General features: G+C 44.5%; 3 protein-coding genes across 3 annotated transcripts in view; 1 reads left to right on the plus strand and 2 right to left on the minus strand.

Annotated features, from left to right (window-relative positions):
- Positions 1–23,342: 23,342 nt before the first annotated feature.
- On the plus strand, positions 23,343–117,347 carry LOC106594685 (slit homolog 1 protein; the record flags this gene model as incomplete). Its single annotated transcript, XM_045712077.1, has 37 exons — positions 23,343–23,477; positions 29,284–29,355; positions 29,605–29,676; positions 70,777–70,848; positions 71,005–71,076; positions 71,381–71,452; positions 74,489–74,652; positions 75,295–75,442; positions 79,837–79,908; positions 82,008–82,079; positions 83,883–83,954; positions 85,214–85,357; positions 87,006–87,169; positions 87,820–87,843; positions 91,612–91,756; positions 91,836–91,910; positions 92,205–92,348; positions 92,819–92,962; positions 93,920–94,086; positions 94,331–94,469; positions 95,337–95,405; positions 99,857–99,928; positions 100,406–100,477; positions 101,654–101,725; positions 103,970–104,133; positions 105,512–105,636; positions 106,183–106,277; positions 106,754–106,893; positions 107,817–107,910; positions 108,000–108,137; positions 108,614–108,842; positions 109,859–109,989; positions 112,370–112,524; positions 112,814–112,944; positions 113,156–113,355; positions 113,931–114,178; positions 115,785–117,347. Coding segments are annotated over 37 exons (4,564 nt in total), but the record flags the coding sequence as incomplete, so codon positions are not given.
- A 7,081-nt stretch (positions 117,348–124,428) lies between these two features.
- LOC123732801 (periaxin) lies at positions 124,429–127,521 on the minus strand. The gene is made up of 2 exons (XM_045712080.1): positions 126,672–127,521; positions 124,429–126,578 (listed from the first exon to the last, which is right to left on the minus strand). The coding sequence occupies exons 1-2, from the start codon at positions 127,519–127,521 to the stop codon at positions 126,517–126,519; spliced, it is 912 nt and encodes a 303-aa protein (XP_045568036.1). The 3' UTR covers positions 124,429–126,516.
- Positions 124,429–144,179, minus strand: part of lcor (ligand dependent nuclear receptor corepressor) — a 39,682-nt gene continuing 19,931 nt past the window's right edge. The window contains 2 exon segments of the mRNA XM_045712078.1: positions 124,429–141,142; positions 141,145–141,248. Coding sequence (XP_045568034.1) covers positions 140,088–141,142; positions 141,145–141,248 — 1,159 coding nt within the window. The 3' untranslated portion in view covers positions 124,429–140,087.

Below are 144,179 nucleotides of genomic sequence, written 5' to 3' on the forward strand. Positions count from 1 at the left end.
AGGGGTGGACGGGTAGGGTTGGGATGGAGGGGGGACAATATTGTCCATACCAGCCGGCAATATGGTTCCAACTTTGAACAAAGCAGTGCTGACAACAAAAGGCTGGTTTGATTTGAAATGGGAGCTAAATTGAACCTTATTGTTAGGTTCAAGTGGGGTAGATATTATAGAGGGTTGGTATTGTTAGGTTCAAGTGGGGTAGATATTATAGAGGGTTAGTATTGTTAGGTTCAAGTGGTGTAGATATTATAGAGGCTTGGTATTGTTAGGTTCAAGTGGGGTAGGTATTATAGAGGGTTGGTATTGTTAGGTTCAAGTGGGGTAGATATTATAGAGGGTTGGTATTGTTAGGTTCAAGTGGGGTAGATATTATAGAGGGTTGGTATTGTTAGGTTCAAGTGTGGTAGATATTATAGAGGCTTGGTATTGTTAGGTTCAAGTGGGGTAGATACTGTATTATAGAGGGTTGGTATTGTTAGGTTCAAGTGGGGTAGGTATTATAGAGGGTTGGTATTGTTAGGTTCAAGTGGGGTAGATATTATAGAGGGTTGGTTTTGTTAGGTTCAAGTGGGGTAGATATTATAGAGGGTTGGTATTGTTAGGTTCAAGTGGGGTAGATATTATAGAGGCTTGGTATTGTTAGGTTCAAGTGGGGTAGGTATTATAGAGGCTTGGTATTGTAGACAGACATGCACAACAGAATGACACATCTACTGTCATAAAAAATATATCTAACTATTACACACGCATGTATTTGAGAAGAACTTCATTATGTCTGTGTCCTGGTTTTCCCTGACCACTGTGGGGCTTTCCCTGACTACTATAGGACTTTCCCTGACTACTGTAGGGCTTTCCCTGACTACTGTGGGACTATCCCAGTGTGACGACTGGGGGACTATCCCAGTGTGTCTACTGTAGGACTATCCCAGTGTGTCTACTGTAGGACTATACCAGTGTGTCTACTGTGGGACTATCCCAGTGTGTCTACTGTGGGACTATCCCAGTGTGTCTACTGTGGGACTATCCCAGTGTGTCTACTGTGGGACTATCCCAGTGTGTCTACTGTGGGACTATCCCAGTGTGTCTACTGTGGGACTATCCCAGTGTGACTACTGTGGGACTATCCCAGTGTGTCTACTGTGGGACTATCCCAGTGTGACTACTGTAGGACTATCCCTGATGTAGAACTACTGTGGGACTATCCCAGTGTGTCTACTGTGGGACTATCCCAGTGTGTCTACTGTGGGACTATCCCAGTGTGTCTACTGTAGGACTATCCCAGTGTGTCTACTGTAGGACTATCCCAGTGTGTCTACTGTGGGACTATCCCAGTGTGTCTACTGTGGGACTATCCCAGTGTGTCTACTGTGGGACTATCCCAGTGTGACTACTGTAGGACTATCCCAGTGTGTCTACTGTGGGACTATCCCAGTGTGTCTACTGTAGGACTATCCCAGTGTGTCTACTGTGGGACTATCCCAGTGTGTCTACTGTAGGACTATCCCAGTGTGTCTACTGTGGGACTATCCCAGTGTGTCTACTGTGGGACTATCCCAGTGTGTCTACTGTGGGACTATCCCAGTGTGTCTACTGTGGGACTATCCCAGTGTGTCTACTGTGGGACTATCCCAGTGTGTCTACTGTGGGACTATCCCAGTGTGTCTACTGTGGGACTATCCCAGTGTGTCTACTGTGGGACTATCCCAGTGTGTCTACTGTGGGACTATCCCAGTGTGTCTACTGTGGGACTATCCCAGTGTGTCTACTGTGGGACTATCCCAGTGTGACTACTGTGGGACTATCCCAGTTTGACTACTGTGGGACTATCCCAGTGTGACTACTGTGGGACTATCCCAGTGTGTCTACTGTGGGACTATACCAGTGTGACTACTGTAGGACTATCCCTGACTACTGTAGAACTATCCCAGTGGAACTATCCCAGTGTGTCTACTGTAGGACTATCCCAGTGTGTCTACGGTAGAACTATCCCAGTGTGTCTACTGTAGGACTATCCAGGTGTGTCTACTGTGGGACTATTCCAGTGTGTCTACTGTAGGACTATCCCAGTGTGTCTACTGTGGGACTATCCTGGTGTGACTACTGTGGGACTATCCCAGTGTGTCTACTGTAGGACTATCCCAGTGTGTCTACTGTAGGACTATCCCAGTGTGTCTACTGTGGGACTATCCCAGTGTGACTACTGTAGGACTATCCCAGTGTGTCTACTGTAGGACTATCCCAGTGTGTCTACTGTAGGACTATCCCAGTGTGACTACTGTGGGACTATCCCAGTGTGTCTACTGTAGGACTATCCCGGTGTGACTACTGTGGGACTATCCCAGTGTGTCTACCGTAGGACTATCCCAGTGTGTCTACTGTGGGACTATCCCAGTGTGTCTACTGTGGGACTATCCCAGTGTGTCTACTGTGGGACTATCCCAGTGTGTCTACTGTGGGACTATCCCAGTGTGTCTACTGTGGGACTATCCCAGTGTGTCTACTGTGGGACTATCCCAGTGTGTCTACTGTAGGACTATCCCAGTGTGTCTACTGTAGGACTATCCCAGTGTGTCTACTGTAGGACTATCCCAGTGTGTCTACTGTGGGACTATCCCAGTGTGTCTACTGTGGGACTATCCCAGTGTGTCTACTGTGGGACTATCCCAGTGTGACTACTGTAGGACTATCCCAGTGTGTCTACTGTGGGACTATCCCAGTGTGTCTACTGTAGGACTATCCCAGTGTGTCTACTGTGGGACTATCCCAGTGTGTCTACTGTAGGACTATCCCAGTGTGTCTACTGTGGGACTATCCTGGTGTGTCTACTGTGGGACTATCCCAGTGTGTCTACGGTGGGACTATCCCAGTGTGTCTACTGTGGGACTATCCCAGTGTGACTACTGTAGGACTATCCCAGTGTGTCTACTGTGGGACTATCCCAGTGTGTCTACTGTAGGACTATCCCAGTGTGTCTACTGTGGGACTATCCCAGTGTGTCTACTGTAGGACTATCCCAGTGTGTCTACTGTGGGACTATCCTGGTGTGACTACTGTGGGACTATCCCGGTGTGTCTACTGTAGGACTATCCCAGTGTGTCTACTGTAGGACTATCCCAGTGTGTCTACTGTAGGACTATCCCAGTGTGTCTATTGTGGGACTATCCCAGTGTGACTATTGTAGAACTATCCCAGTGTGTCTACTGTAGGACTATCCCAGTGTGTCTACTGTAGGACTATCCCAGTGTGTCTACTGTGGGACTATCCCAGTGTGTCTACTGTGGGACTGTCCCAGTTTGACTACTGTGGGACTATCCCAGTTTGACTACTGTGGGACTATCCCAGTGTGACAACTGTGGGACTATCCCAGTGTGTCTACTGTGGGACTATCCCAGTGTGTCTACTGTGGGACTATCCCAGTGTGTCTACTGTGGGACTATCCCAGTGTGACTACTGTGGGACTATCCCAGTGTGTCTACTGTGGGACTATCCCAGTGTGTCTACTGTGGGACTATACCAGTGTGACTACTGTAGGACTATCCCTGACTACTGTAGAACTATCCCAGTGGAACTATCCCAGTGTGTCTACTGTGGGACTATCCCAGTGTGACTACTGTAGGACTATCCCTGACTACTGTAGGACTATCCCAGTGGGACTATCCCAGTGTGACTACTGTGGGACTATCCCAGTGTGTCTACTGTGGGACTATACCAGTGTGACTACTGTAGGACTATCCCTGACTACTGTAGAACTATCCCAGTGGAACTATCCCAGTGTGTCTACTGTAGGACTATCCCAGTGTGTCTACGGTAGAACTATCCCAGTGTGTCTACTGTAGGACTATCCAGGTGTGTCTACTGTGGGACTATTCCAGTGTGTCTACTGTAGGACTATCCCAGTGTGTCTACTGTGGGACTATCCTGGTGTGACTACTGTGGGACTATCCCAGTGTGTCTACTGTAGGACTATCCCAGTGTGTCTACTGTAGGACTATTCCAGTGTGTCTACTGTGGGACTATCCCAGTGTGTCTACTGTGGGACTATCCCAGTGTGTCTACTGTGGGACTATCCCAGTGTGTCTACTGTAGGACTATCCCAGTGTGTCGACTGTGGGACTATCCCAGTGTGTCTACTGTGGGACTATCCCAGTGTGTCTACTGTAGGACTATCCCAGTGTGTCTACTGTGGGACTATCCCAGTGTGTCTACTGTGGGACTATCCCAGTGTGACTACTGTGGGACTATCCCAGTGTGTCTACTGTGGGACTATCCCAGTGTGTCTACTGTGGGACTATCCCAGTGTGTCTACTGTGGGACTATCCCAGTGTGTCTACTGTGGGACTATCCCGGTGTGTCTACTGTGGGACTATCCTGGTGTGACTACTGTAGGACTATCCCAGTGTGTCTACTGTAGGACTATCCCAGTGTGTCTACTGTGGGACTATCCCAGTGTGTCTACTGTGGGACTATCCCAGTGTGTCTACTGTGGGACTATCCCAGTGTGACTACTGTGGGACTATCCCAGTGTGTCTACTGTGGGACTATCCCAGTGTGTCTACTGTGGGACTATACCAGTGTGACTACTGTAGGACTATCCCTGACTACTGTAGAACTATCCCAGTGGAACTATCCCAGTGTGTCTACTGTGGGACTATCCCAGTGTGACTACTGTAGGACTATCCCTGACTACTGTAGGACTATCCCAGTGGGACTATCCCAGTGTGACTACTGTGGGACTATCCCAGTGTGTCTACTGTGGGACTATACCAGTGTGACTACTGTAGGACTATCCCTGACTACTGTAGAACTATCCCAGTGGAACTATCCCAGTGTGTCTACTGTAGGACTATCCCAGTGTGTCTACGGTAGAACTATCCCAGTGTGTCTACTGTAGGACTATCCAGGTGTGTCTACTGTGGGACTATTCCAGTGTGTCTACTGTAGGACTATCCCAGTGTGTCTACTGTGGGACTATCCTGGTGTGACTACTGTGGGACTATCCCAGTGTGTCTACTGTAGGACTATCCCAGTGTGTCTACTGTAGGACTATTCCAGTGTGTCTACTGTGGGACTATCCCAGTGTGTCTACTGTGGGACTATCCCAGTGTGTCTACTGTGGGACTATCCCAGTGTGTCTACTGTAGGACTATCCCAGTGTGTCGACTGTGGGACTATCCCAGTGTGTCTACTGTGGGACTATCCCAGTGTGTCTACTGTAGGACTATCCCAGTGTGTCTACTGTAGGACTATCCCAGTGTGTCTACTGTGGGACTATCCCAGTGTGACTACTGTAGGACTATCCCAGTGTGACTACTGTAGGACTATCCCAGTGTGTCTACTGTAGGACTATCCCAGTGTGTCTACTGTAGGACTATCCCAGTGTGTCTACTGTAGGACTATCCCAGTGTGACTACTGTGGGAATATCCCGGTGTGTCTACTGTAGGACTATCCCGGTGTGACTACTGTGGGACTATCCCAGTGTGTCTACCGTAGGACTATCCCAGTGTGTCTACTGTGGGACTATCCCAGTGTGTCTACTGTGGGACTATCTCAGTGTGTCTACTGTGGGACTATCCCAGTGTGTCTACTGTGGGACTATCCCAGTGTGTCTACTGTGGGACTATCCCAGTGTGTCTACTGTGGGACTATCCCAGTGTGTCTACTGTAGGACTATCCCAGTGTGTCTACTGTAGGACTATCCCAGTGTGTCTACTGTAGGACTATCCCAGTGTGTCTACTGTGGGACTATCCCAGTGTGTCTACGGTGGGACTATCCCAGTGTGTCTACTGTGGGACTATCCCAGTGTGACTACTGTAGGACTATCCCAGTGTGTCTACTGTGGGACTATCCCAGTGTGTCTACTGTGGGACTATCCCAGTGTGTCTACTGTGGGACTATCCCAGTGTGTCTACTGTAGGACTATCCCGGTGTGTCTACTGTGGGACTATCCCGGTGTGACTACTGTGGGACTATCCCGGTGTGTCTACTGTAGGACTATCCCAGTGTGTCTACTGTAGGACTATCCCAGTGTGTCTACTGTAGGACTATCCCAGTGTGTCTACTGTGGGACTATCCCAGTGTGTCTACTGTGGGACTATCCCAGTGTGTCTACTGTGGGACTGTCCCAGTTTGACTATGGTGGGACTATCCCAGTTTGACTACTGTGGGACTATCCCAGTGTGACTACTGTGGGACTATCCCAGTGTGTATACTGTGGGACTATCCCAGTGTGACTACTGTGGGACTATCCCAGTGTGTCTACTGTGGGACTATCCCAGTGTGTCTACTGTGGGACTATCCCAGTGTGTCTACTGTGGGACTATCCCAGTGTGTCTACTGTGGGACTATCCCAGTGTGTCTACTGTGGGACTATCCCAGTGTGTCTACTGTGGGACTATCCCAGTGTGTCTACTGTGGGACTATCCCAGTGTGTCTACTGTAGGACTATCCCAGTGTGTCTACTGTAGGACTATCCCAGTGTGTCTACTGTAGGACTATCCCAGTGTGTCTACTGTGGGACTATCCCAGTGTGTCTACGGTGGGACTATCCCAGTGTGTCTACTGTGGGACTATCCCAGTGTGACTACTGTAGGACTATCCCAGTGTGTCTACTGTGGGACTATCCCAGTGTGTCTACTGTGGGACTATCCCAGTGTGTCTACTGTGGGACTATCCCAGTGTGTCTACTGTAGGACTATCCCGGTGTGTCTACTGTGGGACTATCCCGGTGTGACTACTGTGGGACTATCCCGGTGTGTCTACTGTAGGACTATCCCAGTGTGTCTACTGTAGGACTATCCCAGTGTGTCTACTGTAGGACTATCCCAGTGTGTCTACTGTGGGACTATCCCAGTGTGTCTACTGTGGGACTATCCCAGTGTGTCTACTGTGGGACTGTCCCAGTTTGACTATGGTGGGACTATCCCAGTTTGACTACTGTGGGACTATCCCAGTGTGACTACTGTGGGACTATCCCAGTGTGTATACTGTGGGACTATCCCAGTGTGACTACTGTGGGACTATCCCAGTGTGTCTACTGTGGGACTATCCCAGTGTGTCTACTGTGGGACTATCCCAGTGTGTCTACTGTGGGACTATCCCAGTGTGTCTACTGTGGGACTATCCCAGTGTGTCTACTGTGGGACTATCCCAGTGTGTCTACTGTAGGACTATCCCAGTGTGTCTACTGTAGGACTATCCCAGTGTGTCTACTGTAGGACTATCCCAGTGTGTCTACTGTGGGACTATCCCAGTGTGTCTACGGTGGGACTATCCCAGTGTGTCTACTGTGGGACTATCCCAGTGTGACTACTGTAGGACTATCCCAGTGTGTCTACTGTGGGACTATCCCAGTGTGTCTACTGTAGGACTATCCCAGTGTGTCTACTGTGGGACTATCCTGGTGTGACTACTGTGGGACTATCCCAGTGTGTCTACTGTAGGACTATCCCAGTGTGTCTACTGTAGGACTATCCCAGTGTGTCTACTGTGGGACTATCCCAGTGTGTCTACTGTGGGACTATCCCAGTGTGTCTACTGTGGGACTATCCCAGTGTGACTACTGTGGGACTATCCCAGTGTGTCTACTGTGGGACTATCCCAGTGTGTCTACTGTGGGACTATACCAGTGTGACTACTGTAGGACTATCCCTGACTACTGTAGAACTATCCCAGTGGAACTATCCCAGTGTGTCTACTGTGGGACTATCCCAGTGTGACTACTGTAGGACTATCCCTGACTACTGTAGGACTATCCCAGTGGGACTATCCCAGTGTGACTACTGTGGGACTATCCCAGTGTGTCTACTGTGGGACTATACCAGTGTGACTACTGTAGGACTATCCCTGACTACTGTAGAACTATCCCAGTGGAACTATCCCAGTGTGTCTACTGTAGGACTATCCCAGTGTGTCTACGGTAGAACTATCCCAGTGTGTCTACTGTAGGACTATCCAGGTGTGTCTACTGTGGGACTATTCCAGTGTGTCTACTGTAGGACTATCCCAGTGTGTCTACTGTGGGACTATCCTGGTGTGACTACTGTGGGACTATCCCAGTGTGTCTACTGTAGGACTATCCCAGTGTGTCTACTGTAGGACTATTCCAGTGTGTCTACTGTGGGACTATCCCAGTGTGTCTACTGTGGGACTATCCCAGTGTGTCTACTGTGGGACTATCCCAGTGTGTCTACTGTAGGACTATCCCAGTGTGTCGACTGTGGGACTATCCCAGTGTGTCTACTGTGGGACTATCCCAGTGTGTCTACTGTAGGACTATCCCAGTGTGTCTACTGTAGGACTATCCCAGTGTGTCTACTGTGGGACTATCCCAGTGTGACTACTGTAGGACTATCCCAGTGTGACTACTGTAGGACTATCCCAGTGTGTCTACTGTAGGACTATCCCAGTGTGTCTACTGTAGGACTATCCCAGTGTGTCTACTGTAGGACTATCCCAGTGTGACTACTGTGGGACTATCCCGGTGTGTCTACTGTAGGACTATCCCGGTGTGACTACTGTGGGACTATCCCAGTGTGTCTACCGTAGGACTATCCCAGTGTGTCTACTGTGGGACTATCCCAGTGTGTCTACTGTGGGACTATCTCAGTGTGTCTACTGTGGGACTATCCCAGTGTGTCTACTGTGGGACTATCCCAGTGTGTCTACTGTGGGACTATCCCAGTGTGTCTCTGGGACTATCCCAGTGTGTCTACTGTAGGACTATCCCAGTGTGTCTACTGTAGGACTATCCCAGTGTGTCTACTGTAGGACTATCCCAGTGTGTCTACTGTGGGACTATCCCAGTGTGTCTACGGTGGGACTATCCCAGTGTGTCTACTGTGGGACTATCCCAGTGTGACTACTGTGGGACTATCCCAGTGTGTCTACTGTGGGACTATCCCAGTGTGTCTACTGTGGGACTATCCCAGTGTGTCTACTGTAGGACTATCCCAGTGTGTCTACTGTGGGACTATCCCGGTGTGTCTACTGTAGGACTATCCCGGTGTGTCTACTGTGGGACTATCCCGGTGTGTCTACTGTGGGACTATCCCAGTGTGTCTACTGTGGGACTATCCCAGTGTGTCTACTGTAGGACTATCCCAGTGTGTCTACTGTGGGACTATCCCAGTGTGTCTACTGTGGGACTATCCCAGTGTGTCTACTGTGGGACTATCCCAGTGTGACTACTGTGGGACTGTCCCAGTGTGACTACTGTGGGACTATCCCAGTGTGTCTACTGTGGGACTATCCCAGTGTGTCTACTGTGGGACTGTCCCAGTGTGTCTACTGTGGGACTATCCCAGTGTGACTACTGTGGGACTATCCCAGTGTGTCTACTGTGGGACTATCCCAGTGTGTCTACTGTGGGACTATCCCAGTGTGTCTACTGTGGGACTATCCCAGTGTGTCTACTGTGGGACTATCCCAGTGTGTCTACTGTGGGACTATCCCAGTGTGTCTACTGTGGGACTATCCCAGTGTGTCTACTGTGGGACTATCCCAGTGTGTCTACTGTAGGACTATCCCAGTGTGTCTACTGTGGGACTATCCCAGTGTGTCTACTGTGGGACTATCCCAGTGTGTCTACTGTGGGACTATCCCAGTGTGTCTACTGTGGGACTATCCCGGTGTGTCTACTGTGGGACTATCCCAGTGTGTCTACTGTGGGACTATCCCAGTGTGTCTACTGTGGGACTATCCCAGTGTGTCTACTGTGGGACTATCCCAGTGTGTCTACTGTGGGACTATCCCAGTGTGTCTACTGTGGGACTATCCCAGTGTGTCTACTGTGGGACTATCCCAGTGTGTCTACTGTGGGACTATCCCAGTGTGTCTACTGTGGGACTATCCCAGTGTGTCTACTGTAGGACTATCCCAGTGTGTCTACTGTGGGACTATCCCAGTGTGTCTACTGTGGGACTATCCCAGTGTGTCTACTGTGGGACTATCCCGGTGTGTCTACTGTAGGACTATCCCAGTGTGTCTACTGTGGGACTATCCCAGTGTGTCTACTGTAGGACTATCCCAGTGTGTCTACTGTAGGACTATCCCAGTGTGTCTACTGTAGGACTATCCCAGTGTGTCTACTGTGGGACTATCCCAGTGTGTCTACTGTGGGACTATCCCAGTGTGTCTACTGTGGGACTATCCCAGTGTGACTACTGTAGGACTATCCCAGTGTGACTACTGTGGGACTATCCCAGTGTGTCTACTGTGGGACTATCCCAGTGTGACTACTGTGGGACTATCCCAGTGTGTCTACTGTGGGACTATCCCAGTGTGTCTACTGTGGGACTATCCCAGTGTGTCTACTGTGGGACTATCCCAGTGTGTCTACTGTGGGACTATCCCAGTGTGTCTACTGTAGGACTATCCCAGTGTCTCTACTGTAGGACGATCCCAGTGTGTCTACTGTGGGACTATCCCAGTGTGTCTACTGTGGGACTATCCCAGTGTGTCTACTGTGGGACTATCCCAGTGTGTCTACTGTGGGACTATCCCACTTTGTCTACTGTGGGACTATCCCGGTGTGTCTACTGGAGGACTATCCCAGTGTGTCTACTCTAGGACTATCCCAGTGTGTCTACTGTGGGACTATCCCGGTGTGTCTACCTTGAGGACTATCCCAGTGTGTCTACTGTGGGACCATCCCGGTGTGTCTACTGGAGGACCATCCCAGTGTGTCTACTGTGGGACTATCCCAGTGTGACTACTGTAGGACTATCCCAGTGTGTCTACTGTGGGACTATCCCAGTGTGTCTACTGTGGGACTATCCCAGTGTGTCTACTGTGGGACTATCCCAGTGTGTCTACTGTGGGACTATCCCAGTGTGTCTACTGTAGGACTATCCCAGTGTGTCTACTGTGGGACTATCCCAGTGTGTCTACTGTGGGAATATCCCGGTGTGTCTACTGTGGGACTATCCCAGTGTGTCTACTGTAGGACTATCCCAGTGTGTCTACTGTGGGACTATCCCAGTGTGTCTACTGTAGGACTATCCCTGTGTGTCTACTGTGGGACTATCCCAGTGTGTCTACTGTAGGACTATCCCAGTGTGTCTACTGTGGGAATTTCCCGGTGTGACTACTGTGGGACTATCCCAGTGTGTCTACTGTAGGACTATCCCAGTGTGTCTACTGTAGGACTATCCCAGTGTGTCTACTGTAGGACTATCCCAGTGTGTCTACTGTAGGACTATCCCAGTGTGTCTACTTTGGGACTATCCCAGTGTGACTACTGTAGGACTATCCCAGTGTGTCTACTGTAGGACTATCCCAGTGTGTCTACTTTGGGACTATCCCAGTGTGTCTACTGTGGGACTATCCCAGTGTGACTACTGTGGGACTATCCCACTGTGACTACTGTGGGACTATCCCAGTGTGTCTACTGTGGGACTATCCCAGTGTGTCTACTGTGGGACTATCCCAGTGTGACTACTGTAGGACTATCCCTGACTACTGTAGAACTATCCCAGTGGAACTATCCCAGTGTGTCTACTGTGGGACTATCCCAGTGGGACTACTGTAGGACTATCCCTGACTACTTTAGGACTATCCCAGTGGGACTATCCCAGTGGGACTACTGTAGGACTATCCCTGACTACTGTAGGACTATCCCAGTGGGACTATCTCAGTGTGTCTACTGTGGGACTATCCCGGTGTGACTACTGGGGGACTATCCCAGTGTGTCTACTGTAGGACTATCCCAGTGTGTCTACTGTAGGACTATCCCAAAGTGTCTACTGTAGGTTTATCCCAGTGTGTCTACTGTAGGACTATCCCAGTGTGTCTACTGTTGGACTATCCCAGTGTGTCTACTGTGGGACTATCCCAGTGTGTCTACTGTAGGACTATCCCAGTGTGTCTACTGTGGGACTATCCCAGTGTGACTACTGTGGGACTGTCCCAATGTGACTACTGTGGGACTATCCCAGTGTGTCTACTGTGGGACTATCCCAGTGTGTCTACTGTGGGACTATCCCAGTGTGTCTACTGTGGGACTATCCCAGTGTGACTACTGTGGGACTATCCCAGTGTGACTACTGTGGGACTATCCCAGTGTGACTACTGTGGGACTATCACAGTGTGTCTACTGTGGGACTATCCCAGTGTGACTACTGTGGGACTATCCCAGTGTGTCTACTGTAGGACTATCCCAGTGTGTCTATTGTGGGACTATCCCAGTGTGACTACTGTAGGACTATCCCTGACTACTGTAGGACTATCCCAGTGTGTCTACTGTGGGACTATTCCAGTGTGTCTACTGTAGAACTATCCCAGTGTGACTACTGTGGGACTATCCCAGTGTGTCTACTGTGGGACTATCCCAGTGTGTCTACTGTGGGACTATCCCAGTGTGTCTACTGTGGGATATCCCAGTGTGTCTATTGTGGGATTATCCCAGTGTGTCTACTGTGGGACTATCCCAGTGTGTCTACTGTGGGACTATCCCAGTGTGACTACTGTGGGACTATCCCAGTGTGTCTACTGTGGGACTATCCCAGTGTGTCTACTGTGGGACTATCCCAGTGTGTCTACTGTGGGACTATCCCAGTGTGTCTACTGAAGTGGGGCCCTTTCTCTCTACCTTTTGTTAAGGACTACAGTATTATTAACAGAGAGTGTCTACTCTAGCTAATGGGATTTCCTGTAGTATTTGTGTGGACACCAGGTTGTTGTCATGTCCTTAAGAGGTCAAAGGTCATGGACCCCCCACTCTGAGACTTGGACCCCTGTCCTGCTCCGCTATAGGAAACTTCAATAAATCCCTCCTGTTTGTGTGTGTGTTCGATATCAGAGAAGGGGATCTCTGTTCAGCTCCTGGAAGTTTAAACCCAAACAAATCTCAGCAAGGGTTGGAGCCACCGGCGGCGGTCTCACACACACTAGACGGAAAACACACACTGTGTGTGTGTGTGTCTGTGTCTATGTTTCTGTAGTGACTCTGAGATGTCTCTGTGTCTTTTATTTATCTGTCTGTGTTTCTGATGTATAGACACTTGGCTCTCTGTGTGTTCATACATGTGCATTTGTGTTTTTGAGTTTGGGTGTTCATTTAGGGGCTAGAAGTGATGTTAGTATGGGTATGTGTTTTTTGGTCTGCTCTGGCTGTTGGCGGAGCTGCTTAACAAGTGTGACGGCCGAGGGTAACTATACAGTGGTAACTCTCCTCGCCACACTAGCTTCGCCCTCATGTGGGTGCTAACAAGCTAGCAAGCATGCTAAGTAGTGCTACATATCAACAGCCGCTGTAAGCCAATCCAGTACTGGGTGGAAGCTTTAGTAAACTTCGATTGGTCACTCGCGCCGCGATATCGTGGAGGAATTGCATAGAATTAAGCTTTCCCTAACTTTAGTCCCACTCCGTTCAGCTCCCTCAACCATGCTCGCTTCACCAAACAGTACCCCGCCCACTCTGCTTCTCTCGCTTTCCTTCCATTCAAAATGAATGGCTTCCGATGTTTTCACCGTGTGATGCCTCTGTATAGTCAACCCGGCCAAGAGTGGATTAGCGGTTAGCGCGCGGTGGCGGCTAGCAGGGGGTAAGAGAAATAAAGGGAAATAGATTAGACAGAGATGAGACGCCATGGGGGGCTGATACCTCTGGCTCCACTCTGTCACATGACTTCTTAGACACTTACTCTATCCCTGTGGGGTAAATTGCTACTTAAGTTGTTTTCATGGGTATCTGTACTTACTTTTACTTCATTACATTCCTAAATAAAATAATGTACTTTTTACTCCATACAATTTCCCTGACACCCAAAAGTGATGTCTGAATGTTGGAGTGTGCCCCTGGCTATCCATTTAAAAAAAACAGAAAATAGACCTGTCTGGTTTGATTAATATAAGGAATTTGAAATTATTTAGACTTTTACATTTTAGCAATTAAATTTATTTTGATACTTAAGTATATTTAAAACCAAATACTTTTAGACTTTTACCCAAGTTGTATTTTACTGGGTGACTTTTACTTTTTTACTTATTTTTTTATTTTCTGTTAAAGTATCTTTAGTTTTACTCAAGTATGACAGATCTCAATTTCTACTGTCTCTTGTAATCATCGTGTGTGTGTGTTTAGTCAGTGTGCTAACAGCAGAATGATTATGCAGCTGCTCCATGTAGTTCCAGTGTATTTAGGAGCAGCTGTGACATGCTGCATCTGACACACATCACAGACCATTGAAGGAGAGACAACCACAGAGATTACACATAAACACAATGAACTAACTGAGTTAATCTTGATGATGGTAATGCACATGCACACACACTGCAGAGGACCCATGTGTGGCCAATCAGTGCAGACAACTCGTTTTAATCTGCTAATCAATCAAGCATCTGGGCGCTCGTGATACCGGATTTAAAAAACCATCAGATATTGACTGAATAATAACACATTTTACTGGCACGGACAAATAATGGAGCTCAGGGATTTTGGTAGGAATTCAGGTATTCTATTTATTGTCAAATTTCTTTTTGGGTTTGTTGTAGAATGCACTTACACTGAACAAAAATGTAAACACAACATGCAACAATTTCAAGGATTTTACTGAGTTACAGTTCATATAAGGCCCTAATCTATGGATTTCACATCACTGGGAATACAGATATGCATCTGTTGGTCACAGATGCCTTAAAAAAAAGGGTAGGGCCATGGATCAGAAAACCAGTCAGTATCTGGTGTGACCACCATTTGCCTCAAGCAGCACGACACATCTCCTTCACATAGAGTTGATAAGGCTGTTGATTGTGACCTGTGGAATGTTGTCCGACTCCTATTCAATGGCTGTGTGAAGTTGTTGGATATTGGCTGGAACTGGAATACGCTGTCGTACACGTCCATCCAGAGCATCCTAAACATGCTCAATGGGTGACGTCTGGTATGAAAGCCATGGGAAGAACTGGGACATTGTGTATAGATCCTTGCGACATGGGGCTGTGCAGAAACATAAGGTGATGGCGGCAGATGATTGGCACGACAATGGGCCTCAGGATCTCATCCCGGTATCTCTGTGAATTCAAATTGCCATCAATAAAATATAATTGTGTTTGTTGTCCGTAGCTTATGCCTGCCCATACCATAACCCCACCGCCACCATGGGAATCTCTGTTCACAACGTTGGCGTCAGCAAACCACTCGCCCAGACTACGCCATACATGCTGTCTGCCATCTACCCGGTACACTTGAAACCGGGATTCATCTGTGAAGAGCACACTTCTCCAGCATGCCAGTGGTCATCGAAGGTGAGCATTTGCCAACTGAAGTCGGATACGACGCCTAACTGCAGTCAGGTCAAGACCTTGGTGAGGATGACGAGCTTCCCTGAGACGGATTCCAGTTCTTTTTGGTAAATTCTTTCCAATATGTCAAGTAATTATCTTTTTGTTTTCTCGAGATTTGTTGAGTCTAATTGTGTTGCTGTCCTGGGGCTCTGTGGGGTCTGTTTGTGAACAGAGCCCCAGGACCAGCTTGCTTAGGGGACTCTTCTCTAGGTTCATCTCTCTGTAGGTGATGGCTTTGTTATGGAAGGTTTGGGAATCGCTTCCTTTTAGGTGGTTGAAGAATTAAACAACTCTTTTCTGGATTTTTTAATTAGCTGGTATCGGTCTAATTCTTCTCTGCATGCATTATTTGGTGTTTTACGTTGTACAGAGGATATTTTTGCAGAATTCTGCATGCGGAGTCTCAATTTGGTGTTTGTCACATTTTGTGAATTCTTGGTTGGTGAGCGGACCCCAGACCTCACAACCATAATGGCAATGGGTTCTATAACTGATTAAAGTATTTTTAGCCAGATCCTAATTGGTATGTTGAATTATATGTTCCTTTTGATGGCATAGAAGGCCCTTCTTGCCTTGTCTCTCAGATCGTTCACAGCTTTGTGGAAGTTACCTGTGGCGCTGATGTTTAGGCCGAGGTACAGTAGAAATAGTTTTTTTGTGTGCTCTTTGTCTTACTGAGATTTGCTTTCTGGGCCAAGGTCTGACAGAATATGTACAGAAAATCTAGGTGCTGCTGTAGGCCCTCCTTGGTTGGGAACAGAAGCACCAGATCATCAGCAAACGGTAGACATTTGACTTCAGAATCTAGTTTGGTGAGGCCGGGTGCTGCAGACTGTTCTAGTGTCTTCGCCAATTTGTTGATATATACAGTTGAAGTCGGAAGTTTACATACACTTAGGTTAGAGTCATTAAAACTCGTTTTTCAACCACTCCACAAATTTCTTGTAAACAAACTATAGTTTTGGCAAGTCGGTTAGGACATCTACTTTGCGCATGACACAAGTCATTTTTCCAATAATTCTTTACAGACAGATTATTTCACTTATAAATCACTGTATCACAATTCCAGTGGGTCAGAAGTTTACATACACTAAGTTGACAGTGGCTTTAAACAGCTTGGAAAATTCCAGAAAATTATGTAATGGCTTTAGAAGCTTCTGATAGGCAAACGGACATTATTTGAGTCAATTGGAGGTGTACCTGTGGATATATACTGCTCAAAAAATAAAGGGAACACTAAAATAACACATCCTAGATCTGAATGAATGAAATAATCTTATTAAATACTTTTTTCTTTACATAGTTGAATGTACTGACAACAAAATCATACAAAAATAATCAATGGAAATCCAATTTATCAACCCATGGAGGTCTGGATTTGGAGTCACACTCAAAATTAAAGTGGAAAACCACACTACAGGCTGATCCAACTTTGATGTAATGTCCTTAAAACAAGTCAAAATGAGGCTCAGTAGTGTGTGTGGCCTCCACGTACCTGTATGACCTCCCTACAACGCCTGGGCATGCTCCTGATGAGGTGGCGGATGGTCTCCTGAGGGATCTCCTCTCAGACCTGGACTAAAGCATCCACCAACTCCTGGACAGTCTGTGGTGCAACGTGGCGTTGGTGGATGGAGCGAGACATGATGTCCCAGATGTGCTCAATTGGATTCAGGTCTGGGGAACGGGCGGGCCAGTCCATAGCATCAATGCCTTCCTCTTGCAGGAACTGCTGACACACTCCAGCCACATGAGGTCTAGCATTGTCTTGCATTAGGAAGAACCCAGGGCCAACCGCACCAGCATATGGTCTCACAAGGGGTCTGAGGATCTCATCTCGGTACCTAATGGCAGTCAGGCTACCTCTGGCGAGCACATGGAGGGCTGTGCGGCCCCCCAAAGAAATGCCACCCCACACCATGACTGACCCACCGCCAAACCGGTCATGCTGGAGGATGTTACAGGCAGCAGAATGTTCTCCACGGCTTCTCCAGACTCTGTCACGTCTGTCACGTGCTCAGTGTGAACCTGCTTTCATCTGTGAAGAGCACAGGGCGCCAGTGGCGAATTTGCCAATCTTGGTGTTCTCTGGCAAATGCCAAACGTCCTGCACGGTGTTGGGCTGTAAGCACAACACCCACCTGTGGACGTCGGGCCCTCATACCACCCTCATGGAGTCTGTTTCTGACCGTTTGAGCAGACACATGCACATTTGTGGCCTGCTGGAGGTCATTTTGCAGGGCTCAGGCAGTGCTCCTCCTGCTCCTCCTTGCACAAAGGCGGAGGTAGCGGTCCTGCTGCTGGGTTGTTGCCCTCCTATGGCCTCCGCCACATCTCCTGATGTACTGGCCTGTCTCCTGGTAGCGCCTCCATGCTCTGGACACTACGCTGACAGACACAGCAAACCTTCTTGCCATAGCTCGCATTGATGTGCCATCCTGGATGAGCTGCACTACCTGAGCCACTTGTGTGGGTTGTAGACTCCGTCTCATGCTACCACTAGAGTGAAAGCACCGCCAGCATTCAAAAGTGACCAAAACATCAGCCAGGAAGCATAGGAACTGAGAAGTGGTCTGTGGTCCCCACCTGCAGAAACACTCCTTTATTGGGGGGGTCTTGCTAATTGCCTATAATTTCCACCTGTTTTCTATTCCATTTGCACAACAGCATGTGACATTTATTGTCAATCAGTGTTGCTTCCTAAGTGGACAGTTTGATTTCACAGAAGTGTGATTTACTTGGAGTTACATTGTGTTGTTTAAGTGTTCCCTTTATTTTTTAAGCAGTGTATTTCGAGGCTTACCTTCAAACTCAGTGCCTCTTTGCTTGACATCATAGGAAAATCAAAAGAAATCAGACAAGACCTCAGAAAAAAAGGACCTTGTGAAGATGCTGGAGGAAACAGGTACAAAAGTATCCATATCCACAGTTAAACAAGTCCTATATCGACATAACCTGAAAGGCCGTTCAGCAAGGAAGAAGCCACTGCTACAAAACCGCCATAAAAAAGCCAGACTACGGGTTCCAACTGCACATGGGGACAAAGATCATACTTTTTGGAGAAATGTCCTCTTGTCTGATGAAACAAAAATAGAACTGTTTGGCCATAATGACCATCATTATGTTTGGAGGAAAAAGGGGGATGCTTGCAAGCCGAAGAACACCATCCCAACCGTGAAGCACGGGGGTGGCAGCATCATGTTGTGGGGGTGCTTTGCTGCAGGAGGGATTGGTGCACTTCACAAAATAGATGGCATCATGAGGTAGGAAAATTATGTGGATATATTGAAGCAATATCTCAAGACATCAGTCAGGAAGTTAAAGCTTAGTCGTAAATGGGTCTTCCAAATGGACAATGACCCCAAGCACACTTCCAAAGTTGTGGCAAAATGGCTTAAGGACAACAAAGTCAAGGTATTGGAGTGGCCATCACAAAGCCCTGACCTCAATCCTATAGAAAATTTGTGGGCAGAACTGAAAAAGCGTGTGCGAGGCCTACAAACCTGACTCACTTACACCAGCTCTGTCTGGAGGTATGGGCCAAAATTCACCCAACTTATTGTGGGAAGCTTGAGGAAGGCTACCCGAAACGTTTGACCCAAGTTAAACAATTTAAAGGCAATGCTACCAAATACTAATTGAGTGTATGTAATCTTCTGACCTACTGGGAATGTGATGAAAGAAATAAAAGCTGAAAGAAATCATTCTCTCTACTATTATTCTGTCATTTCACATTCTTAAAATAAAGTGGTGATCCTAACTTTTTTACTCTGATTAAATGTCAGGAATTGTGAAAAACTGAGTTTAAATGTATTTGGCTAAGGTGTATGTAAACTTCTGACTTCAAATGTATGTGGGGCTCAAGCTGCAACCCTGTCTCACCCCACGGCCCTGTGGAAAGAAATGTGTTTGTTTTTTTGTCAATTTGAACGTCACACTTGTTGTTTCTGTACATTGATTTTATAATGCCATATGTCTCTCTCTCTCCATCTCTCTCGCTCTGTTTCACTGTCTCTCTCTCTCTCTCTCTCTCTCTCTCTCTCTCTCTCTTTCTCTCTGTGGCCTTTCCTTTCATAGCCCAGCTAATAAGGGGGAACTTGAGTGGAACTTGTGCTGCTTGACTGCCCACTGAAGCTGCTATTGAGGAGCAATTTGATGTGTGTGTGTGTGTGTGTGAGGGAGAGAGAGTGTGCAGGTGGCTGGAAGGATGAATGTGTCAGTGTGTACTGTGTGTGTTGCGCTGTGTAAGTGTGTAAGACGCGTTCTACTGTAACAAGCCTTTGTCTGGTGGAGTCTCTCTCTACTTCAGGTTTCCCTGACCCCTGACCTCTCCATGCTCCACAAAACCCAATTATCCACACCTCATCAGCACACAAGGTGTGTGTGTGTGTTCATCTCCCCCTCCTATCCGTCATCTCTCTCTCTCTCTCTCTCGACGTCATTAGGACCTACTCTCTCTCCCTCTCTCTCTTTTTTTCAGGACACTGTTAGCTAAGACTCTTTCTCCAAGCTTATACTCCAGTCACGTAAACCTGCAAAACCACATCAGTGATTTCAGTTGTTGTAAATACAACCTCCTTGTTTGTAACAGTGACACAATTACAAGTGTCTCTCTAGGGATGATGTAGGAGTTGCTCTCTGAAACATGAGGAAGAGTACATTGTGTGTGTGTACATATACAGTATATAGGTCAAACACAACCTTCTCCTGGTGCCCAGGTCCACTCATTGTCAAAGCAATTTCACACACATCATGACAGGGATTATAGACCCCCTGTAATTCCACAGCTCTCTCACGTTCTCTCTTTCTCTCTCTCTCTCTCTAACCGTTCATAATTTTTCTCACTGATCCATGGGTGAAGTCTGGGTCAAGATCACACACTGAAACCACTGTCCCACCACACACACACACACACACACACACACACACACACACACACACACACACACACACACACACACACACACACACACACACACACACACACACTCCCATGTTCTACTGTTCTTTGGGACAGAGAATGTCATCCTCTACCACACTCTTTACTGTAGTACAGCAACCTGATACCACACACACACACACACACACACACACACACACACACACACACACACACACACACACACACACACACACACACACACACACACACACACACACACACTGTCTTACAGGCTCTCACCACAGAGCCCTGTGGGAAAGGTGACATCATCCTCTCCTATCTGGCTGTCAATTAAACCAAAGACAATGAGGTCATGTTGTAAAGCAGCGGTTCCCAAACTAGGGGTCGCAACTGATATGAAAATGGGGTTGCGGAAGAATTTCCAAACCCCCCCAAAAAATTGAAAAACAGATTTCCAGAAATCCCAGAATAGAATAACCTTGTCTATACAACAAGCTCTCACAGGCCTGCCTGCAACCTGATCTCATAGTTTCACTTCAGACTTTGCCGTAAACGGATGAACGTCGATTTTTCACCCATTAATTTCGAGTGGAGATGGTTGCCTCGCTTCGAGTTCTTTGGAAACTATGCAGTATTTCGAGTTTTTTTATGTAATATTTCTTACATTGTTACCCCAGGAAAGCTTACTTATATGTACATATTCTAATTCACCCCTTTAGATTTGTGTGTATTAGGTAGTTGTTGTGGAATTGTTAGATTACTTGTTAGATATTACTGCACTGTCGGAACTAGAAGCATTTCGCTACACTCGCATTAACATCTGCTAACCATGTGTGTGTGACCAGTAAAATCTGATTTGATTTGGTTACAGGGTTAAAACGGAAACAACTCAAATGGTTAAGTATCGATGTCCTTAGGACCTTTTCAAACATCCGAAATCGAAGTGGATGTTGAGCGACCTGGATGATCAATAACCAAGGATGTTTGATAGCAAGCTACGGTTCTCTTAGACTGAACGCTGCAGCTCACCATGAAGTAGAACAATGGTGAGAATAGAATTGTCTGGTTTAACCAGGATTCTCTGTGTTTTCTCACATTGGATTCCGCATCCTCTCAGAAACTTTAGGTTGAGATCACGCTGTCAGGTTATTCGTGATGACATAGCCACAGATGCTTACAAATTACACTTCTCATCCTACTAAGGCTTTTTCTTTGGTTATTATCGTTCTAGCTTTGTGTTGGATGCTCTGTTATCAGACTGAGAACAGAAGATGTGTCCCAAATGGCTCCCTATTCCCTATATAGTGCACTACTTTTGACCAGAGCTCTAGTCAAAAGTGGTGCCATTTGGGAAGCAAGCAGATTGTCCTCTGGAGAGGAGCTGTTAATTCCTGTTTTGTGACAGTCAACCAGCTGTGGTTTAATAAAACCACCCTGTGATTGGTTGACTGCCTGCTGCATCCAATCAGCACCTCTGTGGGCTGCTGCTCTGAGGACACTGTGTGGGTGTTTGAAAGAGACATTGTAGTCCCAGGCAAGACAACACCAACAACTTTGCAGCTCCACTGTCACACAGCACATGTGTCTGTGTGTGAATGAGAGAGGGAGGGAAGGAGAGAGATTGAGACAGCTAGAAGGACAGAGAAAGACTGACATGTGTTCTGAACTGTAGATGAAACCAGTCTACTCTACCTGTAGCTAAGGCCAGTCCTAGATAAAGGAGATACCCAGTAGAGTATAGTAGTATTGTGTTTACACTGCATTCGGAAAGTATTCAGACCCCTTGACTTTTTCCACATTTTGTTACGTTCCAGCCTTGTAAAAATTGATTAAATAGTTTTTTCCCCTCATAATGAGAAAGCAAAAACAGGTTTTTAGAAATGTTTGCAAAAAAACAGATATCACATTTCCATAAGTATTCAGACCCTTTATTCAGTACTTGTTGAAGCACCTTTGGCAGCAATTATAGCCTCAGGACTTCTTGGGTATGACTCTACAAGCTTGGCACACCTTCCCTGTGGCTCAGTTGGTAGAGCATGGTGTGTGCAACGCCTGGGTTGTGGGTTCGATTCCCACGGGGGGCCAGTACAAAAAAAATAAAAAATAAATAAATAAATTTAAAAAATGCATAAAATCAAATGTATGTATTCACTACTGTAAGTCGCTCTGGATAAGAGCGTCTGCTAAATGACTAAAATGTCAATGTAAATGTATTTGGGGAGTGCCACCACCATGCTTCACCATAGGGATGGTGCCAGGTTTCCTTCAGACGTGACGCTTGGCATTCAGGTCAAAGAGTTAAATCTTGGTTTCATCAGACCAGAGAATCTTGTTTCTCATGGTCTGAGTTTCCTGAGTGTCCTTTTTTACTGAGGAGTGGCTTCTGTCTGGCCACTCTACCATAAAGGCCTGATTGGTGGAGTGATGCAGAGATGGTTGTCCTTCTGGAAGGTTCTCCCATCTCCACAGAGGAACTCTGGAGCTCTGTCAGAGTGACCATTTGGTTCTTGGTCACCTCCCTGACCAAGGCCCTTCTCCCCCGATTGCTCAGTTTGGCTGGGCGGCCAGCTCTAGGAAGAGTGTTGGTGGTTCCAAACTTCTTCCGTTTAAGAATGATGGAGGCCACTGTGTTCTTTGGGGACCTTCAATGCTGCAGAAATGTTTTGGTACCCTTCCCCAGATTTGTGCCACGACACATTCCGGTTTCGGAGCTCTACGGAAAATGTATTTTTGGCCTCATTGCTTGGTTTTTGCTCTGACATGCACTGTCAACTGTGGGACCTCATATAGACAGGTGTGTGCTTTTCCAAATCATGTCCAATCAACAGAATAAAGTTGTAGAAACATCTCAAGGATGATCAATGGAAACAGCACCTGAGCTCAATTTGGAATCTCATAGCAAAGGGTCTGAATACTTATGTAAATAAGGTATTTCTGTTTTAAAAAATGTATACATTTGCAAACATTTCTAAAAACAGTTTTTGTTTCATCATTATAGGGTATTGTGTGTAGATTGGTGTGGGGGGAATGATTTAATCCATTTTAGAATAAGGCTGTAATGTAACAAAATGTGGAAGAAGTCAAGGGGTCTGAATACTTTCCCGAATGCACATATAGTGTGAATGTGTTTATACAGTGTGAATGTTTTTATACAGTGTGAATGTGTTTATGACCAACATGTTTGCTAATATTCTGTGTGTTTTCTTCCTCTCATCCAGTGATCTAAATGGGAACAACCTGACAACCATCAGCAAGACAGACTTCTCTGGCCTCAAACACCTCAGAGTTCTGTAAGTCCCATCCTTCACTACACTACTATTCACCTCCGTGAGGGCTTACTACACTTGCTATTACTATTACCAGGAGTTGGAACTGGTTCAAGGAGCAGAACTGGAAAATAATGACATTTTTCAAGGAATGGAAACAGAACCAGGAGCAAAAGTGATCTGTAGTGGTCCGGAACAGAACCATTATTTTAAAAGCCTGAGAACCGGTTAATGACTTTCTTTCAGCTTGGCACACCTGTATTTGGGGTGTTTCTCCCATTCCTCTCTGCAGATCCTCTCAAGCTCTGTCAGGTTGGATGGGGAGCGTCGTTGCACAGCTATTTTCAGGTCTCTCCAGAGATGTTAGATCGGGTTCAAGTCCGGGCTCTGGCTGGGCCACTCAAGGACATTCAGAGACTTGTCCTAAAGCCACTCCTGCGTTGTCTTGGCTGTGTGCTTAGGGTCATTGTCCTGTTGGAAGGTGAACCTTCGCCCCAGTCCGAGGTCCTGAGCGCTCTGGAGCAGGATTTCATCAAGGATCTCTCTGTACTTAGCTCCGTACTCGATCCTGACTAGTCTCCCAGTCCCTGCCGCTGAAAAACATCCCGACAGTATGATGCTGCCAACACCATGCTTCACCGTAGGGATGGTGGCAGGTTTCCTCCAGACTTAACGCTTTGCATTCAGGCCAAAGAGTTCAATCTTGGTTTCATCAGACCAGAGAATCTTGTTTCTCATGGTCTGAGAGTCCTTTAGGTGCCTTTTGGGAAACTCCAAGCAGGCTGTCATGTGCCTTTTACTGAGTGGCTTCCGTCTGACCACTCTACCATAAAGGCCTGATTGGTGGAGGGCTGCAGAGATGGTTGTCCTTAAGGCTGTAATGTAACAAAATGTGTAAAATGTGAAGGGTTCTGAATACTTTCCGGTGATGTAATGACAGGTCTACTACTAATGTCCTAAACACATTATAATACACATCATAGTGATGACTGCACTGTTGGGAAAGTGCATGCAGGAAGGGCATTTCACTGTACTTGTGCACGTGGCATTAAAAACTTGAACATATCATGATGCCCAGTGCTTCAAGCCAACCCCCCACTCTCTCACTCCCCACCTGCAACATTTCTGTCAGATCTCGTGGCCTACACTTGTGTGTCCATCAAGCATATAAAGTTTTAACAACTAGCTTTCCCTGTCCATAGAAAGTTGCTCTATCCACAGTGTAGTGATTACCATGGTGTAGGGATTTTACCATGGTGTAGTGATTACCACGGTGTAGGGATTTTACCATGGTGTAGTGATTACCACGGTGTAGTGATTTTACCATGGTGTAGGGATTTTACCACGGTGTAGTGATTTTACCATGGTGTAGGGATTTTACCATGGTGTAGTGATTACCACGGTGTAGGGATTTTACCATGGTGTAGTGATTACCACGGTGTAGTGATTTTACCATGGTGTAGGGATTTTACCACGGTGTAGTGATTACCACGGTGTAGTGATTTTACCATGGTGTAGGGATTTTACCACGGTGTAGTGATTACCACGGTGTAGTGATTACCACGGTGTAGTGATTACCACGGTGTAGTGATTTTACCATGGTGTAGTGATTACCACGGTGTAGTGATTTTACCATGGTGTAGGGATTTTACCACGGTGTAGTGATTTTACCATGGTGTAGGGATTTTACCATGGTGTAGTGATTACCACGGTGTAGTGATTACCACGGTGTAGTGATTTTACCATGGTGTAGGGATTTTACCATGGTGTAGGGATTTTTACCACGGTGTAGTGATTTTACCACGGTGTAGTGATTTTACCACGGTGTAGTGATTACCACGGTGTAGTGATTTTACCACGGTGTAGTGATTACCACGGTGTAGTGATTTTTACCACGGTGTAGTGATTTTACCACGGTGTAGTGATTTTACCACGGTGTAGTGATTACCACGGTGTAGTGATTTTACCACGGTGTAGTGATTACCACGGTGTAGTGATTACACCACAGTGTAGTGATTACCACGGTGTAGTGATTACCACGGTGTAGTGATTTTACCACGGTGTAGTGATTTTACCACGGTGTAGTGATTACACCACAGTGTAGTGATTACCACGGTGTAGTGATTACCACGGTGTAGTGATTTTACCACGGTGTAGTGATTTTACCACGGTGTAGTGATTACCACGGTGTAGTGATTTTACCACAGTGTAGTGATACGGTGTAGTGATACGGTGTAGTGATTACCACGGTGTAGTGATTACCACGGTGTAGTGATTTTACCACGGTGTAGTCATTTAATCAACTAAATGTAAAAACGAGGTTGATTTCACATGTTGAAAAGGGAAAAGAAAGGACTGGTACTTTTTTTGTGGTTTGAACCGGTTCAGAACTTTATTATGGATTTGTATTTGTATTTTGCAGGTCTGAACAGTGGAACGGAACTTAAATCTGGAATCCGTAGTGGGGAAACTGCCACGTCCATTTGCGCTATTGCATTTCACATTTTAGTCATTTAGCAGACTCTCTTATCCAGAGAGAATTACCGGAGCAATTAGGGTTACGCGCCTTGTACAAGGACACATAGACCGATTTTTCAATTAGTCGGCTCGGGGATTTGAACCTGTGACCTTTTTGGTTACTGGCCCAATGCTCTTAACCGCTAGGCTACCTGCAACAACAGCAGACATTACTTCAAACAATTGGGGACCAGAATAGAAAACAAAGAAATATTTTACCAACTGGGACATTTTGTCAGGCCCCACGAGGTCAAATGCTATTTTTAGGGGGTTAGGGTTAGAATTAGGTTAAGGTTAGGGAAAATAGGATTTTGAATGGGACTGAATTGTGTGTCCCCACAAGGTTAGCTGTACACAACTGTATGTGTGTCTGTATGTATGTGTGTCTGTATGTATGTGATAGTGGGTTAAAATCCTCAATGTGAAACTAATAGTTACTAATAACATCTCCTTGGGTTAGTTACCGTCCTGTCCCTGTGTCTGTCCCTGTGTCTGCCCCTGTGTCTGCCCCTGTGTCTGCCCCTGTGTCTGCCCCTGTCCCTGTGTCTGTCCCTGTGTCTGTCCCTGTGTCTGTGTCTGTCTGTCCCTGTGTCTGTCCCTGTGTCTGTCCCTGTGTCTGTCCCTGTGTCTGTCCCTGTGTCTGTGTCTGTCTGTCCCTGTGTCTGTCCCTGTGTCTGTCCCTGTGTCTGTCCCCGAGTCTGTCCCCGAGTCTGTCCCCGAGTCTGTCCCTGAGTCTGTCCCTGTGTCTGTCCCTGTCTCTGTCCCTGTGTCTGTGTCTGTCCCTGTCCCTGTGTCTGTCCCTGTCCCTGTCCCTGTGTCTGTCCCTGTGTCTGCCCCTGTGTCTGTCCCTGTGTCTATCCCTGTGTCTGTGTCTGTGTCTGTGTCTGTCCCTGTCCCTGTCCCTGTGTCTGTGTCTGTGTCTGTGTCTGTGTCTGTCCCTGTGTCTATGTCTGTCCCTGTCCCTGTGTCTGTGTCTGCCCCTGTGTCTGTCCCTGTGTCTGTCCCTGTGTCTGTGTCTGTGTCTGTGTCTGTCCCTGAGTCTGTCCCCGAGTCTGTCCCTGAGTCTGTCCCTGTGTCTGTCCCTGTCTCTGTCCCTGTGTCTGTCCCTGTCCCTGTGTCTGTCCCTGTCCCTGTCCCTGTGTCTGTCCCTGTGTCTGCCCCTGTGTCTGCCCCTGTGTCTGTCCCTGTGTCTATCCCTGTGTCTGTGTCTGTGTCTGTGTCTGTCCCTGTCCCTGTGTCTGTGTCTGTCCCTGTGTCTGTGTCTGTGTCTGTCCCTGTGTCTGTGTCTGTGTCTGTGTCTGTGTCTGTCCCTGTGTCTATGTCTGTCCCTGTCCCTGTGTCTGTGTCTGCCCCTGTGTCTGTCCCTGTGTCTGTCCCTGTGTCTGTCCCTGTGTCTGTGTCTGTCCCTGTGTCTGTCCCTGTGTCTGTCCCTGCCCCTGTGTCTGCCCCTGTGTCTGTCCAGACAGTTGTCAGACTGGATGCTGTCAGGGAGATAAAGTATCAAGGGTTGCCCGTGTAGACAGCAGTTAGAAGTTATACGTTAACATGGTGTTTTTTGGGCTGTGTTGAGATCCCTAAAATATGGTCAATCAGTAATTGCTATTTTCTCTTCTACCTCTTTATCCTCTCTCTTCCTCCATCCTTCCTCCCACTCTCTTCCTCCATCCTTCCTCCCTCTCTCTTCCTCCATCCTTCCTCCCTCTCTCTTCCTCCATCCTTCCTCCCTTTCTCTCTCTTCCTCCTCCCTCTCTCTCTCTTCCTCCATCCTTCCTCCCTCTCTCTCTCTTCCTCCTTCCTTCCTCCCTCTCTCTCTCTCCCTCCATCCTTCCTCCCTCCATCCTTCCTCCCTCTCTCTTCCGCCATCCTTCCTCCCTCTCTCTTCCTCCATCCTTCATCCCTCTCTCTCTCTTCCTCCATCCTTCTTCCCTCTCTCTTCCTCCATCCTTCCTCCCTCTCTCTTCCTCCTTCCTTCCTCCCTCTCTCTTCCTCCACCCTTCCTCCCACTCTCTTCCTCCATCCTTCCTCCCTCTCTCTTCCGCCATCCTTCCTCCCTCTCTCTTCCTCCATCCTTCCTCCCTTTCTCTCTCTTCCTCCATCCTTCCTCCCTCTCTCTCTCTTCCTCCATCCTTCCTCCCTCTCTCTCTCTTCCTCCATCCTTCCTCCCTCTCTCTCTTCCTCCATCCTTCCTCTCTCTCTCTCCCGCCATCCTTCCTCCCTCTCTCTTCCTCCATCCTTCCTCCCTCTCTCTTCCTCCATCCTTCCTCCCTTTCTCTCTCTTCCTCCATCCTTCCTCCCTCTCTCTTCCTCCATCCTTCCTCCCTCTCTCTCTTCCTCCATCCTTCCTCCCACTCTCTCTCTTCCTCCATCCTTCCTCCCTCTCTCTCTCTTCCTCCATCCTTCCTCCCTCTCTCTCTCTTCCTCCATCCTTCCTCCCTCTCTCTTCTTCCATCCTTCCTGCCTCTCTCTTCCGCCATCCTTCCTCCCTCTCTCTCTTCCTCCATCCTTCCTCCCTTTCTCTCTCTTCCTCCATCCTTCCTCCCTCTCTCTCTCTTCCTCCATCCTTCCTCCCTCTCTCTCTCTTCCTCCATCCTTCCTCCCTCTCTCTCTTCCTCCATCCTTCCTCCCTCTCTCTCCCTCCATCCTTCCTCCCTCTCTCTTCCTCCATCCTTCCTCCCTCTCTCTCTTCCTCCATCCTTCCTCCCTTTCTCTCTCTTCCTCCATCCTTCCTCCCTCTCTCTTCCTCCATCCTTCCTCCCTCTCTCTCTTCCTCCATCCTTCCTCCCTCTCTCTCCCGCCATCCTTCCTCCCTCTCTCTTCCTCCATCCTTCCTCCCACTCTCTTCCTCCATCCTTCCTCCCTCTCTCTTCCTCCCACTCTATTCCTCCATCCTTCCTCCCTCTCTCTCCTGCCATCCTTCCTCCCTCTCTCTTCCTCCATCCTTCCTCCCTCTCTCTTCCTCCCACTCTCTTCCTCCATCCTTCCTCCCTCTCTCTTCCGCCATCCTTCCTCCCTCTCTCTTCCGCCATCCTTCCTCCCTCTCTCTTCCTCCCACTCTCTTCCTCCATCCTTCCTCCCTCTCTCTTCCGCCATCCTTCCTCCCTCTTTCTTCCGCCATCCTTCCTCCCTCTCTCTTCCTCCATCCCTCTTCCTCCATCCTTCCTCCCACTCTTTTCCTCCATCCTTCCTCCCACTCTTTTCCTCCATCCTTCCTCCCTCTCTCGTCCTCCATCCTTCCTCCCTCTCCCTTCCTCCATCCCTCTTCCTCCATACTTCCTCCCTCTCTCTTCCTCCATCCTTCTCTCATTCTCTTCAGTCACCTGATGGAGAACCAGATTAGCAACATTGAGAGAGGAGCATTTGATGATCTGAAGGAACTGGAGAGACTGTGAGCACGCACGCACACACACACACGCACACACACACACGCACACACACACACACGCACACACACACACACACACACACACACACACACACACACACACACACACACACACACACACACACACACACACACACACACACACACACACACACACACACACACACAGGGGAGACAGTCTTCCTGTTAGATAGAAAGCTATAATGTAATGGTGTGTGTGTGGTTTCTAATGTGTTCTGTCCTTCTGAACAGTCGTCTGAACAGGAACCGTCTCACTCAGCTTCCTGAACTCCTGTTCCAGAAGAATGAGGCTCTGTCTCGACTGTGAGTACCCTATTTACCCACCCTACACACTCTACACTATCACACTACTCTACCACGCTATACACTACATAATCACAATATACACTACCACACTATACACTACTCTACCACACTATACACTACTCTACAACGCTATACACTACACTACCACACTATACACTACACTACCACACTATACACTACACTACCACACTATACACTACACTACACTACCACACTATACACTACTCTACCACATTATACACTACTCCACCACACTATACACTACACTATCACACTATACACTACACTACCACACTATACACTACTCTACCACGCTATACACTTAATTATCACACTATACACTACCACACTATACACTACACTATCACACTATAAACTACTCTACCACGCTATACACTACACTACACTACCACACTATACACTACTCTACCACACTATACACTACTCTACCACACTATAAACTACTCTACCACGCTATACACTACACTACCACACTATACACTACTCTACCACATTATACACTACTCCACCACACTATACACTACACTATCACACTATACACTACACTACCACACTATACACTACACTACCACACTATACACTACACTACCACACTATACACTACACTACCACACTTTACACTACACTATCACACTATACACTACTCTACCACACCATACACTACACTACCACACTATACACTACACTATCACACTATACACTACTCTACAACGCTATACACTACTATACCACACTATACACTACACTACCACACTATACACTACACTATCACACTATACACTACTCTACCACACTATACACTACTCTACCACGCTATACACTACTCCACCACACTATACACTACACTACCACACTATACACTACACTATCACACTATACACTACACTATCACACTATACACTACTCTACCACACTATACACTACACTACCACACTATACACTACTCTACCACACTATACACTACTCTACCACACTATACACTACTCTACCACACTATACACTACTCTACCACACTATACACTAAACTACCACACTATACACTACACAATCACACTATACACTACTCTACCATGCTATACACTACACACTACACAATCACACTATACACTACTCTACCACACTATACACCAAACTACCACACTATACACTACTCTACCACACTATACACTACACTATCACACTATACACTACTCTACCACACTATACACTACTCTACCACACTATACACTACTCTACCACACTATACACTACACTATCACACTATACACTACTCTACCACGCTATACACTACACACTACACAATCACACTATACACTACACTACCACACTATACACTACACAATCACAATATACACTACTCTACCACACTATACACTACACTACCACACTATACACTACTCTACCACACTATACACTACACTATCACACTATACACTACTCTACCACGCTATACACTACTCTACCACACTAAACACTACACAATCACACTATACACTACACTACCACACTATACACTACACAATCACACTATACACTACTTTACCACACTATACACTACACTACCACACTATACACTACACAATCACACTATACACTACTCTACCACACTATACACCACACTACCACACTATACACTACACTATCACGCTATACACTACTCTACCACGCTATACACTACACTACCACACTATACACTACTCTACCACACTATACACTACACTATCACACTATACACTAGACTACCACGCTATACACTACACTACCACACTATACACTACACTATCACACTATACAGTACTCTACCACACTATACACTACACTATCACACTATACACTACACTACCACACTATACACTACTCTACCACAAATTACACTACTCTACCACGCTATACACTACTCTACCACGCTATACACTACATTACCACACTATACACTACACTATCACACTATACACTACACTAACACACTATACACTACACTACCACGCTATACACTACATTACCACACTATACACTACACTATCACACTATACACTACACTAACACACTATACACTACACTACCACGCTATACACTACACTACCACACTATACACTACACTACCACACTATACACTACACTACCACACTATACACTACACAATCACACTATACACTATTCTACCACACTATACACTACTCTATCACACTATACACTACTCTACCACACTATACACTACACTACCACACTATACACTACACTATCACACTATACACTACACTATCACACTATACACTACACTATCACACTATACACTACACTACCACACTATACAGTACACTACCACACTATACACTACACTACCACACTATACACTACACTATCACACTATACACTACACTATCACACTATACACTACACTACCACACTATACACTACCACACTATACACTACACTATCACACTATACACTACACTACCACACTATACACTACTCTACCACACTATACACTACTCTACCACGCTATACACTACACTACCACACTATACACTACACAATCACACTATACACTATTGTACCACACTATACACTACTCTATCACACTATACACTACTCTACCACACTATACACTACACTACCACACTATACACTACACTATCACACTATACACTACACTATCACACTATACACTACACTATCACACTATACACTACACTACCACACTATACAGTACACTACCACACTATACACTACACTACCACACTATACACTACACTATCACACTATACACTACACTATCACACTATACACTACACTACCACACTATACACTACCACACTATACACTACACTATCACACTATACACTACACTACCACACTATACACTACTCTACCACACTATACACTACTCTACCACGCTATACACTACACAACCACACTATACACTACACTATCACACTATACACTACTCTACCACACTATACACTACACTATCACACTATACACTAGACTACCACGCTATACACTACACTACCACACTATACACTACACTATCACACTATACACTACACTACCACACTATACACTACTCTACCACAAATTACACTACTCTACCATGCTATACACTACTCTACCACGCTATACACTACATTACTATACACTACACTATCACACTATACACTACACTAACACACTATACACTACACTACCACGCTATTCACTACATTACCACACTATACACTACACTATCACACTATACACTACACTAACACACTATACACTACACTACCACGCTATACACTACACTAACACACTATACACTACACTACCACGGTATACACTACACTAACACACTATACACTACACTACCACACTATACACTACACTACCACACTATACACTACTCTACCACACTATACACTACACTATCACACTATACACTACTCTACCACGCTATACACAACACTACCACACTATACACTACACTACCACACTATACACTACACAATCACACTATACACTACTCTACCACACTATACACTACACTACCACACTATACACTACACAATCACACTATACACTACTCTACCACACTATACACTACTCTATCACACTATACACTACTCTACCACACTATACACTACACTACCACACTATACACTACTCTACCACATTATACACTACTCTACCACACTATACACTACACAATCACACTATACACTACTCTATCACGCTATACACTACACTACCACACTATACATTACACTACCACACTATACACTACACAATCACACTATACACTACACTACCACACTATACACTACACTACCACACTATACACTACTCTATCACACTATACACTACTCTAACACACTATACACTACTCTATCACACTATACACGACTCTACCACACTATACACTACACTACCACACTATACACTACACTATCACACTATACACTACTCTACCACACTATACACTACTCTACCACACTATACACTACTCTACCACACTATACACTACTCTATCACACTATACACTACCACACTATACACTACACTATCACACTATACACTACACTATCACACTATAGACTACTCTACCACACTATACACTACTCTACCACGCTATACACTACTCCACCACACTATACACTACACTACCACACTATACACTACACTATCACACTATACACTACACTATCACACTATACACTACTCTACCACACTATACACTACACTACCACACTATACACTACTCTACCACACTATACACTACTCTACCACACTATACACTAAACTACCACACTATACACTACACAATCACACTATACACTACTCCACCACGCTATACACTACACACTACACAATCACACTATACACTACTCTACCACACTATACACCAAACTACCACACTATACACTACTCTACCACACTATACACTACACTATCACACTATACACTACTCTACCACACTATACACTACTCTACCACACTATACACTACTCTACCACACTATACACTACACTATCACACTATACACTACTCTACCACGCTATACACTACACACTACACAATCACACTATACACTACACTACCACACTATACACTACACAATCACAATATACACTACTCTACCACACTATACACTACACTACCACACTATACACTACTCTACCACACTATACACTACACTATCACACTATACACTACTCTACCACGCTATACACTACACACTACACAATCACACTATACACTACACTACCAAACTATACACTACACAATCACACTATACACTACTTTACCACACTATACACTACACTACCACACTATACACTACACAATCACACTATACACTACTCTACCACACTATACACCACACTACCACACTATACACTACACTATCACGCTATACACTACTCTACCACGCTATACACTACACTACCACACTATACACTACTCTACCATGCTATACACTACACACTACACAATCACACTATACACTACACTACCACACTATACACTACACAATCACACTATACACTACTCTACCACGCTATAGACTACTCTACCACACTATACACTACACAATCACACTATACACTACTCTACCACGCTATACACTACACTACCACAAAATACACTACACTACCACACTATACACTACTCTACCACGCTATACACTACACTACCACACTATACACTACTCTACCACACTATACACTACACTACCACACTATACACTACTCTACCACACTATACACTACACTACCTCACTATACACTACTCTACTACACTATACACTACTCTACCAGACAATACACTACTCTAACACACAATACACTACTCTACCACACTATACACTACTCTACCACACTATACACTACACTATCACACTATACACTACACTATCACACTATACACTACACTATCACACTATACACTACACTACCACACTATACACTACACTACCACACTATACACTACACTACCACACTATACACTACTCTACCACACTATACACTACACTATCACACTATACACTACACTATCACACTATACACTACACTACCACACTATACACTACCACACTATACACTACACTATCACACTATACACTACACTACCACACTATACACTACTCTACCACACTATACACTACTCTACCACGCTATACACTACACTACCACACTATACACTACACTATCACAATATACACTACTCTACCACACTATACACTACACTATCACACTATACACTAGACTACCACGCTATACACTACACTACCACACTATACACTACTCTACCACAAATTACACTACTCTACCACGCTATACACTACACTATCACACTATACAGTACTCTACCACACTATACACTACACTATCACACTATACACTACACTACCACACTATACACTACTCTACCACAAATTACACTACTCTACCACGCTATACACTACTCTACCACGCTATACACTACATTACCACACTATACACTACACTATCACACTATACACTACACTAACACACTATACACTACACTACCACGCTATACACTACATTACCACACTATACACTACTCTACCACACTATACACTACACTATCACACTATACACTACACTATCACACTATACACTACACTATCACACTATACACTACACTACCACACTATACACTACACTACCACACTATACACTACACTACCACACTATACACTACTCTACCACACTATACACTACACTATCACACTATACACTACACTATCACACTATACACTACACTACCACACTATACACTACCACACTATACACTACACTATCACACTATACACTACACTACCACACTATACACTACTCTACCACACTATACACTACTCTACCACGCTATACACTACACTACCACACTATACACTACACTATCACAATATACACTACTCTACCACACTATACACTACACTATCACACTATACACTAGACTACCACGCTATACACTACACTACCACACTATACACTACACTATCACACTATACAGTACTCTACCACACTATACACTACACTATCACACTATACACTACACTACCACACTATACACTACTCTACCACAAATTACACTACTCTACCACGCTATACACTACTCTACCACGCTATACACTACATTACCACACTATACACTACACTATCACACTATACACTACACTAACACACTATACACTACACTACCACGCTATACACTACATTACCACACTATACACTACACTATCACACTATACACTACACTAACACACTATACACTACACTACCACGCTATACACTACACTACCACACTATACACTACACTACCACACTATACACTACACTATCACACTATACACTACACTATCACACTATACACTACACTATCACACTATACACTACACTACCACACTATACACTACACTACCACACTATACAGTACTCTACCACACTATACACTACACTATCACACTATACACTACACTATCACACTATACACTACACTACCACACTATACACTACCACACTAAACACTACACTATCACACTATACACTACACTACCACACTATACACTACTCTACCACACTATACACTACTCTACCACGCTATACACTACACTACCACACTATACACTACACTATCACACTATACACTACTCTACCACACTATACACTACACTATCACACTATACACTAGACTACCACGCTATACACTACACTACCACACTATACACTACACTATCACACTATACACTACACTACCACACTATACACTACTCTACCACAAATTACACTACTCTACCATGCTATACACTACTCTACCACGCTATACACTACATTACTATACACTACACTATCACACTATACACTACACTAACACACTATACACTACACTACCACGCTATTCACTACATTACCACACTATACACTACACTATCACACTATACACTACACTAACACACTATACACTACACTACCACGCTATACACTACACTAACACGCTATACACTACACTACCACGGTATACACTACACTAACACACTATACACTACACTACCACACTATACACTACACTACCACACTATACACTACTCTACCACACTATACACTACACTATCACACTATCACACTATACACTACTCTACCACGCTATACACAACACTACCACACTATACACTACACTACCACACTATACACTACACAATCACACTATACACTACTCTACCACACTATACACTACACTACCACACTATACACTACACAATCACACTATACACTACTCTACCACACTATACACTACTCTATCACACTATACACTACTCTACCACACTATACACTACTCTACCACACTATACACTACACTACCACACTATACACTACTCTACCACACTATACACTACTCTACCACACTATACACTACACAATCACACTATACACTACTCTATCACGCTATACACTACACTACCACACTATACACTACACTACCACACTATACACTACACAATCACACTATACACTACACTACCACACTATACACTACACTACCACACTATACACTACTCTATCACACTATACACTACTCTACCACACTATACACTACTCTATCACACTATACACGACTCTACCACACTATACACTACACTACCACACTATACACTACACTATCACACTATACACTACTCTACCACACTATACACTACTCTACCACACTATACACTACTCTACCACACTATACACTACTCTACCACACTATACACTACCACACTATACACTACACTATCACACTATACACTACACTACCACACTATACACTACACTATCACACTATACACTACACTATCACACTATACACTACTCTACCACACTATACACTACACTATCACACTATACACTACATTATCACACTATACACTACACTACCACACTATACACTACTCTACCACACTGTACACTACCACACTATACACTACACTATCACACTATACACTACTCTACCACGCTATACACAACACTACCACACTATACACTACACTACCACACTATACACTACACAATCACACTATACACTACTCTACCACACTATACACTACACTACCACACTATACACTACACAATCACACTATACACTACTCTACAACACTATATACTACTCTACCACACTATACACTACTCTACAACACTATATTCTACTCTACAACACTATATACTACTCTACCACACTATACACTACTCTACAACACTATATACTACTCTACAACACTATATACTACACTATCACACTATACACTACTCTACCACACTATACACTACTCTACAACACTATATACTACTCTACCACACTATACACTACTCTACAACACTATATTCTACTCTACAACACTATATACTACTCTACCACACTATACACTACTCTACAACACTATATACTACTCTACAACACTATATACTACACTATCACACTATACACTACTCTACCTCACTATATACTACTCTTCCACCTTGTACACTATACCCTACTGTACCACACTATTCACTACTTTACCACACTATACACTACTCTACCACCCTGTACACTATACACTATTGTACCACACTATGCACTACCATCCCTGTCCATCTCCATATTGGTTCTCGTCTACATACAGTGAGCTGCCAAAGTTTTGGGACAGTGACACATTTCTTGTTGTTTTGGATTTGAAATGATACAATGACTTTTAGGTTAAATTGCAGACTGTCAGCTTTAATTAAAGGGTATTTTCATCCATATCGGGTGAACAGTTTTTGTACGTTGTCCCCCTTTCTAGGGGACCAACAGTATTGGGACAAATTGTTAAAGTAGTAAAAAGTTGAGTATTTGGTCCCATATTCATAGCATGCAATGATTCCATCAAGCTTGTGACTCTATAGACTTGTTGGATACGTTTGCTGTTTGTTTTGGTTGTTTCAGATTATTTTGTGCCCAATAGAAATGAACGGTAAATAATGTATTGGGTCATTTTGGAGACAATTCTATGGTAAATTAGAATATACGTTTCTAAAGTCTTCTATATCAATGTGGATGCTACCATGGTTATGGATAATCCTGAATTAATCGTGAATAATGATGAGTGAGAAAGTTACAGACGCACAAATATCATATTCCCCCAGAAAAAAAGGCTGACCTCCCCTGTTATTGTAATGGTGAGAGGTTAGCATGTCTTGGAGGTATGATATAAAATGCTAACCTCCCCTGTTATTGTAATGGTGAGAGGTTAGCATGTCTTGGAGGTATGATATTTGGGTTTCTGTAACTTTCTCAGTATGGGACCAAATACTTAATACACATATAAGTGAATTTGTCCCAATACTTTTGGTCCCCTAAAATGAGGGGACTATGTACAAAAAGGGCTGTAATTTCTGAACGTTTACTTGATATGGATGAAAAATGCATATTTAACCTCGTAGTCATTGTATCATTTCAAAGTGCTGGAGTACAGAGCCAAAACAACAATGACATGCGTTTTGGAGCTTCACTCTCTTACGTCTTACAGTTATCCTATCCAGATGGTTTGCTGGCCAATGGTGGTATATTGCAGCATTTTGGGGCTAAGCAGTGTGTGTGCTGTGTGTGTGTGTGTGTGTGAACCCAGTGAGTCTGGGTATGTGTTATGTGTGTGTGGTGAGGAGAAAAGGGGGTATTTGGGCTCCGTGCTACTGCTTGGAGACACTGGGAGACAGATACACAAACACAGACAGAGAAAGAGAGTGACAGAGAGAGAAAGAAAAGCAAACACAGAGTAACTCTTTAATTATCCGATTGATTGGTCCCAGCATGACAGGTGTGTGTGTTTTGGTGTGGATGGATGGATGGATTATGGGCTCTAACAGAGTTCAGAGAGAGAGAAAGAGGTAGAGGGGGGTAGGGGAGAATGAGAGTAGTTGTTGAGATGGAGAGAATGTGATAGAAAAATAGGTGGGTTAGAAAGAGAGAAAAGGGGGATAGAGAAAGAGAGAGGGAAAGGTGTATGTGTGTGTGTGGGGGGGGGTTGGCTTGTTTGTTTTTGTGCAATTCACACTGTCGCTCCCATCAGGGAATCACCAGATGGACTTGGCATGTTCAATCAATCAGTAAACACACAACAGGGAGGGAGGGAGGGAGGGAGGGAGGGAGGGAGGGAGGGAGGGAGGTGTTTCCGTGCTGTGTTGATGGACATAATAAAGCCTCAGTCCCAGCAGACCTCTTCCTCTGAAACACGCCAGCACACAGGAAGGAAGAGGAGGAAGAGGAAGAGAGGAATACACACAACATGCTAACACACAGGGGAGCTGTCTGTGGCGTCTTTCATGGGTTCTCTGTATGTATCCTCCTAATTCTCCCTCATTTCCTCCCTTTTATTTTCTGCCTGCTTCACTCCCTCCATCTTTCTGCTTCACTCCCTCCATCTTTCTGCTTCACTCCCTCCATGCATCTCCCTCACTTATATCCTTCTTCCATCCCCCCTTCCTCCTTCCTTCTCCCTCCATCGTTCTCTCTGCCTCTCCTTTTTCTCTCTCCATCCCCTCTCCCCGTTGCTTTCTCTCTCTGTGTGTATCCTGTCTTTTGTGTGTGTCTGTGTTGTGGTAGCTCCACACCCAGAGCCAGTCTTTGTCTGTTGGATACCCAGAGGGAAGGGCCCTCCCTGGTTTCCTCTCCCCGGAATAGGACCTCACCCCTGGGGCTAACCAGGAATTACTGAGGCACAGGTGGAGCTGGGAGGATGTATGTGTGTGTGTGTTTGTCTGTCTGTACCTTGACCTTGAGGTGAACCCCAACCTTAGTCCCCTTGTTCCTGTCTCACCCGTCCCCCCTCTTCCCCCATCACTCTCGCTCTCACTCACTCACTCACTCACTCATTCACTCACTCATTCACTCACTCACTCACGCACATGCACACACACATACCCTCCAGTGTGTTATTGCTGAGTAGGGTGGAAACTTCTATAAAACATGCACTGGGGAAAACCCATAGTATGGAGGAAAAAAACAAACGTACTTTCATTTTGTGTTGTTTCAGTAAACATTAGAGTTAGTTTTTTGTTACTTGGCACGATTTTTTGGGGAGTAAAAATGTATTCCCATTCATATTCCAATTTTGCTGAACCCCTAAACCTTAACCCTAACCACAAACCCCTAAACCTAACCCTTTTACTTTTCAGGACATGCAAAATGTCCCGACTCTCCTATCTTATCAGGACATTCTGGTCACTTGTCAGGACATTCTTGTCACTTGTCAGGACAGTTTGGTGACTTTTCAGGACATTCTGGTGACTTGTCAGGACATTCTGGTAACTTGTCAGGACATTCTGGTCACTTGTCAGGACATTCTGGTCACTTGTCAGGACATTCTGGTCACTTGTCAGGACATTCTGGTCACTTGTCAGGACATTCTGGTCACTTGATCACTGCCTCATTGCCTGCGTTCGTAATGGGTCCACGGTCAAACAACCACCCCTCATCACTGTCAAACGCTCCCTAAAACATATCATGCTTTCCACCTGGCTACCCCTAACCCCGGCCAACAGCCCCGCACCCCCCACAGCAACTTGCCCTAGCTCCCCGCTTCTCCTTCACCCAAATCCAGATAGCTGATGTTCTGAAAAATCTGGACCCCTACAAATCAGCTGGGCTTGACAATCTGGACCCTCTCTTTCTAAAATTATCCGCCGCCATTGTTGCAACCCATATTACTAGCCTGTTAAACCTCTCTTTTCGTATCGTCTGAGATCCCAAAAGATTGGAAAGCTGCTGCGGTCATCCCCCTCTTCAAAGGGGGAGACTCTCTAGACCCAAACTGCTACAGACCTATATCTATCCTACCCTGTCTTTCTAAAGTCTTCGAAAGCCAAATTAACAAACAGATCACCGACCATTTCGAATTCCACCATACCTTCTCTGCTATGCAATCTGGTTTCCCGAGCTGGTCATGGGTGCACCTCAGCCACCCTCAAGGTTCTAAACGATATCATAACGGCCATCGATAAAAGACAGTACTGTGCAGCCGTCTTCATCGACCTGGCCAAGGCTTTCGACTCTGGCAATCACCGCATTCTTATCGGCAGACTCAACAGCCTTGGTTTCTCAAATGACTGCCTCGCCTGGTTCACCAACTACTTCTCAGATAGAGATCAGTGTGTCAAATCGGAGGGCCTGTTGTCCGGACCTCTGGCAGTCTCTATGGGGGTGCCACAGGGTTCATTTCTCGGGCCGACTCTTTTCTCTGTATACATCAATGATGTCGCTCTTGCTGCTGGTGATTCTCTGATCCACCTCTGCGCAGACGACACCATTTTGTGTACTTCTGGCCCATCTTTGGATACTGTTTTAACAAACCTCCAGATGAGCTTCAATGCCATACAACACTCCTTCTGTGGCCTCCAACTGCTCTTAAATGCTAGTAAAACTAAATGCCTGCCTGACTAGCATCACTACTCTGGACGGTTCTGACTTAGAATATGTGGACAACTACAAATACCTAGGTGTCTGGTTAGACTGTAAACTCTCCTTCCAGACTCACATTAAGCTTCTCCAATCCAAAATTAAATCTAGTATCGGCTTCCTATTTCGCAACAAAGCTGCTAAACATACCCTCGTAAAACTGACTATCCTACCGATCCTTGACTTCGGCGATGTCATTTACAAAATAGCCTCCAACACTCTACTTAGCAAATTGGATGTAGTCTATCACAGTGCCATCCGTTTTGTTACCAAAGCCCCAAATACTACCCACCACTGCAACCTGTATGCTCTCGTTGGCTGGCCCTCGCTTCATATTTGTCACCAAACCCACTGGTTCCAGGTCATCTATGAGTCTTCGCTTGGTGAAGCCCTACCTTCTCTCAGCTCACTGGTCACCATAGCAGCACCCACCTGTAGCACGCACACTAGCAGGTATATTTCACTGGTCATCCCCTAAGCCAACTCCTACTTTGGCCGCCTTTCTTCCAGTTCTCTGCTGCCAATGACTGGAACGAATTGCAAACATCACTGAAGCTGGAGACTTATATCTCCCTCACTAACTTTAAGCATCAGCTGTCAGAGCAGCTTACCGATCACTGCACCTGTACACAGCCAGTCTGTAAATAGCCCATCCAACTACCTCATCCGCATATTGTTATTTATTTTTGCTCTTTTGCACCTCAATATCTCTACTTGCACATCATCATCTGCACATCTATCACTCCAGTGTTAATGCTAAATTGTAATTATTTCGCCTCCATGACCTATTTATTGCCTTACCTCCCTAATCTTACTACATTTGCACACACTGTATACAGATTTTTCTATTGTGTTATTGACTGTACGTTTGTTTATCCCATGTGTAACTCTGTGTTGTTGTATGTGTCGCACTGCTTGGCTTTATCTTGGCCAGGTCACAGTTGTAAATGAGAACTTGTTCTCAACTGGCCTACCTGGTTAAATAAAGTTGAAATAAAATTTAAAAAATTAAAATTCTGGTCCTGACAAGATAGGAAAACAAGTCCACACGCAGTATTTTATCTGTTAACTCTCCCCTCATTATGCTAATGGTACGGTAGCTATAGTGGCGTTCTCCTCTTGAACGGTAACATGTGCTGTCTCTCCCAGTGCCGTTAAACGGTTCAAGTGGTGATGAACGGGAGCGCCAGCCGGTCATGACAGCTGTCTTAATTAGCATTTAGGGAGGCACAGGAGTGTGAAGATACTGTTTACCGGGATCATTTACTGTGATTGAGAAGGTAAAGGGCTTTGTGTGTGTCGGTGGGAGTTTGTTTGTGTGTATGTGTGTGAAAGTGTGTATGTGAGAGTGAGTGAGTGAGGAAACATCAAAACAGTCATTACCCAGAGATGCTCATTAAGAAGAGGAGGTTCGTTAGGCAGGGTAGTTCTTTAAGGAAGCGAGAACAGACTGGGCTGTTGTCTTCAGAAGAGACTCACTATCCACTCCCCTCTCACATACAGTATTATTAGTTTCACTTTTAATGTACAGTGAAATACCTTTAATGCTCAGCTCTAACCCCAACTATGCAGTAGCATATGGTGGAACAAGCTCCCTCACGACGCCAGGACAGCGGAGTCAATCACCACCTTCCGGAGACACCTGAAACCCCACCTCTTCAAGGAATACCTGGGATAGGATAAAGTAATCCTTCTAACCCCCCCCCTTAAAAGATTTAGATGCACTATTGTAAAGTGGTTGTTCCACTGGATATTATAGGTGAATGCACCAATATGTAAGTCGCTCTGGATAAGAGCGTCTGCTAAATGACTTAAATGTAAATGTTAAATGCAGTAATCAATAACAATGTAATACTGACAAATACAAGGTAGAACAAAAACACACCAGATATAAAAAGAACTAAGAAGAACACGATCAAGTAAGTAAGAATACTATATACAGGGCCAGTACCATATTATAATGTACAGGGATACTGGATCTATATAGGTAGATATGTATAGGGGTAAACATACTATATACAGGATCCGTTCCAGTACCATATTATAATGTACAGGGATACTGGATCTATAGAGGTAGATTTGTATAGGGGTAAACATACTATATACAGGGTCAGTACCATATTATAATGTACAGGGATACTGGATCTATAGAGGTAGATATGTATAGGGGTAAACATACTATATACAGGGTCAGTACCATATTATAATGTACAGGGATACTGGATCTATAGAGGTAGATATGTATAGGGGTAAACATACTATATACAGGGTCAGTACCATATTATAAAGTACAGGGATACTGGATCTATAGAGGTAGATATGTATAGGGGTAAACATACTATATACAGGGTCAGCCAGTACCATATTATAATGTACAGGGATACTGGATCTATAGAGGTAGATATGTATAGGGGTAAACATACTATATACAGGTCAGTTCAGTACCATATTATAATGTACAGGGATACTGGATCTATAGAGGTAGATATGTATAGTGGTAAACATACTATATACAGGGTCAGTACCATATTATAAAGTACAGGGATACTGGATCTATAGAGGTAGATATGTATAGGGGTAAACATACTATATACAGGGTCCCAGTACCATATTATAATGTACAGGGATACTGGATCTATAGAGGTAGATATGTATAGGGGTAAACATACTATATACAGGGTCAGTACCATATTATAATGTACAGGGATACTGGATCTATATAGGTAGATATGTATAGGGGTAAACATACTATATACAGGATCAGTTCCAGTACCATATTATAATGTACAGGGATACTGGATCTATATAGGTAGATATGTATAGGGGTAAACATACTATATACAGGGTCAGTACCATATTATAAAGTACAGGGATACTGGATCTATAGAGGTAGATAAGTATAGAGGTAAACATACTATATACAGGGTCAGTACCATATTATAATGTACAGGGATACTGGATCTATAGAGGTAGATATGTATAGGGGTAAACATACTATATACAGGGTCAGTACCATATTATAATGTACAGGGATACTGGATCTATAGAGGTAGATATGTATAGGGGTAAACATACTATATACAGGGTCAGTACCATATTATAATGTACAGGGATACTGGATCTATAGAGGTAGATATGTATAGGGGTAAACATACTATATACAGGGTCAGTACCATATTATAATGTACAGGGATACTGGATCTATAGAGGTAGATATGTATAGGGGTAAACATACTATATACAGGGTCAGTACCATATTATAATGTACAGGGATACTGGCTCTATAGAGGTAGATATGTATAGGGGTAAACATACTATATACAGGGTCATCCAGTACCATATTATAATGTACAGGGATACTGGATCTATAGAGGTAGATATGTATAGGGGTAAACATACTATATACAAGGTCAGTACCATATTATAATGTACAGGGATACTGGCTCTATAGAGGTAGATATGTATAGGGGTAAACATACTATATACAGGGTCAGTACCATATTATAATGTACAGGGATACTGGATCTATAGAGGTAGATATGTATAGGGGTAAACATACTATATACAAGGTCAGTACCATATTATAATGTACAGGGATACTGGATCTATATAGGTAGATATGTATAGGGGTAATCATACTATATACAGGGTCAGTACCATATTATAATGTACAGGGATACTGGATCTATAGAGGTAGATATGTATAGGGGTAAACATACTATATACAGGGTCAGTACCATATTATAATGTACAGGGATACTGGATCTATAGAGGTAGATATGTATAGGGGTAAACATACTATATACAGGGTCAGTACCATATTATAATGTACAGGGATACTGGATCTATAGAGGTAGATATGTATAGGGGTAAATATACTATATACAGGGTCAGTACCATATTATAATGTAAAGGGATACTGGATCTATAGAGGTAGATATGTATAGGGGTAAACATACTATATACAGGGTCAGTACCATATTATAATGTACAGGGATACTGGATCTATAGAGGTAGGTGTGTATAGTGGAAGGTGACTAGGCATCAGGATATAAGATATAAACAGAATAGCAGAAGCTTATATGGGAGTGGGTGTGTGTTTATGTAGAGTCAGTGTAAATGTATTTGCATATTATGTGTGTGGAGTCCTGTGAGTGTGCATAAAATTACAATTAAATACCTGAATACAAATAAGTAAAATACAAGAGTCAACTCAGACAGTCTGGTAGCCATTATGTTAGATATTTAGCAGTCTAATGGCTTGGGGGTAGAAGCTGTTCAGGATCCTGTTGGTTCCAGACTTGGTGCATCGGTACAGCTTGCTGTGTGGGAGCAAAGAGAACAGTCTATGTATTGGATGGCTGGAGTCTTTAACAATTTACCGGGCCTTCCTTTCACATCGCCTGATATAGAGGTCCTGGATGGCAGGGACCTGGGCCCCTGTGATGTACTGGGCTGTATTACACAGATCTATGAACCCTGGTCTAAAGTAGTTACACTATGTAGGGAATCGGGCCCTGGTCTAAAGTAGTTACACTATGTAGGGAATAGGGCCCTGGTCTAAAGTAGTTACACTATGTAGGGAATAGGGTGCCATTTGGAACAGATGCAGAGTCCTTGAGAACACTAGATCATTATGACATGTCACTGACCAGCTACAGACATGTCTAGAAGCCTAGAGACGTGGTATTGTAGGTGAATCACTACACACAATACTGCTACACTGATACCATTACACACGTCTCTGTCTCTACACGCGTCTCTGTCTCTACACGCGTCTCTGTCTCTACACGCGTCTCTGTCTCTACATGCGTCTCTGTCTCTACACGCGTCTCAATCCAATTCAATAGACTTTAGAGACATGGAAAATAAAGAACTTACACCTCTCTACGTGTCTCTTGCTGGACAGTCTGTGATGATCCAGCTCTCTGAAACACTGCCCTGATAGTCTGTGATGATCCAGCTCTCTGAAACACTGCCCTGATAGTCTGGGTGATGATCCAGCTCTCTGAAACACTGCCCTGATAGTCTGTGATGATCCAGCTCTCTGAAACACTGCCCTGATAGTCTGGGTGATGATCCAGCTCTCTGAAACACTGCCCTGATAGTCTGTGATGATCCAGCTCTCTGAAACACTGCCCTGATAGTCTGGGTGATGATCCAGCTCTCTGAAACACTGCCCTGATAGTCTGTGATGATCCAGCTCTCTGAAACACTGCCCTGACAGTCTGGGTGATGATCCAGCTCTCTGAAACACTGCCCTGACAGTCTGGGTGATGATCCAGCTCTCTGAAACACTGCCCTGACAGTCTGTGATGATCCAGCTCTCTGAAACACTGCCCTGACAGTCTGGGTGATGATCCAGCTCTCTGAAACACTGCCCTGACAGTCTGTGATGATCCAGCTCTCTGAAGCACTGCCCTGACAGTCTGGGTGATGATCCAGCTCTCTGAAACACTGCCCTGACAGTCTGGGTGATGATCCAGCTCTCTGAAACACTGCCCTGACAGTCTGTGATGATCCAGCTCTCTGAAACACTGCCCTGACAGTCTGGGTGATGATCCAGCTCTCTGAAACACTGTCCTGACAGTCTGGGTGATGATCCAGCTCTCTGAAACACTGCCCTGACAGTCTGGATGAGACCAACATGGAAATGTCAACACAACACTCAACTGTCCCATTGACAGTGACACACACAGTGTGTTCTTCTGAGTTGGAGCGTGGAACACACACACACACACACACACACACACACACACACACACACACACACACACACACACACACACACACACACACACACACACACACACACACACACACACACACACACACACACACACACACACACACACACACACACAATGAACATTGAGAATTTGGACAACATGAGGAAGTCCCCTGGTTGATAATAGCGTATTGAATATCTCTGTGTTTTTGTTAGTGTGGGTGAGTAAAACTGTGGGTTGCGGCAAAAATAGCACCCTATTCCCTATAGTGTACTAGTTTTGAGGAGGGCCCATAGGGCTCTGGTAAAATAAGTGCACTATATTGGGACTAGCCATGATCATTCCCTTCTATCTGAACCCTGTCCATGTTATTATACAGCCTTTACTCACTCTGGTTCAAGGGTCATCCAGGGGAGACTTCTGGAACCTCCTGTTATGTCCTTCCAAAGTAAGCAGACAGACAGACAAACACGGACAGGCAGACAGGCGTAGCTGTGTTGCCCTGGGGAATTGAGGATTGAAAGAATGGGAAAAAGAAGTGAAAAGCCCCTCAGATGTAATGGTTCAGTGTTATTTGGCTGGAAGATGAAGGGAGAGACGAAGAGGGTGAGAGTGATGAGTCCAGTTGGAAAATGGACACATTTCCTTTTCTAGTGTAAATATTTGGGCCGGAAGGGAAAGGCAAGAACAGAGAGAGAGATTAAACACTCACACACTGTTTATCTCTCTCTCTCTCACACACTATTTATCTCTCTCTCACACACTATTTATCTCTCTCTCTCACTCACTATTTATCTCTCTCTCACACACTATCTCTCTCACACACTATTTATCTCTCTCTCACACACTATTTATCTCTCTCTCTCACACACTATCTCTCACACACTATTTATCTCTCTCTCACACACATTATTTATCTCTCACACACACTTTTTTTTCACTCACACACTCCCAGACTGACCCCATGTATCAGAGGACGTGTTTTGTGTAATGTGTGGAGAGACATCCCAAAGCCAACTTCTCATAACCTTCAGCAAACACAATATCAACCAGACAATACAAGACAAATATTAGAGAAAAAGACAGCAAAGAGATTCCAGACAGACTCAGCTTGCTCTCGCTCTCTCTCTTTCTCTTTCTCTATCTCTGTCTCGCTCTCTCTCTTGTCTCATTCTCTCTGTCTCTCTCTCTCGCTCTCTCTGTTTCTCTCTCGCTCTCTCTCTTTGTCTTTCTCTCTCGCTCTCTCTTTCTCTCACTCTTTCTCTGTCTCTTTCTCTCTCATCTCGCTCTGTCTCTCTCTCGCTCCCTATCTCTCTCGCTCTTTCTCTCGCTCTTTCTCTTTCTCATCTCTCGTGTTGATTCTCCGTTTATCCCACCCCTCCTTCTCTTTCCCTTTCTCCTCTCTCCCCTCAGGGTTTTTCAATTACCAGTTCTGGTTTTGGGGTGACTGTGTTATTTGCAGAGAAACTAAGGAAGACAGAGGGAGGGGAAAGGAGGGATGAGACACACCCACACCAGAGACTGCACGGGAGGGAGGGAGGGAGGGAGGGAGGGAGGGAGGGAGGGAGGAGGGAGAGAGAGAGAGAGAGAGAAAGAAAGAAAGAAAGAAAGAAAGAAAGAAAGAAAGAAAGAAAGAAAGAAAGAAAGAAAGAAAGAAAGAAAGAAAGAAAGAAAGAAAGAAAGAAAGAAAGAAAGAAAGAAAGAAAGAAAGAGAGAGACCACAGGAAGACAAACTGACAATGTAAGCTGTCAGGCTGATTGAGTTTGGGTTGTTACGGTGATAACACATCTCCTAAACCATCAGCACTGGGGGTCACACCCTTCAGCTGTGTGTGTGTGTGTGTGTGTGTGTGTGTGTGTGTGTGTGTGTGTGTGTGTGTGTGTGTGTGTGTGTGTGTGTGTGTGTGTGTGTGTGTGTGTGTGTGTGTGTGTGTGTGTGTGTGTGTGGTCTTCTGAACATGTGCATTTACGCTGTGTATGTACTGTATGTATGTGTGTGTATATATTTGTGTATTTACAGTATGTACTGTGTATATATGTGTGTATGTGCAGTATGTACTGTATGTATGTGTGTATATATTTGTGGATGTGCAGTATGTACTATATATTTGTGGATGTGCAGTATGTACTGTATGTATTTGTGGATGTGTAGTATGTACTGTATGTATATATTTGTGTATGTATGTGTGTATATGGTCCCATGTGGCTCAGTTGGTAGAGCATGGTGTTTGCAATGCCAGGGTTGTGGGTTCGATTCCCACGGGGGACCAGTACGAAAATATTATTTTTTTATGAAATGTATGAATTCACTACTGTAAGTCGCTCTGGATAAGAGCGTCTGCTAAATGACTAAAATGTAAAAAAAAAAAAGTATATATTTGTGTATGTACTGTATGTATATATTTGTGGAAGTGCAGTATGTACTGTATGTATATATATGTGTATATATTTGTGGATGTGTAGTATGTACTGTATGTATTTGTGGATGTGCAGTATGTACTGTATGTATGCGTGTATATACAGGGGGGCAAAAAAGTATTTAGTCAGCCACCAATTGTGCAAGTTCTCCCACTTAAAAAGATGATAGGTACACGTCAACTATGACAGACAAAATGAGATTTTTTTTTTTAATGAATTTATTTGCAAATTATGGTGGAAAATAAGTATTTGGTCACCTACAAACAAGCAAGATTTCTGGCTCTCACAGACCTGTAACTTCTTCTTTAAGAGGCTCCTCTGTCCTTCACTCGTTACCTGTATTAATGGCACCTGTTTGAACTTGTTATCAGTATAAAAGACACCTGTCCACAACCTCAAACAGTCACACTCCAAACTCCACTATGGCCAAGACCAAAGAGCTGTAAAGGACTCAAGAAACAAAATTGTAGACCTGCACCAGGCTGGGAAGACTGAATCTGCAATAGGTAAGCAGCTTGGTTTGAAGAAATCAACTGTGGGAGCAATTATTAGGAAATGGAAGACATACAAGATCACTGATAATCTCCCTCGATCTGGGGCTCCACGCAAGATCTCAACCCGTGGGGTCAAAATGATCACAAGAACGGTGAGTAAAAATCCCAGAACCAAACACGACTCAACTCGTCGTGTTTGGAGGACAAAGAATGCTGAGTTGCATCCAAAGAACACCATACCTACTGTGAAGCATGGGGGGGGGGGGAGAAACATCATGCTTTGGGGCTGTTTTTCTGCAAAGGGACCAGGACGACTGATCCGTGTAAAGGAAAGAATGAATGGGGCCATGTATCGTGAGATTTTGAGTGAAAACCTCCTTCCATCAGCAAGGGCATTGAAGATGAAACGTGGCTGGGTCTTTCAGCATCACAATGATCCCAAACACACCGCCCGGGCAACGAAGGAGTGGCTTCGTAAGAAGCATTTCAAGGTCCTGGAGTGGCCAAGCCAGTCTCCAGATCTCAACCCCATACAAAATCTTTGGAGGGAGTTGAAAGTCCGTGTTGCCCAGCGACAGCCCCAAAACATCACTGCTCTAGAGGAGATCTGCATGGAGGAATGGGCCAAAATACCAGCAACAGTGTGTGAAAACCTTGTGAAGACTTACAGAAAACGTTTGACCTGTGTCATTGCCAACAAAGGGTATATAACAAAGTATTGAGATAAACTTTTGTTATTGACCAAATACTTATTTTCCACCATAATTTGCAAATAAATTCATAAAAAATCCTACAATGTGATTTTCTGGATTTGTTTTTCTCATTTTGTTTGTCATAGTTGAAGTGTACCTATGATGAAAATTACAGGCCTCTCTCATCTTTTTAAGTGGGAGAACTTGCACAATTGGTGGCTGACTAAATAATTTTTTGCCCCACTGTATATGTGAGTGTATATATTTGTGTATGTGCAGTATGTATATATTTGTGGATGTGCATGCAGGCTCCCTTGAATGTGTAACAACTTCCCAAATGACACCCTGTTCTCTTTCGAGTTTACTGCTATGGGCCCTGGTCAAAAGAAATGCACTCTAAAGGGAGTAGGGAACCATTTGGGCCACCGCCTGTGTGTGTGTGAGACTAATGTTTTGCATGTGTGTGGTGTGTGTTATGTTCCTTTGAACGTGTTCTAGTTAGGTTCCAGTCTGTCCATGTGAATTCACTCTGACTGAAACTCTGTAGACTCCAGCCCCCCCAGTCATAGACTGTTCTCTCTGCTACCGCACGGCAAGCGGTACCGGAGCACCAGGTCTAGGTCCAAGAGGCTTCTAAACAGCTTCTACCCCCAAGCCATAAGACTCCTGAACATCTAATCAAATGGCTACCCAGACACCTCTTTTACGCTGCTGCTACTCTCTGTTTATTATCTGTGCACAGTCACTTCAACTCTACCTACATGTACATATTACCTCAACTAACCGGTGCCCCCGCACATTGACTCTGTACTGGTACCCCCTGTATATAACCTCCACATTGACTCTGTACTGGTACCACCTGTATATAGCCTCCACATTGACTCTGTACTGGTACCCCCTGTATATAGCCTCCACATTGACTCTGTACTGGTACCCCCTGTATATAGCCTCCACATTGACTCTGTACTGGTACCCCCTGTATATAGCCTCCACATTGACTCTGTACTGGTACCCCCTGTATATAGCCTCCACATTGACTCTGTACTGGTACCCCCTGTATATAGCCTCCACATTGGCTCTGTACTGGTACCCCCTGTATATAGCCTCCACATTGACTCTGTACTGGTACCCCCTGTATATAGCCTAAACATTGGCTCTGTACTGGTACCACCTGTATATAGCCTCCACATTGACTCTGTACTGATACCCCCTGTATATATCCTCCACATTGGCTCTGTACTGGTACCCCCTGTATATAGCCTAAACATTGGCTCTGTACTGGTACCACCTGTATATAGCCTCCACATTGACTCTGTACTGGTACCCCCTGTATATAGCCTCCACATTGACTCTGTACTGGTACCCCCTGTATATAGCCTAAACATTGGCTCTGTACTGGTACCACCTGTATATAACCTCCACATTGACTCTGTACTGGTACCCCCTGTATATAGCCTCCACATTGACTCTGTACTGGTACCACCTGTATATAAACTCCACATTGACTCTGTACTGGTACCCCCTGTATATAGCCTCCACATTGACTCTGTACTGGTACCCCCTGTATATAGCCTCCACATTGACTCTGTACTGGTACCCCCTGTATATAACCTCCACATTGACTCTGTACTGGTACCACCTGTATATAGCCTCCACATTGACTCTGTACTGGTACCCCCTGTATATAGCCTCCACATTGACTCTGTACTGGTACCACCTGTATATAGCCTCCACATTGACTCTGTACTGGTACCCCCTGTATATAGCCTCCACATTGACTCTGTACTGGTACCACCTGTATATAACCTCCACATTGACTCTGTACTGGTACACCCTGTATATAACCTCCACATTGACTCTGTACTGGTACCACCTGTATATAGCCTCCACATTGACTCTGTACTGGTACCACCTGTATATAGCCTCCACATTGACTCTGTACTGGTACCACCTGTATATAACCTCCACATTGACTCTGTACTGGTACCACCTGTATATAGCCTCCATATTGACTCTGTACTGGTACCACCTGTATATAACCTCCACATTGACTCTGTACTGGTACCACCTGTATATAACCTCCACATTGACTCTGTACTGGTACCACCTGTATATAGCCTCCACATTGACTCTGTACTGGTACCCCCTGTATATAGCCTCCACATTGACTCTGTACTGGTACCCCCTGTATATAGCCTCCACATTGACTCTGTACTGGTACCCCCTGTATATAGCCTCCACATTGACTCTGTACTGGTACCACCTGTATATAGCCTCCACATTGACTCTGTACTGGTACCACCTGTATATAGCCTCCACATTGACTCTGTACTGGTACCACCTGTATATAGCCTCCACATTGACTCTGTACTGGTACCACCTGTATATAGCCTCCACATTGACTCTGTACTGGTACCCCCTGTATATAGCCTCCACATTGACTCTGTACTGGTACCACCTGTATATAGCCTCCACATTGACTCTGTACTGGTACCACCAGTATATAACCTCCACATTGACTCTGTACTGGTACCCCCTGTATATAACCTCCACATTGACTCTGTACTGGTACCACCTGTATATAGCCTCCACATTGACTCTGTACTGGTACCACCTGTATATAACCTCCACATTGACTCTGTACTGGTACCCCCTGTATATAGCCTCCACATTGACTCTGTACTGGTACCCCTGTATATAGCCTCCACATTGACTCTGTACTGGTACCACCTGTATATAGCCTCCACATTGACTCTGTACTGGTACCACCTGTATATAGCCTCCACATTGACTCTGTACTGGTACCACCTGTATATAGCCTCCACATTGACTCTGTACTGGTACCACCTGTATATAGCCTCCACATTGACTCTGTACTGGTACCACCTGTATATAGCCTCCACATTGACTCTGTACTGGTACCCCCTGTATATAGCCTCCACATTGACTCTGTACTGGTACCCCCTGTATATAACCTCCACATTGACTCTGTACTGGTACCCCCTGTATATAACCTCCACATTGACTCTGTACTGGTACCACCTGTATATAGCCTCCACATTGACTCTGTACTGGTACCACCTGTATATAGCCTCCACATTGACTCTGTACTGGTACCACCTGTATATAGCCTCCACATTGACTCTGTACTGGTACCACCTGTATATAACCTTGTTATTTTACTGCTGGTCTTTAATTATTTGTTACTCTTATTTTATTTTTTACTTTTCTATTTGTTTACATAACGTTTTTATTCTTAACATCTTAAAGCATTGTTGTTTAAGGGCTTGTAAGTAAGCATATCACTGTAAGGTCTACTACACCTGTTGTATTCTGCGCATGTGACAAATACAATTTGATTTGATATATCAAAGAGGGAGGAAGGACGGGGAGGAGGAGGAGGAGGAGGAGGAGGGGGAGAGGGCGTTCTTCAATGACCACAACAGTATGAGAAGCTGTCAGAAGCTGTTGAACTGCTATTAAAATGATTGTTGCTTTCCCACTCTCACACACACTCTCGCTTTCACACACACACACACACACACACACACACACACACATGGACAGAGAGAGATCACAGCTGGTGATGATGTCCCTTAATGCCTTGTGGAAGGAAAGGAAACTGGTGTGAATGTATTTAAATCAGTAGTTACAACAGGGTGACTGTAGCAGAAGGTTGATTTTATCATTCAGCTCTATTATAAGATCAAAGATACAATGTCTGTATGGAGAACAGTCTGTCCTGTCTCTCTCACACTCACTCTTTCTCTCGCTCTCACTCTCTCTCGCTCTCTCTCTCACACTCACTCTTTCTCTCTCTCTCACTCTCTCTCACTCTCTCTCTCACACTCACTCTTTCTCTCGCTCTCACTCTCTCTCGCTCTCTCTCTCACACTCACTCTTTCTCTCGCTCTCTCTCTCTCTCGCTCTCTCTCTCACACTCACTCTTTCTCTCGCTCTCTCTCTCTCTCTCTCTCTCTCTCTCTCTCTCACACTCACTCTTTCTCTCTCTCTCTCACTCACTCACTCACTCACTCACTCTTTCTCTCTCTCTCTCATATTTCTATATATTCAATGGGCTTTATTAGCATGGGAAACATGTTTCCATTTTCCAAAGCAAATGGAATAAACAATAAGTAAACATTACACTCTACTGTAGCAGTTACACAAACCTTTTAAAAGAATAGACATAGACCTTTCAAACGTTATATTATTGGCGTTGTAAGAATGTGCAAGTAGTTGAAGTATGAAAGGGAAAACAAACAGATAAATATAGGTTGTATTTACAATGTTTGTGCTCCACTGCTTTCCCTTTTCTCATGGCAACGGGCCACAAATCTCGCTGCTATAATTGCACACTGCGGTATTTGTTTTCCAAGTCTTTGTGGGTCTGTGTGATCTGTGGGAAACGTGGGCCTGTGATGTGGTCGTACATTTGGCAGGAGGTTAGGAAGTGAACACTGTTAAACTTACCCCTGTAAATGTACAGCATTATACTGGACCCACAGTGGCCAGCTTAAGACTGTCATTTTCCTTTACAGCAGAGATGCTGTAATATGTTTTACAGTAGTATTTTTTCCTTACTGTAAATACATATTACAGCATCCTTGCTGTAATGTTTTACAGTAAGGAAAATAGTACTGTAAAGCAAAATGACTGACACCTGGTGTTGTACAGTAGGTGTCCTGGAGGGCAGGCAGTGTGCAGCCAGTGGTGCGTTCGGCTGCGCGTATCACCCTCTGAAGCACCTTGCGGTGCTCGGCGGTGGAGTTGCCGTACCAGGCTGCGATGCAGCCCCATCTATGATCAGTGGCAACTCTGGGGTTCAGAGGTGAGGAAACATACGAGACAGTTTGGGCCGGAGGGCATCCAGGAGAGAGAAGTCAGCGGAGCATCAGCTGTTCCTCACGGGGCTCCTAGGACAGGCATAGAAAAGACAGAATATAATGAGAGACAGAGAGCACCAGGGCTGTTACTCTGTGGCTAAAAAGACATGGGACAAGGGACATATCAAGCTGGTGGCGTGTGTGTGTGTGTGTGTGTGTGTGTGTGTGTGTGTGTGTGTGTGTGTGTGTGTGTGTGTGTGTGTGTGTGTGTGTGTGTGTGTGTGTGTGTGTGTGTGTGTGTGTGTGGTCTTCTGAACATGTGCATTTACGCGGTCTTTATTCAAACTCAGTGAGCTCTTGGAAGAAAGGGGCAAGGTAGGGGTTGAGAACAAACAGCTGGCTTCCTCTGGGCCACCTTGTCATGCAGTTTGGGTTGATTTGAACCAACTGCGTATATACAGTGCATTAGGAAAGTATTCAGACCCCTTGACTTTTCCACATTTTGTTACATTACAGCCTTATTCTAAAATTGATTAAATTGTTGTTTTTTTCCCTCATCAATCTACACTCAATAACCCATAATGGCAAAGCAAAAAAACGTACATAAGTATTCAGACCCTTTACTCAGTAATTTGTTGAAGCACCTTTGGCCGCGATTACAGTCTTGAGTCTTCTAGGGTATGATGCTACAAGCTTGGCACACCTGTATTTGGGGAGTTTCTCCCATTCGTCTCTGCAGATCCTCTCAAGCTCTGTCAGGTTGAATGGGTTGTGTCACTGCACAGCTATTTTCAGGTCTCTCCAGAGATGTTTCATTGGGTTCAAGTCCGGACTCTGGCTGGGCCACTCAGGGACATTCAGAGACTTGTCCCAAAGCCACTCCTGCGTTGTCTTGGCTGTGTGCTTAGGGTCATTGTCCTGTTGGAAGGTGAACCTTCGCCCCAGTCTGAGGCCCTGAGCACTCTGGAGCAGGTTTTCATCAAGGATCTCTCTGTATTTTTCTCCATTCATCTTTCCCTCGATCCCGACTAGTCTCCCTGTCCCTGCCACTGATAAACATCCCCACAGCATGATGCTGCCACCACAATGCTTCACCGTAGGGATGGTCCGAGGATTCCTCCAGATGTGACGCTTGGCATTCAGGCCAAAGAGTTCAATCTTGGTTTCATCAGAACAGAGAATCTTGTTTCTCATGGTCTGAGAGTCTTTATGTGCCTTTTGGCAAACTCCAAGCGGGCTGTTATGTGCCTTTTACTGAGGCTTGGCTTCCATCTGGCCACTCTACCATAAAAGCCTGATTGGTGGAGTGCTGCAGAGATGGTTGTCCTTCTGGAAGGTTCTCCCATGTTCACAGAGGTACTCTGGAGCTCTTTCAGAGTGTCCATCGGGTTTTTGGTCACCTCCTTGACCAATGCCCTTCCATCTCCGATTGCACAGTTTGGCCGGGTGGCCAGCTCTAGGAAGGGTCTTGGTGGTTCCAAACTTCTTCCATTTAACAATGATGGAGGCCACTATGTTCTTGGAACCTTTTAATGCTGCAGAAATGTGTTGGTACCCTTCCCCAGATTTGTGCCTCGACACAATCCTGTCTCGGAGCTCTATGGACAATTCCTTCAACCTCATGGCTTGGCTTTTGCTCTGACATGCACTGTCAACCTTACATAGACAGGTTTAATAAATTCTATAATTTAATCAAGTTGTATAAACATCTCAAGGATGATCAATGGAAACAGGATGCACCTGAGCTCAATTTGGAATCTCATAGCAGAAGGTCTGAATACTTATGTAAATAAGGTTATCCTGTTTTTAAAAAATTACACATTTGCAAACGTTTCAAAAAATCTGTTTTCGCTTTGTCATTATGGGGTATTGTGTGTAGCTTGATGAAGAAAAGTTTTATGTAATCTATTTAGAATAAGGCTGTAACGTAACAAAATGTGGAAAAAGGAAAGGTGTCTGAATACTTTCTGAATGCACTTTAGTTTATGAAATCAATTGAGTCATTGAACAAATACAAATAAGACCGCTAAATGTGGCCAGTCAATCTGAAAAATATGGGACATCTTTTGAACTGATAGAAACAAGCCATTTTCTCTGTTGTAATGGTGGAAACATTAACAGTCACGAATCTGGTCTCAGGGTATTCTCTATGGCATCCAGAGGCTGCGATACAGCCTATAACCACAATATTCTCTGGGTGGTGTTTTTCTAGCTCACACAGCTAGATATTTACGAGCAATTTAGAGCAGACCGAAATGGCTTTTGTCAACTTGAGCTAGCTAGCAAGCTTTCTACCTAGGTTAGCTAAGGAAACAGTAATTCAACGTTGGCTGGCAATAAATATACTTATAAACAAATTAAGGTACGTACTCAGCAGCTGCTGAAAATAGTTTTCCACTTCACAGCTGCTTCAAGAAGATATTTACTAAAATAGTCTCACCGGAAACATGAGGTTGGCTCCTGAAACGGATCATTTGAGTCTACAGTAGGCATAAGCTATTACTGTAAAGAAATACAGCATGTTAGAGTAATTTTTACAGGAGGCATCCAAATGAGTTAATAACAGTATTTTTCTGCATTTTACCCATGATGCAGTGCAATCTACAGCATGAATGCTGTAAAACCCATGTATGGTATTGTACTGTGCATCCGACAGTGTTTCACTGTTGAAATGACAGAAAAGTCTTACAGCGTAGCTCGGTTTCCATCCAATTGTGTGGGCATTGGGCACACAGGCAGACCTGGCCCTCGAAAGATGACCGGCTATGGCGGCCTCTCTCAATAGCAAGGCTAAGCTCTCTGATTCTGTACATAGTCAAGGATTTTCTTCATTTTGGGTCAGTCACAGTGGTCAGGTATTGTGTCGCTGTTTACTCTCTGTTCCTCTCCATCTCTATATCCCTCTGTGGACCATCAGGATGTCTTAAGAGAGAGCGGGAGAAAGACAATGAGTGTGTGTGTGCATGTGCAAACATGTGTAACGCATTGTCTAGAGTGCAAAGGAGGTTTGGTGTGTGTGTGTGTGTGTGTGTGTGTGTGTGTGTGTGTGTGTGTGTGTGTGTGTGTGTGTGTGTGTTTTTATTCAAGTTGTATGAGTTGTCTGAGAACATTCCTTTTATTATAACAGATTGCATTCTGTGTGACAGCTTGTGTCTCTGAGAGAGTGACAGCTTGTGTCTCTGAGAGAGTGACAGCTTGTGTCTCTGAGAGTGTGACAGCTTGTGTCTCTGAGAGTGTGACAGCTTGTGTCTCTGAGAGTGACAGCTTGTGTGTGTGTGTGTGTGTGTGTGTGTGTGTGTGTGTGTGTGTGTGTGTGTGTGTGTGTGTGTGCGCGTGTGCGTGTGTGTGTGTGCGCATGTGCGTGCGTGCGCATACAGGCAGGCGTGCCTGCGCGTGTGTGTGTAACAGACAGGGGATTCCAAGTGCAGGAAGTGTGAACTCTGTGCCCCAGGTCAGAGTGGTTATGATATATTACCAACTAGAATGAGCAACTTGTGGTTCCACGGTCGACTGTAAGTTCCCTCCAGAATGACCCGTCTAACAGTTTAACAACATGTCTCCTCTCTCCTGTTGTACATCGCTTTCCTGTCTGTCTGTCTGTCTGTCTGTCTGTCTGTCTGTCTGTCTGTCTGTCTGTCTGTCTGTCTGTCTGTCTGTCTGTCTGTCTGTTTGTCTGTTTGTCTGTCTGTCTGTTTCTCTCACAAATGACTTATTCAAGGTGTGTGTCAGTCTGTGAGGGGTTAAAAGGGGAACAGAGGGAGTTTAAAATGGAGATCAAATATTTAGAGGTTGTCGGGGGTGACACTGTCTGACTTGGCCATCTGCCCTTCCTGTAAGGAGAGGAGGAAAGGAGGAGGAGGAATGTCTGGGGTTGAGAGTGAGAGTAGAGGTCTAGCAAGGGAGTCTATAGAGATGAAGGATAAGGAAAGAAGACAGGAGGTGGGATGGAGGGAAAGAGAGGAAGGGAGAGGTTGTGATGGAGGGAGAGAGGAAGGGAGAGGTTGTGATGGAGGGGAGAGAGGAAGGGAGAGGTTGTGATGGAGGGAGAGAGGAAGGGAGAGGTTGTGATGGAGGGAGAGAGGAAGGGAGAGGTTGTGATGGAGGGGGAAAGGAGAAGTTGTGATGGAGGGAGAGAGGAAGGGAGAGGTTGTGATGGAGGGAGAGAGAGGAAGGGAGAGGTTGTGATGGAGGGAGAGGGAGAGGTTGTGATGGAGGGAGAGAGAGGAAAGGAGAAGTTGTGTTGGAGGGAGAGAGGAAGGAGAGGTTGTGATGGAGGGAGAGAGGAAGGGAGAGGTTGTGATGGAGGGAGAGAGAGGAAGGGAGAGGTTGTGATGGAGGGAGAGAGGAAGGGAGAGGTTGTGATGGAGGGAGAGAGAGGAAGGGAGACGTGATGGTGGGGAAGGTTGTGATGGAGGGAGAGAGAGGAAAGGAGAGGTTGTGATGGAGGGAGAGAGGAAGGGAGAGGTTGTGATGGAGGGAGAGAGAGGAAGGGAGAGGTTGTGATGGAGGGAGAGAGGAAGGGAGAGGTTGTGATGGAGGGAGAGAGAGGAAAGGAGAAGTTGTGTTGGAGGGAGAGAGGAAGGGAGAGGTTGTGATGGAGGGAGAGAGAGGAAGGGAGAGGTTGTGATGGAGGGAGAGAGAGGAAAGGAGAAGTTGTGTTGGAGGGAGAGAGGAAGGGAGAGGTTGTGATGGAGGGAGAGAGAGGAAGGGAGAGGTTGTGATGGAGGGAGAGAGAGGAAAGGAGAAGTTGTGATGGAGGGAGAGAGGAACGGAGAGGTTGTGATGGAGGGAGAGAGAGGAAGGGAGAGGTTGTGATGGAGGGAGAGAGAGGAAGGGAGAGGTTGTGATGGAGGGAGAGAGGAAGGGAGAGGTTGTGATGGAGGGAGAGAGAGGAAGGGAGACGTGATGGTGGGGGAGGTTGTGATGGAGGGAGAGAGAGGAAAGGAGAAGTTGTGATGGAGGGAGAGAGGAAGGGAGAGGTTGTGATGGAGGGAGAGAGAGGAAGGGAGAGGTTGTGATGGAGGGAGAGAGGAAGGGAGAGGTTGTGATGGAGGGAGAGAGAGGAAATGAGAAGTTGTGTTGGAGGGAGAGAGGAAGGGAGAGGTTGTGATGGAGGGAGAGAGGAAGGGAGAGGTTGTGATGGAGGGAGAGAGAGGAAAGGAGAAGTTGTGATGGAGGGAGAGAGGAACGGAGAGGTTGTGATGGAGGGAGAGAGAGGAAGGGAGAGGTTGTGATGGAGGGGGAGGTTGTGATGGAGGGAGAGAGAGGAAGGGAGAGGTTGTGATGGAGGGAGAGAGAGGAAGGGAGACGTGATGGTGGGGGAGGTTGTGATGGAGGGAGAGAGAGGAAAGGAGAAGTTGTGATGGAGGGAGAGAGGAAGGGAGAGGTTGTGATGGAGGGAGAGAGAGGAAGGGAGAGGTTGTGATGGAGGGAGAGAGAGGAAGGGAGAGGTTGTGATGGAGGGAGAGAGGAAGGGAGCGGTTGTGATGGAGGGAGAGAGGAAGGGAGAGGTTGTGATGGAGGGAGAGAGGAAGGGAGAGGTTGTGATGGAGGGAGAGAGGAACGTAGAGGTTGTGATGGAGGGAGAGAGGAATGGAGAGGTTGTGATGGAGGGAGAGAGGAAGGGAGAAGTTGTGATGGAGGGAGAGAGAGGAAGGGACAGGTTGTGATGGAGGGAGAGAGAGGAAGGGAGAGGTTGTGATGGAGGGAGAGAGGAAGGGAGAGGTTGTGATGGAGGGAGAGAGAGGAAGGGAGAGGTTGTGATGGAGGGAGAGAGAGGAAGGGAGAGATTGTGGGAGTTGGTGAGAGAATGGAGGAGGTTGGCGGGGGGGGTGAGAGTGAAAGGGGGAGTTACTCCTCGGTGAGTACCCTGGTGAGTATGGGCTTGAGAAAGAGGGGAGTTAATGACAGTAGTACAATAGGGTATGTTGGGCTGTAGAGAATCAGAATAGAGGGAAGGTGTTGAGAGAGGAGGGACAAAAAGGGGGAAGTCTGTGTTTGAGCGAAGGGTTGATGACTGAAGATTAATCCGGTGAGAGGATTGAGGAAGGTGTAAGAGATGAGGAAGAGAGTGGTGGGGGAGAGAGGAAGAGAGTGGAGGGGGAGAGAGGAGGAGAGTGGAGGAGGAGAGGAGAGGAGGAGAGTGGATGGGGAGAGAGGATGGGAGAGTAGAGAGGGAAATTGGAGGATAGTGGGGGAGAGCGGAGGGGGAGAGCGGATGGGAGACTGGAGGGGGAAATTGGAAGATAGTGGAGGGGGAGCGTTGAAGAGGATAAGGATCCTTGTGAAGAGAGATGGAGGCTTAGATGAGGGAAGTTGGAAGTTGGGAGTGAAGGGAGATAGGAAAGGGGGAGAGTGGAGGGAAGGTGTGGGGCGTCAGTGGAGGGAAGGTGTGGGGCGTCAGTGGAGGGAAGGTGTGGGGCGTCAGTGGGGGGAAGGTGTGGGGCGTCAGTGGAGGGAAGGTGTGGGGCGTCAGTGGAGGGAAGGTGTGGGGCGTCAGTGGAGGGAAGAGGTGGAGAGAGGTGGAGGCTGTATAAGGGTCCTGTAAGTCTTTGGAGAGTGACCTCATGTGTTTGGGGAGGAGCGGAGTGGGACAGTGGGGTCAGGAAAGTTTACACACCAACACACACCACAGAGAGGGACTGAGAGGTGAGATCTGAGTTCACACAGCCAGTGGAGAGTTTACCTTTCTCACCCTCTACTGAGCACAGTCTGCTGATGAGGAGGAGGAGGGGAGAAAGAGAGATGAAGAGTTGGAAGAATGACCACTACAAAGAATTGCAGAGACTGAGAAGACAGGAGAGATGGATGAACAATGAGAGGATAAGAGGGAGAGAAAAGGCGAGAGAGAGAGAGAGAGAGAGAGAGAGAATGAAGGGATGAAGAGAATTAGTGGAGAGATCAGGAGTATAGAGTAAATATAAGATGCTGTTCTCTCTCTCTCACACACACACACACACACACACACACACACACACACACACACACACACACACACACACACACACACACACACATACACACACACACACACACACACACACACACACACACACACACACACACACACACACACACACACACACACACACACACACACACACACACACACACACACACCACAGACACCATACACACACATACCACACAATTACCACACACACCACACGCATCCCACAGTGAGAGGAAGAGAGAATGTATTTCACCATGGACACAAATCTAACATGCCAGGCATCTAGGGAGAAACTAATGAAAGACAACCTTTAGATGACACGTAACATTAGGCAGCATTACACACACACACACACACACACACACACACACACACACACACACACACACACACACACAGCGGACCCAGCTGTGACCAAACCTCATAGTCTCCGTGTCTCTCCTGTAAACATAACATCCAGATGGTACCACATCGTGTCCTAGCAACAGAGCGCCTGTCCAGGCATCTCCAATTGTGTGTGTGTGTGTAATGCTGCCTAATGTTACGTGTCATCCAAAGGTTGTCTTTCATTAGTTTCTCCCTAGATGCCTGGCATGTTAGATTTGTGTCCATGGTGAAATACATTCTCCTTCATCCCCTCTCTTCCTCTCACTGTGGGATGCCTGTTACACACACACACACACCTGGAACCACTTGGGCAACTGGGCCTGGAGTATCAGTGTGAACATGATCAGATTGGACAAGGAGCTGTGAGAAGATACAGTGGTGAGGAGAACAAGAGAAAGAGAAGAAGAATGGTGTTCTGAAACCCAGTCCAGCTGTCTTGTTCAGAATCAGCTAGTTCCTCATATCACCTCTACAGCCTTAACACCAACTTCCTCCTTAACACCAACTTCCTGTCCTGTCAGGGGACATCTAGCAACCTTCACTGAATGAGACAGAGAGAGACACACACACAGAGATAGAGAGACACCGGAGAGAGAGAGAGAGAGAGAGACACAGAGGGAGAGAGAGAGAGTTATAGAACCCATTGACCTTTATGGTTGTGAGGTCCGCTCACCAAACAAGAATTCACAAAATGGGACAAGCCAAATTGAGACTCTGCATGCAGAATTATGCTAAGATATTGTCTGTGTTCAACGTAAAACACCAAATAATGCATGCAGGGCAGAATTAGGCTGATACCCGCTAATTATCAAAATCCGGAAAAGAGACGTTAAATTCTACAAGCACCTAAAAGGAAGCGATTCCCAAACCTTCAATAACAAAGCCATCACCTACAGAGAGATGAACCTGGAGAAGAGTTCCCTAAGCAAGCTGGTCCTGGGGCTCTGTTCACAAACACAAACAGACCCCACAGTGTCCCATGACAGCAACACAATTAGACCCAACCAAATCATGAGAAAACAAAAAGATAATTACTTGACACATTGGAAAGAATTAACAAAAAAACAGAGCAAACTAGAATGCTATTTGCCCCTAAACAGAGAGTACACAGTGGCAGAATACCTGACCACTGTGACTGACCCAAACTTAAGGAAAGCTTTGACTATGTACAGACTCGGTGAGCATAGCCTTGCTATTGAGAAAGGCCACCGTAGACAGACCTGGCTCTCAAGAGAAGACAGGCTATGTGCACACTGCCCACAAAATGAGATGGAAACTGAGCTGCACTTCCTAACCTCCTGCACAATGTATGACCATATTAGAGACACATATTTCCCTCAGATTAGACAGATCCACAAAGAATTCGAAAACAAACCTGATTCTGATAAACTCTCATATCTACTGGGTGAAATACCACAGTGTACCATCACAGCAGCAAGATTTGTGACCTGTTGCCACAAGAAAATGGCAACCTGTGAAGAACAAACACCATTGTAAATACAACCCATATTTATGTTTATTTTCCCTTTTCTACCAACACTGTATATAGACATAATGACATTTGAAATGTCTTTATTATTTTTGAACTTTTGTGAGTGTAATGTTTACTGTTAATTTTTTATTGTTTATTTCACTTTTGTTTATTATCTATTTCACTTGCTTTGGCAATGTAAACACAGGTTTCCCATGCCAATAAAGCCCTTGAATTGAATTGAGAGATGATCAGGTAGAGATGAGGGAGGGAGAGAGATGATCAGGTAGAGATGAGGGAGAGAGAGAGATGATCAGGTAGAGATGAGGGAGGGAGAGAGAGAGATGATCAGGTAGAGATGAGGGAGGGAGAGAGAGAGATGATCAGGTAGAGATGAGGGAGGGAGAGAGATGATCAGGTAGAGATGAGGGAGGGAGAGAGATGATCAGGTAGAGATGAGGGAGGGGAGAGAGAGATGATCAGGTAGAGATGAGGGAGGGAGAGAGATGATCAGGTAGAGATGAGGGAGGGAGAGAGATGATCAGGTAGAGATGAGGGAGGGAGAGAGATGATCAGGTAGAGATGAGGGAGGGAGAGAGATGATCAGGTAGAGATGAGGGAGGGAGAGAGATGATCAGGTAGAGATGAGGGATGAGAAGAGAGAGATGATCAGGTAGAGATGAGGGAGGGAAGAGAGAGATGATCAGGTAGAGATGAGGTAGGGAGAAAGATGATCAGGTAGAGATGAGGGAGGGAGAGAGATGATCAGGTAGAGATGAGGGATGGAGAGAGAGATGATCAGGTAGAGATGAGGGAGGGAGAGAGATGATCAGGTAGAGATGAGGGAGAGAGAGATGATCAGGTAGAGATGAGGGAGGGAGAGAGAGATGATCAGGTAGAGATGAGGGAGGGAGAGAGATGATCAGGTAGAGATGAGGGAGAGAGAGAGATGATCAGGTAGAGATGAGGGAGGGAGAGAGATGATCAGGTAGAGATGAGGGAGGGAGAGAGATGATCAGGTAGAGATGAGGGAGGGAGAGAGAGAGATGATCAGGTAGAGATGAGGGAGGGAGAGAGAGAGATGATCAGGTAGAGATGAGGGAGGGAGAGAGATGATCAGGTAGAGATGAGGGAGAGAGAGAGATGATCAGGTAGAGATGAGGGAGGGAGAGAGATGATCAGGTAGAGATGAGGGAGGGAGAGAGAGAGATGATCAGGTAGAGATGAGGGAGGGAGAGAGATGATCAGGTAGAGATGAGGGAGGGAGAGAGATGATCAGGTAGAGATGAGGGAGGGAGAGAGATGATCAGGTAGAGATGAGGGAGGGAGAGAGATGATCAGGTAGAGATGAGGGATAGAGAGAGATGATCAGGTAGAGATGAGGGAGGGAGAGAGATGATCAGGTAGAGATGAGGGAGGGAGAGAGATGATCAGGTAGAGATGAGGGAGGGAGAGAGATGATCAGGTAGAGATGAGGGAGGGAGAGCGAAAGCGCACACACATTTGACTTTAGATCCATACATCCATGTTCTATATCTCTCCCCAAAATCCATTTACACCCTCTCCATCTCTCACCCCCTTTCTCACCCTCCAATTCTCACATCTCTCTCTCTCTCTCAAATTCCCATATCCGCCCCTCTCTCTCTTTCTCTCTCAAATTCCCATATCTGCCTCTCTCTCTCTCTCTCTCTCTCTCTCTCTCTTTCTCTCTCAAATTCCCATATCTGCCTCTCTCTCTCTCTCTCACGACTCCCTGCTGTGTGTCTGTCTATGTGTTGGTTCACTGACTCTGACCTCAATCTGAAATGGAGCAGAAAAACTGTACGTGTGATCGCAACCAATCTCTCACCCACTCCACTCCCTCTCTCACTTTATCTGTCCTTCTCTCACGCTTTCTCTCTCTCGTTCTCTCTCTCATACACTCCATCCATCCCTTTCACCCATTATCCATCTTTCATTCTCTATATCCATCTCTTACTTTTACTCACTCCATTCCACTCTTCCACTATATCCATCATTCTCTTTTCATGTTCTCTCAATCTATCACCCTCTACATTCCCCTCCTTCAATCTATCACCCTCTACATTCCCATCTTTCTCTGCGGGCTGCTCTGATCATCTCAGCGGGCTGCTCTGATCGTCTCAGCGGGCTGCTCTGATAGTCTCTGCGGGCTGCTCTGATAGTCTCTGCGGGCTGCTCTGATAGTCTCTGTGGGCTGCTCTGATAGTCTCTGCGGGCTGCTCTGATAGTCTCTGCGGGCTGCTCTGATAGTCTCTGCGGGCTGCTCTGATAGTCTCTGCGGGCTGCTCTGATAGTCTCTGCGGGCTGCTCTGATAGTCTCTGCGGGCTGCTCTGATAGTCTCTGCGGGCTGCTCTGATAGTCTCTGCGGGCTGCTCTGATAGTCTCTGCGGGCTGATCTGATAGTCTCTGCGGGCTGCTCTGATAGTCTCTGTGGGCTGGTCGGGAGGTTAATAGTGTGTTTGAAATCCTCCAGGGTATGACGCATTATCTACACACATGCATACACACACAGACACAGAAACACACACAGACACACAGACAGACAAACAAACAAACATAGACAACCCTGTGGTTCCCCTCTCCATGGCAAATGGAAGAGTGCCAGAGTCTACTCAAGCTGTAGTAGGCCCTCCTTGGGGTGGCTCAGTCACTGCGGGCCCAGGCGTCCTGCCGGCGTCTAGGCCCCAGGGCCTGGAGATGGAGACCTAGTGGTAATGTTGTGGAACAGACCCAGAGAGGAGGGAGAGAGATGGAGGGATGGAGAGAGGAGTGGTAGACTGAAAGAGATGAAAATAGAAAGAGAGAAAAAGGAGAGAGAACAAGGAAAAGTGAGTGAGCGATATTGAGGGAGACAGAGGAAAAGAGAGGGAGCCAGGGGCCCAGTCCCTAGTTCCTGGTCTGTCTGTGTACTTTACATGACAAAACACAGTGCGATAGAGCAGATAAGCCACCAATTACTCAACTGTCTGCTCCGCACCGATCAACACTGTCTGTACTACATCACACTGTCTGCTCCACATTGATCAACACTGTCTGCTCCACACCGATCAACACTGTCTGTACTACATCACACTGTCTGCTCCACACCGATCAACACTGTCTGCTCCACACCGATCAACACTGTCTGCTCCACACCGATCAACACTGTCTGCTCCACACCGATCAACACTGTCTGCTCCACACCGATCAACACTGTCTGCTCCACACCGATCAACACTGTCTGCTCCACACCGATCAACACTGTCTGCTCCACACCGATCAACACTGTCTGCTCTACACCGATCAACACTGTCTGCTCCACACCGATCAACACTGTCTGCTCCACACCGATCAACACTGTCTGCTCAACACCGATCAACACTGTCTGCTCCACACCGATCAAAACGGTCTGCTCTACACCGATCAAAACTGTCTGCTCCACACCGATCAACACTGTCTGCTCTACACCGATCAACAGTGTCTGCTCTACACTGATCAACACTGTCTGCTCCACACTGATCAACACTGTCTGCTCTACACTGATCAACACTGTCTGCTCTACACTGATCAACACTGTCTGCTCTACACTGATCAAAACGGTCTGCTCTACACTGATCAAAACTGTCTGCTCCACACTGATCAACACTGTCTGCTCCACACTGATCAACACTGTCTGCTCTACACTGATCAACACTGTCTGCTCCACACCGATCAACACTGTCTGCTCCACACCGATCAACACTGTCTGCTCCACACCGATCAACACTGTCTGCTCCACACCGATCAACACTGTCTGCTCCACACCGATCAACACTGTCTGCTCCACACCGATCAACAGTGTCTGCTCTACACTGATCAACACTGTCTGCTCCACACCGATCAACACTGTCTGCTCCACACCGATCAACACTGTCTGCTCCACACCGATCAACACTGTCTGCTCTACACCGATCAACAGTGTCTGCTCTACACTGATCAACACTGTCTGCTCCACACCGATCAACACTGTCTGCTCTACACCGATTAACACTGTCTGCTCTACACTGATCAAAACGGTCTGCTCTACACTGATCAAAACTGTCTGCTCCACACTGATCAACACTGTCTGCTCTACACTGATCAACACTGTCTGCTCCACACTGATCAACACTGTCTGCTCCACACCGATCAACACTGTCTGCTCTACACTGATCAACACTGTCTGCTCTACACTGATCAAAACTGTCTGCTCTACACTGATCAACACTGTCTGCTCTACACTGATCAATACTGTCTGCTCCACACTGATCAACACTGTCTGCTCCACACTGATCAACACTGTCTGCTCTACACTGATCAACACTGTCTGCTCTACACTGATCAACACTGTCTGCTCTACACTGATCAACACTGTCTGCTCTACACTGATCAACACTGTCTGCTCTACACTGATCAACACTGTCTGCTCCACACTGATCAACACTGTCTGCTCCACACTGATCAACACTGTCTGCTCTACACTGATCAACACTGTCTGCTCTACACTGATCAACACTGTCTGCTCTACACTGATCAACACTGTCTGCTCTACACTGATCAACACTGTCTGCTCTACACTGATCAACACTGTCTGCTCCACACTGATCAACACTGTCTGCTCTACACCGATCAACACTGTCTGCTCCACACTGCTCAACACTGTCTGCTCTACACTGATCAACACTGTCTGCTCCACACTGATCAACACTGTCTGCTCTACACTGATCAACACTGTTTGCTCTACACTGATCAACACTGTCTGCTCTACACTGATCAACACTGTCTGCTCTACACCGATCAACACTGTCTGCTCCACACTGATCAACACTGTCTGCTCTACACTGATCAACACTGTCTGCTCCACACTGATCAACACTGTCTGCTCTACACTGATCAACACTGTCTGCTCCACACTGATCAACACTGTCTGCTCCACACTGATCAACACTGTCTGCTCCACACTCCTCTTCTTTTCATAGATCCTTTCTTTCTACATGGATTTTACATTGAAAAAGCTACACTTTGTTTAAATTGTCTTTCCTTCTTTCTTCCTTCTTTCTTTCTTTCATTTTTCTTTCTTTCATCTCTCTCTCTCCCTCTCTCCCCTCTCTCCCTCTCCCCTTCCGTCATTCCTTCTCAGGGACCTTAGTGAGAATGCTATCCAAGCCATTCCCAGGAGAGCTTTCAGAGGGGCCACGGACATCAGGAACCTGTGAGTGACACATGCACGCACACTCTCTCTCTCTCTCTCTCTCTCTCTCTCTCTCTCTCTCTCTCTCTCTCTCTCTCTCTCTCTCTCTCTCTCTCTCTCTCTCTCTCTCACACACACACACTAATGGAAGCCATTATATGTGTTTTGTGTCTACAGTCAACTGGATAAGAACCACATCACTTGCATCGAGGAGGGGGCCTTCCGTGCTCTGAGAACTCTGGAGGTTCTGTAAGTATTATAGAGAGAGACTGTGTCTGTGTGTAGCTTTCTTCTCCTAAGGAATGTCATCTAATATTCTCTCCGCCTCTCTCTCCATCTCTCTACTGCTCTCTCTCTCTCTTTCTTTCTTTTCCTTTACCTCTCTGTCTTTCCCTCTCTCTCTCTATTGCTCTCACTCTCTCTTTCCCTCTCTCTCTTTCTCTCTCCCTCTTTCTCTCCCTTTCTCTTTTTCTCTCCCTCTCTCCTCCTCTCTCTCTCATTCCCTCTCTCTTTCGATCCCTCTTTCCTCCCCTCTCTCTCTCTCTCTCGGCAGCACATTGAACAACAACAACATAAGCAGCATTCCAGTCTCCAGCTTCAACCACATGCCCAAACTACGCACCTTGTGAGTCCCTCTCCGTTTTACTACATTACCCACAATCCAACACTATTCAGTAGGACTGCCAGGGAACTCATGACACTTAGGTGCCGATTCAATATGTATTACGATTCTCACCATTCTAGATGTATTGTGATTTTAGATGTATTGCTATTTGATTCTGCAATTTGATTGTGATTTGATGTTCAAACCCAGATAACATGCACTGCCAGGGAACACATGACACTTAGGTGGCCGACATATCAAATTGCGTGGAGAATATGTTGTTTGGGCAATATGTTGTTTGGGGAATATGTTGTTTGGGGATTATGTTGTTTGGGGAATATGTTGTTTGGGCAATATGTTGTTTGGGGAATATGTTGTTTGGGGAATATGTTGTTTGGGGAATACGTTGTTTGGGGAATATGTTGTTTCGGGAATATGTTGTTTGGGGAATGTTTTCCCATTGGGAAGATGTCAGAGAGACATCAGAATAGAATGTTGATGTCTGACCGACGCATAAACAATGTAGAACTGTAGAATGTAGAATGTAGGCACTCTAAATACATCTGTAAGACGTCTTGGCAATGAGCAAATGCTGTATAAACGGCATCTTCCCAATGTGCCCTGTATACATCGTGCCCACGTTTGGCAGACGGGTGCGTGCTATCTGGGAACATATTGCTCGCTATGCGTCTGCTGCAGAGAGACGAGAGAGCAGGAGAACATTTTGTTTCGATTCGTTTTGGCGCAGCTACAGCCAATTAGCACTAATTAACACTACCTGTTCTTTACACTTGGAGTCAAAGTATATATACTGTATATATTGTCAAGAATAATATTGTGATATTCAACTATGGTTTGTCTCATCACTACTACTCAGTGACACAGTTATTGTATAAACAGATCAGGATGAAGATACCCCTACAGGTGCAGATCTAGGATCAGGTCCCCCTTGTCCATGTGATCTAATTCATTATGATCTTAAAGGGAAAACTGATTGTAGACCAGTACTCCTACTCTGAGATGCTATAAGAATAGGGACTTTGGTCACCCTTTCCGAATCTTATCCATTAGGGTGAAAACACAAAACTGACCTAAGATCAGTGTGGAAGGAGGGCAACTCTATCCTTCTCTGACAGGCCACACATAGCCAACCCTACCAGCTCTCAGTCTCACGTCAGAATTAGACGTTCATCCATGTTTCCCAAACGTCAAATTTCAAAGTGTTTAAGCTTAAGTTTAGGTATTAACTCTGAATATTTAAGGTAAGGGTTATGTTCAGGTATTAACTCTGAATATTTAAGGTGAGGGTTATGTTCAGGTATTAACTCTGAATATTTAAGGTGAGGGTTATGTTCAGGTATTAACTCTGAATATTTAAGGTAAGGGTTATGTTCAGGTATTAACTCTGAATTTTTAAGGTAAGGGTTATGTTCAGGTATTAACTCTGAATATTTAAGGTGAGGGTTATGTTCAGGTATTAACTCTGAATATTTAAGGTAAGGGTTATGTTCAGGTATTAACTCTGAATATTTAAGGTGAGGGTTATGTTCAGGTATTAACTCTGAATATTTAAGGTAAGGGTTATGTTCAGGCATTAACTCTGAATATTTAAGGTGAGGGTTATGTTCAGGTATTAACTCAGAATATTTAATGTAAGGGTTATGTTCAGGTATTAACTCTGAATATTTAAGGTAAGGGTTATGTTCAGGTATTAACTCTGAATATTTAAGGTGAGGGTTATGTTCAGGTATTAACTCTGAATATTTAAGGTGAGGGTTATGTTCAGGTATTAACTCTGAATATTTAAGGTGAGGGTTATGTTCAGGTATTAACTCTGAATATTTAAGGTGAGGGTTATGTTCAGGTATTAACTCTGAATATTTAATGTGAGGGTTATGTTCAGGTATTAACTCTGAATATTTAAGGTAAGGGTTATGTTCAGGTATTAACTCTGAATATTTAAGGTAAGGGTTATGTTCAGGTATTAACTCTGAATATTTAAGGTAAGGGTTATGTTCAGGCATTAATTCCAAGACCTTAAAGATGCACTATGCAGAAATCGCACCGCCATTTCCTGGTTGTTAAAATTCGAATAGTTTGCCTAATTTAAATGTATGTGATTTAAATAAGCAAATATATTGTATTTTCAGCTGTTAGAAGCAAAACCGAAAGTGAAAGACGCAAACATGTAATTTAAGCACGGTAAGCATAGAAGTAGTGCACATAGAACAGATCTACTGCTTCTTGGACTTGTTTCAATAAGAATGTCTATGTGAATTTGGTCGGGTCACCCAAAAAGTTACATATTGCAGCTTTAAGGTTGGGCATTAACTCTGAATGTTTAAGGTTTGAGATGGGCTTAAAACTAAAATATCAAAAACAACTTTCTATCACTGGGTTCGAACATGCAACCTTTGGAATCAGAGGCAGATGCCTACCGAAATTTGGCTGAGCCAACCACCAGTGAGAAACACACTTCAAATACACACATCTTTTATGAATGCTTCTGTACCCATAAACCAGTCAATCAGAGATGTAGCGCTGTCTCAGAAAAAGGCCCAGCATCTTGGGGGGGAACCAAACCCCAAGTCCTATTCTAAGGAGACTTGGTCCCCTTCCACCCACCACAGAAGGGTTGTGGGTGATTTGCTGGGACTTCAAGGCACCAAGCTCCTGTCAACAAACTGTCCAACGACAGACGCCCCTGGAAATCAAACTGTTAAGCCCCTGAAAATCACACACACACACACACACACACACACACAACTAGAAACTCCTCCATTGTTAAAGCTGAGAGTTAGGGTTAGAGTATAGGGCTACAACAGTATGGGGGAAACTGGTTCAGACAGTGCGTGTGTGCGTGCGGATGATGGTTTGGAGTGAGAGTCTCAGTGAGAGATGGATAAGTGATCCCCCTCCTCTCCCTCTCTCCTAGTGGTTACCCTCTACTCCAACGTCTCTGTGTTTTACAGAGGGTTGAGAAAGCACAATAAATGTCCTTTGACATCCTGGTACATTGGACAGTAAACCTCCTTCTTCCTCGTCCTCTCCCTCCAGTCGTCTCCACTCTAACAGTCTGAGGTGTGACTGTCACCTGTCCTGGTTGTCTCCCTGGCTGAGACAGAGGCCCACCCTGGGTCTGTACACACAGTGCAGCTCCCCTCCAACCCTCAGGGGACTCAACATGGCTGAACTGCAGAAGAACGAGTTCACCTGCTCAGGTAAGGCAGGGGTCAGAGGATAGAGTTTACCTGTAGAGGTCACCTGCTCAGGCAAGACAGGGGTTAGAGGGTAGAGTTTACCTGTAGAGGTCACCTGCTCAGGTAAGACAGGGGTCAGAGGTTAGAGGGTAGAGTTTACCTGTAGAGGTCACCTACTCAGGTAAGACAGGGGTCAGAGGTTAGAGGGTAGAGTTTACCTGTAGAGGTCACTTGCTCAGGTAAGACAGGGGGCAGAGGTTAGAGGGTAGAGTTTACCTGTAGAGGTCACCTGCTCAGGTAAGACAGGGGGCAGAGGTTAGAGGGTAGAGTTTACCTGTAGAGGTCACCTGCTCAGGTAAGACAGGGGTCAGAGGTTAGAGTTCATCAGCTGAGATACAGCACTAGAATTTGTGTGGAGCCTTTCTATGCCATGTCCTTCCCTTGGTATGACTTTTATTTACTGTCCAGAAATCACCTGGTATTTACATAGCAACTTATAATCATACAATAATACACACTAATCACTCTCTCTCATTCTAAACTCTCTCTTTTTCTCTTTCTCTCTCGCTCTCTCCCTTTGTCTTTCTTGCTCGCTCTCTCTCGCTCTCTCTCTTTGTCTTTCTCTCTCTCTCTCTCTCTCTCTCTCTCTCTCTCTCTCTCCAGGTCAGAGTGACAGTGCGTTTGTCCAGCCGTGTAGCCTGGCGTCTGGCTCCTGTCCTCCCATGTGTTCCTGTAGTAACAACATCGTAGACTGTAGAGGCAAGGGCCTCACTGCCATACCTGCTCACCTGCCTGAAGCCATGACCGAGATGTGAGTACTGCACGCGGTCAGCATGACCACACACGGTCAACAAGACCACACACGGTCAACAAGACCACAAAGCTATAACGATGGTTTATAAGATACGAGGGCCTCTCTGCCATACCTGCTCACCCCCTTGAAGCCATGACCGAGATCTGAGACAGTCGACATGGTCAGTTCATGCTCATCACCACACCTGGTCAATTTACTTACAGGTGTTAGTATTGATTTATTTGATTTATTAATTTAACCTTATTTAAGCAGGAAATCCCATTGAGACCAATGTCTATTCTGCATCACAAAAACAGACAAACAGTAAGGTCATTGAGACATCACACACCATGTAGAATAACCGCACCATACAGAATAACCACACCATGTAGTATAACCGCACCATACAGAATAACCACTCCATATAGAATAACCACACCATACAGAATAACCACACCATACAGAATAACCACACCATACAGAATAACCACTCCATATAGAATAACCACACCATACAGAATAACCGCACCATACAGAATAACCACACCATACAGAATAACCACACCATACAGAATAACCACACCATGTAGAATAACCACACCTTGTAGAATAAATACACCATGTAGAATAACCACACCATACAGAATAACCACACCATGTAGAATAACCACACCATGTAGAATAAATACACCATGTAGAATAACCACACCATATAGAAAAATCACACCATGTAGAGTAAATCCACCATACAGAATAACCACACCATGTAGAATAACCACACCATGTAGAATAACCGCACCATGTAGAATAACCGCACCATACAGAATAACCACACCATGTAGAATAAATCCACCATGTAGAATAACCGCACCATGTAGAATAACCGCACAATACAGAATAACCACACCATGTAGAATAAATCCACCATGTAGAATAACCACACCATGTAGAATAAATCCACCATGTAGAATAACCACACCATGTAGAATTACCACACCATATTGAATTACCGCACCATGTAGAATTACCACACCATATTGAATTACCGCACCATGTAGAATTACCGCACCGTGTAGAATAACCGCACCATGTAGAATTACCGCACCATGTACAATTACCGCACAATACAGAATAACTACACCATATAGAATAAACACACCATACAGAATAACCACACCATGCAGAATAAATCCGCCATGTAGAATAACCACACCATGCAGAATAAATCCGCCATGTAGAATAACCACACCATGTAGAATTACCACACCATATAGAATTACCACACCATGTAGAATTACCGCACCATACAGAATACCTACACCATACAGAATAACCGCACCATGTAGAATAACCACTCCATATAGAATACCACACCATGTAGAATAAATCCACAATGTAGAATAAATCCACCATGTAAAATAACCACACCATATAGAAAAACCACACCATGTAGAATAAATCCACCATGTAGAATAACCACACCATGTAGAATAAAAACACCATGTAGAATAACCACACCATGTAGAATAAAAACACCATGTAGAATAACCACACCATGTAGAATAACCGCACCATGTAGAATAACTACATCATATAGAATAACCGCACCATGTGGAATAACCACACCGTGTAGAATAACTACATCATATAGAATAACCACACCATATAGAATAAATCCACCATGTAGAATAACCACACCATGTAGAGTAAATCCACCATGTAGAATAACCACACCATGTAGAATAACTGCATCATATAGAATAACCACACCATGTAGAATAAATCCACCATGTAGAATAACCACACCATACAGAATAACCACACCATGTAGAATAACCACACCATGTAGAATAACTCCACCATGTAGAATAAATCCACCATGTAGAATAACCACACCATTTAGAATAACTGCATCATATAGAATAACCACACCATGTAGAATAACTGCATCATATAGAAAAACCACAGCATGTAGAATAACCACACCATACAGAATAACCACACCATGTAGAGTAAATCCACCATGTAGAATAACCACACCATGTAGAATAATCACACCATGTAGAATAACTACATCATATAGAATAACCACACCATGTAGAATAACTACATCATATAGAATAACCACACCATACAGAATATCCACACCATGTAGAATAAATCCACCATGTAGAATAACCACACCATGTAGAATTACCGCACCATGTCGAATTACCGCACCATACAGAATAACTACACCATACAGAATAACCGCACCATGTAGAATAACTACATCATATAGAATAACCACACCATGTAGAATAACTACATCATATAGAATAACCACACCATGTAGAATAACCACACCATGTAGAATAACTACATCATATAGAATAAACACACCATATAGAATAACCACACCATGCAGAATAAATCCGCCATGTAGAATAACCACACATGTAGAATTACCACACCATATAGAATTACCGCACCATGTAGAATTACCGCACCATACAGAATAACTACACCATACAGAATAACCGCACCATGTAGAATAACCACTCCATATAGAATACCACACCATGTAGAATAACCACACCATATAGAAAAACCACACCATGTAGAATAAATCCACCATGTAGAATAACCACACCATGTAGAATAACCACACCATGTAGAATAACCGCACCATGTAGAATAACTACATCATATAGAATAACCGCACCATGTGGAATAACCGCACCATGTAGAATAACTACATCATATAGAATAACCACACCATGTAGAATAACTACATCATATAGAATAACCACACCATGTAGAATAACTACATCATATAGAATAACCACACCATGTAGAATAAATCCACCATGTAGAATAACCACACCATGTAGAATAACCACACCATGTAGAATAACTACATCATATAGAATAACCACACCATGTAGAGTAAATCCACCATGTAGAATAACCACACCATGTAGAATAACTGCATCATATAGAATAACCACACCATGTAGAATAACCGCATCATATAGAAAAACCACACCATGTAGAATAACCACACCATGTAGAATAACCACACCATACAGAATAACCACACCATGTAGAATAAATCCACCACGTAGAATAACCACACCATGTAGAATAAATCCACCACGTAGAATAACCACACCATGTAGAATAACCACACCATGTAGAATAACTACATCATGTGGAATAACTACATCATGTAGAATAACCACACCATGTAGAATAAATCCACCACGTAGAATAACCACACCATGTAGAATAACTACATCATGTGGAATAACTACATCATGTAGAATAACCACACCATGTAGAATAAATCCACCATGTAGAATAACCACATCATGTAGAATAACCACACCATGTAGAATAACCGCACCATGTAGAATAACCACACCATGTAGAATAACCACACCACATATGACCATTCATACTGTTCATGGGCCATATAAATACAGTATAATCATCATGATTGTTATTGCATATTGATACGGTGGCCCGCTGGCCAATAAGAGTGGACCAGGGATATGTCTGTGTGTCATTGGATATCCTGTATTAATATATGTAAATGATACAGTTTATCCAGTCAGACGAATATGTGGCCACCTGACCAATAAGAGTGGATGTGTGTGTGTCATTAATGCATCAGAGCTGCTCTAGAAAGGATATTTCTATTCCCTGACAGCAGCTTATCACCCCCCACCCCACACAGACCATGTCCATATATGGACACTTAACTCCTTGACTTTTACACAAGCTCATCTCTCAACATAACATCTCCCTTGGTTTAACCTCTTAGAACCTGAAGGACGCACACACATACACACGCATGATCATGCGCGCACACACATACACACTCACTCACTCACTCAGACGGGAGGGAGAGAAAAAGAGAGAGAGAGATGGTGAGAGGAGGATGAGGAAATAGTAGAACATGTTTGAGGTTAGGGAGAGAAAGAGGAACTTTCTAAGACTTTCTCAGAGGAACGAGAGACAGACAGAAGGAGAGAGAGACAGAAGGAGAGAGAGACAGACAGGAGAGAGACAGACAGAGGGGTTAGTAGTGTACTGCTGCAGTCTCTAAGTGGTTTGGCAGTTTAACAGGTGAGCATTCCCCTGGTAAGCTAACGGCTCCAGTCACACAAATATGTCAAACTGTGTCTGATACCCTCAACATTTCCTCTCTCTCACACACACAAAACACACACATACTTACACACACACACAGAGAGAAAGAGAGACTAACCTAAGTTTCTCCTATGTCTTACATGGGTGTAATTTGAATGAATCTCATTGCCGATGGGTCTCTCCCCCTCCCTTCTCCTCCCTTCTGTCTCCCGCCCTCTCTCTTTTTTCCTCCCCTCACTCTCTCCCTTTTCCTTCCCTCCTTCTCCCCCTCCTAGTCGTCTGGAGCAGAATGGTATCAAGTCAGTTCCTCCTGGGGCCTTCACCTCCTACAAGAAGCTGCGCAGAATGTAACTAGTCAACCCCCTTTACTTAATATACACCAGCCACCTTCCTTATGCCTAATCTGAAACTCAAGCTGCTATGTTTGCAGATGATACTACAATTTATACAGCAAGAGAATCGTTTCAAAAGATTCAGCAAGCTCTACAAGTAGATCTGGGAAATATCAGGGATTGCGTTTGCCAGAACAAACTTGTTTTGCCCACCAAGAAACCTACGGTTATGTTGGTCTGTTCCACCAGGAAAAGGCCAACGCAGCCTGGGATGCAATTAAGTACGGGGGAGTACAAATTGAGGAAGTGGTAGAAACCAATTGAGGGGTGCTTATCATGGTCGTCTCAAATAACTAATCTAAGTAAAAATGTCAAATAAAACTGTATGCATGATCAGAAGGATAGCTAAATATTTACCAGGAAAGATTCTTAAGAAAACAGCCTAAGCATTAATTGGGAGTCAAGTGAACTACTGTTCTGTGGTCTGGGGACATGCATCAGCAAGTTAACATAGGAGGCTGCAGATTGCACAGAACAAAGCAGCAAGGATTGTTTTAATGTGGAGATATGGTTCTTCTGTTGTAGTCATGCACAGTGCTCTTGGTTGGTCATCAAGCAACAAGATAATTGAAGAAAAAAAAAACATGCTTGTTTATTTCACAATGTACACCATTTAAAACAGCCAAACTCTATTCACAACAGTATTCAGTTGGTAAGAGACAGACATTCAGTAAATACTAGGAAAAGATTGTCCACCATCTATGCGTTATCCAGACAGAAAAGAGAAATAGGCAAAATAACATTTCAATTTAGTACAATAAAGAAATTTAATAATTTATCTGAGCAAACCAGAAACCTTTCAATATATACAATCAAGTAATACTTTAGAACCATTTAAATATAATAAATTGGAAGGTTGTGCTGGACTATGGTAGATGAAGGAACCAATCTATCTTTTCAGACTGTTAGAGTATTTATCTGGTCAATATGCCAGTGTATTATGTCTGTGAAAATGTGATCATATTATAATTATTTTTTCTTTCTTTTTTTTACGTTTAAGGACTCTTAGATAAGTCCAAATGAGCACTAAAAGATATCCTAATAAAATCAAATAAAACTCCTGACCTTTCACCTTTGACCTCTACAGTTCACACACCCTCCCTAACTCCCTGTCTCCTACCCTACAAAGTGATTATCTACAGTAAGAGTCTTATCTGTTATCTGCTACTGGTTTTTGGAGACCTTTAGTTGAACTCTCAGTGAGCTAGGGCGAGGGGGGTTAAGGCAGGATGAGGGGTAGAAAGTGTAAGTGGAGGGTTAGTGTGTGTGTGCGCACACGTTTGAATTTCATCATTCTCTTAAAGTACCGTTTCCTTGGGGGAGTTTAAACACTTGATCGATGTATAAATCATAGAAGAGTGTAATTGTCTTTAGGACAGCTGTTTTTAGTCAAGACTTTTGTGTTTTTTACGTAAAATGTTTTTGTTGCACTGTCTGTGTGTTTATAGTTGTGTTTAATGATGTGTTAGTGTATGTAAGTTGTTTTGTCTGAGACGTTGTTCCCCCTGCTGCTATTGGACCAGGTCTCTCTTGGAAAAGAGATGTTATCTCAATGAGAAAAACCTGTAGAAATAAAGGTAAAATAAAATAAAAAAAACCTGTATAAATAAAAACCTGTATAAATAAAGGTAAAATTAAAATTAAAAATAATCTAATCCAGGAGAGGGTTTGGACCTCTGAGGCCCAACACGGGAGCTCTTCTGTGGGCTAGATTCCAGGAGACCTCCCCTTAGCCTGGTCCTCTGCATGGTTTATATCATCTCAACAAGGTTGTAGGATGCATTTCCATTGTCTGCTGCATCCCAAATGGGAAATGGCATCATATTCTCTATATAGGGCACTACTTTGACCAGACTCCTACTTGGCCTGGTCAAAAGTAGTGCACTATATAGTGAATAGTGGCCTGGTCCAAAGTAGTGCACTATATATTGAATAGTGTGCCATTTAGGAAGCAGCCCTCTAAAGAAGATGTCATTAAGTGGTGACGTCAGAGAGAGTGTGAGGTCAAAGGTCATGGTTCTCACTGTAACACTGTTGTTGTTCCTTCTTTCCAGAGATCTGAGTAACAACCAAATATCAGAGATTGCTCCCGATGTTTTCCAAGGCCTGAGAGCCCTCAACTCACTGTGAGTCTGTTTGCATCAGTGTGTGTAACCATCAGTGTGTGTGTGTTGCCATCAGTGTGTGTGTGTCGCCATAAGTGTGTGTGTGTGTCTGTGTGTCGCCATTAGTGTGTGTCTGTGTGTCGCCATCAGTGTGTGTGTGTGTGTGTCTGTGTGTCGCCATCAGTGTGTGTCTGTGTGTCGCCATCAGTGTGTGTGTGTGTCTGTGTGTCGCCATTAGTGTGTGTCTGTGTGTCGCCATCAGTGTGTGTGTGTGTCTGTGTGTCGCCATTAGTGTGTGTCTGTGTGTCGCCATCAGTCTGTGTGTCTGTCAGTCTGTGTGTACTAACGTAGTGTTGACATGCCTCTGTCTGTGTTATACACGTCTGTAGCATATACATGATCATGAGGGAGTGTGTGTGTACATATCATTGTGAATAATGTATAGTGTTTATATAAAGTTAAACGTCCTACTGAATCAGCCTCAATGGGAGGTCTGGGAGACAGTGTGTGTGTGTGTTTGTTTTCTGTGGGGGTCCAGGAGAGGAGGGGGGATTGGTAGTTGGTAAGTGTCCCCTTAGGGGATAGCCCTGTCTGGGATGAATGGGACTGTGCTGTGCCTTTTAGTGTGGGTGTGTTCCAGCTCCCTCTTATGAGTGATATGAGCCAGATGGGGCCACAGAATCCTGAGCTCCATGTTGTCTTGTATTGTCATGGTGTTACTGGTATAGTACTGAGTCTTATTCTATATGGTCTCTACAGGGTCCTGTATGGTAATATTATCATGGTGTTACTGGTATAGTACTGAGTCTTATTCTATATGGTCTCTACAGGGTCCTGTATGGTAATATTATCATGGTGTTACTGGTATAGTACTGAGTCTTATTCTATATGGTCTCTACAGGGTCCTGTATGGTAATATTATCATGGTGTTACTGGTATAGTACTGAGTCTTATTCTATATGGTCTCTACAGGGTCCTGTATGGTAATATTATCATGGTGTTACTGCTATAGTACTGAGTCTTATTCTATATGGTCTCTACAGGGTCCTGTATGGTAATATTATCATGGTGTTACTGGTATAGTACTGAGTCTTATTCTATATGGTCTCTACAGGGTCCTGTATGGTAATATTATCATGGTGTTACTGGTATAGTACTGAGTCTTATTCTATATGGTCTCTACAGGGTCCTGTATGGTAATATTATCATGGTGTTACTGGTATAGTACTGAGTCTTATTCTATATGGTCTCTACAGGGTCCTGTATGGTAATATTATCATGGTGTTACTGGTATAGTACTGAGTCTTATTCTATATGGTCTCTACAGGGTCCTGTATGGTAATATTATCATGGTGTTACTGGTATAGTACTGAGTCTTATTCTATATGGTCTCTACAGGGTCCTGTATGGTAATATTATCATGGTGTTACTGGTATAGTACTGAGTCTTATTCTATATGGTCTCTACAGGGTCCTGTATGGTAATATTATCATGGTGTTACTGGTATAGTACTGAGTCTTATTCTATATGGTCTCTACAGGGTCCTGTATGGTAATATTATCATGGTGTTACTGGTATAGTACTGAGTCTTATTCTATATGGTCTCTACAGGGTCCTGTATGGTAATATTATCATGGTGTTACTGCTATAGTACTGAGTCTTATTCTATATGGTCTCTACAGGGTCCTGTATGGTAATATTATCATGGTGTTACTGGTATAGTACTGAGTCTTATTCTATATGGTCTCTACAGGGTCCTGTATGGTAATATTGTCATGGTGTTACTGGTATAGTACTGAGTCTTATTCTATATGGTCTCTACAGGGTCCTGTATGGTAATAAGATCACAGATCTCCCCAGAGGACTGTTTGAGGGACTCAGCTCTCTAGAACTGCTGTAAGTACTATTCTGTCTACTTCCTAGATCATACCCTATTCCCTATGTAGTGCACTATACTGTCTACTTATTAAATCATACCCTATTCCCTATGTAGTGCACTATACTGTCTACTTATTAAATCATACCCCATTCCCTATGTAGTGCACTATACTGTCTACTTATTAAATCATACCCCATTCCCTATGTAGTGCACTATACTGTCTACTTATTAAATCATACCCCATTCCCTATGTAGTGCACTATACTGTCTACTTATTAAATCATACCCCATTCCCTATGTAGTGCACTATACTGTTTACTTCCTAGATCATACCCTATTCCCTATGTAGTGCACTATACTGTCTACTTATTAAATCATACCCTATTCCCTATGTAGTGCACTATACTGTCTACTTATTAAATCATACCCCATTCCCTATGTAGTGCACTATACTGTCTACTTATTAAATCATACCCCATTTCCTATGTAGTGCACTGTACTGTCTACTTCCTAAATCATTCCCTATTCCCTATGTAGTACACTGTACTCTCTACTTCCTAAATCATACCCTATTCCCTATGTAGTACACTATACTGTCTACTTCCTAAATAATACCCTATTCCCTATGTAGTACACTGTACTGTCTACTTCCTAAATCATACCCTATGTAGTGCACTATACTGTCTACTTCCTAGATCATACCCTATTCCCTATGTAGTGCACTATACTGCCTACTTCCTAAATCATACCCTATTCCCTTTGTAGTGCACTGTATTGTCTACTTCCTAGATCATACTCTATTCCCTATGTAGTGCACTATACTGTCTACTTCCAAATCATTCCCCATTCCCTATGTAGTGCACTATACAGTCTACTTCCTAAATCATACCCTATGTAGTGCACTATACTGTCTACTTCCTAGATCATACCCTATTCCCTATGAGGTGCACTATACTGTCTACTTCCTAGATCTTACCCTATTTCCTATGTAGTGCACTATACAGTCTACTTCCTAAATCATTCCCCATGTAGTGCACTAATTTTGACCAGAGCCAGATATACAGTATGTGCTTTTAGTTTAGGAACTGAACTTCTCTTCCCTCCCTCTCTCCTTCTCTCTCTCTGTCTCTCCTTCCCGCCCTCTCTCTCCCTCTATCCCCCTCTCTCTCTCTATCTCCTTCTCTATCGCTCTCCCTCTCTCTCTTTCTCCCCCATCTCTCTCTCTTTCTCCATGCTCACTCTCTCTCCCCTCTGTCTCTGTCTCTCCCTCTCCCAGTCTCCTGAATGCCAATAAGATTCACTGTATTCGAGCCACAGCCTTCCAGGACCTAGAGAATCTAGCTCTGCTGTCTCTCTACGACAACAAGATCCAGACCCTGGCTAAAGGAACCTTCTCACCCCTACACAGTATACAGACACTGTGAGTCTCACACACACACACACACACACACACACACACACACACACACACACACACACACACACACACACACACACACACACACACACACACACACACACACACACACACGTGCCTGTACCTCAAGGAGTCTGTTTCTGACCGTTTGAGCAGACACATGCACATTTGTGGCCTGCTGGAGGTCATTTTGCAGGGCTCTGGCAGTGCTCCTCCTGCTCCTCCTTGCACAAAGGCGGAGGTAGCGGTCCTGCTGCTGGGTTGTTGCCCTCCTACGGCCTCCTCCACGTCTCCTGATCTACTGGCCTGTCTCCTGGTAGCGCCTCCATGCTCTGGACACTATGCTGACAGACACAGCAAACCTTCTTGCCACAGCTCGCATTGATGTTCCATCCTGGATGAGCTGCACTACCTGAGCCACTTGTGTGGGTTGTAGACTCCGTCTCATGCTACCACTAGAGTGAAAGCACCGCCAACATTCAAAAGTGACCAAAACATCAGCCAGGAAGCATAGGAACTGAGAAGTGGTCTGTGGTCCCCACCTGCAGAACCACTCCTTTATTGGGGGTGTCTTGCTAATTGCCTATAATTTCCACCTGTTGTCTATTCCATTTGCACAACAGCATGTGAAATGTATTGTCAATCAGTGTTGCTTCCTAAGAGGACAGTTTGATTTCACAGAAGTGTGATTGACTTGGAGTTACATTGTGTTGTTTAAGTGTTCCCTTTATTTTTTTGATATATATATATATACACACACATATATATATGTACACACACACACACACACACACACACACACACACACACACACACACACACACACACACACACACACACACACACACACACACACACACACACACACACACACACACACACACACACACACACGCACGGATGCACACACACCTTCACACAGTATACAGACACTGTGGTATGCATAGGTGTACTGTCAAATACACTACCCAAACAGGCATACATACATTTTCCATCCTACATACTGATGCATACAGATGAAGTCTTCACATCCATATAATATTAGAGCAGGTCTGTTCAATGATGGTCCTGGAGGGCCCAAACACTTCTGCTTTTCATCCTCTCCTTGTAATAAGGGACTAATTCAGACCTGGGACACCGGGTGAGTGCAATTAACTACTAGGTAGAAACAAAACCGGAAGTGTTTAGACCGTCCGGGACCAGGAATCAATTAACTACTAGGTAGAAACAAAACCGGAAGTGTTTAGACCGTCCGGGACCAGGAATCAATTAACTACTAGGTAGAAACAAAACCGGAAGTGTTTAGACCGTCCGGGACCAGGAATCAATTAACTACTAGGTAGAAACAAAACCAGAAGTGTTTTGGGAGTCCAGGACCTGGAATCAATTAACTACTAGGTAGAAACAAAACCGGAAGTGTTTAGACCGTCCGGGACCAGGAATCAATTAACGGCCAGGTAGAAACAAAACCAGAAGTGTTTTGGGAGTCCAGGACCTGGAATCAATTAACTACCAGGTATAAACAAAACCAGAAGTGTTTTGGGAGTCCAGGACCTGGAATCAATTAACTACCAGGTATAAACAAAACCAGAAGTGGTTGGGCCCTCCATATTCTTTTATATCCTGACCTCTGACCCCTCTCTCCCCCTAGTCACCTGGCCCAGAACCCGTTTGTGTGTGACTGTAACCTGAAATGGCTGGCAGACTACCTGAGGTCCAACCCCATAGAGACCAGCGGTGCCCGCTGTGCCAGCCCACGCAGACTGGCCAACAAACGCATCGGGCAGATCAAGAGCAAGAAGTTCCGTTGCTCTGGTGTGTGTGTGTGTGTCTGTCTGTCTGTGGTCATCTGACTGTGTGTGTGTGTGTGTGTGTGTGTGTGTGTGTGTGTGTGTGTGTGTGTGTGTGTGTGTGTGTGTGTGTGTGTGTGTGTGTGTGTGTGTGTGTGTGTGTGTGTGTGTGTGTGTGTGTGTGTGTGTGTGTGTGTGTGTGTGTGTGTGTATGTGTGTGTGTGTGCCTGCAGTGTGTGTGTCTAGCTACATCACCTTGTTCCAACTTATGCCAGGCTCCGTCCCAGCACACACACGTCACTCTTTCCCTTCATCTGCCAGCGTTATCTGCCAACCCAGCTCCAGTCAAACCAGTAACGGCTCCTTGATCTGTACCAGCTTTAGAGCTGGTACAGGTTATGACAGGTTATAAGGCATTACATAGATATGTTAAACCATGATACCATGGAGATGACGTGTTGTTTTCTGTTTCATATATAACTACATTACAGGGCCAGGAGCTGCTGCTTTCTTATTCATCAGAGATATAGATATATCTGTCTTAGAGTAGGAAAACAAACATTTGAAAAGTCACAAAGCTACTGCATTCTACAGTATATATGAATATTCTATATGCTGATGCCATCCTCCTTAAACTGTCAGTAAACTTTACTTGTTTTTCTGTTTCCATGGTAGCTAAGGAGCAGTACCACATCCCAGGTACGTGTGTGTTAGTTCTACATATCCGTATGTGTACTTCTGTATGTACATACTGTAGTATATTATACTGTATATCTGTATCTGTCCTGCACATTGGACCTGCTCATGTGTGACGTATAGAACATGTCGAATGAACTGTGACTTCTGTGTTGTGTCCAGGCATGTTGGACGCTAAACAGTAACTGGGTATGAAAATACTACACTGTGTTCTATGTAGGGTTGCAAAGTTCCGGAAACATTCCCAAAATTCTCAGGTTTCCTGCTTATTCCCTCCTGATTCCAGGAACATTTCACTTGGGTTTCTGGAAAACTTGGGACATTTGTGGAAGTTACCGGACATTTGCAACCCTAATTCTATGTGTGTTGTACAGTATATGTAAATACAGTATGTTATATTTGATAAGACAGTGTGTTCTATGTGATCAAAACACATTTTAGTAGTCACATGCGCCGAATACAACAGGTGTAGACCTTACAGTGAAATGCTTACTTACGAGCCCCTAACCAACAATGCAGTTGAAAAAAATACAGATAAGAAATAAAAGTAACAAGTAATTAAAGAGCAGCAGTAAAATAACAATAGCGAGACTATATACAGGGGGGTACGGGTACAGAGTCAATGTGTGGGAGCACCGGTTAGTTGAGGTAGTATGTACATGTAGGTAGAGATATTATAGTGTCTATGCATAGATGATAACAACAGAGACAAGTAGCGGTGTAAAGGGGGGGGGGGCAATGCAAGTAGTCTGGGTAGCCATTTGATTAGATGTTCAGGTGTCTTATGGCTTGGGGGTAGAAGCTGTTTAGAAGCCTCTTGGACCTAGATTTGGTGCTCTGGTACCGCTTGCTGTGCGGTAGCAAAGAGAACAGTCTTATGACTAGGGTGGCTGGTGTCTTTGACAATTTTTAGGGCCTTCCTCTGACACCGCCTGGTATAGAGGTCCTGGATGGCAGGAAGCTTGGCTCCAGTGATGTACTGGGCCGTTTGCACTACCCTCTGTAGTGCCATGCAGTCGGAGGCTGAGCAGTTGCCATACCAGGCAGTGATGCAACCAGTCAGGATGCTTTCGATGGTGCAGCTGTAGAACCTTTTGAGGATCTGAGGACCCATGACAAATCTTTTCAGTCTCCTGAGGGGGAATAGGCTTTGTTGTGCCCTCTTCACGACTGTCTTGGTGTGTTTGGACCATTCTAGTTTGTTGGTGATGTGGACACCAAGGAACTTGAAGCCATCAACCTGCTCCACTGCAGCCCCGTCGATGAGAATGGGGGCGTCTCGGAACTCTTTTTCCTGTAGTCCACAATCATCTCCTTTGTCTTGATCACGTTGCGGGAGAGGTTGATGTCCTGGCACCACCCAGTCAGGTCTCTGACCTCCTCCCTATAGGCGGTCTCGTCGTTGTCGGTGATCAGTCCTACCACTGTTGTGTCATCGGCAAACTTAATGATGGTGTTGGAGTTGTGCCTGGCCGTGCAGTCATGAGTGAACAGGGAGTACAGGAGGGGACTGAGCACGCACTCCTGAGGGGCCCCTGTGTTGAGGATCAGCTTGGCGGATGTGTTGTTACCCACCCTTACCACCTTGGGGTAGCCTTTCAGGAAGTCCAGGATCCAGTTGCAGAGGGAGGTGTTTAGTCCCAGGGTCCTTAGCTTATTGATGAGCTTTCAGGGCCCTATGGTGTTGAACGCTGAGCTGTAGTCAATGAATAGCATTCTCAAAATGGTGTTCCTTTTGTCCAGGTGGGAAAGGGCAGTGTGGAGTGCAATAGAAATGGCATAATCTGTGGATCTGTTGGTGCGGTATGCAAATTAGAGTGGGTCTAGGGTTTCTGGGAAAATGGTGTTGATGTGAGCCATGACCAGCCTTTCAAAGCACTTCATGGCTACAGATGTGAGTGCTACAGGTCGGTAGTCATTTAGGCAGGTTCCCTTAGTGTTCTTGGGCACAGACACTATGGTGGTCTGCTTAAAATATGTTGGTATTACAGACTCGGACAGGGAAAGGTTGAAAATGTCAGTGAAGACACTTGCCAGTTGGTCAGCGCATGCTCGCAGTACACGTCCTGGTAATCCGTCTGGCCCTGCAGTCTTGTGAATGTTGACCTGTTTAAAGGTCTTACTCACATCGGCTGCGGAGAGAGTGATCACACAGTCTTCTGGAACAGCTGGTGCTGTCATGCATTTTTCTGTGTTATTTGCCTTGAAGCAAGTATAGAAGTAGTTTTGCTCATCTGGTAGGCTTGTGTGACTGGGCAGCTCTCGGCTGTGCTTCCCTTTGCAGTCTGTAATGTTTTGCAAGCCCTGCCACATCCGACGAGCTTCAGAGCCGGTGTAGTACGATTTGATCTTAGTCCTGTATTGATGCTTTGCCTGTTTGATGGTTTGACGGAGGGCATAGCAGGATTTTTTATAAGCTTCCGGGTTAGAGTCCCGCTCCTTGAAAGCGGCAGCTCTAGCCTTTAGCTCAGTGCAGATGTTGCCTGTAATCCATGGCTTCTGGTTGGGGTATGTACGTACGGTCACTGTGGGGACGACATCATCGATGCACTTATTGATGAAGCCAATGACTGATGTGGTGTACTCCTCAATGCCATCTGAGGAATCCCGGAACATATTCCAGTCTGTGCTAGCAAAACAGTCCTGTAGCTTAGCATCTGCTTCATCTTACCACTTGTGCTCACTGGTGCTTCCTGCTTTAATTTTTGCTTGTAAGCAGGAATCAGGAGGATAGAATTATGGTCAGATTTGCCAAATGGAGGTCGAGGGAGAACTTTGTATGCGTCTCTATGTGTGGAGTATAGGTGGTCCAGAGTTTTTTTCCCTCTGGTTGCACGTGCTGATAGAAATGAGGTAAAACAGATTTAAGTTTCCCTGCATTAAAGTCCCCGGCTACTAGGAGCGCCGCCTCTGGGTGAGCGTTTTCTTGTTTGCTTATGGCTGAATACAGCTCATTCAATGCTGTCTCAGTGCCAGCCTCTGACTGTGGTGGTATGTAAACAGTGTGTTCTATGTGATAATACGGTGTGTTCTATGTAATAATACGGTGTTCCATGTGTTAATACGGTGTGTTCTATGTGATAATACGGTGTGTTCTATGTGATAATACGGTGTGTTCTATGTGATAAAACGGTGTGTTCTATGTGATAATACGGTGTGCTCTATGTGATAATACGGTGTGTTCTATGTGATAATACGGTGAGTTCTATGTGATAAAACGGTGTGCTCTGTGATAATACGGTGTGTTCTATGTGATAATACGATGAGTTCTATGTGATAAAACGGTGTGCTCTATGTGATAATACGGTGTGTTCTATGTGATAATACGGTGTGTTCTATGTGATAATACGGTGTGTTCTATGTGATAATACGGTGTGCTCTATGTGATAAACGGTGTGTTCTATGTGATAATACGGTGTGTTCTATGTGATAATACGGTGTGTTCTATGTGATAAAACGGTGTGCTCTATGTGATAAAACGGTGTGTTCTATGTGATAAAACGGTGTGTTCTATGTGATAATACGGTGTTCTATGTGATAAAACGGTGTGTTCTATGTGATAAAACGGTGTGCTCTATGTGATAAAACGGTGTGTTCTATGTGATAATACGGTGTTCTATGTGATAAAACGGTGTGTTCTATGTTATAATACGGTGTGTTCTATGTGATAATACGGTGTGTTCTATGTGATAATACGGTGTGTTCTATGTGATAATACGGTGTGTTCTATGTGATAATACGGTGTGTTCTATGTGTGTTGAATGTGTCCAGGTACAGAAGACACCCGTCTGAATAATGAGTGTAACAGTAAGCCAGTGTGTCCCGCTAAGTGTCGCTGTGAAGCTAACGTCGTGGACTGCTCTAACCTCCGTCTCACCAAGTTCCCCCAACACCTACCTGCCTCTACCACCGAGCTGTAAGGACATACACACAGTATAATGTTATCTATTGCTGCGTTCTGTCTGTTCTCTGACAGTTTTCTCCTCCTGTCTCAGGCGTCTCAACAACAATGACATCTCAGTGCTGGAAGCCACCGGGGTCTTCAAGACCCTCTCTCAGCTCAAGAAAATGTACGCTCTCTCAATTTACTTGACGTGTTAAGTTAACCACCATTGTTGTTTTTTTTTGGTATTAATTCATCACATTTATTCAGAAACATTTTAATAATAATAATAATATAATTAATAAACATACTGTAACTGCTAATGAGGTGTAACAAGGCATAATATTTCAAACCAATATCTAAAAGGAATTCATATCTATTCATTAGTAACCATAAAAGGCCACTTGTCTTGTATGTTATTGGATAATTCAGTTGACTATTGGTTTGTTTGTTTGTAACAAGCATAATCTGTGTTTTTCAGTAACCTTAGCAACAACAAGATCTCAGAGATCGAGGACGGAGTGTTTGAGGGGGCGGGGTCTGTCGTGGAGCTCCACCTGACAGCCAATCACCTGGACTCTGTCAGAGGGACCATGTTCAGGGGCATGGGCGGCCTCCGCATGCTGTGAGTTAGCACCTTCATCATTATTATCATCATCATCATTATTATCATCAATCAATCAAATGTATTTATGAAGCCCTTTTTACATCATCCGATGTCACAAAGTGCTGTACAGAAACCCAGCCTCAAACCCCAAACAGCAAGCAATGCAGATGTAGAAGCACGGTGGCTAGGAAAAACTCCCTAGAAAGGCAGGAACCTAGGAAGAAACCTAGAGAGGAACCAGGCTCTGAGGGATGGCCAGTCCTCTTCTGGCCACCCCCGATGTGCCTTATTGCTATTTGTCGTGGAAATTCACACTGAAGGAGATTTTGTCATTTCTTCAAACGATCATCTTTATTTAATATCGATTTAATTATTGCAATAATGATAATGGTCAACCCAAAAGTCTTGAAGGATAATTGTCGTCATCAATATAAAATGCTGTCTTCACCAATGACAACAGTGTCTCTGTGTCTCTCTGTGTGTTGTAGGATGTTGAGGAACAACCGTATCAGCTGTATCCATAACGGCAGCTTCACTGGTCTGACCAGCGTCCGTCTGTTGTCTCTCTATGACAACCAGCTCCACACCATAATGCCTGGGGCCTTCGACACACTGCCCAACCTCTCTACACTGTAAGACACACATTCACAAATCATCCTTGAAGAGTTTTAGAACTCTGTTATAGACTGACTGCCTCTCTCTTTCTCTCTCTCACACTCTCGCTCTCTTTCTCTCCCCCATTTCTCCCCCCACCTCTCTCTCTTCCCCCACCTCTCTCTTTCCCCACCTCTCTCTCTTCCCCCCACCTCTCTCTTCCCCCCCACCTCTATCTTCCCCCCCACCTCTATCTCTCTTACCCCCCACCTCTATCTCTCTTCCCCCCACCTCTATCTCTCTTCCCCCCACCTCTCTCTCTTCCCCCCACCTCTCTCTCTTCCCCCACCTCTCTCTCTCCCCCTACCTCTCTCCCTCTGTCTTCCTCTCTCCCCCACCTCTCTCTCTCCCCCACCTCTCTCTCTCCCCCACCTCTCTTTTCCCCACCTCTCTTTTCCCCCCACCTCTATCTCTCTTCCCCCACCTCTCTCTCTTCCCCCACCTCTCTCTCTCCCCCACCTCTCTCTCTCCCCCACCTCTCTCTCTTCCCCCACCTCTCTCTTCCCCCACCTCTCTCTCTCCCCCACCTCTCTCTCTCCCCCACCTCTCTCTCTCCCCCCACCTCTCTCTCTCCCCACCTCTCTTTTCCCCACCTCTCTCTCTTCCCCCACCTCTCTTTTCCCCCCACCTCTATCTCTCTTCCCCCCACCTCTCTCTCTTCCCCCCACCTCTCTCTCTTCCCCCACCTCTCTCTCTTCCCCCCACCTCTCTCTCTTCCCCCCACCTCTCTCTCTTCCCCCACCTCTCTCTCTTCCCCCACCTCTCTCTCTTCCCCCACCTCTCTCTCTCTCCCCCACCTCTCTCTTCCCCCCACCTCTCTCTCCCTCCCCCCACCTCTCTCTTCCCCCCACCTCTCTCTCCCCCTCTGTCTTCCTCTCCCCCCCACCTCTCTCCCTCTGTCTTCCTCTCTCCCCCCCCACCTCTCCCTCCCTCAGGAACCTGCTGGCCAACCCGTTTAACTGTGACTGTCATCTGGCGTGGTTGGGGGCATGGCTTCGTTCTAGACGAATCGTAACAGGGAACCCTCGCTGCCAGAGCCCCTCCTTCCTCAGAGAGATCCCACTACAGGACGTAGCAGCACCAGACTTCCGCTGTGACGACGGTACGACACACACACACACACACACACACACACACACACACACACACACACACACACACACACACACACACACACACACACACACACACACACACACACACACACACACACACACACACACACACACACGCAGAAACACACATCACACACAAGGACACATAGAGATTTTATAATTTCATTGATCGAAAGTGATATAAGTATGTTCAATTTCAAAATATTTAAACTAGTCTCCCTTCTCTCCCAGGTGCAGTATTGGAGGAGAGTAGCTGTGTAGCTCGTCCTCAGTGTCCCAGTGAGTGTACCTGTACAGAGACGGTGGTCCGCTGTAGTAACAAACACCTCCAGGCCATGCCCAAGGGGTTGCCCCGCAACGTCTCTGAACTGTAAGTCACAAACTGGGGTTAGAGGTCAGGGGTCAGGGCAAGGGGGCAGCAGACAAAGGGAAGGGTGCTAGGGGTTAGGGCTTTGAGATCTGAAATACACTTTTCTTACATTCTCAGTTCACCAGTTAGCACTTAGTTATATAATGTATTACCTGTGTAATAGGTAGGTATAACCCTATATACTGTTCTGGCTAGGACAAGGCTTACTGACTAATAGGTAGGTATAACCCTATATACTGTTCTGGTTAGGACAATGCTTACTGACTAATAGGTAGGTATAACCCTATAGTCTGTTCTGGCTAGGACAAGGCTTACTGACTAATAGGTAGGTATAACCCTATATACTGTTCTGGTTAGGACAAGGCTTACTGACTAATAGGTAGGTATAACCCTACAGGCTGTTCTGGCTAGGACAAGGCTTACTGACTAATAGGTAGGTATAACCCTATATACTGTTCTGGTTAGGACAAGGCTTACTGACTAATAGGTAGGTATAACCCTATATACTGTTCTGGTTAGGACAAGGCTTACTGACTAATAGGTAGGTATAACCCTACAGGCTGTTCTGGTTAGGACAAGGCTTACTGACTAATAGGTAGGTATAACCCTATAGGCTGTTCTGGCTAGGACAAGGCTTACTGACTAATAGGTAGGTATAACCCTATAGGCTGTTCTGGCTAGGACAAGGCTTACTGACTAATAGGTAGGTATAACCCTATATACTGTTCTGGCTAGGACAAGGCTTACTGACTAATAGGTAGATATAACCCTATAGGCTGTTCTGGCTTGGACAAGGGTTACTGACTAATAGCTGGTTTAACTTAGTTTCTTTGTTTAACCACAGTGTCCTCCTCCTCTTCCTCTCAGGTATCTGGATGGGAACCAGTTCAGCATGGTGCCCAGAGAACTGTCCACCTTCAAACACCTGCAGCTGGTGTGAGTTAACCATTACTGTCTGTTAGTGTGTCTGTTGTGAGTTAACCATTACTCTCTGTTAGTGTGTCTGGTGTGAGTTAACCATTACTGTCTGTTAGTGTGTCTGTTAGTGTGTCTGTTGTGAGTTAACCATTACTGTCTGTTAGTGTGTCTGTTAGTGTGTCTGTTGTGAGTTAACCATTACTGTCTGTTAGTGTGTCTGTTAGGGTGTCTGGTGTGAGTTAACCATTACTGTCTGTTAGTGTGTCTGTTGTGAGTTAACTATTACTGTCTGTTAGTGTGTCTGTTAGTGTGTCTGTTGTGAGTTAACCATTACTGTCTGTTAGTGTGTCAGTTGTGAGTTAACCATTACTGTCTGTTAGTGTGTCTGTTGTGAGTTAACCATTACTGTCTGTTAGTGTGTCTGTTGTGAGTTAACCATTACTGTCTGTTAGTGTGTCTGTTGTGAGTTAACCATTACTGTCTGTTAGTGTGTCTGTTGTGAGTTAACCATTACTCTCTGTTAGTGTGTCTGTTAGTGTGTCTGTTGTGAGTTAACCATTACTGTCTGTTAGTGTGTCTGGTAGGGTGTCTGTTGTGAGTTAACCATTACTGTCTGTTAGTGTGTCTGTTGTGAGTTAACCATTACTGTCTGTTAGTGTGTCTGTTAGTGTGTCTGTTAGTGTGTCTGTTGTGAGTTAACCATTACTGTCTGTTAGTGTGTCTGGTAGATTGTCTGTTGTGAGTTAACCATTACTGTCTGTTAGTGTGTCTGTTAGTGTGTCTGTTAGTGTGTCTGTTGTGAGTTAACCATTACTGTCTGTTAGTGTGTCTGGTAGGGTGTCTGTTGTGAGTTAACCATTACTGTATGTTAGTGTGTCTGTTAGTGTGTCTGTTGTGAGTTAACCATTACTGTCTGTTAGTGTGTCTTTTAGTGTGTCTGTTGTGAGTTAACCATTACTGTCTGTTAGTGTGTCTGGTAGGGTGTCTGTTGTGAGTTAACCATTACTGTCTGTTAGTGTGTCTGGTAGGGTGTCTGTTGTGAGTTAACCATTACTGTCTGTTAGTGTGTCTGTTGTGAGTTAACCATTACTGTCTGTTAGTGTGTCTGTTGTGAGTTAACCATTACTCTCTGTTAGTGTGTCTGTTGTGAGTTAACCATTACTGTCTGTTAGTGTGTCTGTTGTGAGTTAACCATTACTGTCTGTTAGGGTGTATGTTAGGGTTTCTGGTGTGAGTTTACCATTACTGTCTGTTAGTGTGTCTGTTACTGCATGCTCAGTGGTGTTCTTGGGCTTAGTTCCCCATTACTGTGTTACTGATACCGTACTGTACAACAGTGTACTGGGCCCTAGAGGTCACCAACCATGGTCCTGGTCCCTACAGAGTGTTTTATTTATTTCATTTCACCTTTATTTAACCAGGTAAGCTAGTTGAGAACAAGTTCTCATTTGCAACTGCGACCTGGCCAAGATAAAGCAAAGCAGTTCGACACATACAGAAACAAAGAGTTACACATGGAATAAACAAACATACAGTCAATAATACAGTAGAAAAGTCTATATATAGTATGTGCAAATGAGGTAGGATAAGGGAGGTAAGGCAATAAATAGGCCATGGTGGCGATGTAATTACAATAAATACAATATGGGGATGAGGTAGTTGGATGGGCTATTTACAGATGGGCTATGTACAGGTGCAGTGATATGTGAGCTGCTCTGACAGCTGGTGTTTAAAGCTAGTGAAGGAGATATGAGTTTCCAGCTTCAGTGATTTTTTTGCAGTTCATTCCAGACATTGGCAGGAGAGAACTGGAAGGAAAGGTGGCCAAAGAGGTGTTGGCTTTGGGGGTGACCAGTGAGATATACCTGCTGGAGCGCGTGCTACGGGTGGGTGCTGCTATGGTGACCAGTGAGCTGAGATAAGGCGGAGTTTTACCTAGCAGAGACTTGTAAATGACCTTGAGCCAGTGGGTTTGGCGACGAGTATGAAGCGAGGGCCAGCCAACGAGAGCGTACAGGTCGCAGTGGTGGGTAGTATATGGGGCTTTGGTGACAAAATGGATGGCACTGTGATAGACTGCATCCAATTTGTTGAGTAGAGTGTTGGAGGCTATTTTGTAAATGACATCGTCAAAGTCGAAAATCGGTAGGATGGGCAGTTTTACGAGGGTATGTTTGGCAGCATGAGTGAAGGATGCTTTTTTGCGAAATAGGAAGCCGATTCTAGATTTAACTTTGGATTGGAGATGCTTAATGTGAGTCTGGAAGGAGAGTTTACAGTCTAACCAGACACCTAGGTATTTGTAGTTGTCCAGGTTTACAGGTTTCTGTTACACCCCATCACAACAAACCTTCATTAGCTTAATCGGTTGTTTTAGAGCTGTGCTGGAACAAAAACATGTACACAATGTAGCTGTCTAGGACCAGTACTGTTCTAGTGGTTTCTCTACAGTCCAATGTGTAACCATGACCACCAGGGGGCGATACGGGGGGGCGATACGGAGCCTGCTCTGCACTTGACTCCACTCCAGTCAACAACAGCATTATCCAATCCACAAAACACCAGCTCATAGCTACCTCTGATAGACTAGTGTGGGTTAATGGTTATTCACTTAACACCTCCATTTGACACAAAAAGCCTTTGTTCTGTTGAGATGGGATATGAAGTGTATAGGAGGAGGGGTTGTTGCTGTGTGTCTGATGATAGGTATTAAACTGCATTAACAGGATGGTTACGTCTCAGATGGCTCCCCATTCCCTATGTAGTGCACTACTTTTGACAATGGCCCAGGCTCTGGTCAAAAGTAGTGCCCTATAAAAGGGAATAGGGTGCAATTTAATTGGGACACAACCTACAGTGCATTCGGAAAGTATTCAGACCCCTTGACTTTTTCCACATTTTGTTACGTTACAGCCTTATTTTAAAATGGATTAAATCGTTTTTTTCCCTCATCAATCTAGACACAATACCCCAAAATGACAAAGCAAAAAACAGAAATATCAAATTGACATAAGTATTCAGACCCTTTACTCAGTACTTTGTTGAAACATCTTTGGCAGCAATTACAGCCTCCAGTCTTTTTGGGTATGATGCTACAAGCTTGGCACACCTGTATTTGGGGAGTTTCTCCCATTCCTCTCTGCAGATCCTCTCAAGCGCTGTTAGGTTAGATGGGGAGCGTTGCTGCACAGCTATTTTCAGTTCTCTCCAGAGATGTTCGATCGGGTTCAAGTCTGGGCTCTGGCTGGGCCACTCAAGGACTTTTCCCGAAGCCAGTCCTGCATTGTCTTGGTTGTGTGCTTAGGGTCATTGTCCTGTTGGAAGGTGAACTATCGCCCCAGTCTGAGGTCCTGAGCGCTCTGGAGCAGGTTTTCATCAAGGATCTCTCTGTTCTTAGCTCCGTACTCGATCCTGACTAGTCTCCCAGTCCCTGCCGCTGAAAAACATCCCGACAGTGTGATGCTGCCACCACCATGCTTCACCGTAGGGATGTTGCCAGGTTTCCTCCAGACATGGCACTTGGCATTCAGGCCAAAGAGTTCAATCTTGGTTTCATCAGACCAGAGAATCTTGTTTCTCATGGTCTGAGTGTCTTTAGGTGCCTTTTGGAAAACTGCAAGCGGGCTGTCATGTGCCTTTTACTGAGGAGTGGCTTCTGTCTGGCCACTGAGCCATAAAGGCCTGATTGGTGGAGTGCTGCAGAGATGGTTGTCCTCTGTCAGAGTGACCATTGGGTTCTTGGTCACCTCCCTGACCAAGGCCCTTCTCCCCCGATTGCTCAGTTTGGCCGGGTGGCCAGCTCTAGGAAGAGTCTTGGTTGTTCCAAACTTCTTCTATTTAAGAATGATAGAGGCCACTGTGTTCTTGGGGACCTTCAATGCTGCAGACATTTTTTGGTACCCTCACCCAGATCTGTGCCTTGGAACAATCCTGTCTCGGAGCTCTACGGACAATTCTTTCAACCTCATGGCTTGGTTTTTGCTCTGACATGCACTGTCAACTGTGGGACCTTATATAGACAGGTGTGTGCCTTTCCAAATCATGTCCAATCAATTGAATTTACCACAGGTGGACTCCAATCAAGTTGTAGAAACATCTCAAGGATGATCAATGGAAACAGGATGCACCTGAGCTCAATTTGGAATCTCTTAGCAAAGGGTCGGAATACTTATGTAAATACATTTAAAAATAAATCAAATATATTCATAAGAAAATAAATCTAAAAACTATTTTCATTTTGTCATCATAGGGTATTGTGTGTAGATTGCTGAGGAAAAATATATATTTAATCCATTTTAGAATACGTCTTTAATGTAACAAAATGTGGAAAAAGTAAAAGGGTCTGAATACTTTCCGAATGGCACTATGTGGATCTAACTGGATAACTGTAGATATCTAAAGTAGTGATTGTTTTGAACATAAAGTCATTGTGTTTAAGTAGTGATTGTTTTGAACCCTTGTTGTTCCAGAGATCTGAGTAACAACAGAATCAGCTCCCTGTCTGACTCCTCCTTCTCCAATATGAGCCAGCTCACCACCCTGTGAGTCACACACACACACACACACACACACACACACACACACACACACACACACACACACGGATAAACAAACCCACACGAGAATTATTCAAAAGACAATTATCTGAAGAAAAAGAAAAGAAAAACAACAATGAATGTATTCTTATGAAAATACTTCTCATGTCTATCATCCTCACACTATCTAGACTAGTGTACTGTCATAGAATGTCCTATTAGAAGTGTAGAATGTTCATCATCCTCACACTATCTAGACTAGTGTACTGTCATAGAATGTCCTATTAGAACTGTAGAATGTCCATCATCCTCACACTATCTAGACTAGTGTACTGTCATAGAATGTCCTATTAGAAGTGTAGAATGTTCATCATCCTCACACTATCTAGACTAGTGTACTGTCATAGAATGTCCTATTAGAACTGTAGAACGTTCATCATGTAATACGTGTCTCTGTGTGTTCTTCTCCTGACTGTGTTCCAGCATCCTGAGTTACAACTCTCTACGCTGCATCCCTCCTCTGGCCCTGGCTGGACTACGTTCTCTCAGACTACTGTAAGGGCCGAACTACCTATATATATATATGCTCAAAAAAATAAAGGGAACACTAAAATAACACATCCTAGATCTGAATGAATGAAATAATCTTATTAAATACTTTTTTCTTTACATAGTTGAATGTGCTGACAACAGAATCACACAAAAATAATCAATGGAAATCCAAATTATCAACCCATGGAGGTCTGGACACTACAGGCTGATCCAACTTTGATGTAATGTCCTTAAAACAAGTCAAAATGAGGCTCAGTAGTGTGTGTGGCCTCCACGTGCCTGTACCTCAAGGAGTCTGTTTCTGACCGTTTGAGCAGACACATGCACATTTGTGGCCTGCTGGAGGTCATTTTGCAGGGCTCTGGCAGTGCTCCTCCTGCTCCTCCTTGCACAAAGGCGGAGGTAGCGGTCCTGCTGCTGGGTTGTTGCCCTCCTACGGCCTCCTCCACGTCTCCTGATGTACTGGCCTGTCTCCTGGTAGCGCCTCCATGCTCTGGACACTATGCTGACAGACACAGCAAACCTTCTTGCCACAGCTCGCATTGATGTGCCATCCTGGATGAGCTGCACTACCTGAGCCACTTGTGTGGGTTGTAGACTCCGTCTCATGCTACCACTAGAGTGAAAGCACCGCCAACATTCAAAAGTGACCAAAACATCAGCCAGGAAGCATAGGAACTGAGAAGTGGTCTGTGGTCCCCACCTGCAGAACCACTCCTTTATTGGGGGTGTCTTGCTAATTGCCTATAATTTCCACCTGTTGTCTATTCCATTTGCACAACAGCATGTGAAATGTATTGTCAATCAGTGTTGCTTCCTAAGAGGACTGTTTGATTTCACAGAAGTGTGATTGACTTGGAGTTACATTGTGTTGTTTAAGTGTTCCCTTTATTTTTTTGAGCAGTATATATATATATATATATATATATATATATATATATATAATATATATATATATATATATATATATATATATATATGTGTTGTAAAATATTATATATATATATACACACACATATATATATATATATACACACACATATATATATAGCACACACACACACACACACACACACACACACACACACACACACACACACACACACACACACACACACACACACACACACACACACACACAGCCTTAATAATAACATGTTTTGTCTTTCTCTGTCCCAGATCTCTTCATGGTAACGACATCTCTGGACTACTGGAGGGGATCTTTAGTGATGTGGTCTCCCTGTCTCACCTGTGAGTGTGTGTGTGTTTCCTGTGTGTATTTGTCCTGTGTGTGTGTGCGCGCATTATCCCACTCAGCACGCTTAGCAGTGACCGCCTACACCCTCTCCATCTCCTATCTGTGTCAGAGTCAAGTGCTTTCCCAGTCAGAGGGCATGGTATTGGATTGGCAATAAAGACACGCATGACTGAGGGAGTGTGTGTGTCTCTTCAGTGGTGTGTTGGATGAAGCGTGACCTGTCTGAGACAAGCTAAAAGGGTCGGAGTGAAGGATTGATGGAGGAGAGAGAGGAAGGGAGGGAGGGAGAGAGCGTGTCACTAGAGAGGTCCATGTCTGTTGAACTTGTATTGAGAGTAAAGAGAGAAACAGGGGATACAGCAGGTTAGCCTGGGTTATTAATGTAATACTCTACCTCACATACTAACACATCTATTTCCATTGATGTACTGTAACATGCAGTGGTACAGAGGTTTCCATACATTCAACATCACTAAATAGAAACATTTAGTTTTTCTGATACAGATCCTTACAGAGGTTAATTATAGTGTTGTATGTGGAGGAACTGCCCCCAGAACAGGTTGCTATCCTATGACAACTTTCAACAGAATGCTCCGATTCCCTTCCTATTCAGTCTCCATGTTAAAGTGATTCAACTCAACTGATTCCCTTCCTATTCAGTCTCCATGTTAAAGTGATTCAACTCAACTGATTCCCTTCCTATTCAGTCTCCATGTTAAAGTGATTCAACTCAACTGATCCCCTTCCTATTCAGTCTCCATGTTAAAGTGATTCAACTCAACTGATTCCCTTCCTATTCAGTCTCCATGTTAAAGTGATTCAACTCAACTTATTCCCTTCCTATTCAGTCTCATTGTTAAAGTGATTCAACTCAACTGATTCCCTTCCTATTCAGTCTCCATGTTAAAGTGATTCAACTCAACTGATTCCCTTCCTATTCAGTCTCCATGTTAAAGTGATTCAACTCAACTGATTCCCTTCCTATTCAGTCTCCATGTTAAAGTGATTCAACTCAACTGATCCCCTTCCTATTCAGTCTCCATGTTAAAGTGATTCAACTCAACTGATTCCGTTCCTATTCAGTCTCCATGTTAAAGTGATTCAACTCAACTGATTCCCTTCCTATTCAGTCTCCATGTTAAAGTGATTCAACTCAACTGATTCCCTTCCTATTCAGTCTCCATGTTAAAGTGATTCAACTCAACTGATTCCCTTCCTATTCAGTCTCCATGTTAAAGTGATTCAACTCAACTGATCCCCTTCCTATTCAGTCTCCATGTTAAAGTGATTCAACTCAACTGATTCCCTTCCTATTCAGTCTCCATGTTAAAGTGATTCAACTCAACTTATTCCCTTCCTATTCAGTCTCATTGTTAAAGTGATTCAACTCAACTGATTCCCTTCCTATTCAGTCTCCATGTTAAAGTGATTCAACTCAACTGATTCCCTTCCTATTCAGTCTCCATGTTAAAGTGATTCAACTCAACTGATTCCCTTCCTATTCAGTCTCCATGTTAAAGTGATTCAACTCAACTGATCCCCTTCCTATTCAGTCTCCATGTTAAAGTGATTCAACTCAACTGATTCCGTTCCTATTCAGTCTCCATGTTAAAGTGATTCAACTCAACTGATTCCCTTCCTATTCAGTCTCCATGTTAAAGTGATTCAACTCAACTGATTCCCTTCCTATTCAGTCTCCATGTTAAAGTGATTCAACTCAACTGATCCCCTTCCTATTCAGTCTCTCATGTTAAAGTGATTCAACTCAACTGATCCCCTTCCTATTCAGTCTCCATGTTAAAGTGATTCAACTCAACTGATTCCCTTCCTATTCAGTCTCCATGTTAAAGTGATTCAACTCAACTGATTCCCTTCCTATTCAGTCTCCATGTTAAAGTGATTCAACTCAACTGATCCCCTTCCTATTCAGTCTCCATGTTAAAGTGATGGAACTTAAAGGTGCACTATGCAGAAATTGCTCTTATATTTCCTGGTTCTTAGACTTGCTTTCAATTAGAATGTTACATAAAAAGTTACATATTGCAGCTTTAACTGTATCTTAGACTGCTCTGAGGCAAGAGGACCCCCTCTTGTGGTAGTTGAAAGTATTACACCACATTCAGAGCATGCCTGTACTTGTCTACCTGACTTTCATCTGAATTGGCTGTCAGTCTGATTGATTAATTGAGCGACTGACCTTAATCCTTCCACCCGGATCTTTGACCTCTAACCCCCAGGGCAATTGGTGCCAACCCCCTGTACTGTGACTGTCATCTGCGCTGGCTGTCTGACTGGGTGAAGAGTGGGTACAAGGAGCCTGGCATCGCCCGCTGTGCCGGACCAATGGGCATGGAGGGAAAACTGCTGCTCACCACACCTGAGACCAAGTTTGAATGTCTGGGTAAGAGTGGGAGAGGAGGAGGAGGGAGGGAGGGAAGGGAGAGGAGGGAGGGAGGGAGAGGGGGAAGGGAGGGGGGACTGGCTTTTGTAAGGCAAAGAGGGAGAGATGGGAGAGAGAGAGATGGATTAAAGGAGTGTAAAAGAAGGGATATGGCGTCAGCTAGTAGGGACCCCAGAGAGATGGCGTCTGCTAGTAGGGACCCCAGAAAGATGGTGTCTGCTAGTAGGGACCCCAAAAAGATGGTGTCTGCTAGTAGGGACCCCAGAAAGATGGTGTCAGCTAGTAGGGACCCCAGAAAGATGGCGACAGCTAGTAGGGACCCCAAAAAGATGGTGTCTGCTAGTAGGGACCCCAGAAAGATGGCGTCTGCTAGTAGGGACCCCGGAAAGATGGCGTCAGCTAGTAGGGACCCCAGAAAGATGGCGTCAGCTAGTAGGGACCCCAGAAAGATGGCGTCAGCTAGTAGGGACCCCAGAAAGATGGCGTCAGCTAGTAGGGACCCCAGAAAGATGGCGTCAGCTAGTAGGGACCCCGGAAAGATGGCGTCAGCTAGTAGGGACCCCAGAAAGATGGCGTCTGCTAGTAGGGACCCCAGAAAGATGGCGTCTGCTAGTAGGGACCCCAGAAAGATGGCGTCAGCTAGTAGGGACCCCAGAAAGATGGCGTCTGCTAGTAGGGACCCCAGAAAGATGGCGTCAGCTAGTAGGGACCCCAGAAAGATGGCGTCAGCTAGTAGGGACCCCGGAAAGATGGCGTCAGCTAGTAGGGACCCCAGAAAGATGGCGTCAGCTAGTAGGGACCCCAGAAAGATGGCGTCTGCTAGTAGGGACCCCAGAAAGATGGAGTCTGCTAGTAGGGACCCCAGAAAGATGGCGTCTGCTAGTAGGGACCCCAGAAAGATGGAGTCTGCTAGTAGGGACCCCAGAAAGATGGCGTCTGCTAGTAGGGACCCCAGAAAGATGGCGTCTGCTAGTAGGGACCCCAGAAAGATGGCGTCAGCTAGTAGGGACCCCAGAAAGATGGCGTCTGCTAGTAGGGACCCCAGAAAGATGGCGTCAGCTAGTAGGGACCCCAGAAAGATGGCGTCTGCTAGTAGGGACCCCAGAAAGATGGCGTCTGCTAGTAGGGACCCCAGAAAGATGGAGTCTGCTAGTAGGGACCCCAGAAAGATGGTGTCTGCTAGTAGGGACCCCAGAAAGATGGCGTCTGCTAGTAGGGACCCCAGAAAGATGGTGTCTGCTAGTAGGGACCCCAGAAAGATGGCGTCAGCTAGTAGGGACCCCAGAAAGATGGCGTCTGCTAGTAGGGACCCCAGAAAGATGGCGTCAGCTAGTAGGGATCCCAGTCAAATTCCAATTGTTCTTCTCTCCGTCCCCAGGTCCAGTGGAGACGTCTGTCCAGGCTAAGTGTAGTCCATGTGTGTCTGGGCCCTGTCAGAACCACGGTGTGTGTCAGTCTGACCCTGTAGAACTCTACACATGTGTGTGTGCACCCGGCTTCACGGTAAGAACCCACCACTGTCCCCAATCATACCAGAACACTGATCTATTCAACTAATCCAGTTATACACAGTGAGATAAACCTGTACCCAATATAACAGGATATGACTGGATAGAGTGATTTTTATGTCACTCTAAAATCATCTAAAATGTATTATTATAGTAGAGAATACCCTATTAAAATAGTAATAAAATGTATTACTATAGTAGAGAATACCTTATTGAAAATAGTATTAAAATGTATTATTATAGTAGAGAATACCCTATTGAAAATAGTATTAAAATGTATTATTATAGTAGAGAATACCCTATTGAAAATAGTATTAAAATGTATTATTATAGTAGAGAATACCCTATTGAAAATAGTATTAAAATGTATTATTATAGTAGAGAATACCCTATTGAAAATAGTATTAAAAATAACGTATATAAAATGAAAGTGTGTGTGTGTGTGTGTGTGTGTGTGTGTGTGTGTGTGTGTGTGTGTGTGTGTGTGTGTGTGTGTGTGTGTGTGTGTGTGTGTGTGTGTGTGTGTGTGTGTGTTTTACAGGGTAAATACTGTGAGACTCCAGTGGATGTGTGTGCCAGTAACCCATGCACCAATGGAGGAACCTGCATCAGTGACGAACAGACAAGGAGATTCAGGTAGCACATATACATATCTATACATATCTATACATATATACACATACACATACACATACACACACACACTGGGCCCACACTACACACACATATACAAACATACACTGGGCCCACACTACACACACATATACAAAACACACACACACACATATACAACATACACTGGGCCCAAACATACACTGGGCCCACACTACACACACATATACAAAACACACACACACATATACAAACATACACTGGGCCCACACTTTGTCCCCCCCCACAGTTTTATCATTGGAATGTGATTTTGTTTTAAATACTGAGCAAACGGTGTGCTTTAGGACCATGCGGACACCTCCGAGTGGTCGTGTAGGCTGTTTAGAATGTTTATCCGACTGGATAATTGTTTATTTTTTAAATTATGTTCTGAAACCAAAGTTGCGCCCCTGCACACACACACACACATAAACACACACTGACCAGTCTTTCCCCTCTAGTTGTTCATGCCTGGTGGGTTTCCATGGATCGTTCTGTGAGGTGGATGTAGATGACTGTGAGGACCACGGATGTGAGAATGGCGCAACCTGTGTGGACGGAGTAGGCAACTACACCTGCTTCTGTCCTCCCTTCTACATAGGTATGATATATAGACATTCTATAGACATTCTCTAGACATTCTCTCTAAACATTCACTCTAAACATTCTCTCTAAACATTCTAAAGACATTCTAAAGACATTCTAAAGACATTCTCTCTAGACATTCTCTCTAGACATTCTAAAGACATTCTAAAGACATTCTAAAGACATTCTCTCTAGACATTCTCTCTAAACATTCTAAAGACATTCTCTCTAGACATTCTCTCTAGACATTCTAAAGACATTCTCTCTAGACATTCTCTCTAAACATTCTAAAGACATTCTCTCTAGACATTCTCTCTAGACATTCTAAAGACATTCTCTCTAGATATTCTCTCTAAACATTCTCTCTAGACATTCTCTCTAAACATTCTAAAGACATTTTCTCTAGACATTCTCTCTAGACATTCTCTCTAAACATTCTAAAGACATTCTCTCTAGACATTCTCTCTAAACATTCAAAAGACATTCTCTCTAGACATTCTATAGACATTCTCTCTAGACATTTTAAAGACATTCTCTCTAGACATTTTAAAGACATTCTCTCTAGACATTTTAAAGACATTCTCTCTAGGCATTCTCTCCAAACATTCTCTCTAGGCATTCTCTCCAAACATTCTCTCTAGGCATTCTCTCCAGACATTCTCTCAGGACATTCTATAGACATTCTCTCAGGACATTCTATAGACATTCTCTCAGGACATTCTATAGACATTCTCTCAGGACATTCTATAGACATTCTCTCAGGACATTCTATAGACATTCTCTCAGGACATTCTATAGACATTCTCTCAGGACATTCTACATAATATATAGATGAGTAGATACATTACTTTCATAAAGATCATTTTGAATTGATAATCATTTAAAACAAAATATCTCTATTTCTCGCTCCTCCTCTCTCTCTCTCTCTCTCTCTCTCAGGGTTGTTGTGTGAGGAAGAGGAGGATGTGTGTTCTCCTGGTAGAAACCCCTGTCAGCAACACTCTACCTGCAGCAGCACCACTACAGGCCCCAGGTGACTATACACAGACGCACACACAGACGCACACACACACACACACACACACATACATATGTTCATGTTCTACGTGTGTGTGTGTCCAGGTGTGTGTGTGCCCCAGGCTTCGTGGGGGGTGACTGCAGTGTGAACTATGATGAGTGTGTGGATCAGGACTGTCAGAACGGAGCGGTGTGTGTGGACCAGGTAAATGGATACACCTGCACCTGCCCTCAGGGGTACAGGTAAGACCCACACACACACAGACAGAGGTGTAAATGTGGAAACTATTAGGGCCCTAGATGTATCATACTAAGTTGGTTTCTCCTTGTATCAGTACTGTCGTACGTAAGAGGTGGGTTCATTAAGGGTTCAGTTTGAGGGCCAACATGTTAACAATTTCAGTTGAACAATTTGAATAAACATTCCTAAATGTCACATTAGCACATTTTTGTATGGAATACTGTGGCTTTTTAGCGGCTTTTTAAGTGCAAAAGATTTCTATTCTTACTACATGTAATAGAAACACACACGTTCACAGCACACTACCTTCTCAGACTGGAACACAGCTAACACATTCCATTTGTTCTAATGTTTGCAGACTATTTCCCTTGTTGAACACACCTCAGGACTCAAGATGTCTGCATGCTTTGCTCAGGCGTTAGAGACACATCTCATGTTGTGATCAGTAGTAATTCTCCCCTCCTCTTCCGCCCCCTAGTGGTGAGTTGTGTGAGGTGCCCCCTCCTCCTCCATCTCCCTGTGAGCGGGCTCGCTGTCAGAACAGCGCCCCCTGTGTGGACAGAGGCGGTACTGCGCTGTGCCAGTGTCTGCCGGGGTTCGAGGGTGTGCGTTGTGAGAAGCTGGTCAGTGTGAACTTCGTGAATAGAGATTCTTACCTACAGCTGTCTGACCTGAAGAACTGGCCTCAGGCCAACATCACACTGCAGGTAATCACACACACATCTCCCTCCTGCAACACTGAGCGAGCTAACTGAAGCTCACGTAGCCTACTCGTTTTCCTCATTCAAGTGTTGGTGATAAAAGAGAGGCCACTTTTTTTATGAAAATCTGGGAATATTTGGCCAAGGGAATATGTGTGGTTGGTCACAGGGAAGAGGGGAGTCTTTTCAACAGGTTTGAGTGAAGTAGCAGCACAGATGTTGAAAGAGAAACTAATGAGCATGGAGAGCCTCACAAGTTTGATGAAATGAATGACCTCATATCTTTCAGTCTAACACAGCTATTTTCATACTTTTGTAGCTGTTCATTAAACGCACACTTTTTGTAAGTAGTTAACTGTCCTCTCCAAGTTTATCTGGAATTTAGCCCGAAAGGATTTGACAAATGTGATTGGTTGATGATATGACATTGGCCTAGGTCTCGTCTTGCACTTCGCAGAATATCAGATCTCAACAATGATTGGAGAAGTGTTTAACATCACCAGCACCACGTCCTTATCATATAGTCTCTTGTCCTTATCATATAGTCTCTTGTCCTTATCATATAGTCTCTTGTCCTTATCATATAGTCTCTTGTCCTTATCATATAGTCTCTTGTCCTTATCATATAGTCTCTTGTCCTTATCATATAGTCTCTTGTCATAAGAGCAATGTGACCGCTAAAGATATAATGTCAATTCTCATCAAATAAATAGGAAGTCTGACTGAAATACAGGACCAATTGACCATTTTGGTAAATTAGTGTTATTTTAATTTGTTGATAAAATGCGGTATCCCGCACAATCCAGGACATGTAGTCACCCTAATATATATATATATATATATACACATATACACATATACACACATACACACACACACACACGCACACACACACACACACACACACACACACACACATACCCACACAGACATAGATACACACACACAGATGTGCATACACACACAGAGGACAACACACGTGTGTACACACACACACATTCTGAGCTGTGTGTGTTCCCCAGGTGTCGACAGCGGAGGATAACGGTATCCTGCTGTATAATGGAGACAACAAGCCAATGGCTGTGGAGCTCCATGAGGGACATGTTCGCGTCAGCTACGACCCTGGTAGTCAGCCTGGACACACTATCTACAGGTACACACACTATCTACAGGTACACACACACACTATCTACAGGTACACACACACACTATCTACAGGTACACACACACTATCTACAGGTACACACACACACTATCTACAGGTACACACACACTATCTACAGGTACACACACTATCTACAGGTACACACACTATCTACAGGTACACACACTATCTACAGGTACACACACTATCTACAGGTACACACACTATCTACAGGTACACACACACACTATCTACAGGTACACACACACACTATCTACAGGTACACACACTATCTACAGGTACACACACTATCTACAGGTACACACACACACACTATCTACAGGTACACACACACACACTATCTACAGGTACACACACACTATCTACAGGTACACACACACTATCTACAGGTACACACACACACTATCTACAGGTACACACACACTATCTACAGGTACACACACACACTATCTACAGGTACACACACACACTATCTACAGGTACACACACACACTATCTACAGGTACACACACTATCTACAGGTACACACACTATCTACAGGTACACACACTATCTACAGGAACACACATTATCTACAGGTACACACACTATCTACAGGTACACACACTATCTACAGGTTATATATACACTACCGTTCAAAAGTTTGGGGTAACTTAGACATTTCCTTGTTTTTGAAAGAAAATCATATTTTTTGTCTATTAAAATAACATCAAATTGAATAGAAATACAGTGTAGACATTGTTAATGTTGTAAATGACTCTTGTAGCTGGAAACGGCTGAGGCCCTTTATCAGCAACCATCACTCCTGTTTTCCAATGGCACATTGTGTTAGCTAATTAAAGTTTATCATTTTAAAAGGCTAATTGATCATTACAAAACCCTTTTGCAATTATGTAAGCACAGCTGAAAACTGTTGTCCTGATTAAAGAAGCAATAAAACTGGCCTTCTTTAGACTAGTTGAGTATCTGGAGCATCAGCATTTGTGGGTTTGATTACAGGCTCAAAATGTCCAGAAACCAAAAACTTTATTCTGAAACTCTTCAGTATATTCTTGTTCTGAGAAATGAAGGCTATTCCATGCGAGAAGTTCCCAAGAAACTGAAGATCTCGTACAACGCTGTGGACCACTCCCTTCACAGAACAGGGCAAACTGGCTCTAACCAGAATAGAAAAAGGAGTGGGAGGCCCCGGTGCACAACTGAGCAAGATGACAAGTACATTAGTGTCTAGTTTGAGAAACAGGTGCCTCACAAGTCCTCAACTGGCAGCTTCATTAAATAGTACCCGCAAAACACCAGTCTCAACGTCAACAGTGAAGAGGCGACTCTGGGATGCTGGCCTTCTAGGCAGAGTTGCAAAGAAAAAGCCATATCTCAGACTGGCCAAAGAAATAAAAAGTTAAGATGGGCAAAAGAACACAGACACTGGACAGAGGAAGACTGGAAAAAAGTGTTATGGACAGACTAATCTACGTTTGAGGTGTTTGGATCACAAAGAAGAACATTCGTGAGGTGCAGAAAAAATGAAAAGATGCTGGAGGAGTGTTTGACGCCATCTGTCAAGCATGGTGGAGGCAATGTGATGGTCTGGGGGTCCTTTGGTGGTGGTAAAGTGGGAGATTTGTACAGGGTAAAAGGGATCTTGAAGAAGGAAGGCTATCACTCCATATTGCAACGCCATGTCATACCCTGTGGACGGCGCTTAATTGGAGCCAATTTCCAGGACAAAGACCCAAAGCACAGCTCCAAACTATGCAAGAACTATTTAGGGAACAAGCAGTCAGCTGGTATTCTGTCTATAATGGAGTGGCCAGCACAGTCACCAGATCTCAATGGAGCAGCTTGACCGTATGGTACTTAAGAAGTGCCCATCAAGCCAATCCAATTTGTGGGAGGTGCTTCAGGAAGCATGGGGTGAAATCTCTTCAGATTACCTCAACAAACTGACAAATAGAATGCCAAAGGTCTGCATGGCTGTAATTGCTGCAAATGCAGGATTCTTTGACGAAAGCAAAGTTTGAAGGACACAATTATTATTTCAATTAAAAATCATTATTTATAACCTTGTCAACATCTTGACTATATTTCCTATTCATTTTCCAACTTATTTCATGTATGTTTTCATGGAAAACAAGGACATTTCTAAGTGACCCCAAACTTTTGAAAACACACACACACACACACACACACACACACACACACCTTTTACATGTTATATACACACAAACACACACACTACATACAGGTACACACACACACACCAAAGTCATCTACATTCTATTCACAAACATCGACTATCAGAAAATAATAAAATATCACCGGCACCTAACCTCTGACCTCTAACCCCTGACCTCTGGTGTTGCCGTAGCGCTGAGACGGTGAACGACGGGCGTTTCCATACGGTAGAGCTGGTGACCTTTGACAGGATGGTGAACCTGTCTGTGGACGGGGGTGCGCCCACCACTCTGGACAGTCTGGGAGGGGTCCCACCCCTGTCTGGAGAGGCACCGCTATATGTGGGGGGTAAGACACACCCCACCTCAGCTGAGTGCTAGGCCCTAACCCAGCCTATTACATATTAATATCCAGTATAGGATATATATGGGTCTCATCTCCTCTCTCTCACTCTCTTTCTCTCGCTCCACTCTATTATCTACTCCTAACCTATTATCCTCTCTCTCTCTCTCTCTCTCTCTCTCTCTCTCTCTCTCTCTCTCTCTCTCTCTCTCTCTCTCTCTCTCCACTCTATTCTCTGCTCCTAACCTATTATCCTTTCTCTCCCTCCCTCCCTCTCTCTCTCCCTCCTCTCCAGGTATGCCAGAGAAGATGTCCTACTCCTCTCTGAGTCTCTTCCAGCCCCTCAACTCCTCCAGTTTCCACGGCTGCATCAGGAATCTGTACATCAACCACGAGCTGCAGGACTTCACCCAGACCACTATGAAGGTATGGTGGGAGACAGGGAGGAACATTCTGGTAACTTACCCAAAATTCCCAAGTTTTCCAGAAATACCAGTTGGAATATTCCCAGAAACCTAGGTGTGAGAAGTTGGAGAAATATTTATTTTAGTATTTTATTTCTGAAGCTATAGACAAATTTTCACACTGCGTCGATAATAAAGTTTTTTTCAAATTCTAATTGTTTGATGTGCTGAAGCCAGGGGTGGTGCCAGGATGCCAGCCCTGCAGGGAACTGTTCTGCCTCCATGGAGTGTGCCAGCCGGATGGTGCCAAGGGACCCCTCTGCCACTGCCAGCCTGACTGGGGTGGGTCACACTGCGATCAGTCAGTCGGAGGAGGCCTTGTTGGGGGAGATGTTGCCCCGGCAACCGCGGCTAACCCATGCCAGGGGAATAAGTAAGTGTGGCTGAGGATGGGAGACTGGAGAGTGAGTGGGAAAAGGTTGTGGTTTATAGTGGGTCTATGTGGCTTGTTGTTATCTTGTGTTTTATCATGTTGATTTATTTTGGGGGTAACTCATTAAGTACATGGTTTAATTGATTGTGTTGTCCGAGTCCCAGCTTTTGTATTTTCCCCACTGTATTTTTCTTATAGCATCTTTCTCTTCCTCTCCCTCCATCCTCTCCCTCTCCCTCTTTTCTCCCCTCAATTTCTCCCTCCCTCTCCCTCCATTTCTCCCTCTCCCTCTCTCCCTCCATTTCTCCTCCATCTCTCCCTCTTTTCTCCTCCTCTCTCCTCCATTTCTCCCCTCCATTTTCCCTCTCCCACTCTCCCTCCATTTCTCCCTCTCCTCCATTCTCCCTCTCCTCCATTTCTCTCCCTCTCCCTCCATTTCTCCCTCTCCCTCCATTTCTCCCTCTCCCTCCATTTCTCCCTCTCTCCCTCCATTTCTCTCCCTCTCCCTCCATTTCTCCCTCTCCCTCCATTTCTCCCTCCCCCTCCCCCTCTACCTCTCCCTCCATCTCTCCCAGGTGTGTGAGAGGTGTGTGTGTGGTTCAGGATGTTCAGTCTTACAGGTGTGAGTGTGAGGAGGGCTGGCGCGCCACCCTGTGCAATCAACAGGGGGAGCTAACAGCACCAGCAGTACCAGCAGTGCCAGAGGGACCAGCCAAGCCGTGTTCAGTGCTGCTCTGCCAACATGGCCACTGTCAGCTGACTGAGGGAGGAGCGACCTACTGTCTCTGTGACACGGGATACACCGGGGACACATGCGACACAGGTAAGGATGGAGGGAGAGGATAGGAGGGGGGACAGGTACGAGAGAGAGAACACCTGTGATACAGGTAAGGATGGAGGGAGAGGATAGGAGGAGGGGGGAAAGGTACGAGAGAGAGAACACCTGTGATACAGGTAAGGATGGAGGGAGAGGATAGGAGAGGGGGACAGGTACGAGAGAGAGAACACCTGTGATACAGGTAAGGATGGAGGGAGAGGATAGGAAGGGGGGACAGGTAAGAGAGAGAGAACACCTGTGATACAGGTAAGGATGGAGGGAGAGGATAGGAGGAGGGACAGGTACGAGAGAGAGAACACTTGTGATACAGGTAAGGATGGAGGGAGAGGATAGGAGGGGGGACAGGTACGAGAGAGAGAACACCTGTGATACAGGTAAGGATGGAGGGAGAGGATAGGAGGGGGGACAGGTACGAGAGAGAGAACACTTGTGATACAGGTAAGGATGGAGGGAGAGGATAGGAGAGGGGGACAGGTACGAGAGAGAGAACACCTGTGATACAGGTAAGGATGGAGGGAGAGAAGGATAGAAGGGGGACAGGTACGAGAGAGAGAACACCTGTGATACAGGTAAGGATGGAGGGAGAGGATAGGAAGAGGGGGGGACAGGTACGAGAGAGAGAACACCTGTGATACAGGTAAGGATGGAGGGAGAGGATAGGAGAGGGGGACAGGTACGAGAGAGAGAACACCTGTGATACAGGTAAGGATGGAGGGAGAGGATAGGAGAGGGGGACAGGTACGAGAGAGAGAACACTTGTGATACAGGTAAGGATGGAGGGAGAGGATAGGAGGGGGGACAGGTACGAGAGAGAGAACACCTGTGATACAGGTAAGGATGGAGGGAGAGGATAGGAGGGGGGACAGGTACGAGAGAGAGAACACCTGTGATACAGGTAAGGATGGAGGGAGAGGATAGGAGAGGAGGGGGGACAGGTACGAGAGAGAGAACACCTGTGATACAGGTAAGGATGGAGGGAGAGGATAGGAGAGGGGGACAGATATGAGAGAGAAGGTTATGACAGAGGGGAAGAGGTGTGGAGGGAGGATGGAGTGTGTGTTTGACAGGGAGAGATATTGGAACACTCGGTCGCGTCACGCCATTGTTGAGTGTTCTCAAGACGTTTAGTGGTGCCTTGTCATTCTTAAAGGGGGCTAGAGATTGTTTCGTCTTGGAAATACGATGCCATTGCTACATTAGGCAAACAATTAGTAGGAATCAACTTTGCCATCATTATTATGCCGTCAAATTTTCTTTAGACAAATGTCATTAGCTAGCAAAGTTCCTAAAAAAAATGTATAGCAATGCTAACTTTAGCTAGCAAAAATGTGTTGCTTTCCCTTCACTCTTTGCTAGCTAGCTTTATGATACATTTAAAGTCAATCGGATGACATCACAATGATGACAAACAAATGAACTTTAGACATAATGTTGATAAGCGCCAACTGAGAATGTATTGAGAAGAAAGTTGTAGGGCACCAGTCCTCAAGAGAACATTCAAAACAACGATACATCAATAACCACTACTGTGTTTGATGATGTCACACTACTCAGCCTCTTTAACCTCTGGCCTCTCACCTCCAACCTCTAGTTGAGTCAGCGTGTCGCGGCGAGGCGGTGCGTGACTTCCACCGGGTGCCGCGCGGCCACGCCGACTGCCAGACGACGCGGCCCTTCTCCTGGGTGGAGTGTCGCGGGGGCTGCCAGGGGGGCGGGGCGGCGGCCGGGGGTGCGTGCTGCGCCCCACTGAGGGTACGACGCCGGCGCTACACCTTCGAGTGCGACGACGGAAGTTCCTTCACCCAGGACGTGGAGAAAGCAGTCGAGTGCGGCTGCAAGGAGTGTGTGTAGAGCCGTTGAGGTACTACACACGTACACACACCTGTGCAGCGCTGTGAGTTGAAGAGGAGTCACTAAACATACTGTGGGAAAGTATATATATATATAAAACATGGACATTGTCTGTGTGTTGTGGACAACAGTGTTTGTAATATAGGACAGTTCTTCCCTGGCAAGGACGGCCAACCAACACGAAACCAACCAACCTCATCTTCATCTTCATCTACATCAGCAACTACCTAAAGAAAGTCAACTGTGGTCTCACATTAGTAATGTTATATTGAAAGTTCATTCTTTGGATTTATACTGTATTGTACACCACTTTATCCAAGTGCTCAAATCATTGTAAATGGAGGAACCTGTGTGATGCATGGCAGCCATGTTGGCAACAGGAAAACGGCGAGACACTTCTCTAGTTTCTTCCTGTTAAATGAGAAACTGCTGCTCTTTTTTGCTAGTTTACCATTTAATCTGTGTGTATCTTTCACTGGGCTGCAATGCCAGTTAGCCCTCTAGTGGCCGGTCTTATAACGAGGGTGTTTGAAGGTTCAGATGGGGGAAGGGGGTGCATTTTAGAGGGCAGCTGAGGCCCATTGGCCTACTTTAAAGAGCTGAGGGCCTTTTTGGAGGCTATGTGCCAGTTTGATTTTAGCCAGAAACTTCCTTAATATTCGTCATGGTAATTGGTTATAGTTGTATCACTGAGTAAAACCCGCCTCCTATCTCTCTCTGGTCCAATCAGTCTCCTTCTACCACGTCCGCAGTATTATGAAATTCAACAGAAATGTAGCTTTGATAATATTTTATTTATATTGTTGTAAAACTAAAACAGAAATGTGCATAACATTTGTTTAACATTTACATTTTTTGCTTAATGTTTTTATTACTTAGTGTTATGTAGCCTAATGTAGCCCTTTGATTATGATACAAAACGGTAAATACTTAACAGATTGTAATATATATCATTGCATTTCATTTGGACATAGTATTTTTATATGTTGAAATGGAAAAATGGGTGTTTGAATCCTGCCATGGGAGAGACTACACAGACGTTGTATTGGTTCTGTAGACTGAAGCAACATCTTGCTGTTCTTCTATACTGCCTGATCTGTCAAAACCAGTCAGCCAACCTATTGTCAGTCTAATACACAGTGTCGTCACGGAGACGTTAAATGACTATGATGTTATTGTTCTTATTACATGTTGTCTACCTACCTGGTGAATATAATATCATCAATGATTTGCTTCAGATTATGTGTGGTGATGTTTTATTTATTTCAATAAAAAGACATGATTTTCTCTCTTCCACCTTGAACGTGTTGTCAGTTTTCTCTGTGGCCTTTGACCTGGATGTGTGTGACCTTTAACCTGAACATGTCAGTACAGTGCTTTGTCCAGGGGAGAGAAGAGGTCACGGAGTCTATGAGCTCTGACAGATCGGAGTTAATCACCCCTGAAGAGAGAGAGCGTGATGGGAAAGAGGGAGGATGACTGAGTGGAGGACAACAGAAGCAAATGAAAGGAGGAGGAGATGGAGGACAGGATAGAAAGAGGGAAAGGAGAGGGGACGAGAGAAAGCCAGAAGAGGAGTTAGAGAGAGCAGCCTTGTTCCCTGGCTGTGTCTCAGGGAGAGAGAGAGCAGTGTCTCGGGAGAGGAGAGAGAGAGCAGCCTTGTTCCGTGGCAGTGTCTCAGGGAGAGGAGAGAGAGAGCAGCCTTGTTCCGTGGCAGTGTCTCAGGGAGAGAAGAGAGAGAGCAGTGTCTCGGGGAGAGGAGAGAGAGAGAGCAGCCTTGTTCCGTGGCAGTGTCTCGTGGAGAGGAGAGAGAGAGAGCAGCCTTGTTCCGTGGCAGTGTCTCAGGGAGAGAAGAGAGAGAGCAGCCTTGTTCCGTGGCAGTGTCTCATGGAGAGGAGAGAGAGAGAGCAGCCTTGTTCCCTGGCTGTGTCTCAGGGAGAGGAGTTAGAGAGAGCAGACTTGTTCCCTGGCTGTGTCTCAGGGAGAGGAGTTAGAGAGAGCAGACTTGTTCCCTGGCAGTGTCTCAGGGAGAGGAGAGAGAGAGCAGCCTTGTTCCCTGGCTGTGTCTCAGGAGAGAGAAGAGAGCAGTGTCTCGGGAGAGGAGAGAGAGAGAGCAGCCTTGTTCCGTGGCAGTGTCTCGTGGAGAGGAGAGAGAGAGAGCAGCCTTGTTCCGTGGCAGTGTCTCAGGGAGAGAAGAGAGAGAGCAGCCTTGTTCCGTGGCAGTGTCTCATGGAGAGGAGAGAGAGAGAGCAGCCTTGTTCCGTGGCAGTGTCTCAGGGAGAGAAGAGAGAGAGCAGCCTTGTTCCGTGGCAGTGTCTCAGGGAGAGAAGAGAGAGAGCAGCCTTGTACCCTGGCAGTGTCTAAGGGGGCCGTAGGGTAAAACCATCCCAAACCCAAGAGTTCAGGCTGTTTAATGAAACTGTGATTTATATGGAACCCGAACCATAAACCATAATATATCCCCCTCTGTGTGATTGGTTCTGCCAGGCCCCTACCACCCCCTGTGAAAGCTCGGATACACACACATGCAAAAGCGTACGAACACCGGCACACACACCCTCCCCCTCGCCCCTTCACCAGCATCTGCACCCCTTCCCCCTCTCTTTAAAGAGATCAAATCATACTACCACCACCCCCAATACCAATAAAGCCCACTGACTACCATATTCAGAGAGGAAAGACCCACACACAAAAAAGAAAATGGTCTCTCCCTGAAAACAGGTTTTAATATCCAGTCCACTGTCTAGTCTTATTTGCTGCTTCCAGCCTGTCCTGTTGTGGTGGGCCTGGCTACTGTCCCAGCAAAAACTAACACACATTTCCCTGCGTCCAGTGTACAACGGACCAGTAGAGAGACTGTGTGTGTTTACTATCCAGAATAGAGAAGTTGTTACATTCTTAGACAAAAGGGTTCCAAAAGGGTTCCAAAAGGGTTCCAATAAGAGAACCCTTTGAAGACTCCTTTTGGGTTTCTGTGGAAAGGGTTCTACACAGAACCCAAAAGGGTTCTCCTATATGGGGAGAGCCAAAGAACCTTTTTAGGTTCTAGATACAGTCTTTTGTTTCTGAGTGTTGATACCGTAGCACTGGATGGCAGTATATCACCACACACTTCTCTGATGAACTACTAGAGCATAGTGAACACAATGAAAAATACCAAATTGATATAGTTTTAACTAAGCATAGTCTATCTTTATCTCAGAGCTCTGTAGCATATAAACATACATTGTATTACTTATGTAGTCATACAGCCAAGGGTAACTTATATTGGGCCCTCTGGTCAACAGTAGTGGCCTTTTTAGGCAATAGGGTGCCATTTGGGATCTAGCATTAATCTTTATTTTCATCTAAGAGCTTTGTAGATATTTGAATTTATAATGTATTACTAACATATTAACACAGACAACAGTATATTTTGTGTGGTTATTCGAAAAAGGGGAAAATGGTGATTGGAGATTTTGTTACTTATGCTACTTTCCTAATGTAGCCATTATAAATGCACACACAGACATGATTCTATCATATATAATTAACAATAATTATACAAATAAGTATTACAATTATAACAATAAATAGAACAAATCCAGTGTAAGAATCTACGATCCAGAGATATTTTCATGACAACAGAAGACTCATTTAACATACTATACCTGATAATCCTCTGGTATCCATAGTTACCTGCATAGGGCAGTTGGAAATGTCTGGGAGAAGACGTTACAAAAGCTCCAATAAAACACACACACATTTTGATGATCAAATATCAGTATATTGGACAATGTTAATGATGGGGGATTTGAAAGTGTGAGTCTGAAATAACTCTTTCCTTGTCTCTCTCTATCCCTCGCTCTCTTCATTCCTTCATCTAGTCTGACTGGTCCTCTCTTTCCTTGTCTATCTCTATCCCTCGCTCCCTTCATTCCTTCATCTAGTCTGACTCTGGTCCTCTCTTTCCTTGTCTCTCTCTATCCCTCGCTCTCTTCATTGCTTCATCTAGTCTGACTCTCATCCTTCAGGACTCTGGTCCTCTCGTCCTTCATCTAGTCTGACTCTCGTTCTTCATCTCGTCTGACTCTCGTCCTTCATCTAGTCTGACTCTGGTCCTTCATCTAGTCTGACTCTGGTCCTTCATCTAGTCTGACTCTGGTCCTCTCTTTCCTTCATCTAGTCTGACTCTCGTCCTTCATCTAGTCTGACTCTCGTCCTTCATCTAGTCTGACTCTCGTCCTTCACCTAGTCTGACTCTCGTCCTTCACCTAGTCTGACTCTCGTCCTTCACCTAGTCTGACTCTCGTCCTCTCACCTAGTCTGACTCTGGTCCTCTCTTTCCTTCATCTAGTCTGACTCTCGTCCTTCATCTAGTCTGACTCTCGTCCTCTCTTTCCTTCATCTAGTCTGACTCTCGTCCTTCATCTAGTCTGACTCTCGTCCTTCATCTAGTCTGACTCTCGTCCTTCATCTAGTCTGACTCTCGTCCTTCATCTAGTCTGACTCTGGTCCTCTCACCTAGTCTGACTCTGGTCCTCTTCATCTAGTCTGACTCTGGTCCTCTTCCTTCATCTAGTCTGACTCTGGTCCTCTCACCTAGTCTGACTCTCGTCCTTCATCTAGTCTGACTCTGGTCCTCTCACCTAGTCTGACTCTGGTCCTCTCACCTAGTCTGACTCGGGTCCTCTCACCTAGTCTGACTCTGGTCCTCTCACCTAGTCTGACTCTGGTCCTCTCACCTAGTCTGACTCTGGTCCTCTCACCTAGTCTGACTCTGGTCCTTCATCTAGTCTGACTCTCGTCCTTCATCTAGTCTGACTCTCGTCCTTCATCTAGTCTGACTCTCGTCCTTCATCTAGTCTGACTCTCGTCCTTCATCTAGTCTGACTCTCGTCCTTCATCTAGTCTGACTCTGGTCCTCTCGTCCTTCATCTAGTCTGACTCTGGTCCTTCATCTAGTCTGACTCTCGTCCTTCATCTAGTCTGACTCTGGTCCTCTCGTCCTTTATCTAGTCTGACTCTGGTCCTCTCGTCCTTCATCTGGTCTGACTCTGGTCCTCTCATCCATGGGCTGACTGCAGTAGGCCTCTCCCCTTTCCTTCTCTCTCTTCTTCCCCTCTTTTATCCTCCTCTACTCTCCTATTCTCCACTCTGCAGCTCTACACAGAGCAGATGTCCTTTTATTGATATTATCATGGTTAGTGCTCTCCTGGTACCCATAATCAGCCTGCCTGCCCTGCCCTTCCATATACACACACACACAGCTGCCCGCTGCCTGCATTGCTCTGCCACACACAGGCCCCAAAGGCTATTTACAGTAGGTGATTTGAGAGAGCGGGAGGGAGAGAACGGTGAAAGGAGACAACAGGAGGGAGAAATTGGGATGTAGTCTGAGGGGGGTAGAGAGAGAGAGAGAGAGAGAGAGAGAGAGCGAGAGAGATGAAGAGAGAAAAAGTGCCAGAGGCAATCTGAATATTTCAGTCATGTGCCAGGGGTTAAAGTTAAGCTCCAGAACTTTGTTAGAATTTCAGTCAGTAGTTTTGAAACAGGTGTTTTTTGTGTACTACATCATCCATTTCGTATGATTTGTTTCATGTCAGACTTTAAAAAAATATATATATAATATTGTAATATATTTTGGAGGTTTTTAAAGTATGGCTGGAATTCTCCTTGTCGGAGTCTTAGGTTTTCATTCTAGTAACACAACCAGATTATGGACAATACTGAGAGGGTTTAGGGTCATAGTTCATGGGTCAAACAGACTAATATCTCCATGTTATCTTTTGTGATGTAGAAGATTATTTCCCAGAGACGGTTGATTCCTGGGTGTTGAGTACTGTGCTGAGAAGGAGGCTGTGGTGCGGGCGGTGGTGAGATCTAGCCGGTGTCTGTGTGTGTGTGTGTGCATGTGTGCTAATTGAAAACGTTATCGTTGGTCATTAATCTGTAATGCGGTGCCACCGCTGGGTGCGACGCCCAGAGATCGCCGCGGGGAGGGACACTGATTATGGTATTGACATTTCCGACGCCACCAAGCAAACTGTACCGGTGAAGGAGTGGAGAGATAGAGGTGGAGAAAGTGTGTATGAGAGAAAGAGAGAGATCGATGTGGAGAAAGTGTGTATGAGAGAAAGAGAAAGCGAAAAGAAAGAGAGACAATGAGATGGTGAGATGGAGTGCGAAAGGGAGCGAGAGAAAGAAATGGAGAGCAAAAGAGACTGCAAGACAAAGAAAATAGAGACTGACAGTTGCTAAGTGAAAGCTTTGTGACGGCTTTGTGGTGTTTAACCTTGTGCGTGTATACGTGTTAACATTCTCCCCATTCTGCCACTCAGACAAGTTCATAGATCAAATCACATCACATTTTGTCACATGCGCTGAATACAACAGGTGTAGACCTTACCGTGAAATGCTTACTTTACAAGCCCTTAAATAACAATGCAGTTTTAAGAAAATAAGAGTTTTGAAAATATTTACTAAATAAACTAAAGTTAAAAAAGTAACACAATAAAATAACAGTAGCAAGGCTATATATATGTACACGGGTACTGCTACCGAGTCAATGTGTGGGGGTACAGGTTAGTCCAGGTAATTTTTACATTTTGTTGGTTGGGGTAAAGTGACTATGCATAGATAAAACAGTGAGTAGCAGCAGTGTAAAAACAATGTGGGGGGGTCACACAAAGCAAATAGTCCAGGTGGTCATTTGATTAATTGTTCAGCAGTCTTATGGCTTGGGGGTAGAAGCTGTTAAGGAGCCTTTTGGTCCTAGACTTGGTGCTCCGGTGTCACTTAGAGAACAGTCTGACTTGGGTGACTGGAGTCTTTGACAATTTTTGGGGCCTTCGGTGAGTGCTATTACCATCAAGTAGGTGGACGGATGTAATCCCATGACACTGAATTAGAAGGTTGAGTGATCGATCCCAGTCATGTACACTGTTTTATTTTTTCACCCTATCCCAAACCTTAACCCTTACCTTAACCAGTAGAATGTGGGCCTGAAATTAATGTTTTAACTCTATCCCAAACCTTAACCAGTAGAATGAGTGACTGAATTTAACCCTTAACTTCTAAATGTGACTTTTGGAGAAATGGAACGATACAGAGCAGCAGGAGAAAACTTTGAAATGACATTTGGACGTGGATGAACGTCTAATTCTGCAGTGAGACTGTGAGATCTTGTTGGCTTATCAACCCATCACACACACACACACACACACACACACACACACACACACACACACACACACACACACACACACACACACACACACACACACACACACACACACACACACACACACACACACACACACACACACACACACACACACACACACACACACACACACCAAAAGACGGAGAGTCCTTTTGGAGCTTTAGGCACAACGAGAGGAATAAATATTTGATACGAGGATGACCTATTTCCTATGCCCTGAAAAGCGATGTCTTTTCTCTCTTTCTATTTCTCCCACTCTCTAATGCTGAGGCCTCTTTCCCCAGGCCCTGTAAAAAACAGAAAGAAGAAGAGAGGGAGAAGGAGGGATGGAGAGGTTAAGAGAGATCAAGAGTGTGGAACAGAGAGAGGTTGAGATGGAGAGAGAAAGTTTGAGTGAGATGGACAGAGCAAAAGAGAGAGAGAGAGAAGCTCATTGCTTTGACAGTAGAGTTAGCTCATCATCATGTCCTCTCTGCAACGTGTCAAACCCTGCAGAGGGACAGCAGGACAGGAGATTAAGAGCCACATATACTCAATGTTTACAGTACATGATGGACGCTTCCAAGAACGTTAGACAGATATAGGGGAAAGAGAGACAGACAGAGATAGAGAGAGATGGCGACATGAAAGGCAATGAATGAAATAGAATATAAAATGTAAACATGGTTTGGTTTTTTTAACTGTGAAAGAATTCAACAGACAGGAAGAACAAAGGAAAGATGAAAATCGGAAAGAATAGACCAAGAGAGGAAGAGATGGATAAATACAGAGAGAGAGAGTGACAGACAGAGCGAGAGTAGATTAGAAGTACTAAATCAGAAGATGACTGACGTGGAAGGGGGAGGGAGGCCTGTGAGAACAGCAGGTTTCTTTAATTCATGTTAGTATTCTTGGAGGGCGGTACTTAACCCTCGCTGACCAACGCTCTATCTGCAATTAACACACATTACACCACACACACACACACACACACACACACACACACACACACACACACACACTACAGACGTACACATACCCTGTACAATACGGTACAGAACAATACTAAACACATGTATAAATACTGTTTATACAGTAATATTGCCCTAAAATAGCCTACCCACACACACTCTACTAAGACTGCCCTGAACAACACAAAACTGATCAACATACAGAGATTGAAAGGAGGACAATCAGATCATTATTTTCACAACAAAATTTATTAGAAGAATAGTGGTTTTGAAAAGAAGCTCTAGCATCATACCACCTTACAGAACGGTACAGCTGAAATGTGTTGCCAAAATGGCATTTATTCCAAATTTCAATAATAACATAACCAGTAAAATATTTTTTTTTTACACATGCACAAAGACGGATCTAATCAGCCCGAAGTTCAATGCAAAATAAAAAAACAAATAACAGACCACAGATTTTTTTATAGATTTTTTTGTTATCACATTAGGAGACTTTTTATTATTTCATTAGCCCATTTACTAAAATCTGATTTTGCATTAAAAAAAAATGGGGAAAACAAAGTGTATTCAATCAACCAATCATTCAATCAACCAATCAATCAAACACAATTAATGTGATCGTCTTTTAAGTGCTCAATTAAAACGGACATCGACCAATCATACAAGCCTAGAATAAAAACTCCAACTCACACAGTACAAAATAAATTGATAAATGTTCATAAACAAAAATTACAGTAAGAGAAAAATATTGAAATTATACAATGTTCTGCCCAAACTGTAAACAGCAGTAGATATTGAAACAAATGAGGTTCATTCCAGTTTTTATGGAGAAAGAGAGAGAAAGCCTTCCGGGTGTGAGGTACGCGTTGGACTCACAGAAAGAACCGAGTATAAAAACGAGCTATAAGGAACCGTTCTATAACAGGGGGCGAGACATTGCTTTCCACAACAACAGCGCCCCCTATCTACTCCATCTGGATAGCATGAGGTATATCAACAAACCCAGAAATCGCTCTCGGAAATACAGAGGAAACACCAGGCCCTGAATAGAGGGCATCAGTTCGCCTGTTAGAAAGTCGAGTTATGTTAGCAAAGCCTTAGCTAGGAAAAGTCACCAAGTAAGTAAGTAGAAGTATTTCATTCATTAAGAATAAACCAGTCTCGGATCATACCTGCAATAGGGCTATCTAAAGAAGTCAGACACCCAGCGTTTGAAAACCTTTTTAAGAACACCGACCAAAATGATATCTCCATCGCAGGCATCACAAACCAGCACCAGACCACACCAGCACCAACGCCAGCACCAAACATAACGAATATATAAAGAAGGATTGCCAAGTTCAAATGCAAAATATGAAGAACGATCAACCAAAGTCAGAAGGTTATTTTGAAAACGTATCACCAGGTTAGTACAGGTACGCAACAAAAGATGTACGTAGGCTTACCAGAATAGCTTACCAGAAGTCCCATACAACAGCAAGCCAGCTAGTCATCCATCATCAACCACTCAGCAGCACTATGAACAAAACAAGCACAAAAAGCTGCAAACAAAACAAGCCAACTGATCTATACATTTTTCATTTTTGTCGCAAAACTTCAAAGGAACTGCGAATAAAATGACTTTTCAGTTGACTGGCGGGCTGTGGATGATAGTTTCTCCCTCACCTTGATGACTGTGGTTTTACAAGTTCCAGAGGTGCCTTTTGTTTAGGTCAGACGGTTCTGTGAGGTGAGTTGTTGATGTTCTGAGAAGATTACAGCGCTAACGCTGACGTTTGATTGATTGGCAGGTGAGCCAGAAGGCAGTACTCACGCTGTTGTGTTCAGAGGTGTTGTGTTTGTAAGAGAGGGATAGAAGGTTACACTTCGAATGAGGTGGCAGTCAAAGTGCCATGTCAGCTTATAAGGTACAGTAGCTTGTCATAAGCATCTAGGACCTGCTATGTCATCCTTATGACAGTGTTATGTAGCCTTACGGCAGTGTTAAGTAGCCACTACGTGGTCCCCAGTATATAAGCCACAGACTGAGGCACAGTGCGTAGAGAGGGCAGTTTACGTGCTTTGAGGACCCTCTCCACCTGAGCTGAGAAGTAGATAGACATTCATTAGATTTGGGAACTTAATCTACATTTTATAAAATTTAATTACATTTGTTTTTTAAGAGGGACCAAGGGAGAAAACAAAAGAAGACAAAATTAAAGTAACTTTTCAGGACACTTGACATTTTCTTTTTACAGTGAATAATAATACAAAAGTAATATAAAAAATATGAAATAATCATAATAACTGAAATAGCTATAGATCACTGCTAGGTCTCAGAATCTAGAGAAAGTACCTGAATAGAGTGAGAGCAGTGTTATCTTAATTCCCTGAGGATGTCTGGGTGACGTAGTGTCTGGGCTGAGGGTGTCTGGGTGACGTAGTGTCTGGGCTGAGGGTGTCTGGGTAACGTAGTGTCTGGGCTGAGGATGTCTGGGTGACGTAGTGTCTGGGCTGAGGATGTCTGGGTAACGTAGTGTCTGGGCTGAGGGTGTCTGGGTAATGTAGTGTCTGGGCTGAGGGTGTCTGGGTGACGTAGTGTCTGGGCTGAGGGTGTCTGGGTAACGTAGTGTCTGGGCTGAGGATGTCTGGGTGACGTAGTGTCTGGGCTGAGGGTGTCTGGGTAACGTAGTGTCTGGGCTGAGGGTGTCTGGGTAACGTGAGTGTCTGGGCTGAGGGTGTCTGGGTAACGTAGTGTCTGGGCTGAGGGTGTCTGGGTAACGTAGTGTCTGGGCTGAGGGTGTCTGGGTAACGTAGTGTCTGGGCTGAGGGTGTCTGGGTAACGTAGTGTCTGGGCTGAGGGTGTCTGGGTAACGTAGTGTCTGGGCTGAGGGTGTCTGGGTAACGTAGTGTCTGGGCTGAGGGTGTCTGGGTAACGTAGTGTCTGGGCTGAGGGTGTCTGGGCAACATAGTGTCTGGGCTGAGGATGTCTGGATGACGTAGTGTCTGGGCGACGTAGTGTCTGGGCTGAGGGTGTCTGGGTAACGTAGTGTCTGGGCGACGTAGTGTCTGGGCGACGTAGTGTCTGGGCTGAGGATGTCTGGGTAACGTAGTGTCTGGGCTGAGGGTGTCTGGGTAACGTAGTGTCTGGGCTGAGGGTGTCTGGGTAACGTAGTGTCTGGGCTGAGGGTGTCTGGGCTGAGGGTGTCTGGGTAACGTAATGTCTGGGCTGAGGGTGTCTGGGTAACGTAATGTCTGGGCTGAGGGTGTCTTGGTGATGTAGTGTCTGGGCTGAGGGTGTCTGGGTAACGTAGTGTCTGGGCTGAGGGTGTCTGGGACATGTAGTGTCTTGTCCGTGAGGCAGAGAGTGGGTGATATAATTCTTTCTATAGAAAGCATTAAAGGGTGCATTCAGAACTGCAACGCTTCGGCCTTGCACTATTAAACCAGTGTCAGTGTTGCAAAAACGTTAAAAAGAGCACTGATAGTTCTGTGTTGCAAACGCAGCTCAGGCTACAGTATGGTTGGAGGGCACAGGCTTCACAGGCCCGATAATAGGAAACTAAAAGCATTTCACACCGTCAAGCAGCAACACATACAGGCACTCAAACACTCACCATTTATTCTTTTTTTTTTTACTTTAAAGAAGGAAAAAGTTATTCTGAAAAGAGCTTTAGCAAAAAAACACTACGAGAGCGGTTGCAGCAACAAAAACAAACCTTAAGTGCACACCTCTTTCTGAGAAAAGGATGGCTTCCTTCAAGGGCAAATATTTCATATTTAAACATTGGAATCTGTCTTGCGTACATTCCACTTTCGTAAACAACTGCCCGCTCCAGCAACAATCTGTTACAATGTATGTACACTGGCATGCAAAAAATATCCAACCAATCTGAATCCTTGTGTTGATCCAATTGGACTCTGATTGGACACTGAAGGAGGTATATCAAGTGACATCCCTGAATGCATGTCCTTCCTTCCTTCCTTCCTTCCTTCCTTCCTTCCTTCCTTCCTTCCTTCCTTCCTTCCTTCCTTCCTTCCTTCCTTCCTTCCTTCCTTCCTTCCTTCCTTCCTTCCTTCCTTCCTTCCTTCCTTCCTTCCTTCCTTCCTTCCTTCCTTCCTTCCTTCCTTCCTTCCTTCGTCAGGAGTTGACATATCGTAAGCTACACCTAACCTGATAAAGGACAGATTATAATGGGACCATGAAGTGCCATTCCCATCCACCCCTTCTGCTTTTTCTGTGGTCCTCCTCCTCCTCCTGTTTCATAAATATACTGTCTTTACAGTGTCATTTCACAAAGCCCACCCCCCCTTCACATAATCAGGTTTCAAAAGACTAGCTACCTACTCTAAAAGCTCCACTAGTTTAAACTCAGCCACCCCCTGCCCACTGCTACATACATGCAACATACAGTCAGAAAGGGAGCAATGGGCATGGGAGTGACATCTAACATACTGCACTGGACTTTTGTTCCCTGAATCAAACAAAGGAAAAAGAGTTTTTCCCTTTCCACAAGATAAGTATCTGTCTTTAGGAGATCTGTATATATACACAATGCATTGTGTTTCATGTGTTATACATATGTACATATATAGTATCTGATTTTTCTTTCATCTGTCAAGTTAGAATCGTGAGGTTAGTTTGTGTCGTTACATTCAGTTTTAATGATGAGAATGCAGATGATAAATGAAAAGAGGTATTCAAAAGGAAAGAATGGGGATTATAGGGCTTTAACAGATTGACCTTCGGCCTCTGAGCATCTCTAGTTTGAAAAGAATTAAAGAGAAGAGAGGAGGAAACCGAGCTCCAGTTCAAATCAGTAGATATAGACGAAGATATTTTCTCTTTTGTGATTTCAAGATCAAACGTGATCCCAAATGAATTCTAGAATGTGAATTAGTGTTCCTTTCACTCCCAATGATCTCCTTCTCTCTTTTTCTCTGGCTCAGAGGGAGGGACTGAATGAGAGACCAGTCTTAAAAAGTCCCCAGAACAAGAAAAAAGAAGCTATGACACGTCCACTATGTGCTACATGCCGTGTGAGGGATAAAAGTGGAAATAAAAGGGGAAAAGCTTGTGGAGCATCAAGGGGGCAAAATGGACAGGAACTAACAACACAATGGAGGCTGTCAAGCTTTACATGGGTTTATTTTCTGAGGTATTCTGCGTTGTAAGGTTTATTTTTTGAAGTTGTTGCACACCAACACCATACAATGACAATAGATGAGACAATGAAACAAATCAATTCCTTTGCCCCTGAAATTGGCGTTCTATTTTTACAATCCTTGCTGTTTATAAAGCACTGAAAAAAATAGGTATTTGGCTGAAATCGTGTGGTAATTAGTTAACAAAAGGCTGTATAAAGAAGAGATAAGTCAAAGTGGTCAAAGTCTGGCTTTCAAGAATGGATATCATATCCCTCTTTGGCCAGAGTAGAGAGTAAGTATTGGGTTAACACATAGACGGTAGGCAGATCTCCAAATCAAAGGGCTTTGAATTTCAATGTTGCACTTCCCATGGAACTGATCTACGAATGTACATAACTGGAACTGCTTCTTCAACTGTAAAACAGGGTTCATCTTATGCACCGCAGGTTCTTCACCGGAGCTGCTCTAGAAGTCTGAACTAAAACACCTGGCAGACGTCCCGCTGACATCTGATTGATCTGTGGTCCTAAGTCAGCGCTGCTCTTCAGTCAAACCCTTTTAATACACCGCTGCAGTATCTGATAGTATCTCCACACGACGACGACTACAAACTAAAGAATACAGAAGGCATGTGGTTGTCAAAGAAAGCAGCGTTCAAACAAAACGAACGGTTCGAAAGCTCGAAACACGGCAGGCATTATCAACTTCAACTAGAAATTAATAAACAAATTACATGTTTTTTTTCATAGAAACCCCGAAATCTTACAAGCGAAGGGGTTACTACACCCCCCCCCCTCCAATAGTCAAGCATATGGACGGTTCATCCCTACCCAATTGACCCTCATCCCTGTAACGTCACTCGCAACCAACAAAATACCAAATGTTCTTGTCAATCTGTACAGAAAGCCCTTGAGCCTATACTACCCCACCCCATATACCCTCCCCAACAGTCTTCCACCAGGCAAGCTGAGGTAGCAGAAACCAGAGACATCGTCTGGCACCCTATTCCCTACAAAGTGCACTACTTTTGACCAGGGCCCCTCTAAGTCAAGCAGACAGGCAGAAAAGCCCGAACAGTCACCGAAGCAATAGACACGCGCCCAATCCAAAACCAGCGAGAGAGAGACAGAAAGAGAAGGACCTTTGCGTCACTATGCATTGTGGTGAAGCAGTAATCACCTTGTGAAGGAGAGAATAGGAAAGTAGGGGAGAGGGGAAAAGACAGAGATGGCAGACACATTCAGACCATCCATAAAAAGCTTTAAACGTAATGGCAGATGGCATCATTTCTGAGGAGACATCTTGCATCCTTTACATTGGCATACAGTTGGGGGAAAACAGGCGTGAAGAAACAAAGAGAATTTAAAAACCAGTTCAAACACATCTAGAATCTCACATTGTTTTACAGTGAACTGTATTGATATGAAACAGCGTGGCCAATTACAGGCCTCCCCAGTGTTGGGAACCAGGGGAGGAAGAAATAACAAACATCAGGAGACGAGAGAGAGAGAGACGTCTACCATTTCCTTGAGAAAGGGTTCTTAAAATGAAGAGACACACCTCCACCTGGGAATGATGCTGCTGCTCCACTGTTATTGCAACATGCAAGGGCACCCCATTCCAAGCCAACAGCTTCCTCCAAAAGGACATTTAGAGTTTGATTAGCTTTCCTTCTAATTGTTTCTCCATACCTTTGCTATTCAATAGTTTTTATTTTTGTATCATTCCGCCCCATCCTGAAATCTATTCACCTTCTTCGGATCCAAGGTGATATTTTCCGTTTATTTACTTTGAATGTTCTGTTGTGTTTCTCTGGGCGATGAGGCAAATTAATTCCTACATTATCTGTTAAAGGCTGCTATCTGCAGTGCGGGGGTGGGGACAATAACCTTGGAAAGGCTCTCTCCTCTCTGCCTCTACAGTACAGCCCCTCATTTACCCTACAACCCCTAGTCCAGATATATCTGACTGTAGCAAGACACTCTACAACCCCTAGTCCAGATATATCTGACTGTAGCAAGACACTCTACAACCCCTAGTGCAGATATATCTGACTGTAGCAAGACACCCTACAACCCCTAGTCCAGATATATCTGACTGTAGCGAGACACTCTACAACCCCTAGTCCAGATATATCTGACTGTAGCAAGACACTCTACAACCCCTAGTCCAGATATATCTGACTGTAGCAAGACACTCTACAACCCCTAGTCCAGATATATCTGACTGTAGCAAGACACTCTACAACCCCTAGTCCAGATATATCTGACTGTAGCAAGACACCCTACAACCCCTAGTCCAGATATATCTGACTGTAGCAAGACACTCTACAACCCCTAGTCCAAATATATCTGACTGTAGCAAGACACTCTACAATCCCTAGTCCAGATATATCTGACTGTAGCAAGACACTCTACAACCCCTAGTCCAGATATATCTGACTGTAGCAAGACACCCTACAACCCCTAGTCCAGATATATCTGACTGTAGCAAGACACTCTACAACCCCTAGTCCAGATATATCTGACTGTAGCAAGACACTCTACAACCCCTAGTGCAGATATATCTGACTGTAGCAAGACACTCTACAACCCCTAGTCCAGATATATCTGACTGTAGCAAGACACTCTACAACCCCTAGTCCAGATATATCTGACTGTAGCAAGACACCCTACAACCCCTAGTCCAGATATATCTGACTGTAGCAAGACACTCTACAACCCCTAGTCCAGATATATCTGACTGTAGCAAGACACTCTACAACCCCTAGTCCAGATATATCTGACTGTAGCAAGACACTCTACAACCCCTAGTCCAGCTATATCTGACTGTAGCAAGACACTCTACAACCCCTAGTCCAGATATATCTGACTGTAGCAAGACACTCTACAACCCCTAGTCCAGATATATCTGACTGTAGCAAGACACTCTACAACCCCTAGTCCAGATATATCTGACTGTGTTGTATAGATTGAGTTAACGATTAGAGAGACTGAAAAAGGCATTCCGTCTTTCACAGATTGATTAATAATAAAACATAACAGTAATTAATAATCCAGAATTAGTTGTAGGATCTTTGTGTGACTGAGGTTGAGATTCTCATTCATTTCAATTACTTTCAAGTATACAACTAACATCTGCGATGAAAGCAAATGTAGAAAATCACACTACACTTTATTAAATACGATTGAACATTACATTAATATTACGTTTAAGGTTTTTAAAATGCTTGATTTAGTTTTCGGATTGTGCCATCTCATCTCAACAACATTTTACAGAAATTAACATTTTCTAGGTTTGCATGTTTTCATGTTCGTTTTTCGAACGTCCACGAATAAAAAATATGTCATTGAACTATCACAATTCTACAGTTCCAATATACTAAACAGGATGGCAGCATTCTGCCGGACTAAAACAAATGGTTACTGTAGCACAGGAATCCTGCTGCTTTCCTTTCCATCCTCCCTTCGCAGTAAAACCACAACATTAAGACACACAAGCCTCATAAAACTATACAATGTAATAAACGGCGTTATGACTTTCAGATTGGAGCGGGAGAGATGGAGGCTCTTTAGCCGGACATATCATAAATTCAATTTTTAACAGTTTTAACTGCCAGTGGTGGGAAAGGTGGAAGGATAACACAGCGATTTAGGTAAGATGGTAATCTGTGATATTTCCTGTTTGAAAGTGTTGTTTCGGGGTAGCTGGGAAGTGCATGAGCAGGGGAATGTATGATTGCAAGCAGGTCAACATCATTCCAGATGGAAGGTATGCCTCGCTTTTAAATTCCAACCAACGTTTCTCTCTTCAACAAAACCAAAGCACTGTTGCTTTAAAATGTTTCACAAATCAAACAGAAAACACTCAAGTTGCAGTTAGCAGGCTGGTGGTACTTGCGCCTTAACAAATGCTGAGACTTTTACAACATTTAAAAAACAAACTTGGTGTAGAAAAAGGATACATTTTACAAAATATTATATTTTTGCCATTCTTGAAATTTGCCATATTAAATCAAAATAGCAAATTACACAAAGAGACAGGGGAACGTCACAACACAAAGTCATCACTACACAAACAAATCAAAAACACAGCCAGAGTAAAAGAGAGCTTCTTGGTGGTGAGGGTTGGTACCAGTGTTATAGGGGCACACTGAGCCGGACTGGAGAAAGATACGAAGCAAAGGGGGCTGTTTTGACAGAATAAGGGAGGCAGTGCCTTCACCAGTCAAGTTACAAGCCTGATATTTTTCCTGGTCTCAGGAGTGTCACACCCACCAGGTTCTATAAAGGACACGGCAGAGTTTTATAATTGTACATGTAACCCACCCACACGAAGTGTGGATACCTGATGAAGAGTGTGTGTGTGCGTGCGTGTGTTTACGTGTGTGTGTGTGTGTGTGTGTGTGTGTGTGTGTGTGTGTGTGTGTGCGTGCGTCTATACATATAGAAATGTATGCAACTATGCATGGTGTGTAGTTACAGTATGCATGGGGTGCAGTTACAGTATGCATGGTGTGCAGTTACAGTATGCATGGGGTGTAATTACAGTCTGTATGGTGTGTAGTTACAGTCTGTATGGTGTGCAGTTACAGTATGCATGGGGTATAGTTAGAGTCTGTATGGGGTGCAGTTACAGTATGCATGGGGTGCAGTTACAGTATGCATGGGGTGCAGTTACAGTATGCATGGGGTGCAGTTACAGTATGTATGGTGTGTAGTTACAGTATGTATGGGGTATAGTTACAGTATGTATGGGGTGTAGTTACAGTAATTCTGGTGTGTAGTATGTATGGTGTAGTTACAGATGTATGGGGTGTAGTTACAGTATGTATGGGGTGTAGTTACAGTATGTATGGGGTGTAGTTACAGTATGCATGGGGTGTAATTACAGTCTGTATGGTGTGTAGTTACAGTCTGTATGGTGTGCAGTTACAGTATGCATGGGGTGTAGTTACAGTATGCATGGGGTATAGTTACAGTCTGTATGGGGTGTAGTTACAGTATGCATGGGGTGCAGTTACAGTATGCATGGGGTGCAGTTACAGTATGTATGGTGTGTAGTTACAGTATGTATGGGGTATAGTTACAGTCTGTATGGGGTGTAGTTACAGTATGCATGGGGTGCAGTTACAGTATGCATGAGGTGTAGTTACAGTATGCATGGGGTGCAGTTACAGTATGTATGGTGTGTAGTTACAGTATGTATGGGGTATAGTTACAGTATGTATGGGGTGTAGTTAGTAATTCTGGTGTGAAGTATGTATGGTGTAGTTACAGATGTATGGGGTGTAGTTACAGTATGTATGGGGTGTAGTTACCGTATGTATGGGGTGTAGTTACAGTAATTATGGTGTGTGCTTCCAAGGCTGAGTGTGCTAGTTAATACAGTAGTGTTGCATTCAGAAAGACCTGGGTTCGGTTTAGTAGCTATAAGAATTTATATTTTCTTTAAAAAAAAAGAAAACATGAAGAAAAAAACACCATATAATAATAACAATAATAATGATAAAACCCACCATATAATAACAATAATAATTTAAAAAGTGCTTCCGTCAGTCCCTTCTAAGAAATCTGGAAACACAAGAAAGTGTACTAAAAGAGTACTAAAACACTTTTACTTTAATAAAAGTCCTGATTTGTGTTGCTAGTTAGTGTACAATCAGCTGCTTTGAAGTGGGTGGACCTGAGGCGTCATGACAACAGGATATGCAGCATGGAGGAATAATCAACAACACTTCATAACAACAAGCAAAATGGCAATTCACAGAAGTCTGTTTAGTTTTTTTCTTGAAAGGTATCACGTGCCACTCAAGAGACAAAAATGGCACGTCACATGGTATCTAGAAATTGAGGTTAGTTCTGTTCTGCATTTCTTTTTTTTCTCTCCATGTTTGTTTACAATCTCACATCAGAATGAAAAGAAATCCATCGATTTACCTGAAGATGTAAAACAGTAAATGAAATATATATTCATATGTATATAGCTATTTTCATTTATATAAAAGGTACAATGATTTGATTTGGAATGCAGTTTAAAACAAGTTAATAATAATAATAATAATAATAGACAGTAGATTCATAAGGTTAACATTTCCACCTGTCCGCACATTCTCCCCTCTAGGTCTCTGACTGACTGTGTCTCTGTCTCATCTCTGTAAGAAACTCAAAGTTTAACCTGGAGTGATGTTACAGTCAAACAAACGAACTAGACTAATAAGCTGTCCGTCCCATACTCCTAGCTCCTCTCGTAAAGAAAAGACCAAAAGAAAAAGGAGGAGGGGCCTATATTTCCCAGCGTATCCACTATCCCTTCTTTTTTTCTGGCTTCCCTGAGAGGGATACAAGTGCAGGTTGAGGTACAGTACTTGGACACAGCTGAGCCACGTCAATATATAATATAGATGTTGTATACATTTAATCTAATACAGGTAGTTAAGTCTGCGTCATCCTCCGACTGACAAATATTGCTGCCCCTCCCGTCAACTTTATCCTGAGAGGTACAATACTGAAGGCTACAGATGCCCACGGCAGAAAAACGCTTTTCAAATACAAGCGGAAGGTGGAGAAAGAAAATAAACAGTCTGTTCCTCCCCAAAAAACTGACAGTGTCATAGTTTTTTTGCAGCAAATTTTTTTGTGTGTCGGGGTTGAGAGATTCATGTCCGTTTATTACATTCATTATCTGTGTGTATATAAATAATTGGAAGTGTGAAACTTTTCTGTAAAAGAGGCGAGACTCAGTCGTGTTAAGGAGGAGGACTTCTTCGGACAGGGGGATCCGTTAACCCAAGTGGCATAACTAAACAATTAAACCCCAAAAATATGAATCAAAAAATGAAAAAGCCCAAATGGCAATGCACCTCAGTAGATTAGATACGACTGATGTAAGGGAAGGGGAAAGGGGGATACCTAGTCAGTTGTACAAATGAACGCCTTCAACTGAAATGTGTCTTCTGCATTTAACCCAACCCCTCTGAATCAGAGAGGTACGGGGGGCTGCCTTAAATCGACATCCACGTCTTCGGGAACCACTAGCACATTCTTTTTTGATTGCCCAATGATAAATACATAGATTTATAGTTTTCATAAATAATGTAGGTGGAGATTCCTGGCCCTTCAGGAATCCCGTCTCAGGGGTTTCAGGGCCTACCTAAGTGCTGAATGTAGGAATCCCCTCAAGGGTTTCAGGACCTACCTAAGTGCTGAATGTAGGAATTTAGACACGCATCTCAGTCAGTGCTACATGTCATGATAAGTAAGGAACAATTGTACAGGTTATACACATTTCCCATCAGCATCATTTTGCATGCTCACATGCATAACGTGAAAGAAGCGCTAAGGGGCACATTTTGTCATACTTCATAATAACTCGCAAGTTTAGGACAAAAACAAAGTTTAAAACACAATTCCACACTATATTTTAAGTAGTGTTTTTTCTTGTCAAATCGCAATTCACAGCTAAGCTAAATTAATTAGTAATCATGCCTTGAAATGTGAAAGGCTACAAAATAAGTGCTTTACTCATAACTTAAGTAAGAGTATCAATCTCATATAACTTTAAGTCATTGCTGGACTATATTTGGTCTTCTGATTGGATGGGACAGGTAACCAATTAGACACTTGAAATACTCTGCATTGTCTAAGTGTTGAACGCATTTCATGCATGACCCCTGACCTTGTGTTTCTACAGAGGTCATCATGAAGGGATTACATTGTTCCCATCGGCTACGCATAACTGCCAATCAAGCCATGGGAGGGAGGGTCAAAGCCCAAGACCAATCTATCAGAACAGGGCTAGGTAAGATTGTTCATTAGGGGTTTGAATATAATTATAACAATTATATACCAATTATTCACTAATTTAGAATACACTAGAGCATGAATCGCTTGGTACGACACTCATAAACTAGTCTATACTTTGCAGATGTAAGCTCCTATCTAAGAATTCCCAAATCACCCGGAACGGACTGGTGCATGCCATTTTGTAGAAGAAAATAAAATACAAAATGAAATAAATAAAATGTACAGGACATTTCAAGGAGTGAATGTTCATTTCATCAGTGTTGACATGACGGAGATGTTTTCTAAGTACAATTTCATGAATAATCTCACAGACTGGGTGAGCACCAGGCAGTGTTTAGAGCAAACAGAAACATTTACTACAGCAGAGCAAGAGAGGGCTTTAAAAACATTAAAAAACTTTTTTTTTGTTTATTTTTCCTTCTCTCGTCTTTTTGTTGTTGTTGCCCCCACCCCACAAAAAAAATGAGAGCATCTTTTTCTAAAAACATTTTCTCAGAAGGATGTTTTTTTTCTTTCCCCTGACAAAACGTGACGACAGATAAGATAGTTTCCGCCTGGTTTGGCAGGAGGGCTGAGGGGCAGCAACCAGATATGACAACTACACTACACGAAATCTGACAAATTCAAGCATCGACCAGGGTACTGAGGAGGTAATAGAGAGGAAACAGAATATGTTTAGGTCCAAGCTGCAGCTCTCTGAAAGTCTTTCAGACACTAAAGCTTTTTTTTCTCTCTCTCTTTTTGCTTTCTGGCCATCCCTTACCCTCCTCTAATCACCTCTCTTCCTCCCATCCAAACCCATCCCCATCTCTCTAAAAAAGAGCTACAATAGCTTCCTCTCTCTTGCGCGGTTTAAAAAAAAAAAAAGTGCTATTTTCAGACGTTTCATTTCCAAACTTCTCCTCACACCCTCTTCACTGTTTTAGTTTGTGTTATCTTCTTCATGATTCACCACGGCCTACAGGGCGTAGTACTGCTAAGCCACAGCCACCTAGCCGGGCTGTAAGTTCCACCCCCGTCAGAAGTAGCAGAGTGAGAGAAGTCATGTCCTGCCCTTCACTTTTAGGTCCTGCAGGATAAAGGAAACACGTCCATGTTTTAGAATCATGGCTTCGTCAAGAGATTCCCGTCTCAGGCACCCTGAGTTAAAATTGAGGAACAAAATCATCCAGAAATGCGGATTGGCTTTAAGTTCAGTGTCATCATAATAACTTATATTATATTATCCCCTAATCCCTACCAACCGAAGACATCCCCTCTCACTGAAAAATGCCCCCCCCAAGTATAAATGCACATTGTCGTAATAAACTGCCTTTGAAACTACCTTTGAACATTTTAAAACCACATGGGAGTGAGAGGAGCCATTTCGAAACTCATCAACTAAGATGCTCTTAGTTAGAATTCTAAAAGAGAAAACTTTATGAAATGTTTAGTGTTTAGAGACAGTAAGGCTGGTACAAGCCTTCGCTCAGAACAGGATAATAAAGTTGTAGCAGCAATGTTTCCACTTCCTGGTCTTGGAGGGCTACAATGCATGTGGTTATCACCCCATGTGATGTCATAGTGTTAGGAGAACCCCGCCCACTAATTAGCTGAGCGCATATGCATGAGGTCGTTGGTTGGAATGAAAACCAGAGATGGCTACAGCTCCCTAGGATCGGGATTGGGGACAGATGCACTTGTTGCAGGTGCTTGAGGTAGAAGTTGCGCTTAACCACTGAACTAGGATCAGATCACCAAGCCCCAATCCAAACCTTAGCAATAAGGGGATAAAAAAGACAACTGACTATGGATCAGTGGTTAGAGGCACAATTTACCTACTACCATTGAGGTTGAGGAGCTCTCTCCAGGAGAGCAGCAGAGATATAAAATTGCCCCTACATGCTGATCTCAGGTCAGTTTTGAGGTTCCCCCCCTTAATGTTAAGGCAGGGTAAACTGATCCTAGATCTGTGGCTACGGGTAACTTGTACCTGGAGCACAGAGTTGGCCGGGGATTATGACAGACCTTAATTGCATGATGCTAGGACAGCAATGCCGAGGTAACCTGGTCTGTCACCACTGGGCGGCGCCGGTGAGCGCCAGACTGAAAGTGTAGTGCAAAAGAAAGCCAAACAAATGAAGATAAAACAAAAAACAAAACATTCAAAATATCCTAAAAGTTAGTAGTTATTTACTAAAACTTACGAACATGCATCCCTGATTGACTATTTTGTGTCTTTACCTTAAAAAGGACGCGGCCAATGTTGCTTTCGTTCACTTTTAAAGAGTAGCAGAATATCGAAGGAGGAAAGAAAGTTTTGCGTTAGTTAAAGAGAAATGGCTATCTGACGATAGAAATAATGCGGTTTTGATTCAGCTTCCTGGTGAGAGAGCTTCCTGTGACATGACCAGTTTTAGAGATGGTTCAAAACATAGGAGACAGTTCACTTACCAATTGGTACTAGTACTTAAATGAGAGAAGGGGGGGGGGGTGGTTCAAGGACCATAATAGTTTGTTCAAAAGGGTTCATTTTCAACCCCACCTAATTATTCCGCAGCCCAGATTGCATTTAAAAGCAATGCAGGGTCAGTGTATCAAGTTCAGAATAGGGGGAGTTACGGTTTTGGGGGGGATAATCAACATGCTTTACAAACTGTAATTAATAATTGTCACGTCACTCGTGGCTTTTGACTCATTTGTTTCGCCGCTTGATATAAAAGCTAAACAAATGTGCAATGTGCAGTGTCAAAACGACAACTGCAGAACCAGCCGATTGGTTTAGTTTTCATCTCCAGCTTGTTTTAGAATCCTCCTCATATCCCTGCGCTTGTGCTCACCCAGATACTGCAACAGTAAATTGGCACAAATAAAGCTCCATTTGTTTCCAATTACTTTAGTCTTAATGTTAAGATGTTTTTATACATATATGAGGGGAAAGGAGGGGAGGATTCGTCATCATCGTTGTTTCCCAGTTAATCTTCAAATTCCATATTCATTTTTTGCTCGTGGTTCAGATCGGCGGCCTCCGGCAGCTCAACCTCTCGCGGCGTCGCGGTTGGCGTAGTCTCTGACTCGGCGGCAGAATCCTGTCCTCCCATCCTCAAGGTCAATTTGAGCTTCTTCTTAGGAGGGTTCTTCAGTGTGCCCAGTCGCTCCTTCACCTTATACTCCAGTGTGCTGTGAGGGATCCCGTACATGTTCTGGGCCTTGGACACGCTCATCTTCCCGCCCATCACCATGCCGATGGCCTCTTCTAAGATCTGGCTGTTGTACTGGCGGTAGCGCCCCCTCTTCTTCCTGGGCTGCTTAGAGCACGGGTCGCCCTCGGGGTCGGAGGTCGGGTATGGTTGCCCGGAGGTCCCCTGGTCCACGTCGGAGCTCCAGTAGTCTGCCGCTCCATCCAGAAAACCTCCCAGGCTGCCTCTCAGGCTACCGGCACGTCGGTTTTGCTTGGGCAGGATGACCCTCAGCTTCCTGCTCAAAGCATTCTCCACCCCACCGTGGCCCCTGGCGCCCACCACCATGGCCCCGTACCCGTACAGGTCTGAGGCGTGGGAGTCCCATGACAGGTCCATGCCCCTCACCTGGGGGATCTTCAGGTCCACGGGCGGGGAGTGGTGGCCTCCCGGCTCCCTCTTCACCACCACCTCATGGTGGGTCTTAGTGGCGCCATGGTGGTGGCGGAGGCCACCTCCGGAGGAGCTCTTGGAGGAGAACGCCCCGTGGTGGTGGTTCTCCAAGAACAGAGGCAGGTCTTGGAGGTCTGAGAGGATGGCGCTGGCCTGCTTCAGCCTCAGCAGGCTGTCCAGTTGGTGGTGGTGAGCTTTACCACTGGAGGAACCCCACGGAGAGCCGTCCCGTGCCAGGAGGGGGTGGGGCTGCACGTGGTTCCCTTTGTTCCCGTGGTTGAGAAGCCCCGCCGCCTCCAGACTAGCCAATGAGAGAGCGGGAGGCTGGCCGAGGAGGCGGTGCTTCTGGCTGAGGAGCTCCTCCTTTATAAGCAGCGAATGGGCCAATGGCGGCTTGGGGGGGTAGAACTGACGTAGCTGTCCCTCAGCCCGTCCTGTAAGCTTCTCGGCAGCATGTCATCGTCCTCCACGTCCCGAAAGGAGTGCTCAACTCTCAGGGCACGCCTGATTGGAGGGAAAAGAGAAGAGTGGGGTGTTAACTTGGAAGTACTCAAATCAGTCGATTCAGAAAGTGAATCATAATGAACCGAAAACTACACATTAAAATTACACTACTCTACTCTGCTGATTGTTAATGCCAACAAACAAAAAGTACCACTTGGTTTTTAAAGAATATTACCTTGTGTTTATAAAGTTGAACTTTCTTCCATAATATGTCATTGTTTAGGGGTTTTTTTTCAGCAAAAGTCTTCGGCAGTAAACATATAACCGTAAACATGCAACATCTAAATGATAAATTGATCTCCCACACTTTAAAGGGGCAATCGGTAGTTGCAACATCAATTTCTGGACTCCTGAATTAGAGGTACCCACTGATTCCTGAAGAATATCATTTATAAATGCCTCATGAGGATAATTGTACCCCATCAGAACCCAAAATGTAAGCTTGTTATACTCCCATGTTCGCAAAAAAATATATATATAAAACACTATATGGCCTCGAAACATGCTTAAAACTATAAGTCTGATATCATGGATGGTCAGTCGTGCATCCATACAGATGTAGGATCTTCATTTGATCACTCTTCTGTTGCTGAGAGTTTTTCTGCAAATATACAGTGCTTTCGGAAAGTATTCAGACCCCTTGACTTTTTCCACATTTTGTTACAAATAAAAAAACGAAATATCACATTTACATAAGTATTCAGACCCTTTACTCAGTACTTTGTTGAAGCACCTTTGGCAGCGATTACAGCCTTGAGTCTTCTTGGGTTTGACGCTACAAGCTTGGCACACCTGTATTTGGGGAGTTTCTCTCATTCTTCTCTGCAGATCCTTCCAAGTTCTGTCAGGTTGAATGGGGTGTGTCGCTGCACAGCCATTTTCAGGTCTCTCCAGAGATGTTTGATTGGGTTCAAGTCTGGGCTCTGGCTGGGCCACTTAAGGACATTCAGAGACTTGTCCCGAAGTCACTCCTGCATTGTCTTGGCTGTGTTCTTAAGGTCGTTGTCCTGTTGGAAGGTGAACCTTTGCCCCAGTCTGAGGTCCTGGGTGCTCTGGAGCAGGTTTTCATCAAGAATCTCTCTGTACTTTGCTCCGTTCATCTTTCCCTCGATCCTGACTAGTCTCCCAGTCCCTGCCACTGAAAAACATCCACACAGCATGATCCTGCCACCACCATGCTTCACCGTAGGGATGGTGCCAGGTTTCCTCCAGATGTGACGCTTGGCATTCAAGCCAAAGAGTTCAATCTTGGTTTCATCAGACCAGAGAATCTTGTTTCTCATGGTCTGAGAGTCTTTAGGTGCCTTTTGGCAAACTCCAAGAGAGCTGTTATGTGCCTTTTACTGAGGATTGGCTTCCATCTGGCCACTCTACCATATAGGCCTGATTGATCATTTACAAAATAGCCTCCAACACTCTACTCAACAAATTGGATGCAGTCTATGACAGTGCCATCCGTTTTGTCACCAAAGCCCCATATACTACCCACCACTGCGACCTGTACGCTCTCGTTGGCTGGCCTTCGCTTCATACTCTTCGCCAAACCCACTGGCTCCAGGTCATCTACAAGTCTCTGCTAGGTAAAGCCCCGCCTTATCTCAGCTCACTGGTCACCATAGCAGCACCCACCCGTAGCACACGCTCCAGCAGGTATATCTCACTGGTCACCCCCAAAGCCAATTCTTCCTTTGGCCGCCTTTCCTTTCAGTTCTTTGCTACCAATGACTGGAACGAACTACAAAAATCACTGAAGCTGGAGACTCATATCTCCCTCACTAGCTTTAAGCACCAGCTGTCAGAGCAGTGTCACAGATCACTGCACCTGTACATAGCCCGTCTGTAAATAGCCCATCCAACTACCTCATTCCCATACTGTATTTATTTATTTATCTTGCTCCTTCGCACCCCAGTATCTCTACTTGCACATTCATCTTCTGCACATCTACCATTACAGTGTTTAATTGCTATATTATAATTACTTCGCCACCATGGCCTATATATTGCCTTACCTCCCTTATCCTACCTCATTTGCACATACCGTATATAGACTTTTTCTACTGTATTATTGACTGTATGTTTGTTTATTCCATGTGTAACTCTGTGTTGTTGTATGTGTCGAACTGCTTTGCTTTATCTTGGCCAGGTCGCAGTTGGAAATGAGAACTTGTTCTCAACTAGCCTACCTGGTTAAATAAAGATGAAATAAATCAAATAAAAATTGGTGGAGTGCTGCCGAGATGGTTGTCCTTCTGGAAGTTTTTCCAGAGGAACTCTGGAGCTCTGTCAGAGTGACCATCGGGTTGTTGGTCACCTCCCTGACCAAGGCCCTTCTCCCCGGATTGCTCAGTTTGGCCCTGGCGGCCAGATCTAGGAAGAGTCTCAGTGGTTCCAAACTTCCACTGTGTTCTTGGGAAATTTCAATGCTGCAGACATGTTTTGTTAGCCTTCCCTAGATCTGTGCCTCAACACAATCCTGTCTCTGAGCTCTACGGACAATTCCTTTGACCACATGGCTTGGTTTTTGCTCTGACCTACACTTGTCAACTGTGGGACCTTATATCAACAGGTGTGTGCCTTTCCAAATCATGTCCAATCAATTGAATTTACCACAGATGGACTCCAATCAAGTTGTAGAAACATCTCAAGGATGATCAATGGAAACAGGAAGCACCTGAGCTCAATTTTGAGTCTCATACCAAAGAGTCTGAATAATTATGTAAATAAGGTATTTCTGTTGTTTATTTTTAATACATTTCCAAAAATGTTTAAAATCCTGTTTTCCCTTTGTCATTATGGGGTATTGTGTGTACATTGATGAGGAACAAAAATTATGTGAAAAAAGTGAAAATATTTGTGTAGATCGATGAGGAAAGAAATTCATTTTTATCCATTTTAGAATAAGGCTGTAATGTAACAAAATGTGGAAAATGT

Source organism: Salmo salar, unplaced genomic scaffold (genome assembly GCF_905237065.1).
Source record: "Salmo salar unplaced genomic scaffold, Ssal_v3.1, whole genome shotgun sequence".
In the NCBI taxonomy this organism is placed as follows: Eukaryota; Metazoa; Chordata; class Actinopteri; order Salmoniformes; family Salmonidae; genus Salmo; species Salmo salar.

Excerpts from the sequence above, each read along its gene's own strand:
- LOC123732801 (XM_045712080.1), bottom strand. The coding sequence starts at position 127,521 with ATGTCCCAGACACCCTCAGCCCAGACACTACGTTACCCAGACACCCTC. Across the intron at positions 126,579-126,671 it reads AGACACTACGTCACCCAGAC|ATCCTCAGGGAATTAAGATA; the intron begins ATCCTCAGCCCA and ends CGTCACCCAGAC.